The sequence below is a fragment of the Triticum aestivum genome, chromosome 7B (assembly GCF_018294505.1).
Source record: "Triticum aestivum cultivar Chinese Spring chromosome 7B, IWGSC CS RefSeq v2.1, whole genome shotgun sequence".
In the NCBI taxonomy this organism is placed as follows: domain Eukaryota; kingdom Viridiplantae; phylum Streptophyta; class Magnoliopsida; order Poales; family Poaceae; genus Triticum; species Triticum aestivum.
Window position 1 is genome coordinate 96,203,718 of NC_057813.1, and position 144,179 is coordinate 96,347,896.

The 144,179-nt window shown below is 46.0% G+C and overlaps 1 pseudogene; it reads left to right on the forward strand.

Moving 5' to 3' along the window:
• Positions 1–53,960: 53,960 nt before the first annotated feature.
• LOC123157977 (26.2 kDa heat shock protein, mitochondrial-like) lies at positions 53,961–54,991 on the forward strand (annotated as a pseudogene).
• Positions 54,992–144,179: the final 89,188 nt, after the last annotated feature.

Here is a 144,179-nt window from a genome sequence, read left to right on the forward strand (position 1 = left end):
TATGAAATTAGTAGAATCATGCCATGCCTTTGTTTGCCATGACAAGTTCATGTAACATGTTGTTTGATAGCTCTAAACAGTGCAACCTGATGTTATTCCTGCTAAGCCTGAAATTGTTATTATTTGCAATCTTGCCATGTGTGTTTGAGCATGTTCTAGTGATTTCTGGGGATATCTCAGTGTTCATGTTTTGTCATGCATTACCTGTACATCATGTACATGCCTCTTGTTTTCATATTGTGGTACTGTAGCATGTTGTTTTGGTGCTTGCAATATGCCTAGTTGCTGTTATGGACAGATTGTTGTCATATCTTCTATGGTGTGTATGTGTTGAACCGTTGCTCCGTTTTGAGTGTGCTCTATATGAAACTTGCTTAGATTTGCATGTAGTTTCATATTATCATTTGCTCTTCAAGCCTTTCAAATTGCCTTTTCAGCCTCTAACCTTTTTCACCCTTCCTAGCAAACCGTTGTTTGGCTATGTTACCGCTTTGCTCAGCCCCTCTTATAGCGTTGTTAGTTGCAGGTGAAGTTGAAGATTGCTCCATGGTGGACAGGATTATGTTGGGATATCACAATATCTTTTATATTATTAATGCATCTATATATTTGGTAAAGGGTGGAACGCTCGGCCTTATGCCTGGTGTTTTGTTCCACTCTTGCCGCCCTAGTTTCCGTCATACCGGTATTATGTTCCCGGATTTTGCGTTCCTTGCGCGGTTGGGTGATTTATGGGACCCCCTTGACAGTTCGCTTTGATTAAAACTTGTCCAGCAAGGCCCAACCTTGGTTTTACCATTTGCCTCACCATCACCTATACCCTTCTCTTGGGTCGGCCAACCCGAGGGTCATCTTTATTTTAGCCCCCCCCCCCCCGGGCTAGTGCTTGTCTAAGTGCTGGTCCAAACCGAGCCGCCTGCGGGGCCCCCTCGGGGAAACTCGAGGTCTGGTTTTACTCATAGCCTGTCTCATCCGGTGTTGCCCTGAGAACGAGATATGTGCAGCTCCTATCGGGATTGTCGGCGCATCGGGCGGTCTTGCTGGTCTTGTTTTACCATTGTCGAAATGTCTTGTAAACCGGGATTCCGAGACTGATCGGGTCTTCCTGGGAGAAGGAGTATCCTTCGTTGATCGCGAGAGCTTATCATGGGCTAAGTTGGGACACCCCTGCAGGGTATAAACTTTCGAGAGCCATGCCCGCGGTTATGTGGCAGATGGGAATTTGTTAATGTCCGGTTGTAGATAACTTGACACCAGATCCGAATTAAAACGCATCAACCGCGTGTGTAGCCGTGATGGTCTCTTTTCGGCGGAGTCCGGGAAGTGAACACGGTTTCTGTGTTATGTTTGACATAAGTAGGAGCTCAGGATCACCTCTTGATCATTACTAGTTGACGATCGTTCCGTTTGCTCTCTCCTCGCTCTGATTTGTGTATGTTAGCCACCATACATGCTTATTCGTTGCTGCAACCTCACCACTTTACCCCTTCCTTTCCCATTAAGCTTTCCTAGTCTTGATACCCATGGTAATGGGATTGCTGAGTCCTCATGGCTCACAGATTACTACACCAACAGTTGCAGGTACAGGTTACGCGATGATCATGACACGAGAGCGATGTTTGCTTGTTTGGAGTTCTTCTTCTGCTTCTTCTTCGATCAGGGGATAGGTTCCAGGTCGGCAGCCTGGGCTAGCAGGGTGGATGTCGTTTGAGTCTCTGTTTGTGTTTCATCCGTAGTCGAATGGTGCTCTTATGTAAGATGATGTTGTATTCGTGTGGCATTGTATGCCTTATGTATGTATCCCTATCTATTATGTAATGTTGATGTAATGATATCCACCTTGCAAAAGTGTCTTCAAGATGCGCTTCGATCCTTGGTGGGACCTTTGAGTTCCTTTAGGATAGGGTCGCATCTTAGGCGTGACAAGTTGGTATCAGAGCCTCGACCGACCCTAGGAGCCCCCTTGATTGATTGTGTAGTTTGGCCGTTGTCGAGTCTAGAAGAAAACTGATTTTTGAGTCTAGTTATATCGGAGAGTAGGAATTCTTTTTACTCCTCAGTCCCTTCGTCGCTCTGGTAAGGAATCTTGACGTAGTTGTTTTGAATTACTCCTCTTCCCATTCAAATTTTTCTTTAGGTTCACGTAGTTGGTTTTCCGATCGTTGGCTCTCAGCTCTTTTCATCCGGTGCATTTCTCGTCAAGTTGACTCGAGCCTCTTCATCGTTGTCAAGTTCAATCCTCAGTTGTTTTCTTTTCCCACCTGCCCTCCCTTTTTCGTCTCCAAGCCAGAGTCCGTAATAAAGTATCCATCCTACTCGTATGAAGCCTTTGCTTTCTTTCCTCAATAATTTCAACCAGTGTTTTCTCTTCAAGATATTCGTCGGATTCCCCTTCCAAGTTGCCTCTGTTTTACCGCCCTCTCACCCTTTCTCTTCTCGGAGTTTGAGTCTCTCTCGACCATCAATTTCATTCGTACGGAGCCCCTTCAGTCTTCCCTCAATTATTTCAACCGGTGAATTCTCGTCTCGTTCGTCATTCTTCGTCCCTTTCTTTTCCGGTGGACTCAATTCAAGTTTTTTTCGGGTTGATCACATTCTTTCCCTCGGCTCAAGTGTTTTTCCTGCTCGTTTGCCTCTTGTCATTTAATCCTTCTGGAGTGCTCATGACATCTCAGGAGATTCGTCTGTGTTCCAATTAATTCGAGGTTGTCACCTCATTCAAATATTTCAATTGTTCCGGTGCATCATCTACGTGTTCAACAATCTTTTCCAACGGTGTTTTCTTTTAGTGGGCCCTAACCCACAGGTCTTTTCCCAGGATCTTACCTGACTCTTCTAATTTCCCAGAGTTATTCTCAAATTCTTTTCAAGTGTGACGTAAGAATGGATTCCATCAGTCACATGCTTTCTCCAAGATTGTTTTCAAATTATTTTCATTGTTGGCTCAACCTCTTCGTTTTTCATTCTCCCGGAGTATCCCAGTAACTTCGGTGGTGTTTCCCGTCGTCATCTGAAGATCGAAGAAGAGTTCCTTCTAAATCTTGCCCGTTCTCTCAAAGACTCGCAGTTCTAGTTTCATGCTACCGTCTCGTATTATTCCATTTGTTAGATATTCTTTTCATCCATCCAGAGTATTTCAAGAGTTGTTTTTTTTCTTTTCTCTGTCTCGATCATCCGGAGGTCATCTTTTTTGGAATATTTCTTCGCTCCTAGTTTTCAGATTCATTCTCCAATTATTCTATATCCGTGCCCTTTCGTTCGTCTCAATATTCTCCCGGTGCTTCGTTCAAGTATTCTTCAATAAGTTCGTAGTCTCTTCATTCTCTTGTCTCTTAATTCCCTTAAGTATCTTTTTGTTTTTCTAATTTTTCCCGGTGATTCTTTCTCTTTCATCAGTCATTTTCGAATCCTACCAGTGGTTCATGAAGACTTTCTCAAGTTTTGCGCCATATAACCCCCCTTAATCCTTTTCAAGAAGAATAAGTAATATACAAAATCCATCGCTTGTCATCAATTTAATTTGATGAAGGATAAGCATACAATAAATCTTATTCTTATTTCATCCAAGTGAGCAATCCCTTCCTTCGGAGTTTGTTCATGATGAAGTAATTCTAGTTCCAAGTCTTTTCATCTTTTCTTTTCCGGAGTACAAATTTCCTCGGCCATTTCGTTGAAAACTCCATCTTAATCATCGCAAGGCTCATCTTATTCTTTCATCCTTCAATTCTATCTGATTGGCCTTTTGTTTACTGGAGTTCTTCACGGTGGTTCATCATGATTTAATTCATTCTTCAAGATTTTGTTGGTGGAGTTCAAATATCTTTTTTCTCACGTCTCGAAGTGCAATTAATTCTCCGTTTTCTTTTGAAGTGGAGTTTTGCATTTCTTCATTCTTCTCAGCTATCCAATCATTTCCGGTTGTGGCCGTTATCACCTTAGGATCTTGAGATGTTACCTGTAAGACCACAACAAGCTATTTCTTTTCATTGTTGAATTTCTCAACAACTCTGTTTAAACCTTCCTTCTAAAGATGCTTTCAATTTCATTCGTGGCACAAGTTGTCATTTTCTTGTATGTTCTTTTCATTCAACTCTTTCAATTCCTTCCGGAGGTTTTGTGTCATGTCTTCATCAAGTATCATTCCATCCTCTCAAGCTCGTGTTCTAATCCTTCCATTTTCAGCCAGAGTGCTGCCTAAATCCTTTCAGTCTTATTCGTTTCTTATCTCGTTCTAACCGGAAAGGTTTCAGAGTCTATTTGATTCCATGAGCTTTCGATTCTCGTCATTCTCGTCGTTCCTCTCTTCTTCTCGAGTGCTCTCGATTCTTTGCTGCTTCTCTTGAGTTCTTGTTTCACCTCATCCCTTTTCCCTTCCGTCTCGGTCCTAAGATCTCGGGACGAGATCTCTTGTTAGTGGAGGAGAGTTGTAACGCCCCGGATTCGATGCGCCAGGTGTCTGCCAGTTATTCGCCGTCATTGGCATGCCATTTGCTTGCGTGTTAAATTTTGCCATGTCATCATGTGCATCTCTTTTTGCATATGTGTTCGTCTCATGAATCCGAGCATTTTCCCCGTTGTCCGTTTTGCAATCCGGCACTCCTATGTCATCCGGCGTCCCCTTCTTGTCTCTTTTCGTGTGCGGGTGTTAAGCATTCTCGGAATGGACCGAGGCTTGCCAAGTGGCCTTGGTACACCACCGGTAGACCGCCTGTCAAGTTTCGTGCCATTTGGAGTCCGTTTGTTACTCCAACAGTTAACCGTGTAACCCCGAAAGCCCCTTTTGTCTTGCAGCCCAACACCCCTCCAAAGTGGCCCAAAACCCATCCAAACCCCCTCCATGCTCTCGCTCGTTCGATCACGATCGTGTGGGCGAAAACCACTCCTCATTTGGAGTCTCCTAGCTCCCTCTATCTATATAAACACCTCCCCCTCTGAAATTCGCGGGGCAAACCCTAGCCTCCTCTTGCCCGCGCCGCCGGACATGTCCATCCGTGCCGGACATGTCCAACCTCCACGTCGCCCGGACCAATCCCGGGGCGACACGTCCCCCGCCGCCGCTCCCGGCCAGTGGCATCGCGCCACATCGCCCACAGCTCCTCCCCGCCGGCCTCCTCTCCCTCCTCCCAGCCGCTGCGGCCCCGCCCGGCCCACGGTCGGCCCGCCCGAGATGAGCCGGGCCCGAGCGACCGCGCCCCCGAGCCCGCGCATCCGCTCCGCCGCCCGCTCTTCCCCGCTGCCGGCGCCGTCCGCCCGCCGCCTCCGCCGCCGTCCTTCAGCCAGCGCCCCTCCCCGCCGAGCGCCGCCGCGCCTGCGGGTCCCTCCGCCGCCGGCCCGTCGGCCATCTCCGCCCGGCCTGCTCCGGCCGTCGTCCGTGAGGCCGCGCCCGCGTCGAGCGCCGCCCAGGGCGCCGCCGCCCGCGCCCCCGGCAGACGCCGGCCGCCTGCTTGGCGCCGCCGCCTCCCCGTGTCTCCCCGCGCCCCACACGTCGGGACCCGGCCGGATCCGGTGAGATCCGGCCCGGATCCGCCCATCTCCGCCGTCTCCTCCAACTCCGGTGAGTTCTCCGACCGCCTCGAAGTCCGTGCCCGATCCAGATCCGAGGTTGACTTCGTTTTTCAGCCAGTCCCTGTAATTTTGTATATTTTATGCCCCTGTTCGTTGCATCATAACTTGCTGCATACTGCCCCGTTTCGTGCGTGTAATATGTCAAATTTTTTGCCTCGATGAGTACTTCATTTCATTCCATTGCATCATGTTCATTTGAGTCCATCTTGATGCTTGAATCATCGTTGCAAGAGTGCTATGTGATGTTAACCTGCTGAAACTGTTATAACTTGGTGTTTTGTCATTTTTGTTGCATTTGATGTGTGCATCCTATGAGCTTGATGTCTACATGTGTTTTGTGCTACATCATGCCATCTTTACAGTGGTGCAATCCATGTATTTTTGTGAGTCTTGTACTGAGTGCATCGAGCTTTTTAAGTAGGGTACGTGCTGTTGCTGTTTTGCTAGGCTGATTCTGTTATATTATGATGCTATGTAAACCTACTGCTACAAGTCATTCTATGCATAATCTGGAGATGTTAACTAAGGATGTTTTGTTATACATGTCATGCTCTATCCATTAATGCCCCTGGTTGCATTTATAGCCTTCCGTAACTTGTTGTTATCTTGCTCCAAACTTGCTAAATAATGTTGCTGTCAGCCTGTTAACTTTAAGTTCAGTTTTGCCATGAGCTTTTCTAGTGATCCAAGCATGCTATGAACTTGCTATTGCCATGTTTAGCTTCATAAACATGTATTCTTACTGTTCGTTGCCTTGCCATGCCATGTATTTCTTTGTGGTGAGTGGTACAAGCTCACCAACATGCCTACTTATTGTTGTTCCTGCCATGTTTGAATCTGTCATATTACTTGCTATATTTACATGGGTGCCATCATATTTTCTGTGCCCTTTTGGCTCATGGTCAGTAAGGGACTTTTGTTCTATGAAATTAGTAGAATCATGACATGCCTTTGTTTGCTATGATAAGTTCCTGTAACATGTTGTTTGATAGCTCTAAACAGTGCAACCTGATGTTATTCCTGCTAAGCCTGAAATTGTTATTATTTGCAATCTTGCCATGTGTGTTTGAGCATGTTCTAGTGATTTCTGGGGATATCTCAGTGTTCATGTTTTGTCATGCATTACCTGTACATCATGTACATGCCTCTTGTTTTCATATTGTGGTACTGTAGCATGTTGTTTTGGTGCTTGCAATATGTCTAGTTGCTGTTATGGACAGATTGTTGTCATATCTTCTATGGTGTGTATGTGTTGAACCGTTGCTCCGTTTTGAGTGTGCTCTATATGAAACTTGCTTAGATTTGCATGTAGTTTCATATTATCATGTTGCATCCTTGTTTTGAGGTGTTTGCTTGATGTTTGTATGCATTTTGCATCAATGCCATGTTTTACTTGTTTTGCTCATATCTTCTAGGCCGTAGCTCCGAACTAAATGAACTTCATATGTAACTTGACTAGAATCTCGTGTAGATCATCTTGGTGCTCTTTAACTTGCTGTTTAACAACTCCAACTTAATGTTTGTTCAGATTTGGACCAACTTTGAAACTTGCATATGAGGACCTACCGGATTTGTTGTATGTTGTTCCCGGCCTTATTTAAACTTATTTTGATGTGTTGCTCTTGTATGCATCATCTCTTGCCATGAGTAGCCTCATCTAGCTTTGTCATGCAGCATGCTTGGTTGTGCATCATGACTTGTCTATGTGTGGTGTGTTTACTATGTCGTGTGCTTCTTTTCGATAGTTCCCGTTTCGTTACGATCGTGAGGATTCGTTCGTCTACGCTTGGTTCGTCTTCGTGGCTTCATCTTCTTCATGAACTCGTTCTTCGTCCTAGCGGGATTTCAGGAAAGATGATCGTCACCTTGGATCTCACTACTATCATTGCTATGCTAGTTTCTTCGTTCTATCGCTATGCTGCGCTACCTATCATTTGCTCTTCAAGCCTTCCAAATTGCCATGTCAGCCTCTAACCTTTTTCACCCTTCCTAGCAAACCGTTGTTTGGCTATGTTACCGCTTTGCTCAGCCCCTCTTATAGCGTTGTTAGTTGTAGGTGAAGTTGAAGATTGCTCCATGGTGGACAGGATTATGTTGGGATATCACAATATCTTTTATATTATTAATGCATCTATATATTTGGTAAAGGGTGGAAGGCTCGGCCTTATGCCTGGTGTTTTGTTCCACTCTTGCCGCCCTAGTTTCTGTCATACCAGTATTATGTTCCCGGATTTTGCGTTCCTTACGCGGTTGGGTGATTTATGGGACCCCCTTGACAGTTTGCTTTGAATAAAACTTGTCCAGCAAGGCCCAACCTTGGTTTTACCATTTGCCTCACCATCACCTATACCCTTCCCTTGGGTCGGCCAACCCGAGGGTCATCTTTATTTTAGCCCCCCCGGGCTAGTGATTATCTAAGTGCTGGTCCGAACCGAGCCGCCTGCGGGGCCCCCTCGGGGAAACTCGAGGTCTGGTTTTACTCGTAGCCTGTCTCATCCGGTGTTGCCCTGAGAACGAGATATGTGCAGCTCCTATCGGGATTGTCGGCGCATCGGGCGGTCTTGCTGGTCTTGTTTTACCATTGTCGAAATGTCTTGTAAACCGGGATTCCGAGACTGATCGGGTCTTCCTGGGAGAAGGAGTATCCTTCGTTGATTGCGAGAGCTTATCATGGGCTAAGTTGGGACACCCCTGCAGGGTATAAACTTTCGAGAGCCGTGCCCGCGGTTATGTGGCAGATGGAAATTTGTTAATGTCCGGTTGTAGATAACTTGACACCAGATCCGAATTAAAACGCATCAACCGCGTGTGTAGCCGTGATGGTCTCTTTTCGGCGGAGTCTGGGAAGTGAACACGGTTTCTGTGTTATGTTTGACGTAAGTAGGAGCTCAGGATCACCTCTTGATCGTTACTAGTTGACGATCGTTCCGTTTGCTCTCTTCCCGCTCTGATTTGCGTATGTTAGCCACCATAGATGCTTAGTCGCTGCTGCAACCTCACCACTTTACCCTTTCCTTTACCATTAAGCTTTGCTAGTCTTGATACCCATGGTAATGGGATTGCTGAGTCCTCGTGGCTCACAGATTACTACAACAATAGTTGCAGGTACAGGTTACGCGATGATCATGACGCGAGAGCGATGTTTGCTTGTTTGGAGTTCTTCTTCTGCTTCTTCTTCGATCAGGGGATAGGTTCCAGGTCGGCAGCCTGGGCTAGCAGGGTGGATGTCGTTTGAGTCTCTGTTTGTGTTTCATCCGTAGTCGGATGGTGCTCTTATGTAAGATGATGTTGTATTCGTGTGGCATTGTATGCCTTATGTATGTATCCCTATCTATTATGTAATGTTGATGTAATGATATCCACCTTGCAAAAGCGTCTTCAAGATGCGCTTCTATCCTTGGTGGGACCTTCGAGTTCCTTTATGATAGGGTCGCATCTTGGGCGTGACACCGAAGCCCCGACCATTCCCAATGAATAGCTTGTGAATTGTCGCAATAAGGTCCACCTTCACTATCTCCCAAGCACTTTGAAAGAACAGGCCGATGAAGCCATCCGGAACCGGAGCACGGTCAGACGGCGAGTCCTTGATGACCGCCCAAATTTCCTCCTCCTGGAAGACACAGTCTTGCTCCGAGAAATCGACAGGTTCAATCCCTAGAGCTTACATGTCCAGTGTAAAGTCACGGGCAGTAGCCTTACCCAACACCTCTTTGTAGGCCTCATGGAAAGCATCCACTTTTCCTTTCTGATCGGTGTCCTATCATCCACTTGATAGAAGAGATATAATTCATCGTACGTCTCCCGTTTGCCACTAGATGAAAGAGTTGTGTGTTTGCATCCCCTTCCCGAAACCACGAGATCCTAGATCTCTGTCTTGCGATCGTCCTTTCGAGGGAAGCTAGGGCCAACACAAGGTGTTTGAGAGTTTTCCTGAGCCAGTGCTCCTCGGACGATAAAATTCGCATCTCCTAGGCACAGTCGAACCTCAAGATCACTGGGTTTGCAATAGCAATTTGCAATTTAATGTTGCCCACTTTCTTCTGTCCCCAAGTTGCAAGCGCGCACGCTGTGTTTCTGAGAAGGGTATCAAGTCTCAAAAAGGGGTCTGTGATAGTAGCCTCACACACCCATGCCTCCTTCACAACGTCCATAAAGCCCTCCATCTTAATCCAGAATTTCTCAAAACGAAAGCGCCTTTTGGTGAATATATGTTCTGCTAGGGCGAGATGGAGTGGACAATGATCCGATGTCGAGGTGGAGAGCGCTTGTAGTAGAAAATCAGGGTGGTCCAACTCCCAATCCACAGAGACAAAGGAGCGATCAATTTTGGTGAGCGTGGGTACCCCCCTTTCATTACTTGATATGTCTCCAACGTATCTATAATTTTTGATTGTTCCATGTTATTATATTACCCCTTTTGGATGTTTATGGGCTTTATTTTACATATTTATATCATTTTTGGGACTAACCTACTAACCGGAGGCCCAACCCGTATTGTTGTTTTTTTCCCTATTTCAGTATTTCGAAGAAACGGAATATCAAACGGAGTCCAAACGGAATGAAACCTTCGAGAGCGTGATTTGTGGAACGAACGTGATCCGGAGAACTTGGAGTATAAGTCAAGAAGCAAACGAGGCGGCCAGGAGATAGGAGGGCTTGCCCACCCCTCCTAGGCGCGCCCCCTGTCTCCTGGGCCCCACGAGCGGCCACCGACGTACTTCTTCCTCCTATATATACCTACATACCCCAAAAACATCCAGAGAGCCAACGGAAAACAATTTCCACCGCCGTAACCTTCTGTATCCGCGAGATCCCATCTTGGAGCCTTCGCTGGCGCTCCACCGGAGGGGGAATCGACCATGGAGGGCTTCTACATCAACACCATAGCCTCTCCAATGAGTTGTGAGTAGTTTACCACAGACCTTCGGGTCCATAGTTATTAGCTAGATGGCTTCTTCTCTCTTTTTGGATCTCAATACAATGTTCTCCCCCTCTCTCATGGAAATCTATTCGATGTAAACTCTTTTTGCGGTGTGTTTGTCGAGATCCGATGAATTGTGGGTTTATGATCAAGTTTATCTATGAGAAGTCATTGAATCTTCTCTGAATTCTTTTATGTATGATTGAGTTATCTTTGCAAGTCTCTATGAATTATTAATACATCTCCAACGTATCTATAATTTTTGATTACTCCATGCTACTTTATCTACTGTTTTAGGCAATATTGGGCTTTATTATCCACTTTTATATTATTTTTGGGACTAACCTATTAACCGGAGGCCCAGCCCAGATTTGCTGTTTTATGCCTATTTCAGTGTTTCGAGGAAAAGGAATATCAGACGGAGTCAAAACGGAACGAAATCAACTAGAGAACTTATTTTTGGAAGGAAAGCAACCTGATAGACTTGGAGTGTACGTCAGGGGAGTACCGGGCTGCCCACGAGGGTGGGGGCGCGCCCACCCCCTTGGGCGCGCCCCCCTCCCTCGTGAGCACCCCGGAGGTCCACCGACGTACCCCCTGCACCCATATATACCTACGTACCCTAAAACTTCCAGAACAGAAAATAGATCGGGAGTTCCGCCGCCGCAAGCCTCTATAGCCACCAAAAACCAACCGTGACCCTGTTCCGGCACCCTGCCGGAGGGGGATCCCATCACCGGAGGCCATATTCATCATCCCGGCGCTATCCATGACGAGGAGGGAGTAGTTCACCCTCGGGGCTGAGGGTATGTACCAGTAGCTATGTGTTTGATCTCTCTCTCTCTCGTGTTCTCTCTCGTGTTCCTCTATGGCACGATCTTGATGTATCCCGAGCTTTGCTATTGTAGTTGGATCTTATGATGTTTCTCCCCCTCTACTCTTGTGATGAATTGAGTTTCCCCTTTGAAGTTATCTTATCGGATTGATTCTTTAATGAACACTTGATGTATGTCTTGCCGTGATTATCTGTGGTGACAATGGGATATCATGTGCCACTTGATGTATGTTTTGGTGATCAACTTGCGGGTTTCGTGACACTTGGGAACCTATGCATAGGGGTTGGCACACGTTCTTGACTCTCCGGTAGTAGTTTTGGGGCGCTCTTTGAAGTACTTTTATGTTGGTTGGATGAATCTGAGATTGTGTGATGCATATCGTATAATCATGCCCACGGATACTTGAGGTGACAATGGAGTATCTAGGTGACATTAGGGTTTTGGTTGATTTGTGTCTTAAGGTGTTATTCTAGTACGAACTCTTTTATAGATCGATCCGAAAGAATAAATTTGTGGTGGTTTCATACCCGACCATAATCTCTACATTTGTTCTCTGCTATTAGTGTCTTTGGAGTGACTCTTTGTTGCATGTTGAGGGCTTGTCATATGTTCTATCTATGTTATTATTGTTGAGAGAACTTGCACTAGTGAAAGTATGAACCCTAGGCCTTGTTTGCTATCATTGCAATACCATTTACGCTCACTTTTACCACTTGTTACCTTGCTGTTTTTATATTTTCAGATTACAAAAACCTATATCTACTATCTATTTTGCACTTGTATCTTCATCTCTTCGCCGAACTAGTGCACCTATACAATTTACCATTGTATTGGGTGTGTTGGGGACACAAGATGTAACGCCCTCGATGCGGCTATATCTCCCACGTGTCGAAGCACGACTTAGAGGCATAACCGCATTGAAAGCAATGTCGCAAGTGAGGTAATCTTCACACAACCCATGTAATACATAAGGGAAAGAGATACATAGTTGGCTTACAATCGCCACTTCACACAATTACATGAATAAAGCATTACATCATCCAGATACAATCAAGGTCCGACTACGGAACCAAAATAAAAGAAGAACCCCAAATGCGACAAAGGTCCCCGATCGACCCCAACTGGGCTCCACTACTGATCAACTAGAACGAAACAACACAAAGGGCAAGATCTTCATCGAGCTCCTCCTTGAGCTTGGTTGCGTCATCCTGCACGGTAATCATAGCACCTGCAAACTGGTTTTGGAAGTATCTGTGAGCCACAGGGACTCAGCAATCTCGCACCCGCGAGATCAAGACTATTTAAGCTTATAGGAAGGATGGGGTAATGAGGTGGAGCTGCAGCAAGCGACTAGCATATATGGTGGCTAACATACGCAAATGAGAGCGAGAAGAGAAGGCAAAGCACGGTCGATAAAGGTATGATCAAGAAGTGATCCTAGACTACCTACGTCAAGCATAACTCCAACAACCATGTTCACTTCCCGGACCCCGCCGGAAAGAGACCATCATGGTTACACACGCGGTTGATGTATTTTAATTAAGGTCAACTTCGGGTTTTCTACAACCGGACGTTAACAAATTCCCATCTGCCCATAACCACGGGCACGGCTTTCGAAAGATAATACCCTGCAGGGGTGTCCCAACTTAGCCCATGACAAGCTCTCACGGTCAACGAAGGAATAGACCTCCACCCGAGACATTCCGATCAGACTCGGTATCCCGGTACAACAAGACGTTTCGACAGGGTAAAACTAAACCAGCAACACCGCCCGAATGTGCCGACAAATCCCGATAGGAGCTGCACATATCTCTTTCTCAGGGCACACTCAGATTGTCTTAGGTACGGGTAGGCCAACCCAGAGTTGCCCCTGGTGGTCACCGGCAGCTGACAGGTTGGACCAACACTCAGAGGAGCACTGGCCCGGGGGGGTAAAATAATGATGACCCTTGAGTCCGCGAAACCCAAGGGAAAAAGAGGCTAGGTGGCGAATGGTAAAACCAATGTTGGGCATTGCTGGAAGAGCTTTACTTAAGGCGAACTGTCAAGGGGTTCCCATTATAGCCCAACCGCGTAAGGGACGCAAAATCCGGGAACATAACACCGATATGACGGAAACTAGGGCGGCAAGAGTGGAACAAAACACCAGGCATAAGGCCGAGCCTTCCACCCTTTACCAAGTATATAGATGCATTAATTAAATAAGATATATTGTGATATCCCAACAAGTAAACATGTTCCAACAAGGAACAACATCTCCATGTTCCAACAAGGAACAAACTTCAATCTTCACCTGCAACTAACAACGCTATAAGAGGGGCTGAGCAAAGCGGTAACATAGCCAATCAACGGTTTGCTAGGACATGGTGGGTTAGAGGTTTGACATGGCAATTTGGGAGGCTGACAAGCAAATGGTAGGCATCGTAGCATTGGCATAGCAAAAGAGCGAGCAAACTAGCATAGCAAAGATAGTAGTGATTTCGAGGGTATGATCATCTTGCCTGAAATCCCGCAAGGAAGAAGAACGAGTCCATGAAGAAGACAAACGGACGTAGTTGAACGGATCCTCACAAACGCGACGTTATCGGAACCAACCCGAAGAAGCAATCACCGGAAAAGAAGCACACAACATAGTAAACAACCAACACATCAACATGGCATGATGCACAAACGAGTATGATGCATGTCCGGTTTAATGAGGCATGGCATGGCAAAGTGCAACAAACAATACTACAAGTTAAGTGGAGCTCAATATGCAACGAGGTGCATGTTGACGGAACACCACATCAATTATTTAGTTATCTCTCGTTTAAGCTACCCAACAATATTAACTGTTGTTAAACATGGCAAGAGGTGAAGCATAATATAAACTATACCATCTAAACAATTTAAATGGGGCCGGATATAAAAACAACAAATCCGGTAAATCCCCATATGCATTTAGCAATTTAATGCAACAACAAGTTTAAACATTTTAAATGTTGTTATCATGATGCGGATGACATATACAAGTTTTATGCAATTTTATGAAAATGTTGACATAGAGCATTAAGAAGCATTTGGTCACCATGGTGGAACAAAAAGGGTGCCACGGCGACGAATCCGAAAATGATGCCACGGCAACATTCCGGTCCCGGTAACTCATGGAGGTACCGGTGCAAAAGGAAGTGTGACGTGAGCAAGTCATGCGATAGAAGGTGGGGTGATCCCGGATACCAGGTTCCCACAAGATGGTGGCATGGCAACGAGGAGAAACCTGCACGCGACAATTTCGGACACGGTGCAAACACGGGCATCTCATACAACACACATGCATTCGTTCCACGGCGGTCGTTTCGGGTTATACCTTCGAAGCGTTCAAACGAGATGGTTCGCATTCAGAGGGGTGTAGAGGAAGTAGGCGTTCACGGGACGTCGTCGGAAGTAGTTGTACTCGTGCCGACGGTAGTGGAAGTAGTGATACTATTCGTCGGTCGTCGTGGTACTTGGGGTCTTCGGACTTGTCGGTCTCGATTCTTGCGACGGTAGTGGTACACGTGGTAGATGAACTTGGCGATCCGAAGGGGTACTTGGCGGGTCGTCGAGGTACGCGTTCTTGGAGATCCCGTAGACGCGGTAGGGGTACTTGACGCGTCACCGTGTAAACGAACTTGGCGCATCCGAAGGGTACTTTTAAGCCCACGTAGTCGTACACGTTTTGTAGACGTCCGGTGCGTCCGTAGATGTACTTGGCGAAATCCGCGAAGGCGTCCTTGGGCTCCCTGGTTGCCGAGTCTTGGCAAAACGAAGGGGATCTCGGCGTCCAAGCGAGGATGAAGACCGCGATGCGAGGAGGTGGCTTGGGGTCAAAAGACCAAGGCAAAGTGGCGCAGGAAGGTGAGGCTGCCGCAGGAGCTTGAGGGCGCAAGTGGCCATGGCGCTGAGCGACGAGCTGCTGCTGCTCGAAGCGGACAGAGGCAACTGGGGGGCACGGATGAGGCCGGGAAGACGGGGATGAACGCCCAGGTCGCAGGGGAGGCGGGCGACGGAGCACGAGGTGCACGGAGCGGCGTCGGCGAGAGGATGCAGCAGCAGAAGCTGCTGCCGGCGGCGAGGCCGAGGCGGTGCGGTTCCAGGGGCGGCGAGGAGGAGGTCGAGCACGGCGCTCGCGCGCAGAGGCGACGAGCTCAAGGAGCGGCTCCCCTTGAGCGCTCGGGCGATGGGGACGGATGGCGCCGGTGGAGGGAGGAGGCGGCGAGGGGAAACGGAGAGGGGATCGCGCGAGGTGGATCGGGAGGAGCGGGGCTCTCCCTGGCGATGCGAGCATGCGCGCGATGGGGATCGAGTGCGGCGCTGAGGGAGGACGAGGAGGAGATGGGATCGGGCAGGGGATGTTTGGACCGGTCGGGCTAGGGTTAGGAGGGGCGCGGCTGGGCCATGATGCAAATGGGCCGGCCTGGTTGCTGGGCTGCAAGGCTGTCTTCTCCCTCTCTCTTCAAAACTCTTCCAAAAACAGAAAAGCAAAGAAAGAAAGGGAGAGAAAAGAAATGAGTGGAAAAGAATTTGGGCATGGGGGTAATTTTCCCGGACTCGCAAAAATGAGTTTGTTCCGAGAAAAATAGAAATGGGCATGATCGAAAGATTTAAATTCAAACTCATTTGAAATTCAAATGGGTTTGAACTAGGACTTGATGAAAGGAAGGTCCAAAAATGTTCGGATTTTTGGTGGAGCTCCGGAAAATGATGAAATAAATATTGGCAAGGTTGGAGAACAAGAATTGAGACAACAGAGGCATGGAGAATTATTTGGAAGTGTGTTATGGTGATTCCAAAAATAGTGGAATATTTAATATAGCTCCCTAATATTGGAGGATATGTTATAAAGAGAAGTCACCATGTGAGTTCCCTCGGTTTAAATAGATCAAAAGATCTATGCAATTTATTTAGTTGAGGTTTTAAAAATTAATGATATGATGGCATGATGACATGATGCAATGCACATGATGCAAGGATGAATGCACGAACAAAACAAAATCACACAACGAAACTCGGAGTAGCTGGAAGTCTTCTGGAGCGTCGGTCTCGGGGCGTTACAACACTCCACCACTATAAGAGGATCTCGTCCCGAGATCTAGGATGGCACCGAAGAGAAATGGAAGAGGAAGAGAAGAGGTAAAACTAAGTTGCTTCTTTGACCAATGAGTGAAACCAAAGAACCTTGAGAGGTTGAACAAATTGAAAGAAAGAATACAAAGAAGATGAACGAGATTGCAAACAATCCGTTAGAAAGAGGAACAAGGAACATTACGAGAACTTGAAGGTTGCAAAGACATGAATCAAGAGTTTAATGGACAAGATAGAATTCGAAACCACTCCGGTTAAAACAAGATGAGAGGGGAAGAATTCGGGCAGTACTCCGGTTGAACATGGAAGGAATAGAACATGAACTTGAGAAGATGGGATGTTACTTGATGAAATCAACAACACACTGCCTCCGGAACTATTGAAAGAATGGCACAATGGGTAAGAAGGATTTCAGACAGCTCTCCAGTTGAGGAAGGAGGGAAAACTTGATAAGATTAGAGAACTCGAATGAAAACACGACACTCCGGTTAAATGGATAAGCAAGAAAAGAACACGATCCTCACGAATCGAGATGGTGAGTGAAAAGAGCAACGTCACAATGCCTCCGAAAGAAATAATAGAAGATATATCATTGGAATAACAGAATGGAGAAGAAAATGCCAACTTCTGCCACAAATGAGTTTGGAAAGCATCCTTGCAAAGAAGAATTGAACGGAGTTGTTGGAAAATCAACAACGAAAAGCACAAGCTTGTAGTGGGCTTATGGAAAACATCTCAAAATTATGAGGTGACAACCGGCCACTAACGGAAACAATTGCTTGCTTGAGATCAACGAAGAGATGAAAACTGCTTCCACCAAGATGATAAGAGATATACTTGGATCATTGATAAGCACCACAAATAGCAACATTCCTAGGGAAGGCTTTAGGTGAAATATGACACAAGATAACTCCAACAACGAGGTTGATGGATTTAAAAATAACTCATTCTTAACAACATGTGAATCATGGAACATGAACTCAAATTATCAAGAATGACATAATACCACCTCCAAAATATGGTAGAAAGAATTGCACTCCGGATTACCATATGAAGAAAGCTTGAGCTCCTTAGGAAAGAATCTCGATGAAAACTTTGAGAAGGGAATTAAATCCTTGATGAACCATCATGTAGAACCTCCATGAAGAACTCCGGTAAACAAAAGGAATGAAAAGAAAGAGAAATTGAAAACACAAGGTGAATCCTTGCAATGATTTAGATGGACCTCCGTGATAATTAGAGCTTGGAACTCCGGGAAAAAGAGAAGATGAAACAAATGAAACCGAGAATTTTAAGGGCCTCCGGAATAAAGAATTAATCACTTGGATGAACAAGAATAAGAATTATGTTATGCTTATCCTTCACCAATTAAATTGATGACAATCAACGGATTTGGCATACTACTTATTCTCGTAGAAAGGATTAAAAGAGATATATCAAAACTTGAGAAGGTCTTCAACGAACCACCGGTAGGATTGGAACAACAAATGAATTGATATGATGAACAAGGAAGAGAGATCTTGAAAGAACCACCGTAAGAATTGAAAATGATCGAAGTAGGGGTGCATCACCGGTAAGAATTAGCAAATGAACGAAGGTGCTTGAGACAAACTAGATACATGAGAACAAAGAGATCAAGAACTGATTAGAGGATATTCGATAGATGCACCGGCAAGATAGGAGAATGATAACTGACGGCTGAGAATGAATAAACCTGAATTGATGGACTCCGGATGACAAACTGAGAAGACTCTTGAATATCTCCTGATGGGTGAAAAAGATTCTCACAATCGAAAACAATTATGAGAGGATGGCAACAAGCTAGCACCATGAATCTTGAAGAGAATAGAGCAAGATTAAAGAGAAACTCTTCTTCGGTCTTCAAATGATGAGAATGACAACGAGAAACACCACCAAGAATTATTGAGGCACACCGGAAGAATCAAAAGCGAAGAGGTTGAGCCAACTATGAAAAGAATTTGAAAGATCTCGGAGAAAAGCATTTGACTGATGATAACTCATTCTTACGTCAAACTTGGAGAAGAATTTAGGATAGCTCTGGGAAAATAGAAGAGTCAGGTAAGATCCTGGGAAAAGACCTGTGGGTTAGGGCCCACTCAAAAGAACACCGTTGAAAAGATTTAAAAGAGATGTTGCACCGGTTGAATTAAATGACTTGAATGAGATACCAAACTCGAAAGAGCTTGAACTAATGCAGAGTGGAAACACAAATCTTCGAGATATCTTGAGTACTCCGGAATAACAAATAGCGAGAAGTAGAATTATAATGAGGAGCACCATCAAGAGAAGGTATTTGAGACGAGAAAAAGGGGATATAATCGACAAATCTTGACTTGAATCCACCGGAGAAGAGAAAGGAATGAGGAATGACGAACTTGAAGCTCCATTAGAATCTTCATGAGAATCACCGGATAAGAACATTGATGGAAAAGAATGGAGAAACTTCCCATCAATAAAATGGATACTTGAAGAAGAAATCTTAGCCCTTGAAGAAAACAAAGGGAGGGAGGGTGGGAAAAACAAAGGCAACTTGGAGACGGATGAAACAAACACCGTTGAGAGAACTGAGAGGTGATCTTGCGAATGTTGAAATGATCGGATCCACTTGAAGAGAAAGACGCTGGTTGAAAAGGATTGACATGACAATCTCGATTGTCGAGAAGGATTGGTATTCACATCGGAGTATGAGAACACCATTTCGGAAAGGTATGGAATCAACACTTGACATTGAAGCAACTCGAATACCACAACTCAAAACAAAAACAAAGGACTGGCTTGCAGAATAAGCCGGAACAAACATATGATAGAGATTTCGTCCGAAGTTTTCGTGGTGGGGCCTACACGGGCTCGATCGTACAGCACCATCATGTACAAGGCAGTGCACATGACATACGAAGTGTCCCCGAACCAGCATAGCCAAGGGTTCTTTAAGACACAACGAGACCACTGTAAAACCGACCGTGAATAGGCGGACCACTAGACGTCGAACCCCAATTTCATATCATACATCCGTCGGAAAGATATCCTAAGAGCTACTTGAATTCCCACCTATGAAACTCCCGAAATTTTCCGGTTATGCAATCAGGTGTTGGGGATACAGGGGAAGCATAATATCTCACCCAAAACTAACAAATCCTACATCCAGCTGTATCCATCCTTCAACACATAACCAAGAAACCTTCGGAAATCATCTACCTCAACCTTCGAAAAGCATCCGTTATACAAGTCATGGCAATACTCCCGTACTCACCTCAGTACTGGGTTATCGGGGTTATCTCACCAACAACTGCATAAAAGAGATTTTCGATGTCGGCGTACTAAACTCAGGTATTCCAGAACTGCAACGATAAAATTATGACGACAACACCTCAGAGCTCAACTCCCCGGGACACTTCCACTAAACCCCTGACAGGAGGCACCAAGACAATGTTCTCATCATAAAACCATCGGAACGATTCCAAGATACCCGCGTGATCCTAAAATTTTTTAGTGAAATTTGAGAAGAGAAGAGTCAAAACTCTACGTCAGGATGCCTTACCAGAGCGATGAAGAGACTGGGGAGTAAAAAGAATTCCTAACTCTCCGATATATAATTCCTAAATGACTCAAAACATTTTTCTAGACACAACTCGGCCGCTAAAAACGATCAAGCAGTGGGGCTCCTAAGGTCGGGGAAGGCTCTGATTACCAACTTGTAACGCCCTCGATGCGGCTATATCTCCCACGTGTCGAAGCACGACTTAGAGGCATAACCGCATTGAAAGCAATGTCGCAAGTGAGGTAATCTTCACACAACCCATGTAATACATAAGGGAAAGAGATACATAGTTGGCTTACAATCGCCACTTCACACAATTACATGAATAAAGCATTACATCATCCAGATACAATCAAGGTCCGACTACGGAACCAAAATAAAAGAAGAACCCCAAATGCGACAAAGGTCCCCGATCGACCCCAACTGGGCTCCACTACTGATCAACTAGAACGAAACAACACAAAGGGCAAGATCTTCATCGAGCTCCTCCTTGAGCTTGGTTGCGTCATCTGCACGGTAACATAGGCACCTGCAAACTGGTTTTGGAAGTATCTGTGAGCCACAGGGACTCAGCAATCTCGCACCCGCGAGATCAAGACTATTTAAGCTTATAGGAAGGATGGAGTAATGAGGTGGAGCTGCAGCAAGCGACTAGCATATATGGTGGCTAACATACGCAAATGAGAGCGAGAAGAGAAGGCAAAGCACGGTCGATAAAAGTATGATCAAGAAGTGATCCTATAGCAACCTACGTCAAGCATAACTCCAACACCGTGTTCACTTCCCGGACTCCGCCGGAAAGAGACCATCACGGTTACACACACGGTTGATGTATTTTAATTAAGGTCAACTTCGGGTTTTCTACAACCGGACGTTAACAAATTCCCATCTGCCCATAACCGCGGGCACGGCTTTCGAAAGATAATACCCTGCAGGGGTGTCCCAACTTAGCCCATGACAAGCTCTCACGGTCAACGAAGGAATAGACCTCCACCCGAGACATTCCGATCAGACTCGGTATCCCGGTACAACAAGACATTTCGACAGGGTAAAACTAAACCAGCAACACCGCCCGAATGTGCCGACAAATCCCGATAGGAGCTGCACATATCTCTTTCTCAGGGCACACTCAGATGGTCTTAGCTACGAGTAAGGCCAACCCAGAGTTTCCCCTGGTGGCCACCGGCAGCTGACAGTTCGGACCAACACTCAGAGGAGCACTGGCCCGGGGGGGGTAAAATAATGATGACCCTTGAGTCCGCGAACCCAAGGGAAAAAGAGGCTAGGTGGCGAATGGTAAAACCAATGTTGGGCATTGCTGGAAGAGCTTTACTTAAGGCGAACTGTCAAGGGGTTCCCATTATAGCCCAACCGCGTAAGGGACGCAAAATCCGGGAACATAACACCGATATGACGGAAACTAGGGCGGCAAGAGTGGAACAAAACACCAGGCATAAGGCCGAGCCTTCCACCCTTTACCAAGTATATAGATGCATTAATTAAATAAGATATATTGTGATATCCCAACAAGTAAACATGTTCCAACAAGGAACAACATCTCCATGTTCCAACAAGGAACAAACTTCAATCTTCACCTGCAACTAACAACGCTATAAGAGGGGCTGAGCAAAGCGGTAACATAGCCAAACAACGGTTTGCTAGGACATGGTGGGTTAGAGGTTTGACATGGCAATTTGGGAGGCTGACAAGCAAATGGTAGGCATCGTAGCATTGGCAAAGCAAAAGAGCGAGCAAACTAGCATAGCAAAGATAGTAGTGATTTCGAGGGTATGATCATCTTGCCTGAAATCCCGCAAGGAAGAAGAACGAGTCCATGAAGAAGACAAACGGACGTAGTTGAACGGATCCTCACAAACGCGACGTTATCGGAACCAACCCGAAGAAGCAATCACCGGAAAAGAAGCACACAACATAGTAAACAACCAGCACATCAACATGGCATGATGCGCAAACAAGTATGATGCATGTCCGGTTTAATGAGGCATGGCATGGCAAAGTGCAACAAACAATACTACAAGTTAAGTGGAGCTCAATATGCAACGAGGTGCATGTTGACAGAACACCACATCAATTATTTAGTTATCTCTCGTTTAAGCTACCCAACAATATTAACTGTTGTTAAACATGGCAAGAGGTGAAGCATAATATAAACTATACCATCTAAACAATTTAAATGGGGCCGGATATAAAAACAACAAATCCGGTAAATCCCCATATAAGTTTAGCAATTTAATGCAACAACAATTTAAACATTTTAAATGTTGTTATCATGATGCGGATGACATATACAAGTTTTATGCAATTTTTATGAAAATGTTGACAAGAGCATTAAGAAGCATTTGGTCACCATGGTGGAACAAAAAGGGTGCCACGGCGACGAATCCGAAAATGATGCCACGGCAACATTCCGGTCCCGGTAACTCATGGAGGTACCGGTGCAAAAGGAAGTGTGACGTGAGCAAGTCATGCGATAGAAGGTGGGGTGATCCCGGATACCGGGTTCCCACAAGATGGTGGCATGGCAACGAGGAGAAACCTGCACGCGACAATTTCGGACACGGTGCAAACGCGGGCATCTCATACAACACACATGCATTCGTTCCACGGCGGTCGTTTCGGGTTATACCTTCGAAGCGTTCAAACGAGACGGTTCGCATTCGGAGCGGTGTAGAGGAAGTAGGCGTTCACGGGACGTCGTCGGAAGTAGTTGTACTCGTGCCGACGGTAGTGGAAGTAGTGATACTATTCATCGGTCGTCGTGGTACTTGGGGTCTTCGGACTTGTCGGTCTCGATTCTTGCGACGGTAGTGGTACACGTGGTAGATGAACTTGGCGATCCGAAGGGGTACTTGGCGGGTCGTCGAGGTACGCGTTCTTGGAGATCCCGTAGACGCGGTAGGGGTACTTGACGCGTCACCGTGTAAACGAACTTGGCGCATCCGAAGGGTACTTTTAAGCCCACGTAGTCGTACACGTTTTGTAGACGTCCGGTGCGTCCGTAGATGTACTTGGCGAAATCCGCGAAGGCGTCCTTGGGCTCCCTGGTTGCCAAGTCTTGGCAAAACGAAGGGGATCTCAGCGTCCAAGCGAGGATGAAGACCGCGATGCGAGGAGGTGGCTTGGGGTCAAAAGACCAAGGCAAAGTGGCGCAGGAAGGTGAGGCTGCCGCAGGAGCTTGAGGGCGCGAGTGGCCATGGCGCTGAGCGACGAGCTGCTGCTGCTCGAAGCGGACAGAGGCAACTGGGGGGCACGGACGAGGCCGGGAAGACGGGGATGAACGCCCAGGTCGCAGGGGAGGCGGGCGACGGAGCACGAGGTGCACGGAGCGGCGTCGGCGAGAGGATGCAGCAGCAGAAGCTGCTGCCGGCGGCGAGGCCGAGGTGGTGCGGTTCCAGGGGCGGCGAGGAGGAGGTCGAGCACGGCGCTCGCGCGCAGAGGCGACGAAGCTCAGTGGCGACGAGCTCAAGGAGCGGCTCCCCTTGAGCGCTCGGGCGATGGGGACGGATGGCGCCGGTGGAGGGAGGAGGCGGCGAGGGGAAACGGAGAGGGGATCGCGCGAGGTGGATCGGGAGGAGTGGGGCTCTCCCTGGCGATGCGAGCATGCGCGCGATGGGGATCGAGTGCGGCGCTGAGGGAGGACGAGGAGGAGATGGGATCGGGCAGGGGATGTTTGGACCGGTCGGGCTAGGGTTAGGAGGGGCGCGGCTGGGCCATGATGCAAATGGGCCGGCCTGGTTGCTGGGCTGCAAGGCTGTCTTCTCCCTCTCTCTTCAAAACTCTTCCAAAAAACAGAAAAGCAAAGAAAGAAAGGGAGAGAAAAGAAATGAGTGGAAAAGAATTTGGGCATGGGGGTAATTTTCCCGGACTCGCAAAAATGAGTTTGTTCCGAGAAAAATAGAAATGGGCATGATCGAAAGATTTAAATTCAAACTCATTTGAAATTCAAATGGGTTTGAACTAGGACTTGATGAAAGGAAGGTCCAAAAATGTTCGGATTTTTGGTGGAGCTCCGGAAAATGATGAAATAAATATTGGCAAGGTTGGAGAACAAGAATTGAGACAACAAAGGCATGGAGAATTATTTGGAAGTGTGTTATGGTGATTCCAAAAATAGTGGAATATTTAATATAGCTCCCTAATATTGGAGGATATGTTATAAAGAGAAGTCACCATGTGAGTTCCCTCGGTTTAAATAGATCAAAAGATCTATGCAATTTATTTAGTTGAGGTTTTAAAAATTAATGATATGATGGCATGATGACATGATGCAATGCACATGATGCAAGGATGAATGCACGAACAAAACAAAATCACACAACGAAACTCGGAGTAGCTGGAAGTCTTCTGGAGCGTCGGTCTCGGGGCGTTACACAAGAGACTCTTTGTTATTTGGTTGCAGGGTTGTTTGAGAGAGACCATCTTCATCCTACGCCTCCCACGGATTGATAAACCTTAGGTCATCCACTTGAGGGAAATTTGCTACTGTCCTACAAACCTGTGCACTTGCAGGCCCAACAACGTCTACAAGAAGAAGGTTGTGTAGTAGAATCAAGCTCTTTTCTGGCGTCATTGCCGGGGAGGCTAGGTAAGTGAAGGTATATCTTTAGATCTTGCAATTGAATCTTTTTGTTTCTTGTTTTAGCACTAGTCTAGTTTATAAAAGAAAACTACAAAAAAATGGAGTTGAGTTTGTCTCATACGCTTCATCTTTTTAATATCTTTCGTGAGTATGATGGAAAGGATAATTGTGCTCAAGTGATAGAAGAAGAAATCTATAGAATGTTTGGAACTAAATATGTGAATGATGAGCATGATTGCAATGTTGCTAGTATGAATTCCTTCGATATCCATGATGCTAATGATATGCAAAGCCACAAGCTTGGGGAAGCTATGTTTGATGAAGATGATATTTTTTGTCCCCCAAGCTTTGATGAGCAAATTTACTATGATGAAAGCATGCCTCCTATCTATGATGATTATTGTGATGACACGTATGATTTAAAGAATAATGATAACCATGAAACGTGTCATCTTGATCTTAATTTTCAACCACATGATAGTTATTTTGTTGAGTTTGCTCCCACTACTATTCATGAGAAGAAATTTGCTTATGTTGAGAGTAGTAAATTTTCTATGCTTGTAGATCATGAAAAGAATGCTTTAGGTGCTGGTTATATTGTTGAATTCATTCATGATGCTACTGAAAATTATTATGAGATAGGAACATATGCTTGTAGGAATTGCGATAATATCAAGTTTCCTCTCTATATGCTTAAATTCTTAAATCTATGCTTGTGTTACCTTCCTATGCTAGTTGATTATTGTTCTCATAAGTTGTTTGCTCACAAAATCCCTATGCATAGGAAGTGGGTTAGACTTAAATGTGCTAGTCATATGCTTCATGATGCTCCCATTATGTTTCAATTCTTATCTTTTATGTGAGCATCATTGTCATCATCATGCCTAGCTAAAAGGCATTAAAGAAACGCGCTTGTTGGGAGACAACCCAATATTTATCCTTACTGTTTTTGTGTGTCCACATGATTATGCTACTGTAGTAATCATGTTTTATAGCTTTTGTTTCAATAAAGTGCCAAGTAGAACCTTTGGGAAGACCTGGGTGAAGTTTATGTGATCTTGCTGTGAAAAACAGAAACTTTAGCGCTCACAAGATTAGCTGCCATTTGTTACTGGAGAGTTCTTTTAGGTTGATTCTTTTTGCAGATGATTAATAGACAAATTTCTCAGGTTGAGCAATTTATTTCATAATTTTTGGGGTTCCATAAGTATACTTTTATATAGATTACTACAGACTGTTCTGTTTTTGACAGATTCTGTTTTCTATGTGTTGTTTGCTTATTTTGATGAATCTATGAGTAGTATCGGAGGGTATGAACCATAGATAAGTTGGAGTAAAGTAGATATTACACCAATATGAATTTATAATGAGTTCATTACATTACCTAAGTGGTGGTTTTATTTTCTTATACTAACGGAGCTCACGAGTTTTCTGTTAAGTTTTGTGTTGTGAAGTTTTCAAGTTTTGGGTAAAGATTCAATGGACTATGGAATAAGGAGTGGCAAGAGCCTAAGCTTGGGGATGCCCAAGGCACCCCAAGGTAATATTCAAGGACAACCAAGAGCCTAAGCTTGGGGATGCCCCGGAAGGCATCCCCTCTTTCTTCTTCGTTCATCGGTAACTTTACTTGGAGCTATATTTTTATTCACCACATGATATGTGTTTTGCTTGGAGCATCAATTTATTTTGTTAGTTTTTGCTTGTTGTTATTCAGATTAGCGTTTTGCATCTTTAGTTTCAATACAAAAGTCAAGGATAGCCTTTGCCATGCTTATTTTGCTAGTTTGCATGTTGCTGTTTGAAAACAGAAAGTTTACCGCTGTTGCAAAAATTCCCTAGAAAATTGAGAGCATGGTCTAACGTTGAATCTTTTTGAATATTGAGCTATGATAAATTTATTATAGTGGGAATTTTAGTTCATAATTTTTGGAGTCAGGGAAGTATTGATACTCTTGCATTCTTTACAGACTGCACTGTTTTGGCAGATTGCTGTTATGGTTGCATTGTTTGCGTATGTTTGCTTGTTTAATGATTCTATTTGAAGATAGGAGTATTAAATATGCAGAGCCATTTAGTATGAAATGTTGAATAATAATTTAAGTGATTTTCTACAGTATAATATGATAAGGTTTTGCATTGGTTTATACTAACCTATCTCACGAGTTCTTGTTGAGTTTGTTGTGAATGAAGCTTTTGATAAAAAGAGAAACCATGATATGAGAGGAATTAAGGAGACACAAAAGCTCAAGCTTGGGGATGCCCAAGGCACCCCAAGATAATATTTCAAGAAGTCTCAAGCATCTAAGCTTGGGGATGCCCCGGTAGGCATCCACCTTTCTTCTTCAACAACTATCGGTTAGTATCGGTTGAGCCTAAGTTTTTGCTTCTTCACATGAGTTGTGCTATCCTTGCAATGTAGTTTTCTTTACCTTTGCTTGCTATTTGAATAAGTATCAAGATCTGAAATTATTAAATCGGAGAGTCTTTGCATAGTTGCATAATTATTTAGGTACTCATTGACCTTCACTTATATCTTTCGGAGTAGTTTGTCATTTGCTCTAGTGCTTCACTTATATCTTTTAGAGCATGTTGGTGGATTTGTTTTAAATAAAATATTGATCTCTCATGCTTCACTTAGATTATTTTGAGAGTCTTAAATAGCATGGTAATTTGCTTGATATTAATATACTTGGTATTCAAGATATGTGAAACTTTCTTTTGAGTGAATTGAATACTAAGATAAATTTGATGCTTGATAATTGTTTTGAGATATGGAGGTGATAATATCAAAGTTGTGCTAGTTGGGTAATTGTGAATTTGAGAAATGCTTGTGTTGAAGTTTGCAAGTCCCGTAGCATGCACGTATGGTTAAAGTTGTGTAACAAATTTGAAACATGAAGTGTACTTGGCTTGTGCATCCTTATGAGTGGCGGTCGGGGACGAGCGATGGTCTTTTCCTACCAATCTATCCCCCTAGGAGCATGCGCGTAGTACTTGATTTTTGATGACTTATAAATTTTTGGAATAAGTATATGAGTTATTTTGACTAATGTTGAGTCCATGGATTATACACACTTTTACCTTTCTGCCACTGCTAGCCTCTTCGGTACCGTGCATTGCCCTTTCTCACCTTGAGAGTCGGTGCAAACTTCGTTGGTGCATCCAAACCCCGTGATACGATACACTCTATCACCCATAAACCTCCTTATATCTTCCTCAAAACAGCCACCATACCTACCTATTATGGCATTTCCATAGCCATTCCGAGATATATTGCCATGCAACTTCCATCATCATCATCATGACATACATTACTTTTGTCATATTGCCATTGCATTATCATGTAGTTGACATCGTATTTGTGGCAAAGCCACCATGCATTATTTTTCATACATATCACTCTTGATTCATTGCACCATCCTGGTACACCGCCGGAGGCATTCATATAGAGTCATATCTTGTTCTAAGTTTCGAGTTGTAATCCTTGCTGTTGTAATTAATAGAAGTGTGATGATCATCATTATTAGAGCATTGCCCAAAAAAAAGAGAAAGGCCAAAAAAAGGCCCAAAAAAAGAAAAGAAAAGAAAAGAAAAGGACAATGCTACTATCTCTTTTTCCACACTTGTGCTTCAAAGTAGCACCTTATTCCTCATGTAGTGAGTCTCATATATTGTGCTTCAAAGTAGCACCTTACTCTTCATGTAGTGAGTCTCATAAGTTGTCTTTTTATACTAGTGGGAATTTTTCATTATAGATCTTGGCTTGTATATTCCTACGATGGGCTTCCTCAAATGCCCTAGGTCTTCATGAGCAAGCAAGTTGGATGCACACCCACTAGTTTTCTTTTGTTGAGCATTCATAGCTCTAGTGCATCCGTTGCATGGCAATCCCTACTCCTCATGTTGACATAAATTGATGGGCATCTCCATAGCCCATTGATTAGCCTTGTCAACGTGAGACTTTCTCCTTTTTGTCTTCTCCACACAATCCCCATCATCATATTCTACTCCACCCATAGTGCTATATCCATGGCTCACGCTCATGTATTGCGTGAAGGTTGAAAAAGTTTGAGATTATTTGAGTATGAAACAATTGCTTGGCTTGTCATCGGGGGTATAGAAGTTGGGAACATCTTTGTGTGACGAAAATGAAGCATAGTCTAACTATATGATTTTGTAGGGATGAACTTTCTTTTGCCATGTTATTTTGAGAAGACATGATTGCTTTGATTAGTATGCTTGAAGTATTATTATTTTTGCATCAATATGAACTTTTGTCTTGAATCTTTCGGATCTGAATATTCATATCACAATTAAGAAGATTTACATTGAAATTATGCCAAAGTATCACTCCGCATCAAAAATTCTTTTTTATCATTTACCTACTCAAGGACGAGCAGGAATTAAGCTTGGGGATTCTTGATACGTCTCCAACGTATCTATAATTTTTGATTACTCCATGCTACTTTATCTACTGTTTTAGGCAATATTGGGCTTTATTATCCACTTTTATATTATTTTTGGGACTAACCTATTAACCGGAGGCCCAGCCCAGATTTGCTGTTTTATGCCTATTTCAGTGTTTCGAGGAAAAGGAATATCAGACGGAGTCAAAACGGAACGAAATCAACTGGAGAAGTTATTTTTGGAAGGAAAGCAACCTCATAGACTTGGAGTGCATGTCAGGGGAGTCCCGGGCTGCCCACGAGGGTGGGGGGCGCGCCCACCCCCCTGGGCGCGCCCCCTACCTCGTGAGCACCCCGGAGGTCCACCGATGTACCCCCTGCACCCATATATACCTACGTACCCTAAAACTTCCAGAACAAAAAATAGATCGGGAGTTCTGCCGCCGCAAGCCTCTATAGCCACCAAAAACCAATCAGGACCCTGTTCCGGCACCCTGCCGGAGGGGGATCCCATCACCGGAGGCCATCTTCATCATCCCGGTGCTATCCATGACGAGGAGGGAGTAGTTCACCCTCGGGGCTGAGGGTATGTACCAGTAGCTATGTGTTTGATCTCTCTCTCTCTCGTGTTCTCTCTCGTGTTCCTCTATGGCATGATCTTGATATATCCCGAGCTTTGCTATTGTAGTTGGATCTTATGATGTTTCTCCCCTCTACTCTGTTGTGAGGAATTGAGGTTCCCCTTTGAAGTTATCTTATTAGATTGAGTCTTTAATGAACACTTGATGTATGTCTTGTCGTGATTATCTGTGGTGACAATGGGATATCATGTGCCACTTGATGTATGTTTTGGTGATCAACTTGCGGGTTTCGTGACACTTGGGAACCTATGCATAGGGGTTGGCACACGTTCTTGACTCTCCGGTAGTAGCTTTGGGGCGCTCTTTGAAGTACTTTTATGTTGGTTGGATGAATCTGAGATTGTGTGATGCATATCGTATAATCATGCCCACAGATACTTGAGGTGACAATGGAGTATCTAGGTGACATTAGGGTTTTGGTTGATTTGTGTCTTAAGGTGTTATTCTAGTACAAACTCTTTTATAGATCGATCCGAAAGAATAACTTTGTGGTCGTTTCGTACCCGACCATAATCTCTACGTTTGTTCTCTGCTATTAGTGTCTTTGGAGTGAGTCTTTGTTGCATGTTGAGGGCTTGTCATATGTTCTATCTATGTTATTATTGTTGAGAGAACTTGCACTAGTGAAAGTATGAACCCTAGGCCTTGTTTCCTATCATTGCAATACCGTTTACGCTCACTTTTACCACTTGTTACCTTGCTGTTTTTATATTTTCAGATTACACAAACCTATATCTACTATCTATTTTGCACTTGTATCTTCATCTCTTCGCCGAACTAGTGCCCCTATACAATTTACCATTGTATTGGGTGTGTTGGGGACACAAGAGACTCTTTGTTATTTGGTTGCAGGGTTGTTTGAGAGAGACCATCTTCATCCTACGCCTCCCATGGATTGATAAACCTTAGGTCATTCACTTGAGGGAAATTTCCAACTGTCCTACAAACCTGTGCACTTGCAGGCCCAACAACGTCTACAAGAAGAAGGTTGTGTAGTAGACATCAATTATCAGTTTGGTTTGGCCTACTAGTTGATCTTTCTTGCATGGGAGAAGTGCTTAGCTTTGGGTTCAATCTTGCGGTGTCCTTACCCAGTGACAGAAAAGGTTGCAAGGCACGTATTGTATTGTTGCCATCAAGGATAAAAAGATGGGGTTTATATCATATTGCTTGAGTTTATCCCTCTACTTCATGTCATCTTTCTTAATGCGTTACTCTGTTCTTATGAACTTAATACTCTAGATGCATGCTGGATAGCGGTTGATGTGTGGAGTAATAGTAGTAGATGCAGGCAGGAGTCAGTCTACTTGTCACGGACGTGATGCCTATATACATGATCATCCCTAGATAATCTCATAATTATTCGCTTTTCTATCAATTGCTCGACAATAATTTGTTCACCCACCGTAATACTTATGCTATCTTGAGAGAAGCCACTAGTGAAATCTATGGCCCTTGGGTCTATCTTTTATCATATAAGCTTTCAATCTACTTTTATTTGCATATTTACTTTTTGCATCTATATTATAAAATACCAAAAAAATATTTATTTTATCATACTATCTCTATCATATCTCACTTTCGCAAGTGGCCGTGAAGGGATTGACAACCCCTTTATTGCGTTGGTTGCGAGTTCTTTGTTTGTTTGTGTAGGTGTGTGGGACTTTTGAGGAGCCTCCTACTGGATTGATACCTTGGTTCTCAAAAACTAAGGGAAAGACTTACTCTACTTTGCTGCATCACCCTTTCCTCTTCAAGGAAAACCAACGCAAGCTCAAGACGTAGCAAGAAGGATTTCTGGCGCCGTTGCCGGGGAGGTCTTCGCTCAAGTCAAGACATACCAAGTACCCCATCACAAACCCATCTCCTCTCATTTATATTATTTTCCATTTGCCTCTCTTTTTCCTCTCCCCACTTCACCCTTGCCGTTTTATTCGGCCGCTCTTTCCCAATCTCCTCCTCTCTTTTGCTTTCCTTTTTCTGTTTGCTTGTGTGTCGGATTACTTGTTGCCATGGCGCAAGATAATACCAAATTGTGTGATTTCTCCAATACCAATAATAATGATTTCCTTAGTACTCCGATTGCTCCTCTTAATGATGTTGAGTCTTGTGAAATCAATACTGCTTTGTTGAATCTTGTTATGAAAGATCAATTCGCCGGCCTTCCTAGTGAAGATGCCGCTACTCATCTAAACAACTTTGTTGATTTGTGTGATATGCAAAAGAAGAAAGATATGGATAATGATATTGTTAAATTGAAGTTATTTCCGTTTTCACTTAGAGATCGTGCTAAAGTTTGGTTTTCGTCTTTGCCTAAAAATAGTATTGATTCTTGGAACAAGTGCAAAGATGCTTTTATCTCTAAGTATTTTCCTCCCGCTAAGATCATCACTCTTAGGAACAATATTATGAATTTTAAACAACTAGATCATGAGCATGTTGCCCAATCTTGGGAAAGAATGAAATTGATGATTCGCAATTGCCCTACTCATGGTTTGAATTTATGGATGATCATACAAAATTTTTATGCTGATTTGAACTTTGCTTCTAGAAATCTTTTAGATTCAGCCGCGGGGGCACATTTATGGAAATCATGTTAGGAGATGCTACAAAACTTCTTGATAATATTATGGCTAATTATTCTCAATGGCACACCGAAAGATCTACTAGTAAAAAAGTGCATGCTATAGAAGAAATCAATGTTTTGAGTGGAAAGATGGATGAACTTATGAAGTTGTTTGCTACTAAAAATACTCCCTTTTTCCCAATTATATGCCTTTGTCTACTTTGATTGAGAATAATAATGAATCTATGGATGTGAATTTTGTTGGTAGGAATAGTTTTGGAAACAATGCTTATAGAGGAAACTTCAATTCTAGACCGTTCCCTAGTAATTCCTCTAATAATTATGGAAATTCCTACAATAATTCTTATGGTAATTTCAATAAGATGACCTCTTATTTTGAGAATAGTGTGAAATAATTTATGATTTCTCAAAAGAATTTTAATGCTTTGCTTGAAGAAAAATTGCTCAAAGTTGATGATTTGGCTAGGAACGTTGATAGACTTTCGCTTGATGTTGATTCTCTTAAACTTAGATCTTCTCCTCCTAAGCATGATATCAGTGAGTCTCTCAAAGCCATGAGAATTTCCATTGATGAGTGCAAGGAAAGAACCGCTAGATTGAAAGATTGCTTTGTAAAGGCGTCTTCTTCTAGTTTCCATGAAAATAATAATGAAGATCTTAAAGTTATTGATGTGTCTCCTATTAGATCTTTGTTTTGCAATATGAATCTTGATAATAATGGGACTGGAGATGAGTCAACTTTAGTTAGAAGGCGTCCCAATAATTCAGAGTTTTTAGATCTGGATCCTAAATTTGGTAAAAGTGGGATTGGAGAGGTCATGAATTTAAATAGATTGAACCCACTATCTTGGATTTCAAGGAATTTGATTATGATAATTGTTCTTTAGAAGGTTGTATTTCCTTGTTGCAATCCGTTGTTAATTCTCCTCATGCTTATAGTCAAAATAAAGCTTTTACCAAACATATCGTTGATGCCTTGATGCAATCTCATGATGAAAAACTTAATTTGGAAGTTTCTATACCTAGAAAACTTAATGATGAGTGGGAACCTACTATAAAGATTAGAATTAAAGATCATGAGTGTTTTGCTTTATGTGATTTGGGTGCTCGTGTTTCCATGATTCCGAAAACTTTATGTGATATTCTAGGTTTCCATGATCTTGATGATTGCTCTTTAAATTTGCACCTTGCAGATTCCACCATTAAAAAGCCAATGGGAAGGATCAATGATGTTCTCATTGTTGCAAATAGAAATTTGGTGCCCGTAGATTTTATCGTTCTTGATATAGATTGCAATCTTTTTTGCCCTATTATTATTGGTAGACCTTTCCTACGATTGGTGCGATTATTGATATGAAGGAAGGGAATATTAGATTCCAATTTCCATTAAAGAAAGGCATGGAGCACTTTCCAAGAAAGAAAGTCAAATTACCTTATGAATCTATCATGCGTGCTACTTATGAATTGAGTGCCAAAGATGGCACTACTTAGATCTACCCTTGCTTTTATGCCTAGCTAGGGGCGTTAAACGATAGCGCTAGTTGGGAGGCAACCCAATTTTCTTTATGTTTTTGGTTTTTTCTCCTATTTATTAACAAATATTGCATCTACCTTCTGTTTAGATGTGTTTTATCTTTTAATTAGTGTTTGTGCCAAGTAGAACCTATAGGATAACCTACGATGATAGTTGATTTGATTCTGCTGAAAAACAGAAACTTTGCGCGCACAAATATAATTTTGTTAAATCACAGGAACGTGCTTTTGCGTTGATTATTTCTGCTGCTGTTCAATAAAATTTTTTCCAGGACTTCCTATTTTGGTAGGATTTTTAGGGTTCTAGAAGTTTGTGTTAGTTACAGATTGCTACAGACTGTTCTGCTTTTGACAGATTCTGTTTTTCGTGTGTTGTTTGCTTATTTTGATGCATCTATGGCTAGTAAAATAGTTTATAAACCATAGAGAAGTTGGAATACAGGAGGTTTAACACCAAAATAAATAAAGAATGAGTTCATTATAGTACCTTATGTGGTGGTTTTGTTTTCTTTCACTAACGGAGCTTATAAGATTTCCTGTTGAGTTTTGTGTTGTGAAGTTTTCAAGTTTTGGGTAAAGCTTTGATGGACTATGGAATAAGGAGTGGCAAGAGCCTAAGCTTGGGGATGCACAAGGCACCCCAAGATATTCAAGAATAGCCAAAAGCCTAAGCTTGGGGATGCCCCGGGAAGGCATCCCCTCTTTCGTCTTCGTTCATTGGTAACTTTACTTGGAGCTATATTTTTATTCGCCACATGATATGTGTTTTGCATGGAGCATCGTGTATTATATTAGTCTATGCTTTTTAGTTTACCACAATCATCCTTGCTGTACACACCTTTTGGGATAAGCCCACTTGATTGAATTTGCTAGAATACTCTATGTGCTTCACTTATATCTTTTGAGCTTGATAGTTTTTGCTCTAGTGCTTCACTTATATCTTTTAGAGCACGGCGGTGGCTTAATTTTGTAGAAATTGCTAGTCTCTCATGCTTCACTTATATTATTTTGAGAGTCTTTTAGAACAGCATGGTATTTGCTATGGTTATAAAATTGGTCCTAGAATGGTAGGCATCCAAGTTGGGTATAATAAAAACTATCATAGGAAGTGAATTGGATGCTATGATCAATTTGATACTTGATAATTGTTTTGAGATATGGAGGTAGTGATCTTAAAAGTCATGCTAGTTGGGTGATTATGAATTTAAAGAATGCTTGTGTTGAAGTTTTTGATTCCCGTAGCATGCGCGTAATACTTTGTTTTTATTTGTGATGAAGTTGGGGCACAATTTTATTTGTTGATTGTCTTCCTTATGAGTGGCGGTCGGGGACGAGCGATGGTCTTTTCCTACCAATCTATCCCCCAAGGAGCATGCGCGTAATACTTTGTTTTTGATGACTTGTAGATTTTTGCAATAAGTATATGAGTTCTTTTGACTAATTTTGAGTCCATGGATTATACGCACTCTTACCCTTCCACCATTGCTAGCCTCTCTTGTGTCGCACAACTCCCGCCGGTACCATACACCCACCATATACCTTCCTCAAAACAGCCACCATACCTACCTATTATGGCATTTCCATAGCCATTCAGAGATATATTGCCATGCAACTTTCCACCGTTCCGTTTATATGACACGCATCATCATTGTCATATTGCTCTTTGCATGATCATGTAGTTGACATCGTATTTGTGGCAAGGCCACCTTCATAATTTTCATACATGTCACTCTTGATTTATTGCATATCCCGGTACACAGCTGGAGGCATCCATATAGAGTCATATTTTGTTCTAGTCTTGAGTTGTAAATCAATAAAAGTGTGATGATCTTCATTATTAGAGCATTGTCCCAGTGAGGAAAGGATGATGGAGACTATGATTCCCCCACAAGTCGGGATGAGAGTTCGGACTTTACAAAAGAAGAAAAAAAGTGAAAGGCCAAAAAAAAGAAAGGCCAAAGAAAAAAAAGGAAGAAAGAAAGAAAAAAAAGAATAAAAGAAAAAAATGAGAGAAAAAGAGAGAAGGGACAATGCTACTATCCTTTTACCACACTTGTGCTTCAAAGTAGCACCATGATCTTCATGATAGAGAGTCTCCTATGTTATCACTTTCATGTACTAGTGGGAATTTTTCATTATAGAACTTGGCTTGTATATTCCAATGATGGGCTTCCTCAAAATTCCCTAGGTCTTCGTGAGCAAGCGAGTTGGATGCACACCCACTTAGTTTCTTTTGTTGAGCTTTCATACATTTATAGCTCTAGTGCATCCGTTGCATGGCAATCCCTACTCACTCACATTGATATCTATTAATGGGCATCTCCATAGCCCGTTGATATGCCTAGTTGATGTGAGACTATCTTCTCCTTTTCTGTCTTCTCCACAACCACCATTCTATTCCACATATAGTGCTATGTCCATGGCTCACGCTCATGTATTGCGTGAAAGTTGAAAAAGTTTGAGATTACTAAAGTATGAAACAATTGCCTGGCTTGTCATCGGGGTTGTGCATGATTAAATACTTTGTGTGATGAAGATAGAGCAACAGCCAGACTATATGATTTTGTAGGGATAACTTTCTTTAGCCATGTTATTTTGAGAAGACATGATTGCTTTGATTAGCTTGCTTGAAGTATTACTATTTCTTATGTCAATATTAACTTTTATTTTGAATCATTTGGATCTGAACATTCATGCCACAATAAAGAAAATTACATTGAGAATTATGCTAGGTAGCATTCCACATCAAAAATTCTGTTTTTATCATTTACCTACTCGAGGACGAGCAGGAATAATGCTTGGGGATGCTTGATACGTCTCCAATGTATCTATAATTCTTGATTGTTCCATGCTATTATATTACCCTTTTTGGATGTTTATGGGCTTTATTTTACATATTTATATCATTTTGGGACTAACCTACTAACCAGAGGCCCAGCCCGTATTGCTCTTTTTTTGCCTATTTCAGTATTTCGAAGAAAAGGAATATCAAACGGAGTCCAAATGGAATGAAACCTTCGGGAGCGTGATTTTTGGAACAAACGTGATCCGGAGAACTTGGAGTGCAAGTCAAGAAGCAAACGAGGCGGCCAGGAGATAGGAGGGCTCGCCCACCCCTCCTGGGCGCACCCCCTGTCTCCTGGGCCCCACGAGCGGCCACCGACGTACTTCTTCCTCCTATATATACCTACGTACCCCAAAAACATCCAGAGAGCCAACGGAAAACAATTTCCACTGCCGTAACCTTCTGTATCCGCGAGATCCCATCTTGGAGCCTTCGTCGACGCTCCACCGGAGGGGGAATCGACCACGGAGGGCTTCTACATCAACACCATAGCCTCTCCGATGAGTTGTGAGTAGTTTACCACAGACCTTCGGGTCCATAGTTATTAGCTAGATGGCTTCTTCTCTCTTTTTGGATTTCAATACAATGTTCTCCCCCTCTCTTGTGGAGATCTATTCGATGTAAACTCTTTTTGCGGTGTGTTTGTCGAGATCCGATGAATTGTGGGTTTATGATCAAGTTTATCTATGAGAAATATTTGAATCTTCTCTGAATTCTTTTATGTATGATTGAGTTATCTTTGCAAGTCTCTTTGAATTATCAGTTTGGTTTGGCCTACTAGATTGATCTTTCTTGCCATGGGAGAAGTGCTTAGCTTTGGGTTCAATCTTGCGGTGTCCTTACCCAGTGACAGAAAGGGTTGCAAGGCACGTATTGTATTGTTGCCATCAAGGATAAAATGATGGGGTTTATATCATATTGCTTGAGTTTATCCCTCTACATTATGTCATCTTTCTTAATGCGTTACTCTGTTCTTATGAACTTAATACTCTAGATGCATGCTGGATAGTGGTCGATGTGTGGAGTAATAGTAGTAGATGCAGGCCGGAGTCAGTCTAATTGTCACGGACGTGATGCCTATATACATGATCATGCCTAGATAATCTCATAATTATTCGCTTTTCTATCAATTTCTCGATAGAAATTTGTTCACCCACCATAATACTTATGCTATCTTGAGAGAAGCCACTAGTCAAACCTATGGCCCCCGGGTCTATCTTTTATCATATAAGCTTTCAATCTACTTTTATTTGCATCTTTACTTTTTGCATCTATATTATAAAGTACCAAAAATATATTTATCTTATCATACTATCTCTATCAGATCTCACTTTCGCAAGTGGCCGTGAAGGGATTGACAACCCCTTTATTGCGTTGGTTGCGAGTTCTTTGTTTGTTTGTGTAGGTGCGTGGGACTTTTGAGGAGCCTCCTACTGGATTGATACCTTGGTTCTCAAAAACTAAGGGAAATACTTACGCTACTTTGCTGCATCACCCTTTCCTCTTCAAGGAAAACCAACGCAAGCTCAAGACATAGCATTACTCCACGTGAATCTATGACCATGCAGGAACAACTCTTTTAGACCATGATCGTCCACAAAGCGCTTGAACATTCCCATCATTCGACGATCCAGTGCCGAATTGTTTTTATCTGCCGCGTATAAGATTAAGTTGAAGTCACCAATTACCAACCACGGTCCAGGGCACAACATCCTGCGCTCGAAAGCTCCTGTAGAAAGTTAACCTTTTGCTCGTCTTCTTGTGGCCCATAGACCACCGAAAGCCACCAAGGGGTGCCTTCCTTAGGTGACACAAAACCCGTAATGAAGTTTGTGTCATTGACAAAATTTGTCAATAGGACCTTATTGGAATCCCAAACCACAAAGCTCCCACCTCTCGTATCGGACACCGGCAGATAAGTAAAGCCATCATAATTAGGACCCATACATTGTAGGACTACAAATTGATCTACCAAGTCAAGCTTAGTTTCTAGAATACAAATGATCGCCACTCGCACAGAATCTACGAACTCTCTGAGCGACTTTATTTTTGCTGGACTGTTGAGTCCACGCACATTCCAGCACACCAACTCCATCGCGTCGCACGACATCAGGAAGTGAAGCTCCCATGTCGCCCACCGGCTACCTATTGGACCATAACCGGCTCAGACTTCTCCAACTCATCGCCAAGGTTGAGAGGGATCGCCTTCCCGAAGATGGCTGCAATAGCTCTGAACTATGGTTCCTGCAGTGGAGAATCAAACACCATCCTGAGCTGACCTAGCGCATCTTCGGAGATTGCCAGGTGTCGGTGTCAAAACCGGTGGATCTCGGGTAGGGGGTCCCGAACTGTGCGTCTAGGCGGATGGTAACAGGAGACAAGGGACATGATGTTTTTACCCAGGTTCGGGCCCTCTCGATGGAGGTAAAACCCTACTCCTGCTTGATTGATATTGATGATATGGGTAGTACAAGAGTGGATCTACCACGAGATCAAGGAGGCTAAACCCTAGACGCTAGCCTATGGTATGATTGTTGTAATGGTTTTTCGTCCTACGGACTAAAACCCTCCGGTTTATATAGACACCGGAGAGGGCTAGGGTTACACAATGTCGGTTACAATGGTAGGAGATCTACATATCCGTATTGACAAGCTTGCCTTCCACGCCAAGGAAAGTCCCATCCGGACACGGGACGAAGTCTTCAATCTTGTATCTTCATAGTCTTGGAGTCCGGCCGATGATGATAGTCCGGCTATCCGGACACCCCCTAGTCCAGGACTCCCTCAGTAGCCCCTGAACCAGGCTTCAATGACGATGAGTCCGGCGGGCATGTTGTCTTCGGCATTGAAATGCGGGTTCCTCCTCCGAATAATTCATAGAAGATTGTGAACACCAGGATAGTGTCCGGCTCTGTAAAATAAATTCCACATACCACTATAGAGAGAATAATATGTACACAAGTTCAATCTGCTGACGTATTTTGTGGCGTGACGTCACACCACTACCAAGCCTTTACTTGAATCGTTTTTATTATACCACCTCAGCGCGTTTAGCGAAGCGGTTTCCTTGGCACGTCTTGTCGAAGCAGAGATCGTGTTCCCCTTATTCCGGGATTCCCATCAATACGGACGTGGGTAACCCAACCGCGCCATTGATTGTGGCGCTTGGGAGATAAGCGAGTTTTACCAGGCCGGTGGGGACGCATAGTCTTCGTCCGCCCATATATAAGGGGATAAGGATCCACCTTTTTTACCTACGCCTTCTTCCTCCTTTGCTTATCCATCTCCGCGCACTCGAGCTCCAGCGCCCAAGTCCGCACATCTCGCCTCAACCTTCTCCAGCCATGTCCGGAGCGGGAGGCAAGTGGATGGCCTCCTCCGTTACGGAGGGGCACATCGAGAAGCTGCGCGGCGCCGGATACCTGTCCAGCGACATCGCGCACCGGCTGCCCGACGAGGGGCAGCTCATCCCCACCCCCAGGCCCCATGAGAGGGTCGTATTTCTTCCCCACTTCCTCCGCGGACTGGGCTTCCCACTTCACCCCTTCGTCCGGGGGCTCATGTACTACTACGGCCTGGACTTCCACGATCTGGCGCCAAACTTCATCCTCAACATCTCGGCGTTTATCGTCGTGTGCGAGGCCTTCCTCTGCATCCAGCCCCACTTCGGCTTGTGGCTAAAGACCTTCAATGTCAAGCCGAAGGTGGTGAAGGGCGTCCAAGCGGAGTGCGGAGGCGCCATGGTGGGCAAAATGCCCAACGTCACTTGGCTTGAGGGTGCCTTCGTGGAATCCATCAAAGGGTGGCAATCGGGGTGGTTCTACATCACCGAGCCGCGCGACCCTAAATGGGCAGCGGCCCCCGAGTTCAGATCTGGTATCCCCATGCAGCTCACCTCCTGGAAAGAGAAGGGCTTGCTATGGGGTAGTTCGGAGGAGCTGACCGGACTCCAGTCCTGTCTCCAGACCCTGGTGAACAAGAAGCTTAAGCTTGTCAACATGATCCAGGTCATGCTCGTCCGCCGGATTCTCCCCTGCCAGCAACGGGCCTTCAATTTGTGGGAGTTTGATCCGGCACAGCACCGGACCTTGAGCGGGCTCTTCGACACGACGTACGAAGCTGCCTGGAGGGTGCTGTTCAAGGGCGGAGAAGCCCCCGCATCCGCAACTGAAGATCGCGGATTCAGCACGCAGCGCCCGGCCGACGAGGTAAGCTATGTTATCCTTTATGGGACACTCATTTCTTTCATAGTTTGACTCTATGTGGGATCTAAACTCCCAATGCCTTTAACAGGACTGGCAGAAGACGTCCGGACAGGTTAACTGTCCGGCTCCCCTTCCAGAAGACCCAGCGGACACCCGTTTGACGGGGCTGCTGGTCCCGGCACTTTACGTGGTGCCGGAGAAGAAGGCCAAGAAGAAGGCCACGGGAACCCGAAGGAGTTCCCGGCGCCAGGTGGTATCGGACTCATCGTCCGATGACTCCGAGGTGGACTCCTCCCCCGAGGAGGAGGAGAAAGATGCCTCTTCCCCAGCGGGGGGAGATAAGAAGAGGAAGGCCTCCCCAACGAGGGCGGCCGAAGGGTCCAAGAAAGGACGGACCCTTCCCCCGGACTGCTCCGCCAACGCCGACGACGGTGACAAGGAGTGGCCCTCAAGGGCCAAGCCCCTGGCAAGATCGTAAGTGTCCGGATTCCTGGATGATTTATAATTTCTCTTTTTGCCACGTGGTGTCCTTCTAATGCCGCATACAACCTGTAGTCCGGCCAAGGACGATCTTCCCGCTTCGTCGAGCGGGTCCTTGGCTACGTCGGATATGGATTCCCTTCCGACCGCCTCCACCCCTCGTGACGCTGATGACGCCGAGGTGGGGTCCCAGGAGGGGACCCGCCAGGAGGGGGAGGTTCCGGAGGTGCCACAGGGCAACCTCCCGGACTTCGCACCGGACTCCGCGCCGGAACCTGCAGTGGTTCCGGAGTCCGGCAGGCGGCCCCTTCGTAAGAAGGGCAAGACTGTGACACCGGCGGCCTCCGTCCAACCGGAGGCGCCGGATAACTTGTTGGAGGCGCTCAACGGCGCTTCCATCGAGGAAGAACACCGCACTATCATGAGTGCGGTGATTCAGAAGGTTCAGCTCGCCAAGAGCGGGCTGACCGAAGCCTGCAGCAGCCTTCTAACAGGCTTTGAGGTAAGAAATTTAAGATATGTAATATAATACCACATAGACAGTAGCCCCTGATGCTCGGTTCGGTGTTCGGAAAGAAAAGCCGGACTGAGGATCTAAAAAGATATACGCAGGAGTTCTAAAAAATATGTCAATATGGGATTGCAGGCTGCGCTGCTGACCTCTGCCGCACTGACTGCGGAGGTCGATGCTTTGAAGCAGAACCTCGAGCGGTCCGAGAGCGAGCTCGGCCGTGCCAAGAAGCAGCTCGAGGACAAGGAAGGTGAGTAACACCGTATTAAATTTGTACCTTACAGAAAAGGATTTTGGTTGCAAGAGAAATAACAAGGATAACGTGGGTACTCCAGGGGCCACGAACGAGGTGGCGACCCTGAAGGAGGCCGTGTCCGCGGCCGAACGTAATGCGGCCGCGGAACGAGCTGAGCGAGAGAAGCAGGAGGCGCGGGTGGCGGAGGTGCAGCAAGAGCTCCAGGCTCTCGTGGAAAAGCATGAGAGTTTGGAGCGCGACTCGAAGACTCGAGAGTCCGAGCTTGCATCGGCTCTTGAGAGTGCCAAAGCCGCTAAGGCCGAAGCCCATAAGGCCCTCCAGGAATTGAGGCGGTGAAGAAAATAGCGGCGGGTAAGGCATTTTTCATGCAAAGCAAGCATGTGAATGTGAATTACCTGTTACTTACCCGAATTCGGAGCTCTCCAGGAGCGTTTGCAGATCTGCCTCGCAGCGTGTCCGATGCTGCCGCTTTCTACCGGGCCGAGGAGAGGAGCTCGACGGAGAAGGTCTTCTGGTCTTAGTATGCTGAGGCCGGACATCCGGTGCCCCTTAGCGACCAGCTGAAGCAGCTGGTCGAGCTCCACAAGGTAGCCGAACAGGCCATCAAGGGCCTCATAGTTCGGCTGTGGCCCAAGGAGGCCATGCCTGGGAGCTACTTCGGCCTGGTGCGGCGGCTGGTGGATGCGTGTCCCTAGGTGGAAGTCGTCAAGCAATTCGCCTGCATTGAAGGTGCCCGTCGGGCCCTTGCCCGTGCAAAAGTGCACTGGGGCAGGATGGACGCCGAGGAGCTTCTGATGGACGCGCCGCCGGCGGGCAAGGAGTATCGCACGCCCGAAATGTATTATAAGAGTGTCCTGAAGGGAGCCCGCATGATTGCGGATGAGTGCTCCAAGGATGTAATATTTGAGTAGAATCGCATTATGTTATCCTGTGCGCTGAAAACTGTGTTCATATGCGCTAAGCAACGCTTATTAATTTAAAATATTACCTTCTGTGCGGCCGTTTATCAAATCTGAGAGATGGCAAGTCGTCGGCTTCAGCCCCCATGCCACTAGTGCTGGGGTGTTCGTGATAACTTGAGCACTCTTGCTCCCATGTTTGGGTCCATCTATGGAGGCGCTCAACACAACGAACGAGGCAATCGGACTTATAATGCTTGAACACTCTCACTTAGCCATATAATTCTATAATTTTAAATTTCGGCGAAGCCCCTAGTGTTCGGAAGACCGAGTTCGGGGCGCTATCCACGCCTGGGCCGGACAAAGCCGGTTCCTCGCTCTAAGCGGCATAAGTCTTTAGGGACTCGAAAAAACCTCTCGAACAACGACCAGCTCTCGCCTTATCATGACGGTCAGTTTTAGGTTTCTCCACTGAGGCGCTCGCCCAGCTCAACCGGGGCGCAATCGCAGTGGTTCTCCCAGTGCTACCTTAGCCGATAGAACGGAACGTAAGGTACCAAAACATGGGAGCCGGGCAAACCCAACTATTGACCCAAGACATGATTCGGAGCCGATGCATATAATGCTATAAGTTCGGGGTGCCGCACTTGTGAAAGTGTTCGGACTTATCACACCATAATGCGGAGAACTTAAGCCCTGGTGTATTCGGCCATACCAAAGTGTACGGATGCAGGATGTCATAAATGAACATATATATAAGAAAGAAATGCAATTATAAGCAAAAAGTGATGCATTGTTTATTCAAGGAATTCTGCCATGGATGCAGAACGATACAAATAGTGCGGTAAGCAAGGGATTGGACTATTAAACATGTCCCCCTCCAGGGGTAGGCTGCGGAATGGTGTATTAAACAGATTTAATGCTCGTAATGGAGACCACCTGAGTGTTCGTTGTAGCCTTTCTCCTTCCCTGGCTGTTGCATCGTGAGTTCGGCAGGTCCACTGCCGGACAGGGCCTCTGGTGAACAGAGTCCTGTGGGTAAAAAAGAAAAAAAGAAAAAGAGAGACACACATGGGAGCCCCTGGTGTGGTTGAGCCGCACTCTGGGTCTGTCGTGGTCGTGCCCCTCCCCCTATGCCCACGGTAGCTCCAGAGCGTAATGATGTACGCGAAGGACTGGTTTTGCAATTATGCAGGGGCTGGGGTTGGGGCCGCATTGCTACGCGTGCTCGGAACGTGCCAGGTGGTCTTGTTGTAGGTTACTCCGGGCGCGTTTGGCCGTGTCCGGTCGCTTAACGGCCGGACTCGAAAATTGCCTTAAGAGGCTGCTCTGAACTTCTGCCGCAAGAGCCGCTGTGTGTTCCTCCGTTCGGAGGGAGCGTTCAGTGTTTCCGTTGATCGTGATGACTCGTCGAGGGCCTGGCATCTTGAGCTTAAGGTATGCGTAATGCGGCACCACGTTGAACTTTGCAAACGCGGTCCGTCCGAGCAGAGCATGATAGCCGCTGCGGAACGGGACTATGTCGAAGATTAACTCCTTGCTTCGGAAGTTATCTGGGGATCCGAAGACCACTTCCAGTGTGACTGAGCCTGTACAATTGGCCTCTACACCTGGTATGACGCCTTTGAAGGTCGTCTTTGTAGGTTTAATCCTTGAGGGGTCTATGCCCATCTTGCGCACTGTATCCTGATAAAGCAGGTTCAGGCTGCTGCCGCCGTCCATCAGGACTCTGGTGAGGTGAAATCCATCGACGATTGGGTCTAAAACCAATGCGGCGAATCCGCCATGTCGGATACTGGTGGGGTGGTCCCTTCGATCAAAAGTGATCGGGCAAGAGGACCATGGATTGAACTTTGGGGCGACTGGCTCCATCGCATATACGTCCCTAAGTGCACGCTTCCGCTCCCTCTTGGGTATGTGGGTTGCGTATATCATGTTTACCGTCCGCACTTGTGGGGGGAAACCCTTCTGTCCTCTGTTGTTCGGCGGCCGGGTCTCTTCCTCGTCATCGCTATGCAGCCCCTTGTCATTGTTTTCGGCAATTAACTTGCCTGCCTGCTTAAATACCCAACAATCTCTGTTGGTGTGATTAGCTGGCTTTTCGGGGGTGCCGTGTATCTGGCACGAGCGGTCGAGTATTCGGTCCAAATTGGACAGACCCGGAGTAGTTCTTTTGAATGGCTTTTTCCGCTGACCGGGTTTGGAGCCTCTGAATCCGGCGTTGACTGCCGTATCCTCAGTGTTATCGCCGTTAACGCGGCATTTGTTTTTGTTGCGACGCGACCTGCCATTGCGGTCCTTGTTATCCGGACTGCCAGAGTTTTTGCTGAGGTTGTTACTGCGGGCTAGCCAGCTGTCCTCTCCCGCGCAGAAGCGGGTCATGAGTGATGTGAGGGCTGCCATGGATTTCGGCTTTTCCTGTCCTAGGTGCCGGGCCAGCCACTCGTCGCGGATGTTATGTTTGAAGGCTGCGAGGGCCTCTGCATCCGGACAGTTGACGATTTGATTTTTCTTTGTGTTAAGAACCATGTCCAAAATTGTTTGGCCGATTCATCTGGCTGCTGAATTATGTGGCTTAGGTCATCGGCGTCTGGTGGTCGCACATATGTGCCCTGGAAGTTGTCAAGGAATGCGGCTTCCAGGTCCTCCCAACACCCAATTGACTCTGCTGGCAAGCTGTTAACCCAATGCCGAGTTGGTCCTTTAAGCTTGAGTTTGAGATATTTGATGGCGTGAAGATCGTCACCGCGGGCCATGTGGATATGAAGTAGATAGTCTTTGATCCAAACCGCGGGGTCTGTTGTGCCATCGTAGGATTCAATGTTCACGGGTTTAAACCCTTCAGGGATTTGATGATCCATTACTTCATCTGTGAAGCATAGTGGGTGTGCGGCGCCTCTATATTGGGCTATATCACGACGTAGCTCGAGCGAGCTTTGTCTACTGTGTTCGGCCCGGCCGGAGTTGCTGTATCCGGCGCGACGGTAGTCGTCGCACGTCGTGGGGCGCCCACGTGATCCGTAGATCGATCTTGATTGTCTTGCCTTGTCCTCCAATATGTCTCGCAAGTCCGGCGCATTCCCCCGTGGCTTCGTACTTTTCGAGCGGTGCCGGGGTACGGTCCAGATGGAGAGCCTAGAGGCCTCTCTGTCGCGGCCACGAGGTGGTCGGTCTGCCGTATTGTGCGCTGGTGATGAAGGTTTATACTCCTCCTCCTCTAATCGGGGGAGCAACTTGCGTTTTGGGTAGCTTTTGGAGGGGCGTTCGAGTTCATACTCTTCGGACGCCAGGACTTCAGTCCATCTGTCGGCTAATAGGTCTTGATCAGCTCGGAGCTGTTGCTGCTTTTTCTTTAGGCTGTTTGCCGTGGCCATAAGCCTGCGTTTAAAACGCTCTTGTTCGACGGGATCCTCGGGCACGACGAATTCGTCGTCGTTGAGGCTTGCCTCGTCTCTGGAGGGAGGCATATAATTATCATCCTCTACCTCTTCGTCTGCCGCTCTCTCGTGAGGGCTGGCTTCTCCGTCCTCCTGTGCTGAATCTTGCTGGAGGGGGTTGTCTTCGGCACTCTCTACGGTGTTATTATCTCCGGTGCCAGAATCTCCATTCTTGCTGTGGCGGGATTTAGAGCGGCGCCGCTGACGCCGGCGCTTGGGCTGTTTCTTGGAGGAATCTGCCTCTGCTGCTTCTTCGCCATTCCCATCCTTTGGGGTGTCCACCATGTATATGTCGTATGACGAGGTGGTCTTCCAGTGCTCCGTAGGCACTGGTTCTTGGTCGTCTCCGGCATCGTCGTCCATACCGTTGATGTCTTCGGAGTCGTAATCTAGCATGTCGGTTAGATCGTTGACAGTGGCTACAAAGTGGGTGGTGGGTGGGCTTTGAATTTCTTCGTCGTCCGCATCCCAACTGTCCTGACCGCAGTCCGGCCAGGGCTCTCCTGATAACGAGAGATGCTTTAAAGAATTCAGGATGTCGCCAAAGGGTGAGTGCTGAAAGATGTCCGCGGCGGTGAACTCCATGATCGGCGCCCAATCGGATTCGATTGGTAGGGGCGCAGGAGGTTCGGCGTCCGGCGAGGAGTCCGGCACCTCGGAGTCACGAGCTTTACAAGGGACCAAGTCAGTATTCGGCTCCATCGTCGTAGAGGTTGCAGCTCCCGAGGCGGTGTCTAGCCACCCGTCCTCGATCTGTGCGGTCGGCTCCGAATTAAGGATCGGAGCGGACTCATGTGCGGCCTCCAGGGCACTGTCCGGCAGCAGAGCTAAATCATGCCCATCATGACAGTGCGGTGCTCTTGGCTGTGGCTCGAATCCATCGAAGATCAAGTCTCCGCGGATGTCAGCCGTGAAGTTTGGGCTTCCAAATCCGACCTGATGGCCAGGGGCGTAGCTTTCGATCTGCTCCAGATGGCCAAGCGAATTGGCCCGCAGTGCAAAGCCGCCGAACACGAAGATCTGTCCGGCGAGAAAAGTCTCACCCTGGACTGAGTCGTTATGGATGATCGAAGGAGCCATCAAGCCTATCGGTGACGACACAGAGGAACTCTCAATGAAAGCACCAATGTCGGTGTCAAAACCGGTGGATCTCGGGTAGGGGGTCCCGAACTGTGCGTCTAGGCGGATGGTAACAGGAGACAAGGGACACGATGTTTTTACCCAGGTTCGGGCCCTCTCGATGGAGGTAAAACCGTACTCCTGCTTGATTGATATTGATGATATGGGTAGTACAAGAGTGGATCTACCACGAGATCAAGGAGGCTAAACCCTAGAAGCTAGCCTATGGTATGATTGGTGTAATGGTTGTTCGTCCTACGGACTAAAACCCTCCGGTTTATATAGACACCGGAGAGGGCTAGGGTTACACAAAGTCGGTTACAATGGTAGGAGATCTACATATCCGTATTGCCAAGCTTGCCTTCCACGCCAAGGAAAGTCCCATCCGGACACGGGACGGAGTCTTCAATCTTGTATCTTCATAGTCTTGGAGTCCGGCCGATGATGATAGCCCGGCTATCCGGACACCCCCTAGTCCAGGACTCCCTCACCAGGTCTTCGCAGTCAAATCCCAAGGTCTTGAGGAGAACAGTTTCAGCTGCCGACGCCCTGGACTTTCTAGGTCCAACAATGCAAGTCGAGCGAGTCGCGCGCCAAGGTGTGAAAGGGTCTTGCCCAGCATGAACCCCACTCATCCCTTCGAATTCTTTGAGCAGCGGCAGGGCAAGCTTCTTGAGTAGGCCGGCACAAAAAGTCTTAATGTTGGACAGGGCAACTTGCTCTTTGGATGTCAGGTTGGGCACCACCGGAAGCAAAGCTAGCTCAGACCTCTCCTCCGAGGGGGCATCACGCGACGAGAGCTGCATGGGCTGCATGGCCTGCATACCAGCCTCGGACGTGGTCATATCAGGGTCCAACCCGCTCGGCGTGGGAACTAAGCCAGATACCTCCAAGATCGGTCCATCATTATTCCCATTGGTCGCATGCAGCAGAATCTCCGACACTGGAGCCCATGCTTCGGGATTGGCCAATGGCACCACTGGACACACAGCATCCATCGAAGCAACCTTGGGGGCGTGGGGGGGAGAAGGTCAGTGGGCCCCAGGGACTCTCCAACGAGCAAAACCAGACTGGCCCCGCTGTCATGCCTAACAGCAGCATCAGGCTCCGCTGATGGGACAGGGATGGTTTGAAATGCCAGCTCCACATTGGGCGGATCAGCCGGGCCAGACCGCGGAGCAATCTCCACCACACAGACCTAGTCAAAAGCGGTCTCCCGAAGAACAGCCTGAGGCGGCAGAACAGCAGTCGCTTGCGCAGGGCCTGGCGTCACCACTGGCCCTGGCCCCAACGGCCCCACCTGCAGAATGGGATCTTCTGCATCCTCCTGAACCACCACCGGCGCCACCACTGGCGCCACCACAGAGCGCACGTGAACATCCCTGCCGATATGGACCGGAGCAGGGGGCACCAACGGAGAACGAGACGTCACCGCTCCGCCATGCTCCATAGGCGGCAGCCACCAGGACGAGGGCCCGATGCCTCCTAGGAGAGCCTGCCGGTAGGTGCCACCCATCCCACGTGGCAGGTGCACACCTCCGCGGTGATCACGGACACCCATAGTCCAAGGCAAGACTCACCATTCTCCCACGCCAGAGAAGTCGCCAGAGTCCTCGGGCAGACCACTCTGACCGCTGCCGTCCGAGCTGGGCGTCCGCAGCCAAGACTCCATGCCATCATGCTCCCTAATCCTCCCAATATGAATCAAGGTCTTGTATTCGAACAACTGTCTGGACGTGGGCTGGCGCGCGGCCGGATCAAATGCCGCCTCTGGCTCCGGCACCCAAAGCAGCTTGTCCACAGGCACCGAGTCTGGATCGACACACCAAGCACGAACTTTGAACAGGGAGAGGTCTTCTCTGCTTGCGGTCTCAGGAGCCAAACTCTCAACAAGGCAGGAGGAACCAAGCAACTCCGTCGCTGTCTCTCTGGTCCAAACGTGAGATGGCACTACATCAATCATCAGGTCAACTTGCGAGTGCATGAGTCTGGAAACTGCCTAGGCTTGCCGCAACCATGGTTTGACGAAGAGCTTGAAGCGCCTTGTTGCGGAATTCAGTCCTCACAAACAGCACAAGAAAGTCTTCAGGGTGGAACTTGTGGACTGAGAAGAAGTGGCGGGGAATACGCAGCTGGACAGAGATGGCTTCGGTGGCATCCTGGCAAGACACCAGAGGGCGAGGACCTCCGACATATGCCACCACCGCCAGCTGCAGGCGACGCTCCAGGTCATCAATCTCCGGGGTCCGCAGGAGGATGCAAGAGGCACCAGAGTTGCTCGCCACTGCCAGCCCAAAATCCACAGGTGTGGTGTCGCCTGGCACTAACGAGGGCCCCTCCTGGGGAGAGGCCTGCCGAGTGGCCGGAGACAGCCTGCTCGCGATTCCGGCTGGCACCAGTGGCAGAGCGATCTGTGCCACCTTAGACATCACCACCCGCCGGAGATCCTCCTCCGATCTGGGACTCCAAGGCCGCTTGCACTCCGAGGAGATGTGCCCCTCAAGGCCACAGCGGATGCACAGCGGCAGAAAGGTGCAGTCATCCCGGCGGTGGCCCTCCCGAAAGCACTTGAAGTGTTGGCGCCGCCGCTCCTCGAAACGCCGCTTCTTCTTCCTCACACAACTCTCTCTTCCTCTTGATTCTCTCAAGAACACACACCATGGAAGAAACCGAGAAAAACACACGCACACACACACCAGGGAAGGAAGCCAACTAGCTTTGCCAAGAGGCTCTCCTCCTGGGTCACACAAGTGCTACATCTTTTCTGCCAGCCCTCACGGCTCAACTCCGTCGATTAGTACAAGGGGTTTTATACCCATTATAGCACAGGCGCACGCACACCACTAGCATCGACCCACTAACCAACTAGACGCTAACTACATGCAACTAATTCCTACATGCACGTCCAGCCCTTATCCACTCAACGGATCACAACTAACTAGATGCCCCACGTCTACCGGTCGTGTGGTTCTCCACAACAGCACAGCCACACGTTTGCTAACGCACGTGCTAAGTCAAGATTATGGCTAACATGAAGCACAAACCAAAAAGGTCTGGCAGAATCTCCCTGCGCTCCAGCGACGAAGATGGAGAGCACGGCCTTGACGATGAAGATGGAGCGCCTTGCGAGAAGGGCCTGGCCTCCTCTAGGGCACCGCCGCGCCAATCGCTGCGGGCGGGGCGGGGACGAGGGGGGCGCCGATGGCCCCGGTCGAAGATGCAGAGCCCGACGAGGCGGAGAGCCCCAAGCCCGAGACCACCAGACGCAGCCTCGAAGACACCGAACCCGGGCTCGCAGATCCAGAGGCCATGGGGGGAACGGGGAAGCGCCACGGAGGGAGGTGGACGCCGGGGACCGGGGTGGTCACCGGTGGGGAGAGGGGAGGTGGACGTCGGGGCCGGAGTGGCCACCAGCAGGGGAGAGGGGCGCTAGAGGGGGAGCCAGGAGAGAATACTGGAGATGGATTGTGTACTCTCAACACGATTTTATAGTACGATTACTTCATATTTATTATTTTTGTATGGTTATTTAGGAGCCTTGTATAAGCTAAACGTGCAGAGTTTAGCAAACCAAACAGTGTTATTAGGTTGACACTATATATGCTTAAGCAAGGCAAGCTATGCAGCTGGCTGTTGCTTTCAGAGGTAGAAAATGAGTTTTTAACCTCTCCATTATCTGAAGAGGAAGTTCGAGCCGCGGTGTTTCAAATGGAACACAACAAGGCTCCGGGACCAGATGGTTTTCCGACAGAGTTTTATCAATGTTTTTGGGATATGATTAAGGCGGATTTGGTTCAGTTGTTTAACCAACTGCATGCTGAAAACCTTGATATTGCCCGTTTAAACTTTGGGGAAATTATTCTTCTGCCCAAGACTAAGGAGGCTAGTCGTATTCAACAATATAGACCGATTTGCCTTCTAAATGTCAGCTTTAAGATATTCATAAAGGTGGCAACTAATAGGTTGAACGGGGTGGCTGACCACGTGGTCAAACCCACTCAAACATCGTTTATGCAAGGACGCAACATACTAGATGGAGTTGTTGTGCTACATGAAACTGTGCATGAGCTCCACCGTAAAAAGTTGAATGGAGTCATATTCAAAATAGACTTCGAAAAAGCATATGACAAAGTCAAATGGCCCTTTCTTTTGCAAACTTTGCGCATGAAGGGGTTTTCACCAAAATGGTGTCGATGGGTAGAGAGTTTTGTTTCTGGAGGTAGTGTGGCTATCAAAGTCAACGATGATGTTGGCAACTACTTTCAGACTAGGAAGGGGCTTCGCCAAGGGGACCCTGCTTCCCCTATTTTGTTCAACATTGTAGCTGATATGTTAGCTATCCTTGTTGAGCGGGCTAAGGTGGCCGGTCAATTTAGCGGCGTGATTCCTCATCTGGTAGAAGAAGAACTGTCTATTCTACAATATGCGGATGACACTATACTTTTTCTAGATCATGACCTAGATAAAGCTAGAAACCTCAAATTACTTTTATGTGCATTTGAGGAGCTCTCTGGTCTCAAAATTAACTTCCATAAGAGCGAGCTTTTCTGCTTCGGCGATGCTGCAGAGTCCGCATCTGAGTATGCTGAGATTTTCGGCTGTCAGCTCGGCCAGTTCCCGATCAGGTATCTAGGTATTCCTATTCACTATCGGCGTTTAACTATCGCTGAGTGGAAGCAAGTGGAAGAAAGACTTGAGAAACGCCTAGCCAGCTGGAAGGCCAAACTCTTGTCGTATGGGGGACGGTTGATTCTGATTAATTCCGTCCTCAGCAACATGGTTCTATACATGTTGTCATTCTTCCACTTACCTAAAGGGGTTCTACAACGTCTCGATTATTTTAGATCCAGATTTTTTTGGCAGTGTGATAATGAATCCAAGAAATATCGGCTGGCTAGGTGGAGTATATTATGCCGACCTAAAAGTAAAGGGGGCCTTGGAATTCAGGATCTTGAGATTAAAAACATCGCTCTCTTGAGTAAATGGGTATACAAACTACTCACTGAGAATGGAGTATGGCAGGAAATCATTCGTAACAAGTACGTGGGGTCTAAAGCCATTTCTCAAGTTCATTGGAAACCCGGTGATTCACATTTTTGGAGTGGCGTGATGAAGGCCAAGGAATTCTTTTTTCAATTTCGTACTTTCTCGGTTAGGGATGGTTCTCAGGTTCGATTCTCGAAAGACACCTGGCTGGGGGCCACTCCTCTTATGGTGCAATACCCTAGCTTGTATAGGATCGTCAGACATAAATTAGTCACGATCAAACAAGTATTGGGACAAGAAAACCCTGATATTTCTTTCCGTAGGGACCTTATTGGGCCTAGTCTGGTGGCATGGAATGAATTACTCAATCGTCTGGAGGCCATTCAGCTGTCAGGCAAACCAGACAAGTTCCGATGGAATTTGCATCAAAATGGTACCTTTTCAGTCAAATCCTTGTATGCTGCAATGACCCACACTGATGTACCGGTTGATAACAAGAAATAGTGGAAGCTCAAAATTCCCCTAAGAGTGAAGATATTCCTTTGGTTTCTAAACAGAGGGGTCATCTTAACTAGAGATAACTTGGCACGACGCAACTGGCAAGGTAGCAAGACATGTGTCTTTTGCCAACATGACGAGTCCATCAAACACTTTTTTTTTGAGTGTAAGTTTACTCGTGTAGTCTGGACCATAGTTCAAATAGCTTCAAATCTATATCCCCAACATAGTGCGCGTAACATGTTCAGCAATTGGTTGCGGGGTATCGATAAACAATTTTCTGCACATCTACTCGTGGGAGCGACTGCCTTATATTGGGCACTGTGGCTCACTAGAAATGATGTGATTTTTAACAATAAATGTGTTTCATCTCCTGTGCAGGTTATCCATGCATGTACACGATGGCTCCGTACGTGGTCTATCCTGCAGAGGCCGGAGGACAGAGACCTTTTTATGATGGCGTCTACACAGCTGGAGCATACAGCCAGGGAGGTTTTCTCCCAACATGGATGGCGGTGTAATCTCCGGATAGGCATTGCCCCATCCTAGGCTGGACTGATTTACTTTTGCTGTAAAACGATATTTATTTTTAGGCTTGTTGGACATGTTGGCTGTGTGCATCACGCTATGCAAAGGCCGGGCATTCTTCAATGCGATTGTATCACCTCGATATATCAATTGAATGAAATGTTTTTTATCGAAAAAAAATGTGAGTCCACCAAACGGTAGGAATTCATTGGAAAAGTAGTCCAACTTTGAAAAGCAAATCACTCGTACCCGACGTAGCCGAGCAGATCAAAGGTTAGCACCACCCATGTCGCCCTAATCGTATATCAAGCAGCACCAATCGTAAAGCTGTGGCCTCCAGATCTTTCTGGAAGGCTCAAGACCCCAACCGATCTGTCCAGAACCTTCTAAACCCGTTTCCCATCCCCTCCCCCAAGAAATCTCCCCCGCTCCCCACTTACAAAACCCCCTCCATTTCGCATCCCGTCTCGCTCACCACAAGAATCCAAAATCACAGCAGAAGAGAGAGAGAGAGAAAGAGGAGAGAGAGAAGAGAGAGACCATGGCCTCCGCCGTCGTTTGCAAGGGCGAGGGTGCCGCGCCGGCGGCCAGCCTCCTCAAGTCCGCTGCTCCCGTGGCCTTCGGCGCGGTCCACTCCCCCGCCGTCGCCGCCGCCCGCCGCCCGTACAACACCCGGGTCAAGGAGGTCAGCCGCTACGACGACGACGACGACGACTACAGCGGTTGCGACCTCGTCATCCCCAGCTTCTTCTCGCAGGGTATGCTTCCCTTCCCCACCTGTGGTGCACCGTTTCTTTGCCTTCGTTCTGAAGTATCAACATCGCAGCGTTCTGATCTGCTTTTGGTGTCCTCGGTGTTGATTCTGCAGACGTGCTCGACCCGCTCGGCGCGCCGACCAGCATGGCCCGTCTGCTGTCTCTGATGGAGGACGTCGCAACTCAGAACGGCAGCCTCTCCTCCACTGCTGGTGCTGGGGCGTCGCGGCTCTGACGCTGGGTGGCCAAGGAGGACGATGACGCGGTGTACCTCAAGGTGCCGATGCCGGGGCTGACCAAGGAGCACGTGAAGGTGCGCGTGGACAAGAACATCCTGGTGATCGAGGGCGAGGGCGAGAAGCAGCCCTGGGACGGCGACGACGACTCCGCGGTGCCAAGGTACAACCGCCGCATCGAGATGCCCGCCGACGCGTACAAGATGGACAAGATCAAGGCCGAGATGCAGAATGGCGTGCTCTGGGTCACCCTGCTCAAGGTCAAGGAGGAGGAGCGCAAGGACGTCTTCCACGTCAAGGTCGAGTAGGTAGTGCTCGTGGAGGATGGCCGGCGCGAGAGTGTGAGAGACGCCTTGTTGATGTGGTCATGTTTGGTGTGTGTCTTCCTTGTTTTGCTTCGTTGATCGTCTTGCATCGAGTAGGTGAAGTTGGCCGCGAGTTTGGCATATGATGAAGTTGCTTTGGTGGTGAAATTGGTCATGCAATTCTGTTGATTTCCTCAAATTTGTGAACTGATTTGGTGCTGAAAATCGTCATGAAACCTTGCTGATCTCCTTAAGTTTGGCGTGCTGGACTAAATTAGTGCTGAAATCGATCATGTACTGTGTTGATTGTCTGAAGTTTGGCTTGATGAACGACCTTGATTGTCTTATGAACTTTGTCATGAACTTTGTCATTAACTTTATTGATTTAGTGGTGAAATTTGTCATGAACTTTGTTTATTGTATCAAGTTTGGCCTGATGAACTAGTCTTAAGCCAGTCTGGCCTGTCTATCTTTTCTCGTCCTTGATCTGTATTGCTTTAAGCTTTCTGCAAAAAGCTGTGCATTCATGCCAACTCTCTGAAAATTTGACTGGTCTCCTCGAGTTTGACGTCATGGAGTTGGTGAACTGGCAGTTACAGGTTGTGCTTATCCTTGAATTATTTGTGCTGAAATTTTTGCTGGTCTGATCTCCTCGAATTTTGTGTGCTTATCCTTGAGTTTAACTTCGTGTAAAAACTGCATCTGTTCCAGTTCGTAGTTATAGGGTTCTTCCGTGGACTGTCACATGAGATAGGCGTTTGTTTCTTTATGTCCTGCTTCGTTGATCTTCTCAAGTTTAATGTGACGAACTGATTTGGTGGCTCCCTGAATGTTTTGTGTTGATCCTATGTGTTTACTTCTTGATATTATCATATATACTTTGGTGGAGAAGTTGATCCTGAACTCTGTCAATTTTCCAAAAATAAAAAAGTATGGTTAACTATTTTGCTGGTGAAAATTCGTCATTAAACTTTGTTGATTCGTCATTAAATTAGCAAGTACACTACTATTTTCATGTGAGACCAACACTTGAATGCACAAGTAACAAAATGCAAAAATGTGACTCCACTCAAAATTATGCACTTAAGTTATGACCTTACTCCTAATATTTTAGTTTTGTAGTAACGCACGGGCATTGTGCTAGTTTGTATAATTTCTTTGGGTTAAACTAACACTGGAAATGACACTAATCCACCCAGGAGCTTTTTATTTTGAGCACACCATCTTCTTTCAGTTTCTGGACCCAATTCTGAGCTGTACAGCAAATACCCTGTATCAGTGGCGAATCTAGCACGGAAATGAAGGGTAGGCTCAAAGCAAATTCCTAGGTCTAATTAGCAATGTATTGCAATTATTGGATGTATAAAACACCTCGGCATAATTGGCAAGTTGTATATTTAGTTGAAATAGGATCTTTGGAGGGTAGGCTTCAGCCTATTGAAGCCCCCCTAATAGAATCGCCACTGCCCTGTATATGGTTCCAAACTGTTTGAAAATTGGTACACTTGTACACCTTAGTACGATAACACCCCAAGGCATCACCCACACACCGACCCTTACCTAGTTTGCTTTGTAGCTGCTGTCAAAGTTTGCTACAGCAAAGTGTTTGCGATTGCAGAATGCAATTCAGTGCACCTGGAACACAGGGAGACAACTCCTAGCGCATACTCTGCACACCTCACACACTAGAAACGGTGCTAAGCACCAACAATGGGCCAGGGCTCTTGGCCGTCGTGATCACGCCACTGGCATGCAGAGAGCACGCTCTGCATGCTAGCGCGCACCTGACCCAACGGCTTCGTCGCGTTCCGCGTCCCCGGCTCGCCATCGCTCGCAGGACGCCACCCGCACGCCTCTGCAAACCCCCTCGACGCCCTACAACTAGCCCCGCTAGACTCGCCGGAAGACGCGGCGCCGCTCACGTATGACGCGCCGCAGTCGTCGTCTTCCTGCACAGCCCGGACAGTCGCAGCCACGAGCTCGCAAGCACTCACACGGACCCGCCAAGTCCCCCAATACGGCTTGGCAGAGTCCGGCGTGATCACAACTGATCTGAGCTTATCCGCGGTGGTGCCATGTCCGCAACACCCACACGGCGGGTATAAAAGGCCCACACTTCACTCGCACCACCTCCTCCCTTCTCTCACACATCACACAAGCCATTGAGCACGCCCAGGATGGCCTGCCGCCGCAGAATCGAGCGAAACTCCGCCGCTTGGGCGCCCTCGCCTGCAAGGATTTTCCTCGACCCCAACCACACCACCACCACCACTTAGGATTGCCATACCTCACAGACCAAAAGCCCCACGGAGCTTCCCCAAATCTGCGACGCTTTGCTGGAGTTCGCCGGAGCCCGAAGACCGTCGCCACCGGAGAGGAAGGAAATGATGCTATCACGACGTCTTCGGAGGAGCTACGAATACGAGGAGGATCGCCCACTTTGCGTCGTTCCAACGCACCCACCCCCGTGCTCCGCCGTGCCCTCTACGCCGATGAATGGCCACCGGTGAGCCACTGCTCCAATGACCGTGCAATTTTAAACAAAAACCTGACAGGTGGGGCCCACCTATCGGCGACTCATTTCCACCCCGAAGCGGCACGTAAGTGGAGGCGCATTTCTGAAATACGCCTTCAACGTGGACACCATGGGGTTTTCTGTTTAAATCGTTTTTGTTTTATTTTAATTGTTTTGTTGACCCAACTTTGACGAGTGATAACTTTTAAATTATAGGACCTTTTTATTTGATTGTTTTTCTAATTTTTAATGAAATTCTTTATTTGTTGATTAAATTTGGGATTTATTTGACCTGTTTGGAATTTATGGGCAAAATATTTGACTTTATGTGTTATTTACAAAAGCAATTTTAAATTATTTCCGGAAGGAATTAATACATGACGTGAAGATTAGGAGTTGTGTTGCAGTTCACTTGAGCAAAGCAAGCTACCACCTCCATTTGCTTGATGGCATTGTAGGCCATGGGTTAAAATTTGTAATTTCTTCATTTTATGGTAGTAACTAAATTAAGTTTTAGATTATTTTTGTGCTAGAATGTTTTCCATGCTAGTGTCATTTGTTTAGATACACTAGTAGAAAAAGGGCCATTCGCCGGTTCTTGAGGGCTATTTGTCCCGGTTCCCGAACCGGGACTAAAGGGTCGTAACTAAAGCCCTCTACCTTTAGTCCCGGTTCGATCGGGAACCGGGACAGATAGGGCTCCACGTGGCTGGAGCGGCTTGCCCATGCAGGGGGGCCTTTTGTCCCAGTTGGTGCCACCAACCGGGACCAAAAGGATGGGTTTTTTTCTGAGGGGGGGGGGTTTGTAGGGTTAATTTAGAGGTTTCATATATTGTGTTAGCTAGCTAATAGACAAGAGTGTCCTCTCTTATCTCTGTGCTTGGTCGACGCTACGTATAGAGAGGACTCGACACACTAGCTAGCTAGTAAGCAAATGAAGGAAACCATTAAAATACAGAAGAGATCTCTTACGTCCCTTAACATCTGAACTCAACTTCCACATGGTATTCTACGTGTTTGTCGATGCCGTGGTCAAGAAAGAATCCCACCAATTCCTCTTGAATTGCTCGTATGCGATCTTGCGGTAGGAGGTCATCCCGCGTCTGCCTCATCTATTTTCAAGAAGGGGGTCAATACACATATATGAATGAAACTGAACACAAATGATAGTAATAAAATAAAATTATGAATATTATTGCTTACGCACTTCATATTGTTGTTTAGATTAGCCCCGCTCACAGGTGGTGCGGTGGATGAACTCGCAAATGTAGTATCCACACAAATCATTTCCGGGTTCCTGCCACAACCACTTTACAAGAAATAGAGGTCAATCGAACTAATAAGCAAGCATGCTAAAATGGTATTAATGAAACTAGCTAGAATCAATGGGAGATGCGCGGAACTAGCTAGTAGCTAGTACTTACTTTCGGGTGGTCAAATCGCAGTTGCGCCGGCAGTCCCGGAGCTTGTGCGGTGAACTTTTTCCAAACCCTGCCAGACAAAAAAAAACAATTACTTGATATCAGGAAATGAACAAAGTTGCCGATATGGTGCGATAATGATCGATTGAACTTACTTCTCGAGCATTTTAGTCATGGTCGCATACTCCTCCGGATTTTTTCGATTGGAGTCTATGACGGTTACTAGTCCCTGCTCAAGCTTAGTGTCTGGTAGAATAAAGTGGAACCTGCTTTTTCGCATGCATAACTCATCAATTACATTACTATAACCTCGAGTAATAAGGGAAACCGAATATGCACAAGACAGTAACACTCACTTGTATTCGTAAGGAAAGAGTATTGTAGCTTTGTTTTGATTTCGAAGTAACGATGCGAGCAACTTGGCCTCGGTTTGTCTGGCATCATGTTTAACACTCCATTCATCCATGAGATTTGTGTTAATGAACCCAATATCACCTACTTGTCTTCTCTTCAATATGGCGATCTTCAATATGCATAATATAGTGAGGATAATTATATGTACATGCAATGAAAGAGCTGAGCTATATATAGACACTTAACTAATTACAGAGAAGTAGTACTTACAGACAGTAGCAAGTGATGATTGTTTTATCGAGGGCTGATAGCCTCTTTCGATAAGTAAGAGTGTCGAACCCAACGAGGAGCTAAAGGTAGAACAAAATACTCTCTCAAGTCCTATCGGCCACTGATACGACTCTACACACGCTTGATGTTCGCTTTACCTAGAACAAGTATGAAACTAGAAGTACTTTGTAGGTGTGATAGGATAGGTTTGCAAGATAATAAAGAGCACGTAAATAAAAAGTAGGGGCTGTTTAGATAAAGAAGCAATAAAGTAAATATAGCGAGTGTGGAAAAGTGGTGGTAGGAGTTGTGGAATTGTCCATAAGCAATTGACTACGTTACTAGACCGGTAATCACTATTGCAATTCTATTTGAGGGAGATGCATAAGCTAAGATACTTTCTCTACTTGGATCATATGCACTTATGATTGGAACTTTAGCAAGCATCCGCAACTACTAAAGATTCATTAAGGCAAAACCCAACCATAGCATTAAAGCATCAAGTCCCCTTTATCCCATACGCAACAATCCCCTTACTCGGGTTTGTGTTTCAGTCACTCGCGCAACCCACTATAAGCGAATCATGAACGCATCGCAACACCCTACAACGGGAATCCCTCACGCTTGCGTGACACGGAGGGCACCATAGGACAGCACCAATAATAAAACATGCAACTCAAACCAATCATAGCAATTCATCAATAACCGGTAGGACAATGAATATCTACTCAGACATCATAGGATGGCAACACATCATTGGAAAATAATATGAAGCATAAAGCACCATGTTCAAGTAGAGGGTACAACGGGTTGCGGGAGAGTGGACCGCTGGATATAGATGGGGGAAGGTGATGGAGATGTTGGGGAAGATGATGGCGGTGTTGGTGAAGATCGCGGTGATGATGATGGCCCCCGGCGGCGTTCCGGCACCACCGGAAGCAAGGGGAGAGAGCCCCCTTCTTCTTCTTCTTCCTTGACCTTCTCCCTAGATGGGAGAAGGGTTTCCCCTCTGGTCCTTGGCTCCCATGGCGTGGGAGGGGCGAGAGCCCCTCCGAAATTGGATCTATCTCTCGGTTTCTGCGTTCTGGAATTCTGCCCTGGGACCGCTTCCGTTATATCTGGAGATCCGTAACTTCGATTGGATTGAAACCTTCGCCCAGGTCGTTTTCCAAAAGTTAGCTTTCTTGCGGCCAAAGAAGGGCATCAACCGCCTTACGGGTGGCCCACGAGATAGGGGGCGCGCCCACCTGGAGTGGTGGCGTGGGCCACTCCCGTGGCCACCTCGGGCACCGTTTCGCGTTGATTCTTCCTCCCAAAAATCACAAATATTCCAAAATAATTCTCCGTCCGTGTTTATCCCGTTTGGACTCCGTTTGATATTGGGTTTCTGCGAAACATAAAACATGCAACAAACAGGAACTGGCACTGGGCACTGGATCAATATGTTAGTCCCAAAAAACAATAGAAAAAGTTGCCAAAAGTATATGAAAGTTGGATAACATTGGCATGGAACAATCAAAAATTATAGATACAACGGAGACGTATAAGCATCCCCAAGCTTAATTCCTGCTCGTCCTCGAGTAGGTAAATGATAAAAAAATAATTTTTGATGTGGAATGCTACCTAGCATAATCTTGATCATATGTCGAATCATGGCATGAATATTAAGACATGAGTGATTCAAAGCAATAGTCTATCATTTGACATAAAAGCAGTAATACTTCGAGCATACCAATAAAGCAATCATGTCTTTTCAAAACAACAAGGCCAAAGCAAGCTTATCCCCACAAAATCATATAGTTTGGCCATGCTTCATTTTCGTCACACAAAATGCCCCCATCATGCACAACCCCGATGACAAGCTGAGCAATTGGTTCGTACTTTTTAACGCGCTTCAGCTTTTTCAACCCTCACGCAATACATGAGCGCAAGCCATGGATATAGCACTATAGGTGGAATAGAATATAATGATGGAGGGGTTTATGTGGAGAAGACAAAAAAGGAGAAAGTCTCACATCGACACAGCTAATCAACGGGCTATGGAGATGCCCATCAATTGATGTCCACATGAGGAGTAGGGATTGCCATGCAACAGATGCACTAGAGGTATAAATGAATGTTCAACAAAAGAAAACTAGTGGGTGTGCATCCAACTTGCTTGCTCACGAAGACCTAGGGCATTTGAGGAAGCCCATCGTAGGAATATACAAGCCAAGTTCTATCATGAAAAATTTCCCACTAGTATATGAAAATGACAACCTATGAGACTCACTATGAAAAACATGGTGCTACTTTGCAGCACAAGATATGAGACTCACTACATGAAGAACATGGTGCTACTTTGAAGCACAAGTGTGTAAAAAGAGATAGTAACATTGCCCCTTTTTATTTATTTTCTTTTTTTCTTTTTCTTTTTCTTTTTTTCTTTTTTTTCTTTGGCCTTTCTTTTTTTTGCCCTTTTTCTTTTTTTTCTTTTTGGAAACAATGCTCTAATAATGATGATCATCACACTTTTATTGATTACAACATATGAATTACAACTCAAAACTAGAACAAGATATGACTCTATATGAATGCCTCCGGCGGTGTACCGGGATGATGCAATGAATCAAGAGTGACATGTATGAAAAATTATGCATGGTGGCTTTGCCACAAATATGATGTCAACTACATGATCATGCAATGGCAATATGACAAAAGTAATGTATGTCATGATGATGATTAACGGAACGGTGGAAAGTTGCATGGCATTATATCTCGGAATGGCTATGGAAATGCCATGATAGGTAGGTATGGTGGCTGTTTTGAGGAAGATATAAGGAGGCTTATGTGATAGAGCGTATCATATCACGGGGTTTGGATGCACCGGTGAAGTTTGCACCAACTCTCGAGGTGAGAAAGGGCAATGCACGGTACCGAAGAGGCTAGCAATGATGAAAAGGTAAAAGTACGTATAATCCATGGACTCACATTAGTCATAAAGAACTCATATACTTATTGCAAAAGTTTATTAGCCCTCAAAGCAAAGTACTACTATGCATGCCCCTAGGGGGATATATTGGTAGGAAAAGACCATCGCTCGTCCCCGACCGCCACTCATAAGGAAGACAATCAAAGAAACACCCCATGCTTCAAATTTGTCACACAACGGTTACCATACGTGCATGCTACAGGACTTGCAAACCTCAACACAAGTGTCTCTACAATCCACAACCACCCACTAGCATGACTCTAATATCACCATATTTATATCACAAAACTGTTGCACGGAATCAAACATATCATATCCAGCGATCTATAAGTTTATGTAGGATTTTCTGACTAACCATGTGAATGACCAATTCGTGTCATCTCTCTTAAATTGATATAAGTGAAGCAAGAGAGTTAAATTCTTTCTACAAAAGATATGCCCATGCTCTAATAAATATAAGTGAAGCAAAAGAGCATTCTACAAATGGCGGTTGTCTATGTGAAGAGAAACAGGCAATCTAAACTTCAAATGATATAAGTGAAGCACGTGAAGCATTGTATAAAGCTATACTCAAAAGATTTAAGTGAAGTGCAATGAGCATTCTATAAATCAACCAAGGAATATCTCATACCAGCATGGTGCATAGAGGAAAAATGAAAACTAAATGCAAAAGACGCTCCAAGACTTGCACATAATGCTGAACGAAACGAATCCGAAAACATACCGATACTTGTTGAAGAAAGAGGGGATGTCTTCTGGGGCATCCCCAAGCATAGAAGCTTGAGTCTCCTTGAATACTTACTTGGGGTGCCTCGGGCATCCCCAAGCTTAAGCTCTTGCTTCTCTTCATTTTCCTCATATCGAGACATCCTCGATTAGACACTACATCCACACAAAACTTCAACAGAAAACTCGGTAAGATCCGTTAGTATAATAAAACAAATCACCACTCTAAGTACTGTAGCAAACCAATTCATATCTTGTTTTTGAATTAAGCCTACTGTAATATAGCTTTTCCATGGCTTAATCCACTAATATAAATTGATAGATTCATCAAAACAAGCCAACTATGCATCAAAAACAGAATCTGTCAAAAACAGAACAGTCTGTAGCAATCTGAACATCCACCATACTTATGGTACCCCAAAACTTCTACCAAAATTAGGAAAAATAAAAAAGTTGTACATAAATACAGTGCAAAAAGAATCAGAACCAATTGACATTTCAGTTAAAAATGTAAAATCGCGCACTACAGACAAAGTTTCTGTCCTGCACCGTACAAACCAACAAGCATTGTAAACATCCTAAAGGCAAACCTTAGCACATTATTTTTATAATACAATGAAATTTTACAAGGGGATAATTATTTTTGATGAAAAGTTTCTATAATTAAGATTCACAAAGTTTCCGTGAGCATGAACAAAGTTCAAGGAGCTCTCCCACTTCAACAATGCTTGTCTCTCTCACTTTCACTTTCCTTTTTGAAAAGTTTTTGGGTTCCCCTCTTTATTTTTTTGTTTTTAAACTATATGAAAGCACTCAACAGAAATAAATGACTCTCTAAAACTTCCGAGTTGTCTCCCTGGCAGCGCTTTCTTTAAAGCCATTAAGCTAGGCATTTAGTGCTCAAGTAATGGATCCACGCGGATCCCAAGGTATATCAAAGCCAATTTTAATTAACAATGATTTGTGATTTAGTAGTGAGCACAAAATAACATATATCAAGCAATGACGAAGTCTAACTCTCTTCCTATGCATCGACATGTCATAAAAGAACAATTCATGCACACCAAGTAAAGGCCAATGCATAGTATAAGCAGTTTCTTGCAATTCTATTGTGTTAGAAACATAAAGAGGCGGAGATGTAGTTCCTCTCTCATAATAATTGCAAGTAGGAGCAGCAAGCACATGCATATTATATTCATAAAAATCATCATGTGCAATGGTAAAGGGCAACCCATAAATATAATCCTTACTAAGCGCAAACTTCTCCGATATAGTGTAGTCGGGAGAATTCAAAAAGATAATAGGACTATCATGCGTGGGTGCAATAGCAACAATTTCATATTTAACATAAGGAACTATAGCAAGTTCATCTCCATAAGCATAATTCATATTGGCATCTTGTCCACAAGCATAGCAAGCATCATCAAAAAGGTATTTCAAGAGAATCAACGGGATCATAACAATCATCATAGCAATCATCCTTCGGTAAGCACGAAGGGGAATTAAACAATGTATGAGTTGAAGAGTTACTCTCATTAGAAGGTGGGCACGGGTGATCAATCCGCTCTTCCTCCTTTTGTTCTTCTCTCTCCTCATCATCTTTTTCATCCAATGAGCTCACTGTTTCATCAATTTCTTCTTCCATAGCTTCCTGCAAAATATTAATCTCTTCTTGGACAGCGGAGACTTTCTCCATAAATGCATTAATATAGTAATTGTATTCATAATTTTCATACCAATATCTAAGTATAGCAAGATTTTCAGGCCTATAAACACCATCATCATCAAAAGCTTCATACTTTTCAAACAAAGATTCAATTTCATAAGCAGCCTTAAAAGCAACAAATTCTTCTATTTGTTCAACATCATAGTAATCATATATACCATTAGCATAAGAAGCTAAGGTTTCATTATCATTAAATTTGCATGAAAAGGGAAGTGTCGGTGTCAAAACCGGCGGATCTCGGGTAGGGGGTCCCGAACTGTGCGTCTAGGCAGATGGTAACAGGAGACAAGGGACACGATGTTTTACCCAGGTTCGGGCCCTCTTGATGGAGGTAAAACCCTACGTCCTGCTTGATTGATATTGATATTGTGGATGTTTACAAGAGTGGATCTACCACGAGATCAAGGAGGCTAAACCCTAGAAGCTAGCCTATGGTATGATTGTAATGGTTGTTGTTGTCCTACAGACTAGAGCCATCCGGTTTATATAGACACCGGAGAGGGCTAGGGTTACATAGAGTCGGTTACAATGGTAGGAGATCTACATATCCGTATCGCCAAGCTTGCCTTCCACGCCAAGGAAAGTCCCATCCGGACACGGGACGAAGTCTTCAATCTTGTATCTTCATAGTCTTGGAGTCCGGTCGATGATGATAGTCCGGCCGATGATAGTTCGGCTGATGATGGTAGTCCGGCTATCCGGACACCCCCTAATCCAGGACTCCCTCAGTAGCCCCTGAACCAGGCTTCAATGACGATAAGTCCGGCGCGTATATTGCTTGGCATTGCAAGGCGGGTTCCTCCTCCGAATGATAGAAGATTGTGAACACCAGGATAGTGTCCGGCTCTGCAAAATAAATTCCACATTCCACCGTAGAGAGAATAATATATACACAAGTTCAATCTGCTGACGTTTTTTGCGGCATGACGTCACGCCACTACCAAGCCATTACTTGAATCGTTTTTTACTCTACCACCTCAGCGCATTTAGCGAAGCGGTTTCCTTGGCACGTCTTGTCGAAGCAGAGATCGTGTTCCCCCTTAATCCGGGATTCTCATCAATACGGACGTGGGTAACCCAACCGCGCCCGTCGCCACGCCCCCTCTATCGAAGGCGAGTCCCAAACGGTCACGGAGACGGCTCTTGGTATTCTCCCTCTTTATAACGGGACCAAGGCTCGTTTCTTTTCTTCAATCCTCCATCGAATCCTCTCCCCGCTCCAAGTTCCAGCACCTAGAGCTCCAGATTCGAGCGCTTCGGACCTTCAACGATGTCCGGTTCCGACCTCCAGGGCCGGTGGATGCCCTCCTCCGTCACGGAGGAGGACGTGCTAAAGCTGCGGGAGGCCAAGTACCTGGCTTATGAGATTTCGCACAGGTTGCCTGCCGAAGGGCAGGCCATCCCCACCCCGAGCCCGGCGAGTATGTCGTTTTTGTATCCCACCTCCGTCGGGGTTTAGGCTTCCCGATGGATCCTTTTGTGAGAGGGCTCATGTTTTACTATGGGTTGGAATTCCACGATTTGGCTCCGGAGTCCATCCTCCATATTTCCGCATTTATTGTCGTCTGCGAAGCCTTCCTCCGCGTCACCCCTCACTTCGGCCTGTGGCTGAAGACCTTCAATGTGGCGCCGAAGATGATCGGGGGGCGTCAAGCGGAGTGCGGCGGGGCGGCCATAAGTAGGAGGGCCGATGCCCCGTGGCCCGCTGGCTCCTTCCAAGAGGAGCTCGGCCCGTGGCAGCAAGAGTGGTTCTATATTACCGTTCCGAGGGGCCGCAGACAAAAGCCGCCGCCCTTATTCCGCCCGGGACCTCCACGACGGTTGATGTCGTGGGTCAACCAAGGGCTCAACTGGGGGCCGTCAAAGGACGTGCCCCTACTGCAGGGCCGGATTCGAGATCTCCAAACGAGGGAGGTTGATATGGTGGTGGTAATGCAGGTTATGCTGATTAGGCGTCTCCCGCCCTGCAAACGCCGCCCTCTCCGGCTGTGGGAGTTCAATCCGGAGGGCCCACGGATTCTTCAACACTTCATGGGTATGACACCCCTGGAGATGTACAAATTATTCTTCGGATCGCAAGAGGCGCGTCCGGAATTGACCGAGGATGCTGGCCTAAGCTGCAATCGCCCGGATACTCAAGTAAGTAGTTCCAAGTCCGGACATACCGTTTGTTTGCCTTTCGATGATTCGCCTTATGACCAACTTCCTTCTAAACAGGAGTGGATAGCGGAAGCAAAATTGATATGGTGTCCGGCCCCCCTCCCCGAGACCGCGCCGGATTCCGTGCTGGTCCGGACGCTTGAGGTTGCGCCTCCAGAGGAAGGCGAAGGGGAAAGCAGGAAAGCTACTGCCTCGCCTAAGGAGGCTCTTGAAAGAGGGGGGATCGAGAATCCCTCCCTCCAAGGGGAGAAGAGGACTGCCTCCGAGGACCCGGGGGCAAAAGCCCCTAAACGGGGGAAGAAATCTTCGCCAGAGGGTCCTGCGTCCGGGGAGGCCCCGGCCGCACAATCTCCCTTAAAGAATCAGCCCTCCAACGAGCCGTAAGTAGAGAGAAAGGAGTTTTATAATAAGGGACATCCCTATTTGTGCTTCTGAGGATAACTAAAGTTTTTACCTTGTAGTTTGGATCTCCGTCCTTCGCAAATGAGCTCGTCTTCGGGGGACCTTTGTCCGGAGATGATGGAGAGTGAGACGCCTCCGTCCGGGGCGCCGTCGGATAGGGCGGACGAGCCTGAAGTGTCGTCATGGAGGGAGCCCCCGGGTTTGGCAAAGCCGGATAGTTCGGCGCCAACTGGTGTACGGCTGAAGGATCTGCTTGGGAAGGCGTCTATCTCAGAAGATCACCACACATTGATGAGCATGGTGATTGAGAGGATTTCGTCCGCCGAAGGCGGGTTGCATAATGCCGTCAGGAGTTTGCTAGCGGGGTTTGAGGTACGTAAAAATGACACACCTTTTAACAGTTTTGCATATAGAATGAGCCCTGTATAGATAGTAGCCCCTGAGACTCGGTAGGTTGTCGAAATCGACAGCGTGCTGAGGATCAAAATCGCAGGTTTAAATTTCCGCCATGCCGATGCAGGTGGCGGGTCGTCCGGGGGCCAGCCGGACTGATGGAGTTGCTGAACTAAAGCGGCAACTCAATATTGCGGATGCGGACATCACGCTGGTCAACAGGCGACTTGATGAGTCGCAAGGTAAGTGTTTCTGTGCGGTCACTTGGTAAGGGAGCCGAAGCCAGCTCCTTACAATATGTGTGTGAAATGCAGATAGTGCCGCTGCTGTGGAGAGCCTTCGGACCGAACTTGCTCAAGCCAAGGAGCAGGCCAGAAGGAGTAATGCGACGGCCTCGAGGGCGGCCGAGGAGTTAGCGGCCGAAAGGGCCGCACACTGCCGAAGCAGGGAAGAGATGGCCGAAATGGCCGTGAAGTTAAAAGATGCTACCGACCGCAATGAGGCTCTTGGGAAGGAGCGCCTAGCGGGGCAAGAAGACCTGGGGAAGGCCACCGCCGAAGCCAAGGATGCCCGCTCTGCAATGCGGGCTATAAAGGAAGAGCTGCGCCAGGCCGGAGATATTGTAGCTGGCAAGCCGTTTCTGCTGCACCGAAGGTTTACGGATCCAAAGTATGCTCAGCTGGGCCAACTGTGGGGTCCAGAGGACCCTTATATGGACTTAGCAGCGAGTGCGGCGGAAGCCGTTGTGCATTTTCGAAGCCAGAAGGATCACAAGACGGAAGAGCTGTTTTGGTCTCAATTCCATAGTCCGGAGTGTTCACTTCCGCTGACCGACCATTTGGCCGAGTGGGCTGAGCTAAATAGGTTGTCCGGGCTTGCTATGACGGATATAGTGACCCATGTCTGGCCGGATAGGCCCGAGCCGAAGAGTTACTTTGGCTTATTGCAGCAATTTCTTGGGGCGGTGCCGCATATCAAGGCGATGAAGCGGTCGGCCTGCATAGAGGGTGCGCGGATGGCACTCGCCCGTGTGAAGACACATTGGACAGAGATGGATGCCACCGCTGTTGCGACCCCGGGTTCGGATGATAACCGGTTACCCGCCGAGCACTATTTTGGCGAAGTGCTGCGTGGTGCTCGTGTAATAGAGTCGCAGTGCTCAAAAAATGTTACGTTCGAATGAACGTTTTTATGATGTAAAACAATATTTATGATGTAAGCGCCTTTTATACTTGTGCGTTCAAGTAATAGAATATCTCCTATGCGGCCGTTCATGTATACGTGTGTATAACCTGAAAGATGGCAGTCGTCGGCTTCAGCCCCCACGCACAAGGTGCGGGGGTGTTCGCAAAAAATAGCGCGTTTTCACACTTAATCCAACGTCTCGGTCCTGTAAAGGAGGTGGTAGCGTAGCAAACGAGGCAACCGGACTATAATGCTTTATCACTTTCACTTAGCCATGGAGTTCGAGGGTGGGGCTACGACATAGCCCCTGGGGGCACCGCGCTCTCCGAATTTGGGGCGCGTATGTGCCTGACCGGGAAACGGCCCTTCGTCAAAGCGGAGGAATTCTAAACATTCCCATGGTCGATCGAGTGGTTGACCAGTCTCTCGCTGTATCATGACAGTCAGTTTTCGGCTTTCTCTACTGAGGTGCTCGCCCAGCCGAACTGGGGCACAATCGCAGTAGTTCTCCTGGTGCCGCGTTAGCCGATGATACGGAACGTAAGGCAGCAAAACACAGGAGCCGGGCAAACCCAACATTTGACCAAAGACATGATTCGGAGCTGATGCATATAAGGCCTAACTCGAGACGCCGAACACTCCCGAAGGTGTTCGGTCTTTACAATAGCGGGCAAAACAATGCCCTAAGCCCCTTGTGTCCAGGTACGGGCAAGTTCTTCTGGCGCGGCCGATGCCAAAACGCCAGTCTCCACTCTGGTTATAATGAGAAACCAGGGGATTATAGCAACAAGAGACAGTAAGAAAGGTTTACGTAGGGTCTTAGTCTGAAAAGAGTCCTTGCAACGGGTCCCTACTGCACATCTGCGCCTGTGTCTCCGTTGTGCCGTATCCTGGACGGGTGTGCACGCTGTTCATCTATAAAAAGAGAGGAACTTAGTTTGAAAAGGAATCGTGCGAGAAAGTGCACAAAAAATTGAAATATAGATTAATAAAGCTGAGCCTATGCTAGCTCATTATGGCTTATATGTACAAACCCTTGTGAAGGGGTGTGCGGCTAGGTAGCCCCTAGCTTATTTATTCCGGACTCGTCCAGCCGTGTCCGGGGTCTCAGGCGACCTTTTAATGAAATGATGCCACGTGGACCGGGCATTTTAAGCGTAAGAGACGCGTAATGTGGTATTGCATTGAAGCGGACGAAAGCTTCCCGTCCCAGTGATGCTTGATAGCTACTTTTAAATGGGGCGACATGAAAGGTTAGCTTTTCTCGTCGGAAGTTGTCAGGTGACCCGAACACAACTTCTAGTAATAATGAACCTGTGCACCTGGCGTAAGGGCCTGGCGCCACTCCTTTGAAGGAAGTGCGGCTATGTCGAATTGTAGTAGGGTCTATCCCAACTTGCGGATTGTGTCCGGATATAGCAGGTTTAAGTCACTGCCGCCGTCCATCAAAACCTGCGTGAATTGCAGTCCGTCTATTATGGGATCCAATATCAGGGCAGTCTATCCTGCGTTCCGGATACTTCTGGACTAATCCAGATGGTCGAAAGTGATTGGTTTTGACATCCAATCTCGGTGTTCCGCTGGGGTGGACCGTGCGACACTTGTCTTAGCGAGTGCCGTGTTGGTTTTCCGTACTATCACATGAAGTGAGTTTACTGTTTTGACTTCTTGTGGGAAAGTCTTTTGACTTCCGGTGCTCTGCTGGTGGGGTTCGTCATCGTCCTCGCTTGGCGCATCGAGCCCCTTGTGTCCGGCGTTGAGTCTGCCGGACTGTTTAAAAACCCAACAATTTCGGTTGGTATGGTTTGCAGGCCTTCCGGAGGTACTGTGGATTTGACATATCCGATCTAAAATTTTGTTTAAATTTGATAGCTCGTCGCTGTTGTCCTTAAGAGGCAGTGTTTTATTGTTTGGCCGCGAGCTTTTGAATCCGGCGTTGACCGCCGTGCCCTTTGGGCTTTTTTCTTTATTCCGGCGCTGATCTTTCCTGCGCCGTGATTTTCCGTTTCCATCTCTGATCTCGGATGTACTCGGGTCGCTGGTGCTGCATCTTGCTAGCCAGCTGTCTTCTCCTGCGCAAAAGCGCGTCATGAGGCTTGTTAGCGCGGCCATTGTTCTTGGCTTCTCTTGGCCGAGGTGTCTGGCGAGCCATTCGTCTCGGACGTTGTGTTTAAAAGCTGCTAAGGCTTCCGCGTCCGGACAGTCGACTATTTGGTTCTTTTTGGTAAGGAACCTGTTCCAGAATTTGCGCGCTGACTCTCCGGGCTGTTGGGTTATATGACTCAGATCGTCTGCATCCGGAGGGCGGACATAAGTCCCTTGAAAATTTGCTCTAAACGCGTCCTCAAGCTCTTCCCAACTTCCAACAGTGTTTTCTGGGAGGCTTTTGAGCCAATGCCGAGCTGGCCCTTTGAGCTTGAGGGGTAGGTATTTTATGGCGTGGAGATCATCTCCTCTAGCCATGTGTATGTGTAGTATGTAATCTTCTATCCAGACTCCTGGGTCTGTTGTGCCGTCGTATGCCTCTATGTTTATGGGTTTGAACCCTGCTGGAAATTCATGATCCAGCACCTCATCGGTAAAACATAGCGGGTGTGCGGCGCCCCTGTATTTGGGTGTGCCGCTGTCTTCGAACACTTGTCGTGTTGTGTTACTTCCTGGGGCCCTCTTTTTGGCCCGTAGATGGACCTAGTTGGGCCGTCCGTTTTCCCAGGATCATAAGTCGGCTTGTGTGCGGCGCCGCTTGTCGCTTTTGGCCTGTCATCTGGCCGTCTATCCGGCCAGGCGGCCTCTTTATTTTTTGACTGTGAGGGCTCTATGGCTTCCTCGTCAAATTCTGGCAGCAGCTTGCGCTTCGGGTAGCTCTTTGTTTGATGGCCATTGCCATATTTGTCTGCGGTCTTGAGTACTTTGCTCCACTTCATTCTGAGTATGTCTTCCGCTGTTTTGAGCTTCCGTTTTTCCTTCTTCAAACTTCTTGCAGTGGCGACGAGTCTTTTGTGAAGGTTCTTATGCTCCGGTGGTGTGTCCGGACTGTTGATTGCTCCGTGAAGGGGTTGATTATCCGGTTCGTCCTGTTCGGATGGTTGCTTGGTTGTATGTTCGTCGTCCGCTGGTTTGCCCTGCTCTATCGCTGGGTCGTTAGGAATGCTGCTTTGATCGAGGCGGACTTAGGGCGGCGTCTACGTCGCCGTTTTGGTTGTTTATTGGGAGGATTATCCTCTGCCGCGTCCTGTTGTTCCTCGTTATCGCTTCCCTTTGGGGTGTCCACCATATATATGTCATGTGACGAGGTGGCCTTCCAGTGCCCTATAGGCGCTGGTTCTTGATCGTCTCCGGCATCGTCGTCCATACCGTTGATGTCTTCGGAGTCGTAGTTTAGCACGTCGGTTAGATTGTCGACGGTGGCTACGTAGTGGGTGGTGGGTGGGCTCTGAATTTCTTCATTGTCCGCGTCCCGACCATCCTGGCCGTAGTTCGGCCAGGGCTCTCCGGATAGCGAGAGATGCTTCAGCGAATTTAAGATATCACCGAAGGGTGAGTGCTGAAAGGTGTCCGCAGCAGTGAGTTCCATGGTCGGCGCCCAATCGGATTCGACTGGCAGGGGCGCAGGAGGTTTGGAGTCCGGCAGGGAGTCCGGCACCTCGGAGTCATGAGCTTTATGCGGGACAAGGTAAGTGTTCGGCTCCATTGCCGTAGAAGTTGCAGCTCCCGAGGCGGTGTCCAGCCATCCGTCCTCGATCTGTGTGATCGGCTCCGGACTATGGGTCGGAGCGGATTCACGTGCGGCCTCCAAGGTGCTGTCCAGCTGCAGAGTTAGGTCGTGCCCATTGTGACAGCGTGGCACGCTCGGCTGTGGCTCAGATCCATCAAAGATCAAGTCCCCGCGAATATCGGCCGTGAAGTTTAGGCTTCCAAACCTGACCTGACGGCCAGGGGCGTAGCTTTCGATCTGCTCCAGATGGCCAAGTGAGTTGGCCCGCAGTGCGAAGCCGCCGAATACGAAGATCTGTCCGGGGAGAAAAGTCTCACCCAGGACTGCGTCGTTGTCGATTGAAGAGGCCATCAATCCTATCGGTGACGACACAGAGGAACTCTCAATGAAAGCACCAATGTCGGTGTCAAAACCGGCGGATCTCGGGTAGGGGGTCCCGAACTGTGCGTCTAGGCAGATGGTAACAGGAGACAAGGGACACGATGTTTTACCCAGGTTCGGGCCCTCTTGATGGAGGTAAAACCCTACGTCCTGCTTGATTGATATTGATATTGTGGATGTTTACAAGAGTGGATCTACCACGAGATCAAGGAGGCTAAACCCTAGAAGCTAGCGTATGGTATGATTGTAATGGTTGTTGTTGTCCTACAGACTAGAGCCATCCAGTTTATATAGACACCGGAGAGGGCTAGGGTTACATAGAGTCGGTTACAATGGTAGGAGATCTACATATCCGTATCGCCAAGCTTGCCTTCCACGCCAAGGAAAGTCCCCTCCGGACACGGGATGAAGTCTTCAATCTTGTATCTTCATAGTCTTGGAGTCCGGTCGATGATGATAGTCCGGCCGATGATAGTTCGGCTGATGATGGTAGTCCGGCTATCCGGACACCCCCTAATCCGGGACCCCCTCAGGAAGGTGTGGAGCCTTCATCCTAGAGCAACAAGTAATATCATATCTCAAGCATAGATCCCGGGCATACCAACACAACATAATAAATTGATCCCATAATAGTTTCCCTTTTTGTGTCGAGCGATAATCCCTAAAGTATTCACGTTGATCCAATGTGTCTCCCATTATAAAGTTGAATGGGGTTTCCTCAGGATTATCAAAGTAGTACATAATGTCTTTCACATAATGAGAATCGAGGGTTTTAGGAGTTACCCCATCTCCATGAGTAGCAAGTACACCTAATTTTTTTGGTATTTCGTGTTCCATATCCATACCTAAAGATAGAGAACAACTTAGAACAGCAAATAAAAATTACTTAGTGATAAAGCAAACAAGCACACACGAGAATATTCACCCCACGCTATGACTCACTGGCAACGGCGCCAGAAAAAGGTCTTGATAACCCGCAAGTATACGGGAAAGTTGTAGCCTCTTTCGATAAGTAAGAGTGTCGAACCCAACGAGGATCTAAAGGTAGAACAAATACTCTCTCAAGTCCTATCGGCCACTGATACGACTCTACGCATGCTTGACGTTCGCTTTACCTAGAACAAGTATGAAACTAGAAGTACTTTGTAGGTGTGATAGGATAGGTTTGCAAGATAATAAAGAGCACATAAATAAGAAGTAGGGGCTGTTTAGATAAAGAAGCAATAAAGTAAATATAGCGAGTGTGGAAAAGTGGTTGTAGGAGTTGTGGAATTGTCCATAAGTAATTGACTACGTTACTAGACCGGTGATCACTATTGCAATTCTATTTGAGGGAGAGGCATAAGCTAACATACTTTCTCTACTTGGATCATATGCACTTATGATTGGAACTCTAGCAAGCATCCGCAACTACTAAAGATTCATTAAGGCAAAACCCAACCATAGCATTAAAGCATCAAGTCCCCTTTATCCCATACACAACAATCCCCTTACTCGGGTTTGTGTTTCAGTCACTCACGCAACCCACTATAAGCGAATCATGAACGCATTGCAACACCCTACAACAGGAATCCCTCACGCTTGCGCGACACGGAGGGCACCATAGGACATCACCAATAATAAAACATGCAACTCAAACCAATCACAGCAATTCATCAATCACCGGTAGGACAACGAATATCTACTCAGACATCATAGGATGGCAACACATCATTGGAAAATAATATGAAGCATAAAGCACCATGTTCAAGTAGAAAGTGCAGCGGGTTGCGGGAGAGTGGACCGCTGGATATAGATGGGGGAAGGTGATGGAGATGTTGGTGAAGATGACGGTGGTGTTGGTGAAGATCGCGGTGATGATGATGGCCCCCGGCGGCATTCCGGCGCCACCGGAAGCAAGGGGGAGAGAGCCCCCCTTCTTCTTCCTTCTTCCTTGAACCTTCTCCCTAGATGTGAGAAGGGTTTCCCCTCTGGTCCTTGGCTCCCATGGCGTGGGAGGGGCGAGAGCCCCTCCGAGATTGGATCTATCTCTCTATTTCTGCGTTCTGCCCTGGCACCGTTTCCTTTATATCTGGAGATCCGTAACTCCGATTGGATTGAAACCTTCACCCAGATCGTTTTCCAAAAATTAGCTTTCTTGCGGCCAAAGAAGGGTATCAACCACCTTACCGGTGGCCCACGAGTTAGGGGGGCGCGCCCACCTGGAGTGGTGGCGTGGGCCACTCTTGTGGCCACCTTGGTCACCGTTTCGCGTTGATTCTTCCTCCCAAAAATCAAAAATATTCCAAAATAATTCTCCGTCTGTTTTATCCCATTTGGACTCCGTTTGATATTGGGTTTCTGCGAAACATAAAACATGCAACAAACAGGAACTGGCACTGCACTGGATCAATATGTTAGTCCCAAAAAACAATATAAAAAGTTGCCAAAAGTATATGAAAGTTGGATAATATTGGCATGGAACAATCAAAAATTATAGATACGACGGAGACGTATCAAGGGCCTTTTGATTGTAGAACTGGAAGAACTCCTCATATGGAACTAACAACAGATCAATTCCAACGGGTCGTGCTCCTCTTTAACAGATAGCGATAAAGTATTTTTCCCACACTTCCCACAGATGTCCATGTACCAATCATGGAATCTTTGCATCATCGTTGTTAGGGAAGTACCAGGTCTGACGAGAGGCTTCCCGTGCTTGAATCTTAATATGTCCCACAAGTATGGGGTATCTATCTTAGTCCTTTCGATAAGTAAGAGTGTCGAACCCAATGAGGAGCACAAGGAAATGATAAGCGGTTTTCAGTAAGGTTTTCTCTGCTTGTCAAGAATTCATCCATTAACCATTAACTTGACGATAATCCCTACTCGTAGGTCATCGAGTAGCCGATAAACCGATAAATCTCCTAATGATAAAATGAACGATAAATAGCCTAAATCACTGCAGCAACTGAGCAGCTAAGTTAACGATTTCCTCAAAGCTGAAATGTAGGTGATAGATAGTTTTGTGATAATAAATAGTAACGAGTAACAAGCTAAATAAAGTAAATATAGGTGCCAGCAAGGTGGCCCAAATCCTTTATGTAGCAAAGGATAAGCCTGGACAAATTCTAATAATGAAGAAGGAGCTCCCGAGGGACACATTGGGAATTATCGTCAAGCTAGTTTTCATCACATTCATATGATTCGCGTTCGGTACTTTGATAATTTGATATGTGGGTGGACCGACACTTGGGTACTGCCCTAACATGGACAAGCATCCCTCTTATGATTAACCCCTATTGCAAGCATCCGCAACTACAAAAAGGAGTATTAAGGTAAACCTAACCACAACATTAAACATATGGGTCCATATCAACCCCTAACGAAGCAATGCATAAACTAGTGTTTAAGCTTCTATCACTCTAGCAACCCATCATCTACTTATTACTTCCCTATGCCTTCCTCTAGGCCCAAATAATGGTGAAGTGTCATGTAGTCGACATTCACATAACACCACTAGAGGAAAGACAACATACATCTCATCAAAATATCGAACGAATACCGAATTCACATGACTACTAATAGCAAGACTTTACCCATGTCCTCAGGAACAAACGTAACTACTCACAAAGCATATTCATGTTCATAATCAGAGGAGTAATAATATGCATAAAGTATCTGAACATATGATCTTCCACCAAGTAAACCAATTAGCATCAACTACAAAGAGTAATCAACACTACTAGCAACCCACAGGTACCAATTTGTGGTTTTGATACAAGATTGGATACAAGAGATGAACTAGGGTTTTGAGAGGAGATGGTGCTGGTGAAGATGTTGATGGAGATTGACCCCCTCTCGATGAGAGGATCATTGGTGATGACGTTGGTGATGATTTCCCCCTCCCAGAGGGAAGTGTCCCCGGTAGAACAGCTCCGCCAGAGCCCTAGATTGATTCCGCCAAGGTTCCGCCTTGTGGAGCCGGAGTTTCGTCCCGTAAGCTTGCCCATGATTTTTTCCAGGACAAAACCCTTCATATAAAAGAAGATGAACGCCGGAAGCCCACCAGGGGGCCTAGGAGATGGGGGGCCGCGCCCTACAGGGGGGGCGCCCCTGTCTCCTGGACAGGGTGTGGGCCCCCTGGCCTATTTCTTTCACTCATAAATTCTTATTAAATCCAAAAGTGGTTTCGTGGAGTTTCAGGACTTTTGGAGTTGTGCAGAATAGGTTTCCAACATTTGGTCCTTTCCAGTCAGAATTCCAGCTGCCGGCATTCCCCCTCTTCATGGTAAACCTTGTAAAATAAGAGAGAATAGCCATAAGTATTGAGATATAATGTGTAATAACAGCCCATAATACAATAAATATTGATATAAAAGCATGATGCAAAATGGACGTATCAACTCCCCCAAGCTTAGACCTCGCTTGTCCTCAAGCGAAAGCCGAAATCGAAAAATATGTCCACATGTTTAGAGATAGAGGTGTCGATAAAAATAAAATACGGACATGAGGGCATCATGATCATTCTAATAACAACAACATATATAGATTTTTGTCATATGATTTCCTATGTTCAAGTAATAAACAATTCACAATGTCAAGTATGGTTCAAAAACTTCATTGGGAACGAACAAACTATAATCTCAGTCATTGAAGCAATTGCAATTTATCATAACATCAGAAAGAGTCAATAATAGAGTTTTTCAACAAGCTCACATACTCAACTATCTCGTAGTCTCCTATAATTGTTAACACTAACGCAATACTTGTGGTTATAGAGTTTCAGCCGGACACTGAGAAAGATAGGGGCTTATTATGTTGCCTCCCAACGTATTCACCTTTAGGTGATGTCAATAATAATAGCCTATGCCAACTTACATCCAATTGGATATATATATCATGATCTTTCAAACACGAGGAGCTTGCCAAAGGGTAAAATGAAAAAGGGGAAAGGTGAGGATCACCTTGACTCAAGCATAAAGTAAAAACATTAAGTAAAAGATAGGCCCTTCGCAGAGGGAAGCAGAGGTTGTCATGCGCGTTTAGGGTTGATGCATAAAATCTTAGTGCAAAAGAACGTCACTTTATATTGCCCCTTGTATGTGGACCTTTATTATGTAGTCCGTCACTTTTATTACTTCCACAACAAGTTCGTACAAAGTTTATTTTCTCTGCACTAATAAGTCATACATATTTAGAGAGCAATTTTTATTGCTTGCACCGATGACAACTTACTTGAAGGATCTTACTCAATCCATAGGTAGGTATGGTGGACTCTCATGGCAAAACTGGGTTTAAGGGTATTTGGATGCACAAGTAGTATCTCTACTTGGTGCAAGGAATTTGGCTAGCATGAGGGGGAAAGGCAAGCTCAACATGTTTGGAAGGTCAATGACAATATACTTTAACTGAGATGTCGGAAAACATAAACCATTACGTTGTCTTCCTTGTCCAACGTCAACTCTTTTAGCATGTCATACTTAATGAGTGCTTAACGATCATAAAAGATGTCCAAGATAATATATTTATATGTGAACCCCTCTTTCCTTATCACTTCCTATTAATTGCAACGATGACCAAGGCTACGTTCATCAACTCTCGACAATTTTTATGCCTCATACTTTCTCTGTATGAAGTTATCACTACCCATAAGATCAATATGAACTATTTTATTCTTTCTACTTTCTCAAGATCATAGCAACATAGCAAAGCCCTTGACTCAACACTAATCTTTATTATAGATAGCACACAGACTCGATTACATAAAGGTATCACAATGCAAAACTCAAAACTACTTGATATCAAAAACTTCAATCTACTAGATCAAGATACTACTAAAAGGATCGAACTAAATAAAGCGGTAAAGATAGGAGTGTGATGGTGATACGATACCGGGGCACCTTCCCCAAGCTTGGCAGTTGCCAAGGGGAGTGCCCATATCCATGTGATTATTTCTTCAGAGGTGATGGAGGTGGTGATGATGACGGTGGATAATCGCACATCGAGCGTAAAAGCTCCTCCAGCTTGTGGATAATGCCCTTGAGCCCAGCAACATGATCCTTCAACAAAATATTCTCCTGTGTGAGATACTTGTTTTGTATGCGGGCTAACTCAATCATCTTGAAAGCTTCAATCTCTGTTGGAGTGAAAAGGTTAGGTAAAGGTTGAGGGATGTCTTCTTCTTTCACCACCGGAGCTTGAACCTCCATGGCCTTCTTGATCCCTTCATCCTTGTTGATCTCTTCTGGTTCCTCTCTTTTCAGCTCTATCTTCAATAGCCAAGCATCCTTGTCTTCATTGTTGGAGGAGGGAGAAGTCATGGTGCTCTAAATCTGCAACGGAAACAACTCGAAACGAAAACAGAGGATATTAGCGTGATATGGTGGTCAAAACCTTCGGGATTATATATAATGAATTTTTACCGACCAAAATACGTAACATACAAGAAAACGGAGTCCGGGAGGCACACGAGGTGCCCACGAGACAGGGGGGCGCGCCCTACAGGGGGGGCGGCCTCCTCTCTCGTGGGAGCCTCGTGTCCCTTTCGGACTACTTCTTTCTTCCTAAAATTCTTAAATAATCCAAAACTGATAAAAATTGCCATTAGAGTTGTTTTGGAGTCGGTTTACTTACCGTACCACGTACCTATGCCTTTTCGGAGTTTTGAACGTTCTGGAAAGTGTCTCTTATGTATTCCTCAGGGGTTATGGTTTCAATAATATTAGTTTCAACATTGACAGGGTTACCTGAAATATAATGTTTAATTCTTTGACCGTTTACCACCCTCGGATTTGTTCCTTCGAAGTTGTTGATTTTTATAGCACCAGAACGATAGACCTCCTCGATAACGTAGGGACCTTCCCATTTTGAGAGAAGTTTTCCTGCAAAAAATCTTAAACGAGAGTTGAATAATAACACATAATATCCTACGTTAAACTCACGCTTTTGTATCGTCTTATCATGCCAGCGTTTGACTTTTTCTTTGAAAAGCTTGGCATTCTCATATGCTTGGGTTCTCCATTCATCAAGTGAGCTAATATCAAATAACCTTTTCTCACCGGCAAGTTTGAAGTCATAATTGAGCTCTTTAATAGCCCAATATGCTTTATGTTCAAGTTCAAGAGGTAAATGACATGCTTTTCCATAAACCATCTTATATGGAGACATACCCATAGGATTTTTGTATGCAGTTCTATAGGCCCATAATGCATCATCAAGTTTTTTGGACCAATTCTTTCTAGATCTATTCACAGTCTTTTGCAAAATTAATTTGAGCTCTCTATTGCTCAACTCTACTTGACCACTAGACTGCGGGTGATAAGGAGATGCGATTCTATGATTGACATCATACTTAGCAAGCATCTTACGGAAAGCACCATGAATAAAGTGTGAACCACCATCAGTCATAAGATATCTAGGGACTCCAAACCTCAGAAAAATAACTTCTTTGAACATTTTAATAGAAGTGTTATGATCAGCACTACTAGTTGGAATAGCTTCTACCCACTTAGTAATGTAATCAACAGCAACTAAAATATGTGTATAACCATTAGAGGCAGGAAAAGGTCCCATATAATCAAAGTCCCAAACATCAAACGGTTCAATAACAAGAGAATAATTCATAGGCAGTTCTTGACGTCTACTAATGTTACCTATTCTTTGACATTCATCACAAGATAAGACAAACTTGCGAGCATATTTGAAAAGAGTAGGCCAATAAAAACCAGATTGTAGTACCTTGTATGCAGTTCTATCTCCAGCGTGGTGTCCTCCATAGGATTCAGAGTGACACTTGCGTAGGATTTGTTCCTATTCATACTCAGGCACACAACGTCTAATAATACCATCTACTCCTTCTTTATAAAGGTGTGGATCATCCCAGAAGTAATGTCTTAAATCATAAAAGAACTTTTTCTTTTGCTGATATGTGAAACTAGGCAGTATATATTTAGCAACAATGTAATTAGCATAGTCAGCATACCAAGGAGAAGTACGAGAAGCATTGACGACCGCTAATTGTTCATCAGGAAAACTATCATTTATAGGCAGTGGGTCATCAAGAACATTCTCTAACCTAGACAAGTTGTCTGCAACGGGGTTCTCAGCTCCCTTTCTATCAATAATATGCAAGTCAAATTCTTGGAGCAAGAGAACCCATCTAATGAGTCTAGGCTTAGCATATTTCTTTTCCATAAGATATTTAATAGCAGCATGATCAATGTGAATAGTAACTTTGGAATCAACAATATAAGGTCTAAACTTATCACATGCAAACACAACTGCTAAGAACTCTTTTTTAGTAGTAGCATAATTTCTCTGGGCAGTATCAAGAGTCTTACTAGCATACTGGATAACATTCAATTTCTTATCGACTCTTTGCCCTAAAACAGCACCTATAGCATAATCACTAGCATGGCACATAATTTCAAAAGGTAAATTCCAATCAGGTGGCTGAACAATAGGTGCAGTGATCAAGGCTTTCTTAAGTGTTTCAAACGCTTCTACACAATCATCATGAAAGACAAAAGGGATATCTTTTTTGCAATAAATTAGTCAGAGGCCTGGAGATTTTAGAAAAGTCCTTAATGAACCTCCTATAAAAGCCTGCATGACCAAGGAAACTTCTTATACCTTTTATGTCCTTAGGACATGGCATCTTTTCAATAGCATCAACTTTGGCTTTATCAACTTCAATACCTCTCTCGGAGATCTTGTGCCCCAAGACAATGCCTTCATTAACCATAAAGTGACACTTTTCCCAATTCAGGACGAGACTAGTGTCTTCGCATCTCTGCAAAACTCGATCAAGGTTGCTCAAACAATCATCAAAAGAGGACCCATAGACAGAGAAATCATCCATGAATACCTCACAAATCTTTTCACAAAAATTAGAAAATATAGCCATCATGCATCTTTGAAAGGTAGCAGGTGCATTACTAAACCAAAAGGCATACGTCTATAAGCAAAAGTACCAAAAGGGCAAGTAAAAGTAGTTTTAGATTGATCCTGCGCGGACACAGGTATTTGAGAGAAGCCAGAATAACCATCTAGAAAGCAAAAATGTGTGTGTTTGGATAGCCTTTCTAGCATTTGATCAATAAAAGGTAAAGGGTAATGATCTTTCTTAGTAGCTTTATTTAACTTGCGGAAATCAATTACCATCCTATAGCCTTTAATAATTCTTTGCGGGATCAATTCATCTTTATCATTAGGAACAACGGTAATACCTCCCTTTTTAGGGACACAATGGACAGGGCTTACCCATTCACTATCAGCAATGGGATAAATAATACCTGCCTCAAGGAGCTTTAGTATCTCCTTTCTTACCACTTCCTTCATTTTGGGATTTAATCGTCTTTGAGGATCTCTAACTGGTTTGGCATCTTTCTCCACTGAAATTTTGTGTTGACATAATGTGGGACTAATGCCCTTAAGATCATCCAGAGTATATCCAATAGCAGCTCGGTGCTTCTTCAGAGTTTTCAATAATCTTTCTTCTTCTTTCTCTGAAAGGTTAGCACTAATAATAACAGGATATATTTCTTTTTCATCAAGATAAGCATACTTGAGATTATCAGGTAATGGTTTGGGTTCAAACACGGGATCACCCTTGGGTGGAGGGGGATCCCCAAGAATTTCAACGAGAAGGCTATGTTTTAGCATAGGTTCTTGTTTAAGGAACACTTCATCTATTTCTTCCCTTTCCTTCATAAACATATCGTTTTCATGGTCAAGCAAATATTGTTCTAACAGATCAGTTGGAGGAACAGCTATGGAAGCAAGACTAATAATTTCATCCTTACTAGGTGGTTCCCTTTCACATGGTTGTCTACTAAACTTGGCAAAATTAAACTCATGAGACATACCATCTATGCCAACAGTGACGACCTTCCTTTTACAATTAATCTTAGCACTAGCAGTATTCAAGAAGGGTCTACCAAAGATAATGGGGCAAAAATCATCTTGTGGGGAAGCAAGAACAAGAAAATCAGCAGGGTATTTAATCTTCCCACACAAGACTTCAACATCTCTAACAATCCCAATAGGTTTAATGGTGTCCCTATTAGCAAGCTTAATAGTAACATCAATGTCTTCAAATTCAACAGGTGCAATATCGTGCATAATTTCTTTATAAAGATCATAAGGTATCGCACTAGCACTAGCACCCATATCACATAAGCCATGATAACAATGATCTCCTATTTTAACAGAAATAACAGGCGTTCCTACAACAGGTCTACGTGTCTTAGTGTCGGGTCTAGCAATATTAGCAGTTTCACCCAAGAAAGAGATAACATGCCCATCTAAGTCCTCATCCAAGAGATCTTTAATCATAGCAATACCAGGTTCAACATAAAAGATCTTTAATCATAGCAATACCAGATCTTTAATCATAGCAATACCGGGTCCTAGTATTACTCTTACGAAGAGCAGTCGAAGCTTTAACATGATCTTTTATCCTAGCAGGAAAAGGAGGTTTTTCGACATAAGCAGTAGGAATAATAGGATCACTATATGTAATAGTCTTTTCTTCGACTGTAATAGGTGCAACTACTTTCACTTCAACAGGTGGATTATATTTAAACCACTTCTCTTTAGGGAGATCAACGTGAGTAGCAAAAGTTTCACAAAAAGTAGCTACTATCTCAGAGTCAAGTCCATACTTAGAGCTAAATCCACGGAAAGCATCGGTATCCATAAAAGATTTAACACAATCAAACTTAGGTGTCATACCTGACTCCTTACCATCATTGGAACCCCAATCTTCAGAGTTGCATTTAATTCTTTCCAATAAGTCCCATTTGAAATCAATAGACTTCAGCATATAGGAACCAGCACAGGAAGTATCGACCAAGTTGCGATTATCAAGAGAAAGCCGAGCATAAAAATTCTGAATAATCATTTCCCAAGAGATCTCATGATTGGGGCATGAATACAACATTGACTTAAGCCTCCCCCAATCTTGAGCGATGCTTTCTCCTTCGCGAGGCCAGAAATTATATATGTAATTACAATCACGATGAACAAGATGCATATGATAGAACTTCTGGTGAAATTCCAACTTCAATCGCTTATAATTCCAATATCTCGTATCATCACATAGCCTATACCATGTCATTGCATCTTCCTTCAAAGATAAAGGGAAGACCTTCCTTTTGACAACATCACCGGGAATACCTGCAAGCTTAAATAATCCACAAACTTCATCCACAAGGATAAGGTGTAAATCGGGATGCAATGTTCCGTCTCCTGCAAAAGGATTAGCTAGCAGTTTTTCTATCATACCCAAAGGAATCTCAAAGTGAATATTTTCATAAAGTTAAGTAGGTTGAGGAGCATCTATTTCCTCTTATGGTTGGGGTGAAGATACCCCAAAGAAGCCCCTCAAAGGATTAGTTTCCATAGTGACAAGTAACAGAAAATTTCAGCACACTATATAAATGTTTCGTTACCAAGTTCCACTCACCAAGAGCGCTGCGCTCCCCGGCAACGGCGCCACAAAAGAGTCTTGATGACCCACAAGTATAGGGGATCTATCGTAGTCCTTTCGATAAGTAAGAGTGTCGAACCCAATGAGGAGCAGAAGGAAATGATAAGCGGTTTTCAGTAAGGTTTTCTCTGCAAGCACTGAAATAGTAGGTGATAGATAGTTTTGTGATAAGATAAATAGTAACGAGCAAAAGGTAAATAAAGTAAATAAAGTGCAGCAAGGTGGCCCAATCCTTTATGTAGCAAAGGATAAGCCTGGACAAATTCTAATAATGAAGAAGGAGCTCTCGAGGACACATTGGGAATTATCGTCAAGCTAGTTTTCATCACATTCATAAGATTCGCGTTCGGTACTTTGATAATTTGATATGTGGGTGGACCAACACTTGGGTATTGCCCTAACATGGACAAGCATCCCACTTACGATTAACCCCTATTGCAAGCATCTGCAACTACAAAAAGGAGTATTAAGGTAAACCTAACCATAGCATTAAACATATGGGTCCATATCAACCCCTAACGAAGCAACACATAAACTAGGGTTTAAGCTTCTGTCACTCTAGCAACCCATCATCTACTTATTACTTCCCTATGCCTTCCTCTAGGCCCAAATAATGGTGAAGTGTCATGTAGTCGACGTTCACATAACACCACTAGAGGAAAGACAACATACTTCTCATCAAAATATCGAACGAATACCAAATTCACATGACTACTAATAACAAGACTTTACCCATGTCCTCAGGAACAAACGTAACTACTCACAAAGCATATTCATGTTCATAATCAGAGGAGTAATAATATGCATAAAGGATCTGAACATATGATCTTCCACCAAGTAAACCAATTAGCATCAACTACAAAGAGTAATCAACACTACTAGCAACCCACAGGTACCAATTTGTGGTTTTGATACAAGATTGGATACAAGAGATGAACTAGGGTTTTGAGAGGAGATGGTGCTGGTGAAGATGTTGATGGAGATTGACCCCCTCTCGATGAGAGGATCGTTGGTGATGACATTGGTGATGATTTCCCCCCCCCCCCGTAGGGAAGTGTCCCCGGTAGAACAGCTCCGCCAGAGCCCTAGATTGATTACACCAAGGTTCCGCCTCGTGGCGGTGGAGTTTCGTCCCGTAAGCTTGCCCACGATTTTTTCCAGGACAAAACCCTTCATATAGAAGAAGATGAACGCCGGAAGCCCACCAGGGGGCCCAGGAGATAGGGGCCGCGCCCTACAGGGGGCGCGCCCCCTGTCTCCTGTTTAGGGTGTGGGCCCCCTTGCCTATTTCTTTTGCTCATAAATTCATATTAAATCCAAAAAGTGGTTTCGTGGAGTTTCAGGACTTTTGGAGTTGTGCAGAATAGGTTTCCAACGTTTGCTCCTTTTCCAGTCAGAATTCCAGCTGCCAGCATTCCCCCTCTTCATGGTAAACCTTGTAAAATAAGAGAGAATAGCCATAAGTATTGAGATATAATGTGTAATAACAGCCCATAATACAATAAATATTGATATAAAAGGATGATGCAAAATGGACGTATCACAACGCGCCGGAGCAGCCGGAGCGGCAGCGTCTGTGTTCCGTTGTCGCTTACTAGGCGGCGAAGGAGGAGGCGGGCTGCTAGGACGCGCCGGAGCAGGCAGAGAAGGAGGCGGAGTACTGCCGCCTGAGGGAGTCCTGGATTAGGGGGTATCCGGACAACCGGACTGTATACATCGTCCGGACTATTGAAGCGTGAAGATAGAAGACTCAAGACTTTGCCCCGTGTCTAGATGTAACTCTCCTTTGCGTGGAAGGCAAGCTTGGCGATCCGGATATTGTGTTTCCTTCCTTGTAACCGACTCCATGTAAACTCTATCCCTCTCCGATGTCTATATAAACCGGAGAGGTTGGTCCTTAGCAGGCCGATCACAATTACAATCATACCATCATAGGCTAGCTCTTAGGGTTTAGCCTCTACGATCTCGTGGTAGATCTACTCTTGCACAACCCATATCTTCAATATTAATCAAGCAGGAAGTAGGGTTTTACCTCCGTCGAGAGGGCCCGAACCTGGGTAAACATCTGTGTCCCTTGCTTCCTGTTACCATCAGCCTAGACGCACAGATCGGGACCCCCTACCCGAGATCCGCCGGTTTTGACACCGACATTGGTGCTTGCATTGAGAGTTCCTCTGTGTCGTCGCCGCAAGGATTGATGGCTCGTCTCGTCGTCAAGGACGACATTACCTCGGGGGGAGCTCTGGCTGTAGGCCAAACTCTCCGACTTGGTAGCTTTACCATGGCTGCCCCATCGACGGTTACGCCGACGATGGCCTCTCGGGTCATCAATCATAACCTTCGCGTCAGTTTGGAACTCGCCGAACAGATGGATCCGATGGAGCTCTCCTCCCTTAATGAGCTCTTGGATCGCATCGCCGCTCTGGGAGTCGCTACACACTATGACCGGATCGGGCTTAAACCCGACCAAAGGGACATCAGATCCCCGCCGGCCACCCATGAGATAGCGATAGTGGAGGAACCACACGCGGATTGCCCCTCAACTTTGAGGACACATTATGTTGGGATCACTGAACTCCTTGAGATGAACACCTGCTCAAAGGAAGACATGACCCGGGTCCCAGACTTAGAATCGGGCATTGGGCCGAAGAAATTGGGCAGCACTCCGGATCCCGAGCTGTTAGGCTCGGAACCTCCCGTGCCCCTGGGTGTTAGATCGGATCAAAATCTGGATTCAGCTAATAACACCTACCTGGACTTAAACCGTCTCTCCCGCATTAGGCAAGAGCCCCAGGAGACTGTACATCGCTACTGGGCCAGATTCCTCCTTGCGCTTAACAAGGTCAAGGACTACCACGAGGAGGACGCAGTCTCACTCTTCTGTAAAAACTGCACGGAAAAAGGACTCCTTAATGCTATAAGCCGCCGTGACATAGTCCACTTCACGGACTTGGCAATCATAGTACAGAAGTACTGTGCGATGTAAAGCACCTGGAAAACCCAAACAGGATTTTGGGACAATACGGCTCTCACCAAGACCTTTGTCCGAACTAAACGGGCGCACTCTCGTAAGTCGGCCGATCCAATTCCCAAGAAACCGAAGCACACCCCAGGGCGGGGAACCGTATTGGAAGAATAGCTCGATGGGCCATGTAAACTCCACAGTACTCCGGACACAGCACCAACCCATAGCCTTAGGGTGTGTTGGATACTCCGGCAGGTTGCAAAAAGTGGCGAGGATCTTCTTGCAAGCTGTAAAGCAGAACAACATCCCGTCAACGAGCACAATACGGTACTAACAGTCTTCGAGACTTTCGCCTCAAACAATAGGCGCAAGTGAGCTCATCGGAGCTCCGCTGAAATTTGCCATGTGGCAAAAATAATCCCCTGGAACGACACTGCTATAACTTTCAACGCCAGTGATGAACCTCGATTCCAGACTCTCCGGGCACCGGCCGCTCTGGTCCTTAGCCCAATCATGGACGGCTTCCGGCTCAGTAAAGTACTCATGGACGGCGGAAGCGGATTAAACTTGATCTATGAACAAACACTCAACAAGATGGAAATTGATAAAGGCCGCATTGAGAAAAGCGGCACCACCTTCAGGGGGATCATTCCTAGTTGGGAAGCGCGGTGTGCGGGAGAAATCACACTCGATGTGGTATTCGGCACCCCGAAGAAGAAATCACATTCCAAGTGGCTCCTTTTAGCAGCGGATACCACACCCTTCTAGGGCGGGACGCGTTCACGAGCTTTCAAGCCATACCCCACTACGGGTACATGAAGCTCAAAATGCCCATGCCCAATGGAATCATCACTCTAGCCAATGATCCGGACGTCGTACTTCGTGCCGAAAACAAAACTGCAGCACTAGCCCTGGAAGCATTGTCCGAAGCCCTAGCAGCCGAAGAATTGACAATGCTACAGGCCACCGTGGACAGGGACGATGTGATACTCGACAAGCGACCCAAGTCCACCTCATTTAAACCCGTAGACGGGATAGTCAAATTCCAAGTCCATCCAATGGACCCCACAAAGACAGCTTCCATCGGGACATAGTTGAGCCCCGCGATGGACATTGCGAGATTTCTTAAGCGAGAATTGGGACATTTTCGCCTGGCAACCATCGTACATGCCGGGCATCCCACGCAGATTGGCCGAACACAGCCTCAATATACTAAAAGGATACAAACCGGTCAAACAGACTCTAAGATGGTTTTCAGTGCCCAAAAGGCAAGCCATGGGGGAAGAGCTAACCAAACTACTCGAGGCCGGATTCATCAGAGATATCAAGCATCCGGATTGGCCGCCAAATCTAGTAATGGTACCAAAGAAGGACAAATCCTGGCGCCTATGTGTCGACTTTAAAGACCTCAACAAGGCTTGCCCCAAGGATCCCTTTCCCCTCCCACGCATCGATCAAATCATCGATGCCACAGCAAGACACGATTTTCTGTGTTTCCTCGACGCATACTCTGGATACCATCAAATAAAGATGGCAGAGTCCGACCAAGCTGCAACAGCTTTCATAACGCCATATGGCCCTTTTTGCTTCAACACTATGCCTTTCGGGCTTAAGAACGCCGGAGCAACCTACCAACGCATGATTCAAACATGCCTGGAAAAGCAAATCGGCAAAACAGTGGAGGCATATGTGGATGACGTGGTCATAAAAACAAGACACGTCGAAACCCTAATAGACAACTTGAGGCTTACATTTGACAACCTCTGGACATACTACATCAAGCTGAACCCGGAAAAATGCGTTTTCGAGGTCCCCTCAGGGAAACTACTCGGCTTCATTGTTTCCAACAGAGGAATTGAAGCGAATCCGGCAAAGATCCGAGCTCTGTCACAGTTGGCTATACCAACAGACCTCAAGCACATCCAGAAACTAGCCAGATGCGTGGCTGCTCTAAGCCGCTTTATCTCCAGGCTAGGAGAAAAGGCACTACCTCCTTACCGCCTTCTTTGGCGCACCGAACACTTCGTGTGGACGGACGCAGCCGCGGCCGGACTGGATGAAATAAATACCTTATTGGCCAGTAATCCAGTACTAACAGCGCCAACTATCGGCGAGCCTATGCTACTATACATAGCTGCAACACATCAAGTGGTAAGCGCAGTGCTCGTCGTCAAACGAGAGGTGGACGGATACAACTTCCCGCTTCAAAAGCCGGTTTATTACGTATCCACGGTCCTCACCCCATGCAAATCCTGATACACACACTATCAAAAAATAGCATATGCGGTCTTCATGGCATCCCGGAAGCTGCGGCACTACTTTCAAGAGTGTTCGATTACGGTGGCCTCCGAAGTACCACTCAATGACATAATAAATAACCGCGACGCTATGGGCCAGATTGCTAAATGGGCTATCGAGCTCCTTCCGTTCGACATAATATACAAACCACTGCGAGCCATTAAGTCGCAAGTACTGGCTGACTTTGTCGCCGAATGGACAGAAGCCGAACTCCCTAAAGAGTACGGCGCGTACTCCAACTAGATCATGCACTTCGACGGCTCCAAAATGCTGGCTAGATTGGGAGCAGGTGTAGTCCTGGCGTCTCCCACCGGGGACACGGTCCAGTACGTCCTCCAAATATTATACACAGACTTCAACAATGCAGCCGAATAAGAGGCGCTGTTGCACGGTCTTTGGATGGCATTCTCTATGGGCATCCAACGCCTGGAAGTGCGCGGGGACTCGAACCTCGCAATATCACAAATAAACGGAGACTTTGATGCCAAGGATCCGATAATGGTGGCCTACCGACATGCCGTCCTCAAAATGTCAGCTCGGTTCGAGGGGCTCGAATTCCACCATGTGGCTCGAGAAAACAATCAAGCGGCGGACGTCCTCACTCGCATCAGCGCCAAACGCGACCCTTTCCCACCTAACATATTCCTGGAAAGGTTGTTCAAGCCATCCGTGGTATGGAAGGGGAGTCCAGCAATACTAGCATGGATCCGAACACACCCCAAGATTCTGAACCATCAGACACAATCGGAGGCTCTGCCACCGAAATAACATCTTCAGCCCACGAAATCATGGCCATAATCGCCCCATGGACTGAGCCTTTCCTGGCCTACCTTAATAGGCAGGAGCTCCCCGAAGACCGAAATGAAGCACGCTGCATCGTCCGGCGTTCTAAAGCTTACAAAGTCCATGAAGGGGAACTCTACAAGAAAAGTGCTACCGGAGTGCTCCAAAGATGCATCTCCGAAGAGGAAGGGCGGCAGCTCTTGGCTGAAATCCATGCCGGACTGGGTGGGCACCACACCGCGGCTCGAGCACTAGTCAACAAGGCCTTTTGTACAGGCTTCTATTGGCCGACGGCCCGAGCAGACGCACAGGACCTTGTCCAACATTGCGTCGGTTGCCAGCTCTTCGACAATCAGAGTCATATGCCCCCTACCGCTCTCCAAACAATCCCCATAACTTGGCCCTTCGCGATTTGGGGGCTGGATATGGTCAGACCTCTTAAAGGGGGAAGCCATAAGAAAAAATACTTATTGGTCATGGTGGACAAGTTCACCAAATGGATAGAAGCCAAACCAGTCAAAATGGCCGAATCCGGACCAGTAATAGACTTCATATCTGGGGTCGTACACCGCTACGGTGTCCCCAACAGCATCATCACTGATAATGGCTCAAATTTCACAGCCGGCAAAGTGAAAACTTGGTGCGGAAAAATGGGCATTAAGCTTGATTACGCTTCCGTTTACCATCCCCAAACAAATGGCCAGGTAGAGCGGGCAAATGGTCTCATCATGAGCGGCATCAAACCCAGACTAGTGTGATCCTTGACAGAGTCAGATATGCACTGGGTCCAAGAGCTCGACTCCGTACTCTGGGGGCTGCGGACCACGCCGAATCACACTACCGGATATACACCATTTTTATGGTATACGGCGCGGAAGCAGTACTACCATGCGACATAATACATGATTCGCCACGCGTATGCTTGTACGAAGAGAAGGAAGCCGAGTTAGATCGGTAGGATAACTTGGATGCCCTTGAGGAGGAGTGCAACGTTGCAAAAGCCCGCTCCGCATTCTATCAGCAGCAGCCTCGACGATATCAAAGCAGAGAAATGCGGGCCAAAACTTACAATATTGGCGAGCATGTTCTACGCCTACCGGATAAGAAGAAGGACAAGCTCAAACCCAAGTGGGAAGGTCCCTTCGTCATCGACAAATTTCTCACCGGAGGAGCTTACCGCTTATGCAACGCATCCGATAACAGACTTGAGCCGAACCCATGGAACGCGGCCAGACTCCGGAGATTCTACGCCTAACGCCGAACTCAGTGTTCGTCTACTTACCCCTCCTTTTTAATTATGCTCCACCCCTTTTTCCTTTCTCGACCTTTTTTCTCTTCACACAAAGTATTTAATACAGCACGGACTCCCAGATCAATCCGGCCGCACTATGTGTGTAAGCAATACCTAGGGGCTTCCTATTCGGAAGCTAAACATAATTACTTTAAATGGCTTCTTGCCCATCACATATGCATTCTTTTTCCATATGTGCCTTTTCTTCACCATTATATGCATCGATATGACTTAAGATGTGGCCAAGCTGGGTTGCCTGGCTCTTGTGTTTATAACCTACGTTCCCGTTAATTCGGCTAGGGCATAAGGGGAGCACCTCTGCGATTGTTACAGCCGGTTCAGCCGGATCTGTACCTCAGACTGGGTGAAGCCGAAAGCTAGTTTCCTTAAGAGAATATTCGATCACTGAACAAAAGATGTATTCGTTTATTACAACGTAAATCCCCAGAAGTCTTGCATCCTGCGCCATCGTTCGCAGTCCGGACATGTGCATTATCGCATGCGTACCCAGGGAAAGGAACCCCTAACGGAACTATTCTCCCTGGAAGATGTTTCTTACTATCCATGTAATATAACATAACTAGTTGGGTACTTGTCTGTTCAAGCACTTATGACCCCTACGCCTTGTTTCCATGCATACCCTAGTTTTGTATAACTGAGTGGGTATTCGTACACACCCCAGACTGTAGGATCCGGGGGCTGAAGCGAAAAGGTCCACCATGACAAATGATTTTAATCCGGCTAGGGACTAATTATGTCCATTGAATTACAGAGTCACTTGGACTGCCTATATTCCTCCTCTATACCATTCAACAGGCTATCTAGCTTACAATCCTGTTGAGAATACTTAGCAGCTAACGCTACCTGGTCATATACCAGACTCACGAAAATTTCTTGCCCATCGGGCCCCGCCGGTCCTACTTCGGCCATATGGTTCGGGTCCAGCTTGGTGTAGCGCGTCTTCACCATAGCCTAGGCTTCTCTTTCGCCTTGCTGGCAAGCGGACATCTTCCACTGTCGGAAGCGCCGCCGTGCTCCTTGAAGCATATCCACAAGCTCCCCCATGCCATTCGGCAGCAAGTTTGATGGCCACAAGGCCTAAGCAACACCCTACATCACTTGCCGAGCTCGCTCGTGCAGTTGCGAAAGGTCTTGCAGTAAATCACTTACAGATGAGGGCATCTCCTCCTCAGGGCGAACCGTTAACATTCCTGCAAGCAAAATTCTTTCAATATACTTCCTCGCCGAACTATCATACAGTTCGTCTAGGCACTCACCATAAATGCCACGTCATAGCCTTTTATTGTCCTTCATGGAGTCTGCCAGCTGGGCGCGGACGTCTTTTAATTCTACGCCCAGCCGGACATTGGCATCTTGAAGATTGCTCTTCTCCTGCCGAACTTGCGTGAGAATGCGCTCGCCAGCCTTTAGCTGCCTTTTGAGATGCGAGTCGTCAACTCTTACGCCCTCCGGATTCACCCCGGGATTGTCTGCAGAACTTTCTGTTAGATTTGTCATATCAGCCATTTACTAACTGGTGCATCTTCGTACAATTAAGGCAAATGGTACCAGATGAGGCCTTCTGGGATTCCTCTAACTTGGCAACCATGTCCCATAGCTGGGCCTTGCATTCCCCCAGCTCCCGAGCCAATTGTTCATTCTTATCTATAAGGACCTGTGCATAAATTGATCCTTAAAACAATTGTCCCAACCATTTCAAGTCTCAGGGGCTACTGCTATACATGCTTATCAAAATTTCTTACCCGCATATCTTTGGTATACTGGTACGTCGCTCGGGCAAGCACGCCTTGAGCTGCTCGGATGTATGCATCCCCCGAATTGAAGGCATCAAATGCCTCTTCGGAAAAGATGTTGTTCCGAAGCACGGCCCTCCGGCGTCGGTGATTCATGGCGCTCTCCACTTCGGAGTTCGTGGCCGAAAACATATTCGCGTCCTCTATCGGAGAACTACACGGTACTGGCCCCGTGTCCGCCTCGGCCCTCAAAGCCGGTTCTGGAACCCGGCTGGTGGAGGCGTGATCGGCAGGATCCCCGGATATAGTACGGCTGCTCCTTTTCCTGCCAGGACACGAAGGGTGCTGTTATACTTCAAATACCATAATCGTAGGACAGGTTTTTGCTCTACCTCTGCAGCGGTGTGTCAACCCTCACCGCCTTCCTCTTGAGCCTGCCCGATCCGGCCGCCCGTGGTCAACGAGTCCCTAGGGGCTCGGCCCCGCACGCCGATCGCCGTCTCTACAAAAAACACGACACTTCAAGGGTAAGGCAGGACATCTGAAGGGAGTATTCTTCGGAGGATAGGGTTTTCCAGTTTGGCTTACACGCGACGTAGGTAACAGTCCGGGATAGTCGGCAGTAATGGCCACTGAGGCGCCATCACAACTCGTTTGATAAAATGTCCTGTTTACAAGCTCCACGGTACTATCCGGATCCTCTTCGAGTCCTGGATCTAGGGGCCTTCTGGGGTCCTCTGGCTGCGGGGAGGGGCTGGAGATTCCTTCTACGGCCCTCCTCAGTTCCTGCTCGGAAATATTGAAGCAAATAATCTTAGCGGAGAATGCCGCGATGAGTGGAGCTGGGAAAGGAATAACGACTTACCCACTCTGGGGGGTTGTACATGGAGAATCCGTCCCGCGGTTTAATGTGGAGGAATTCTTCCTCTTCCCCTTTGTATAAATCAGACAATATCCTTGCCAGAGCAGTGGTGGAGTCTGGACCCTTACGGCCGCAGCTGGTGGCATCATCCTCCCCGTTGAAGTACCACATGGGCTTCCCCCGGTATTGAAGCGGTTGCACCCCCCATATTATGCATATTGCCATGACCTCGACTATCATCAGTCCGGACTTGGCCAGCAACTTTATCCTGCTCATCAAGAAGTGCACTTCCTTGGTATCCTCCTCTTGAGGGCTTCGAGGGCGCCAGCTTAGACGTGCCCTCGGTGGGGCGTCACTGAACTTGGGGAGACCTGTCCGGACTGGATCCTGAAGGGGAACGTCGTCCATATAAAACCACTCCAAAGGCCAGTTCTCTGGTGCCTTCTTGGGAGTGCCGGATAGGTATCCGGTCTCGGTAATGCGCCATACCTCGGCTCCACCCACTTGACAAAGGGATTCTCCCTGGTTGCGGGGGACAAGGCAGAATAGTTTCTTCCATAACCCAAAGTGAGGCTCGCAGCCTAAAAATAGCTCGCAAAGGGCAACGTACCCTGCTATGTGTAGAATAGAGGCAGGGGTGAAGTTGTGTAACTGGAGGCCATAGGACTCCAGGAGCTTGTGAAGGAACGGGTGGATGGGAAATCCAACGCCCCTTAGCAGATGCGGGATGAGGCATAATCTCTCCTCTGGAGATGGATTGGAGAGATCTCTCCGCTTGCTCCCCGCCATTATAGGTGGCTATTCCGGCTCGGACGGGGACCATGAACGCCGGTGGGAGAAACCCTTGAGTTTGTAACTCTATCAAATGGCTATGAGGAACTGAACACTCTTCCCAATCCCCTGGCTTGGAGCAAGGAGAGCGAGCAAAAGAGCTACGACGACCGGCCATGTTGGAATGTTTTCTTCCGGAACGCTCTGTTGGATGCTTGCTCGAGGGGGGAGAGTGAGGTTTGGATCTGAGAATCCCCGTCTCTTCAAATAGATGGTCAACCCGAGGGATTGAGGGTGGCGAATGCAAAAATGCCCCGGCTCCTCGCATTCGCTCGACACGTGGAGATGGTCATTATTGAGGCACTGAAGCCGAGGAGTGCAACATTGATGGGAAGCCGGACATAATTCGTCGTAACAGGTACTTTGGAGTATTCGGAGATGGAACACGTGGAGATGATCGTAACACATGGAGATTGAAGCCTGGTTCAGGGGCTACTGAGGGAGTCCTAGATTAGGGGGTATCCGAACAGCCGGACTGTATACATCGTCCGAACTATTGAAGCATGAAGATACAAGACTCAAGACTTCGGCCCGTGTCCGAATGGAACTCTCCTTTGCGTGGAAGGCAAGCTTGGCGATCCAGATATTGTGTTTCCTTCCTTGTAACCGACTCCACATAAACTGGAGAGGTTGGTCCTTAGCAGGCCGATCACAATTACAATCATACCATCATAGGCTAGCTCTTAGGGTTTAGCCTCTACGATCTCGTGGTAGATCTACTCTTGTACAACCCATATCTTCAATATTAATCAAGCAGGAAGTAGGGTTTTACCTCCGTCGAGAGGGCCCGAACCTGGGTAAACATCTGTGTCCTTTGCTTCCTGTTACCATCAGCCTAGACGCACAGATCGGGACCCCCTACATGAGATCTGCCGGTTTTGACACCGACACCGCCCTCACGCACTGGAGTAGGAGGTGTAGTGCCCTCATCACTCACCGGAGGAGGAGGCGTAGGCGGAGGAGGCGGGGACGCGGGGTGCCCAGCTGATTGATAACCCACAAGTGTAGGGGATCGCAACAGCTTTCGAGGGTAGAGTATTCAACCCAAATTTATTGATTCGACACAAGGGGAGCCAAAGAATATTCTTAAGTATTAGCAGTTGAGTTATCAATACAACCACACCTGGATAACTTAATATCTGCAACAAAGCATTTAGTAGCAAAGTAGTATGATAGTAAAGGTAATAGAGGCAAAAGTAAAGATAATAGTTTTGTAGGAATTGTAACAGTAGCAATGGAAAAGTAAATAAGCAAAGCACATATGTGCAAAGCTCGTAGGCATTGGATCAGTGATGGATAATTATGTTGGATGCGATTCCTCATGTAATAGCTATAACATAGGGTGACACCGAACTAGCTCTGGTTCACCAATGTAATGTAGGCATGTATTCCAAATATAGTCATACATGCTTATGGAAAAGAACTTGCATGACATCTTTTGTCCTACCCTCCTGTGGCAGCGGGGTCCTAGTGGAAACTAAGGGATATTAAGGCCTCCTTTTAATAGAGAACCGGAACAAAGCATTAGCACATAGTGAATACATGAACTCCTCAAACTACGGTCATCACCGAGAAGTACCCCGATTATTGTCACTTCGGGGTTGTCGGATCATAACACGTAATAGGTGACTATAGACTTGCAAGATAGGAGCAAGAACTCACATATATTCATGAAAACATAATAGGTTCAGATCTAAAATCATGACACTCAGTCCCTAGTGTCAAGCATTAAGCATAGCAAAGTCATAGCAACATCAATCTCAGAACATAGTGGATACTAGGGATCAAAACCTAACAAAACTATCTTGATTACATGGTAAATCTCATCCAACCCATCACTGTCCAGCAAGCCTATGATGGAATTACTCACGCACGGCGGTGAGTATCATGAAATTGGTGATGGAGGATGGTTGATGATGATGACGGCAACGAATCCCCCTCTTCGGAGCCCTGAACGGACTCCAAATCAGCCCTCCCGAGAGAGATTAGGGCTTGGCGGCGGCTCCGTGTCATAAAACGCGATGAAACTTTCTCTCTGATTTTTCTCTCTCCGAAACAGAATATATGGAGTTGGAGTTGAGGTCGGTGGAGCATCAGGGGGCCCACGAGACAGGGGGTGCGCCCAGGGGGGTGGGCGCGCCTCCCACCCTCGTGGACAGGGTGTGGGCCCCCTGGCCTTGACTCTTTCGCCAGTACTTTTTATATTTTCCAAAACTTATCTCCGTGGATTTTCAGGTCATTCCGAGAAATTTTGTTTTCTACACAATAAACAACATCATGGCAGTTCTGCTGAAAACAGCGTCAGTCCGGGTTAGTTTCATTCAAATTTATGCAAGTTAGAGTCCAAAACAAGGGCAAAAGTGATTGGAAAAGTAGATACGTTGGAGGCGTATCAACTCCCCCAAGCTTAAACCTTTGCTTGTCCTCAAGCAATTCAGTTGATAAACTGAAAGTGATAAAGAAAAACTTTTACAAACTCTATTTTCTCTTGTTATTGTAAATATGTAAAGCCAGCATTTAAGTTTTCAGCAAGTATTATGAACTAACCATACTCACAATAACACTTAGGTCTCACAATTACTCGTATCAATGGCATAATCAGCTAGCGAGCAATAATAATAAAACTCAGATGATAACACTTTCTCAAAACAATCATAATATGATATAACAAGATGGTATCTCGCTAGCCCTTTCTGAGACTGCAAAACATAAATGCAGAGCACCTTTAAAGATCAAGGACTGACTAAACATTGTAATGCATGGTAAAAGAGATTCAGTCAAGTCATACCCAATATAAACCAATAGTAATGAATGCAAATGACAGTGTACTCTCCAGCGGGTGCTTTTTAATATGGTGGATGATGACTCAACATAAAAGTAAATAGATAGGCCCTTCGCAGAGGGAAGCTGGGATTTGTAGAGGCGCCAGAGCTTGATTTTAAAATAGAGATGAATAACATTTTGATAGGCACACTTTCACTGTCAACGCAACATGAGATGGCAATATCTTCCATATTACATGCATTATAGGTAGTTCCCAAATAGAATGGTAAAAGTTTATACTCCCCCACCACCAACAAGCATCAATCCATGGCTTGCTCGAAACAACGAGTGCCTCCAACTAACAACAACCCTGGGGGAGTTTTGTTTAATTATTTTGATTTGCTTTGATCTTTTTGGATCATGGGACTGGGCATCCCGGTTACCGGCCCTTTCTCGTGAATGAGGAGCGGAGTCCATTCCTCTTGAGAATAACCCACCTAGCATGGAAGATATAGGCAGCCCTAGTTGGAACATGAGCTGCTCGAGCATACAAAATAGAAGTTCATTTGAAGGTTTTGAGTTTGGCACATACAAATTTACTTGGAACGGCAGGTAGATACCGTATATAGGAAGGTATGGTGGACTCATATGGGACAACCTTGGGGTTTAAGGAGTTTGGATGCACAAGCAATATTCCCGCTTAGTACAGGTGAAGGCTAGCAATAGACTGGGAAGTGACCAACTGAGAGAGCGACAACAGTCATAAACATGCATTAAAATTAATTCACACCGAGTACAAGCATGAGTAGGATATAATCTACCATGAACATAAATATCGTGAAGGCTATGTTGATTTGTTTCAACTACATGCGTGAACATGTGCCAACTTGAGTCACTTAATCCATTCAAAGGAGGATAGCATCCCATCATACCACATCATAATCATTTTAATAGCATGTTGGCACGCAAGGTAAACCATTATAACTCATAGCTAATCAAGCATGGCACAAGCAGCTATAATCTCTAGATGTCATTGCAAATATGTTTACTTCATAATAAGCTGAATTAGGAACGAAGAACTCATCATATTTACAAAAACAAAAGAGGTCGAGTTCATACCAGCTTTTCTCATCTCAACCAGTCCATCATATATCGTCATTATTGCCTTTCACTTGCATGACCAAACGATGTGTATAATAATAATAGTGCATGTGCATTGGACTAAGATGGAATCTGCAAGCATTCAACTCAAGAGAGAAGACAAAGTAATATAGGCTCTAAATTAAATAAACAATCATGCATAAGAGAGCCACTAAGCATTTTCAATATGGTCTTCTACTCTCGACCCCCAAAGGAAAGAAAAGAAAATAAACCTATTTACATGGGAAAGCTCCCAACAAGCAAGAAGAAGAACGAGAAATCTTTTTGGGTTTTCATTTTAATTTCTACTACGAGCAGGGAAATTAAACTAACTAACTTTTTGTTTTTTCTTAAGGTTCATCAAACACACAAGAAGAAAGCTAGAAAAACAAATTAAACTAGCATGGATAATACAATGAAAGAGTATGAGCACCGACAACTAGAATAGTGTGTGAACATGAATGTAAAGTCGGTGGGAAATACGTACTCCCCCAAGCTTAGGCTTTTGGCCTAAGTGGGTCTATTGCCAAGGATAGCCTGGATGATATCCATAGTTATAACTGGGGTCATACTGAGATGCAGCAGCAAATGCATCCTGAGCTGCGGCATGTTGGCGAGCCGCCTCCGCTCTCCCCTCATGTTCAGCTGCCTTCTCCCTAGTGACAACATATCTTTGTTTTGCCTGGTAATCAAAAAGGAAAGGAGCAGGGAGAGTAACATGGAAAGAGCTATGTCTGTCAAAGATTAGTCGATACTAGAGAAATTGTTCATTCCTCAAAAGAAAATGATGTTTGACCATCGCGTCATAATCTAAATAAGCAGGAGGCAACACCATATCCCCCTCTCGTGGGGCTATACCAAGATAATTAGCCACACGGGTCACATAAATTCCTCCAAATAAATCTCCAGCCCTACTATTATTATGCAACCTACGTGCAACTATTGCCCCCAAGTTATAATCTTTATTACCTAATACAACACTCTTGAGGACACAAAGATCAGGGACACACATGTGACATGCTTCATCTTTACCGTTAATGCATCTACCAATGAAGAGAGCAAAATAATGTATAGCAGGAAAATGAATGCTCCCTATGGTAGCTTGTGCTATGTCCCTAGATTCTCCCACAGTAATCCTAGCAAGAAAGTCTTTATATTCAGATTTGTGGGGGTCATTAACATTGCCCCACTGCGGGAGTTTGCAAGCAGTTGTAAAATCTTCTAAGTCCATGGTATAAGATTTATCATAAATATCAAACAGGACACTCTCAGAATTACGTGAAGATTTATATTTAAACCTGCTCACAAATGAATTAGTCAATTGATAGTACTAAGGACACTTATCTTGTAAGAAGTCCTCTAGATCAGCATTACGCACATATGCGTCAAATTCATCCTTAAAGCCTGCATTGACCATAAAATTGTCTGATGGCCACTCACAAGCTTGCACTTCTGCGTCCCTCGGTGGTTCATTGTGTTGCTCACGCATAGCCCGCCTGGGTCCTTTCTTTATTGAGGAACCACCTTGATACATTCTCCTAGACATATTTCTTTTTCTGAAAAATTTCTGAAATTTTAGTAACTTCAAAATAAAAGTGAATATAACTAAACAAGATTGATAGCAACCAATCCTACAAGTGCCTAGAGCCTATATCATGTATTAGAATTACTTGGGACCTCATAAATTTAACATGCAAGCTCAAGAACAGGGTCACCTATGCAGCAAAAATTTTCTATGAATAAAGCACTAGAACAAAAAACTAATTGGACCAATGGAGGAGTCACATACCAAGCAACAATCTCCCAAAGCAGTTTTGTGAATGGAGCTTTGAGCAAGGAGATCAAAAATCGCAGCAAAATGAGCTAGAACTCGTGCTTGAGCTGGATGGGGATTTTTTTGGGAAGAAGACGGAGTGTGTGGGTGCAGGAATAAGTGGAGGGGGGCCACCGTGGGCCCACAAGACAGGGGGGAGCGCCCAGGGGGTGTGGGCGCGCCCTCCACCCTCGTGGCCAGGTGCTTGCCCCCCTGCAGTGTTTTCAGTGCCTAAAATCCTCACATATTCCATAAAAAATCATACTAAATTTGCAGGGCATTTGGAGCACTTTTATTTTCGAGATATTTTTATTGCACGGATAATTCAGAAAACAGACAAATAATACTATTTTTGCTTTATTTATTCTAAATAACAGAAAGTAAAAAGAGGGTACAGAAGGTTGTGCCTTCTAGTTTCATCCATATCATGATCATCAAAATGAATCCACTAACAAGGTTGATCAAGTCTTGTTAACAAACTCATTCCGAATAACACGAAGCTGGAGAAATTTCGAATAACACTAAGTTACCTCAACGGGGATATGAACATCCCCTACAATAAGAATATCATACTTTTTCTTGACAGTAGGAAGAAGAAATTCAAAACCTCCAATAATGATAGTTGGACTTTTTCCGATAGAATTGATGCTATGAACTTGAGGTTGTTTCCTTGGAAAGTGTACTGTATGCTCATTACCATTAACATGAAAAGTGACATTGCCTTTGTTGCAATCAATAACAGCCCCTGCAGTATTCAAAAAGGGTCTACCAAGGATAATCGACATACTATCGTCATCGGGAATATCAAGAATAACGAAGTCAGTTAAAATAGTGACATTTGCAACCACAACAGGCACATCCTCACAAATACCGACAGGTACGGTAGTTGATTTATCAGCCATTTGCAAAGATATTTCAATAGGTGTCAACTTATTCAATTCAAGTCTATGATATAAAGAGAGAGGCATAACACTAACACCGGCTCCAAGATCACATAAAGCAGTTCTAACATAATTCCTCTTAATGGAGCATGGTATAGTTGGTACCCCCGGATCTCCAAGTTTCTTTGGTATTCCACCCTTAAAAGTGTAATTAGCAAGCATGGTGGAAATTTTAGCTTTCAGTATCTTTCTTTTATTTGTAATGATATCCTTCATATACTTAGCTTAAGGATTTACTTTAAGCATATCAGTTAAGCGCATACGTAAGATGATAGGTCTAATCATTTCAGCAAAGCGCTCAAAATCCTCATCATCCTTTGTCTTGGATGGTTTAGGAGGAAAGGGCATGGGTTTCTAAACCCATGGTTCCCTTTCTCTACCATGCTTCCTAGCAACAAAATCTCTTTTATCATAACGTTGATTCTTTGATTGTGGGTTATCAAGATCAACAGCAGGTTCAACTTCTACTTCATTATTATTGCTAGGTTGAGCATCAACATGAACATTATCATTAACATTATCACTAGGTTCATGTTCATCACCTGATTGTGTTTCAGCATCAGAAATAGAAATATCATTGGGATTCTCTGGTGTGTCTACAACAGGTTCACTAGAAGCATGCAAAGTCCTATCGTTTTTCTTTTTCTTCTTTTTGGAAGAACTAGGTGCCTCTAAATTATTTCTCTGAGAATCTTGCTCGATTCTCTTACGGTGGCCTTCAGGATACAAAGGTTCCTGAGTCATTCTACCAGTTCTAGTAGCCACTCTAACAGCAAAATCATATTTATTATTTAATTCATCAAGCAAATCATTTTGAGCTTTAAGTACTTGCTCAGCTTGAGTGGTAACCATAGAAGCATATTTGCTAATGAGTTTAATTTCACCTTTAACTCTAGCCATATAATCACTCAAGCGTCCTATCTTGAAAGCATTATTCTCTAATTCTCTACCAACATAAGCATTACGACTTTCTTGTCCAGCCATACAGTCATCAAATTCATCTAAGCACGGGCTATGAAATTTAGTAGATGGAATTTCAACTTTATCATATCTATAGAGAGAATTTACCTTTACTACCTGTGTCGGGTTATCAAGACAATGTGTTTCTTCAACAGGCGGTATATTAAGACCATTTATTTCTTCAATAGGAGGTAAATTCTTTACATCTTCAACTTTAATACCTTTTTCTTTCATTGATTTCTTTGCCTCTTGCATATCTTCAGGACTGAGAAATAGAACACCCCTCTTCTTCGGAGTGGGTTTAGGAATAGGCTCAGGAGTTGGCTCAATTGGCTCAGGGATTGCCTCAGGAATTGGCTCAGGAAGAGTCCAATTATTTTCATTAGTCAACATATGTTTCAATAGTAATTCAGCTTGGTCAACTGTTCTTTCCCTGAAAACACAACCAGCACAACTATCCAAGTAGTCCTTGGAAGCATCCGTTAGTCCATTATAAAAGATATCAAGTATTTCATTTTTCTTAAGAGGATGACCATAAATTAGTCTTGATAACCCACAAGTGTAGGCGATCGCAACAGCTTTCGAGGGTAGAGTATTCAACCCAAATTTATTGATTCGACACAAGGGGAGCCAAAGAATATTCTTAAGTATTAGCAGTTGAGTTGTCAATTCAACCACACCTGGATAACTTAATATCTGCAGCAAAGTATTTAGTAGCAAAGTAGTATGATAGTAAAGGTAATAGTGGCAAAAGTAAAGATAATAGTTTTGTAGGAATTGTAACAGTAGCAACAGAAAAGTAAATAAGCGAAGCACAATATGTGAAAAGCTCGTGGGCATTGGATCAGTGATGGATAATTATGTAGGATGCGATTCCTCATGTAATAGCTATAACATAGGGTGACACAGAACTAGCTCCGGTTCATCAATGTAATGTAGGCATGTATTCCAAATATAGTCATACATGCTTATGGAAAAGAACTTGCATGCCATCTTTTGTCCTACCCTACCGTGGCAGCGGGGTCCTAGTGGAAACTAAGGGATATTAAGGCCTCCTTTTACTAGAGAACCGGAACAAAGCATTAGCACATAGTGAATACATGAACTCCTCAAACTATGGTCATCACCGAGAAGTATCCCGATTATTGTCACTTCGGGGTTGTCAGATCATCACACATAATAGGTGACTATAGACTTGCAAGATGGGATCAAGAACTCACATATATTCATGAAAACATAATAGGTTCAGATCTGAAATCATGGCACTCGGGCCGTAGTGACAAGCATTAAGCATAGCAAAGTCATAGCAACATCAATCTCAGAACATAGTGGATACTAGGGATGAAACCCTAACAAAACTAACTTGATTACATGGTAAATCTCATCCAACCCATCACCGTCCAGCAAGCCTACTATGGAATTACTCACGCACGGCGGTGAGCATCATGGAATTGGTGATGGAGGATGGTTGATGATGACGACAGCGACGAATCCCCCTCTCCGGAGCCCCAAACGGTCTCCAGATCAGCCCTCCCCAGAGAGATTAGGGCTTGGCGGTGGCTCCGTGTCATAAAACACGATGAAACTCTCTCTCTGATTTTTTTTCCGCAATATGGAATATATGGAGTTGGAGTTGAGGTTGGTGGAGCATCAGGGGGCCCACGAGACAGGGGGGCGCGCCCCCACCCTCGTGGACAGGGTGTGGGCCCCCTGGCCATGATTCTTTCGCCAGTATTTTTTATATTTTCCAAAACTTATCTCCGTGGATTTTCAGGTCATTCCGAGAACTTTTGTTTTCTACACAATAAACAACATCATGGCAGTTCTGCTGACAACAGTGTCAGTCCGGGTTAGTTTCATTCAAATCATGCAAGTTAGAGTTCAAAACAAGGGCAAAAGTGTTTGGAAAAGTAGATACGTTGGAGACGTGTCACTGACTAGCAGGAGCCGTGAAGTTCAGAAGCTTGATGTCCTCCTTCCACCATAGACACGGAGTATGCATAGCAAGACCCAACTAAGTCTCCCCATCACCTATAGGGTGGTCAAGCTGGAGCTCCTCAAATCCCTCCATTATTTCGTCCACCATCAGAACAACATAACCTTGTGGAATCGGACGACAGTAAAGAGTTGCTCCGGATGAAGGAGGGAACACAGAGCCGACAGCCGCCTTGACTTTGAGCTGATCCCATTGTGTCATAAGGTGGCACTCGTGTGAATCCGTGATAAAATCCACGGGGTAGCTAGGACCCGTCAATTCAGGCTGCTGAACAAGCTCGGTGGAAGCCATGCTGCTTCTCCGCTGAGATGGCGAGGTAGCTTCTGGGTTAGCATCTTGGGTAGGATCTCGCAGCTGCTGGTTCTCAGCATCTCGTTCCTCTAGCTTTCTTACCCTTGCCTTAAGCTCCTGCAGTTCGCTATGCTCCACTTTTCTCCACCTCTCTTGTGTTTTGTAACCGCCTACGTCGGGAAACCCAACCTTCCACGGAACGGAGCCTGGCGTGCCTCGTGTCCGTCCAAGGTGCTCAGGATTCTCAAGGGCCCTTTGTGAGCTCGTCGTTCTCTCTGTCAGAAACGAACTTCCCTTCCCGCACTTCGTTGATTGCTTTCCGAAGCTTCATGATGGGTGTTGCATGTTGCTTGTCCATCCAGCAGCACTTCCCTGTTTCAGGGTCCAATGTTCCACCAACCCCGAAGAACCAAGTCCTACAACGGTCTGGCCAGTGCAATGTCTCTGGTTTGACCCCTTTAGCAATTAGGTCCAGCTCAGCCTTGTCCCACAATGTCCGGGCTTTGAGGTAGCCACGTGACCCATGCGATGGTAATGCTCCTTCTTTGCAGCATTTATCTTGTTAGTCGCTGACATCTTCTTACTCCTCTCCGATGTCTTGTTGGCCACAAATGCGGGCAAGTGATCTCTTATCTTCTCAAATCAGCCAATGAATTCTGGAGTCTTGTCTTGGTCGACATACGTTGTTTTAACTCATTCTTCCACCTCCTGAATAGATCTGCCATCTTCTTGAGAGCATAGGACTTGATCAATGGCTCTATAACTGGATTCTCCGGATCCTCCTCTTCCGGTAGGGTGAAATTTACCTTCAGTGCTTTCCAAAGATCTTCTTTCTGTCTATCTTCGACAAAAGAAACTTGAAGAAGCTCTTCCTTCTTAGGCTCATTCCATAGCTCGATGCTGATCGGGATCATGTCCCTAACAAGAACCCCGCAATGAGCAGAAAATGCTTCCTTGGTCCGGAGGGGTTTAATCGGTTGGCCATCGCGCGTGATTTCTGTGATCGTGAACCATTCATCCTGGCGCAAATTTTTCTTCGTGCCTCGTTTCTTTACTGAAGTATTGCTTGATCCGGAGGGCTATATAAAAGAATAAAAAAGAGTTAATATATGTACATACCAAAACAATTAATGCACAACTAGCTAGTCAGTACATGCTTAATTAATATATATACACACACACACATACATACCTCGCCGGCCTTTCCAACAACTGATCCCAACTCCGTTCGGTCACCGGAGCCTTCATCACGGTCGCTGGAGCCACCATCACGATCATGACCCTCCTCCATTGTTTGATCAATGCAGCCTGCTTCCTCGCCTTGCAGACCTTCTTTGATGTCATTGAGAAACGACAAGACTACATCACCTCCGTCGCGCATTATGTCCCCCAATATCTCTTCTTAATCAAAGTCTCTTTGATGATCCATAGTTTCTCCAAATATTACAACATGGCAATTAATATACAAACATGAGAGATGGATATATTAACGACGACATATACATAGATAAAAATGTTATCGGGGAGGGGGTATATATATCGACCCCCCCTCTTGTCGAAGTTATCGGAGAGGGGGTATATTGACCGCCTCTCTCTCATGATTGTCTGACGTTTCTGTAGTGTCAAAGGATTCAAACAAAACCATTTCTTCATCATTAGGCGAAAGTAACAGGTGCATGATTGTACGAAGCTCTCCAAACTTGTTTTGGAACGGAGTCCCAGATAGGATAATTCGCTTTTGATACAAAGTATAGGAAGAGCCTTCCGAATATCGCTATTTGGAAGGCCTTTGCTGAAATTCGTACCAAAAGGCGGATCATCCTATCCGGGACTCCATTCAAAAACAACTTTGGAGAAATTCGTACCATCATGCCCTGGTTACTTCCGGCTAATGATGAAGCCATGGATTTCTACAATACTTTGACACTAGGCCACCTCTCGACCCCTCGGCGATCCTCGACCCCTCGACCCTAGCTAGTTGATGACCCTCGACCGCTCGGTGATCCACAACCCTCTACCCTAGTTCCCAACCGTTGACCCCCTCATGTCACGTTTGTCTAGGGTCAAAGGATTCAACAAAACCATGTCTTCATCATCAGGCGAAAGTAACAGGCGCATGATGGTACGAAGCTCTCCAAAGTTGTTTTGGAACGGAGTCCCAGATAGGACAATTTGCTTTTTGGTACAAAGTACAGAAAAAGCCTTCCGAATATCGCTATTTGGAAGGCATTTTCTAAAATTCGTACCAAAAGGCAGATCATCCTATCTAGGACTCCATTCCAAAACAACTTTGGAGAAATCCGTCCCATCATGCCCCGGTTACTTCCGGCTAATGATGAAGTCATGGATTTCTTCAATACTTTGACACTAGGCCACCCTCTCGGCCCCTTGGCGATCCTCGACCCCTCGACCCCTCGACGATCCTCGACTCTCGACCCTCGACCCTCGACCCCTCGACGAGCCTCCACCCTCTACCCTAGCTCACGACCCTCGACCGCTCGGCTATCCACGACCCTCTACCCTAGTTCTTGACCCTCGACCCCATCATGTCACATTTGTCTAGTGTCAAAGGATTCAACAAAACCATGTCTTCATCATTAGGTGAAAGTAATAGGCGCATGATGGTACGAAGCTCTCCAAAGTTATTTTGGAACGGAATCCCAAATAGGATAATTCACTTTTTGGTACAAAGTACAGCAAGAGCCTTCCGAATATCACTATTTGGAAGCCTTGTGCTAAAGTTTGTACCAAATGGCGGATTATCCTATCCGGGACTCCGTTCCAGAATAACTTTGGAGAACTCCGTACCATCATGCCCCGGTTACTTCTGGCTAATGATGAAGCCATGGATTTCTTCAATACTTTGACACTAGGCAACCTCTCAACCCCTCGGCGATCCTCGACCCTTGAACCCTCGACCCCTCGACGACCCTCGACCCTCGACCCTCGAACCCTTGGCGACCCTCGACCCCTCGATGACCCTCGAACCCTCGTCCTCTCAACGACCCTCGAACCCTAGAACCCTCGAACCCTCGACCCTCAAACCCTTGACCCTCGACTGGCCTCGACGACCCTCGACCCCTCTGTGACCCTCGTGGCCCTATAGCCTAGTTTCCGACCCTCGACCCCTCAGCGATCCTCGACACCCTCGTTCCCGATAGAAAGAAGAAGAAGAAGAAGAAGAAGAAGAAATAGAGGAGGAGAAGAAGAAAAAATAGAAGAAAAAAAAGAGGAGAAGAAGAAGGAATAGAGGAGAAGAAGAAAAATAGAAAAAGAGAAGAAGAAGAAGGAATAGAGGAGAAGAAGAAAAATAGAAATTCTATTTTTCTTCTTCTCCTCTATTCCTTCTTCTTCTCCTCTTTTTTTCCTTCTTCTTCCTCTTCTTATTTTGTCTCTCCTCTTCTTCCTCTCTTCTTCTTCTTCTTCTTCTTCTTCTCTTCTTCTTCTCCTTCTTCATCTTCTTATTTTCCTTTTCCTCTCCTTCTTTATCTTCCTTCTTCCTCTTTTCCATACATATAAAAATTACATACATGCATACAAAAAATACATCTAAAAACTACATATATCTAAAAAATACATACATACATACATATATGAACATATAAAAACATCTAAAAATACATACATACATATGAAAATACATACATATATGAAAAAGCATATATATAAAAAAACACAACGAGGCGGCGGCGGCGGGGGCATGGGCGGAGCGGTGCTCACAGAGGGAGGCGTCGGGGCAGGGGGCGCACGGCGGGGCCGAGGGCGTCGGCGGCGGGCAGGGATGCGTCGTGGCGAGCAGGGCCGCGTAAGGGCAGAGGTCGGCGACGAGGACGACACGTGGCACAGGCAAGGGCGGGGGCGAGGGCGTCAGCCGCGGCGAGGGCACGTTGGCGACGAGGACGGCGGGCTCAAGGTCGGCGTCGAGGTGGCGAGGTCGGGGCAGCGGTGGCGCGCGGCGACGGCGTCAGAGCGGCGCGGGGTGGCGCGCGGCGACGGTGTCAGGGCGGCGCGGGGCGCGGGCGGCAACGGGGGCGGCGGCGACGGGCGCACGCGACGGCGGCGACGGGCGCGGGCGACGGGGCAGAGGGCGGCGGCGGCAGCGGGAGAACGAGGAACTGAAACGAAAATTTGACAAGTGTTGTTTATATAGACGAAGCATTGGTCCCGGTTGGTGGCTAGAACCGGGACAAATGCCCCCCTTTAGTCCCGGTTGGTGCCAGCCACCGGGACCAAAGGTCTCTTTTCAGCAGCCCAAAGGGCGGGAAGCAGAGGCTTTTTGTCCCGGCCAACCGGGACTAAAGGGGGGCATTGGTCCCGGTTGGTGCCACCAACCAGTACCAATGCCCTCCTTTGGTACCGGTTGGTGCCACCAACCGGGACCAAAGGCCTCGTGCTGCTCGTGGCCAAAACTTTAGTCCCACCTCGCTAGTTGAGAGGGGCGGGCAGTGGTTTATAAGCCCCACTGTCGCACCCCTCTCAAGCTCCTCTCTATTGCAGGCTTACGGGCCTAATTGTCACTGTTATGCCTGATGGGCTTACTGGGCCTTCTGCGGGCCTAAATTCTGGCCATGGTAGGGTTTCTAGTCGTATTCAGGCTGTAGTGGCCGAGTAGGTGGCATTTTTTATTTTTCCCAGTTTTTTTTCTTCTGTTTTTTGCATTATTTATTTTCTTTTGTTTTTTGCTTTATGTTTTAGTTCCTTTTGCTTCTAGGTAATAAAAAATATAAAATTTCTGTTAGTGCCATTTGTTTTCCAATTTGAATAGTTTAAATTTGAATTTTTTGAAATTTGTGTGAATCAGTAGTTTTTGAATAACTTTACTATAAACATAGATTTTTGAGTGATTCTTTTTCCTACTATTTAATATTACTATGTTTTATCATTATATTCAAAAACATACTTTTTTATTTTAGTTTCTAACACAAAAATTCTTTACGATAATTCTTTTTGCTATTAAAGTTTCTAACAAAAAAAATTCTTTATGAAAATACTTTTTGCTTTTAATGTTTTGAACAGAAAATACTTTGATCATAACATTATAGTTTAATTGATTATTTTTAGTTCATTATTTTTGCTATTAGTTCATTCATTTTGCTTTTAGTTCATTCTTTTTGCTATTAGTTCATTCGTTTTGCTATTAGTTCATTATTTGAGATAAATGACCCTTAAATTGAAAAGTACTGCAAATGAACTTTGAAAAGGTTGAAAGTTGGCATGGTATCATCATTTCACCCACATAGTATGTGATAAAAAGTCGAGAGGGTTACGGCAAAAACTGGATGCACTTCATGTGCAAAATGGACAATCTCTTTCGAAGTATCAGGGTTTCGGACGGAAACTCATCTGTTACAAAGGGATTCCATTTTTTTAACTTATTTGAACTCTAGACTTTTTGTGTGTTCAAAATGCACCATTCAAAGCCACATCATCAATTTTCAACCCTGTCTGACTTCATTTGGTATTTTTCATGCACGTACTGATTTTTTTGAGCTAAATGACCCTTAAATTGAAAAGCACTACAAATGAACTCTGAAAAGGTTGAAAGTTGGCATGGTATCATAATTTCACCCACATAGCATGTGCTAAAAGGTTGACAGGGTTACGACCAAAACTGGATACAAAACAGACAATCTCTTTGGAAGTTTCAGGGTTTCAGACGAAAACTCCTCTGTTACATAGGGATTTCATTTGTTCAAATGTAACTGCAGTGATATTCTACATCAAAGGCATCATCATAATAGTTGTTGATAGAAAGTCTTCACTTTTTCTTCGCTTGTGTTCTTTGCTTATTGCGCCGTAACCATGGACTCATCGTTTAACAGGATGCTTGGTTCAGACTTGACTTTGAAGGGAGGAATTTCATGAAACTTTTCATAAATCTTCTGACACATCTGTCTTGCCCTCCAATCCGACGATGTCTCTTTTTACTGAAAGAACTATGTGGCACTTTGGCTCATCGTATGATGTATCCGCTTCCTTATCTTCTCTTTTTGTTGGTTTGGTAGACATGTCCTTCACATAGAAAACCTGTGCCACATCATTGGCTAGGACGAATGGCTCGTGTGTGTACCCCAAATTGTTCAGATCCACTGATGTCATTCCGTACTATGGGTCTATCTGAAATACGCCTTCAATGTGGATGCCATGGGGTTTTCTGTTTAAATCGTTTTTGTTTTATTTAAATTATTTTGTTGACCCAACTTTGACGAGTGATAACTTTTAAACTATAGGACATTTTTAGTTGATTGTTTTTGCTAATTTTTTATGAAATTCTTTATTTGTTGATTTAATTTGGGATATATTTCACCTGTTTGGAATTTATGGACAAAATATTTGACTTTATGTGTTATTTATGAAAGCAATTTTAAATTATTTCTAGAAGGAATTAATACATGACGTGAAGACTAGGAGTTGTGTTGCACTTCACTTGAGCAAAGCAAGCTACCACCTCCATTTGCTTGATGGCATTATAGGCCATGGGTTAAAATTTGTAATTTCTTCATTTTATGGTACTAACTAAATTAAGTTTTAGATTTCTTTTGTGCTAGAATGTTTGCCATGCCAGTGTCATTTGTTTAGATAGTAGTTGGCCAACAACATTCACTAGTTTTTAAGTTGAGGTTGAAGCTTAGTTGATTGATGAGAACATGTTAGTTGAGAGTAGTAATATGAGTAGAAATGCCGGATAATTCTAGTAGTAGAAGACACCACATTCTTTTCTTGCCTTCATGTAGACATGATCATCTTGGATGAGACAAACTCTAGTTTTAGAAATGATCATATTCGGGAAATATGGTAGAAATAAAAAGTTATTATAAATTGACCAGAATGTTTATTTGTAATAAATTGAATTCCTAATTTAACCCTTCATCGTTGGTCTGTTCATAGTGCCACGACATTGATCCTTTCCTAGTACAACCACACTTGCCTTAGTGGGAAGGGCCTAGGTCAGTTATAGTTATGTCTTTTTCGTGTGTCACCAAACACTAGTAGATAAAACCCCACTCGTCCCGGTTCGTGAGGGTCATTTGTCCCAATTCCCAAACCAGGACTAAAGGGTTGTTACTAAAGCCCTGTCCCTTTAGTCCCGGTTCGCCCAGGAACCGTGACAGATGGGGTTCCACGTGGCCGCTGCTGCTTGCCCAGGCAGGGGGGCCTTTTGTCCTGGTTGGTGCCACCAACCGGGACCAAAAGGCTTCCACGCGTTGATGACCCACAAGTGTAGGGGATCTATCGTAGTCCTTTCAATAATTAAGAGTGTCGAACCCAACAAGGAGCAGAAGGAAATGACAAGCAGTTGGTATTCTCTGCAAGCACTGAAATTGTAGGTAACAAATAGTTTTGTGATAAGATAATTTGTAACGGGTAACAAGCAATAAAAGTAAATAAGGTGCAGCAAGGTGGCCCAATCCTTTTTGTAGCAAAGGAAAAGCCTGGACAAGTTCTTATAATGAGAAAAGTGCTCCTGAGGACACATGGGAATTATCGTCAAGCTAGTTTCATCACGTTCATATGATTCGCGTTCGTTACTTTGATAGTTTGATATGTGGGTGGACCAGTGCTTGGGTACTGCCCTTTCTTGCACAAGCATCCCACTTATGATTAACCCTTATTGCAAGCATCCGCAACTACAAAAGAAGTATTACGGTAAACCTAACCATAGCATGAAACAAGTGGATCCAAATCAACACCTTACGAAGCAACTTATAAACTAGGGTTTAAGCTTCTGTCACTCTAGCAACCCATCATCTACTTATTACTTCCCAATGCCTTCCTCTAGGCCCAAATAATGGTGAAGTGTCATGTAGTCTACGTTCACATAACACCACTAGAGGAGAGACAACATACATCTCATCAAAATATCGAATGAATACCAAATTCACATGACTACTAATAGCAAGACTTCACCCATGTCCTCAGGAACAAACGTAACTACTCAGATAGCATATCCATATTCATAATCAGAGGAGTATTAATATGCATCAACTACAAGGAGTAATCAACACTACTAGCAATCCCACAGGTACCAATATGAGGTTTTGGTACAAAGATTGGATACAAGAGATGAACTAGGGTTTGAGAGGAGATGGTGCTGGCGAAGATGTTGATGGAGATTGACCCCCTCCCGATGAGAGGATCGTTGGTGATGACGGTGGTGATGATTTCCCCCTCCCGGAGGGAAGTTTCCCCGGCAGAACAGCTCCGCCAGAGCCCTAGATTGGTTCCGCCTCGTGGCGGCGGAGTTTCGTCCCGTAAGCTTGCTTATGATTTTTTTCCAGGGTAAAACTCTTCATATAGTAGAAGATGGGCACCGGAGGGCTGCTAGGGGCCCATAAGGCAGGGGGCGCCCTGTAAGGGTGGGCGCCCCCCCACCCTCGTGTACGGTGGGTGGCCCCCCTCAGGTATTTCTTCCGCTGAATAATTCTTATTAATTCCAAAAATGACTTTCCTGGAGTTTCAGGACTTTTGGAGCTGTGCAGAATAGGTCTCCAATATTTGCTCCTTTTCTAGCCCAGAATCCCAGCTACGGGCATTCTCCCTGTTCATGTTAAACCTTGTAAAATAAGAGAGAATAGCCATAAGTATTGTGACATAACGTGTAATAATAGCCCATAATGCAATACATATCGATATAATAGCATGATGCAAAATGGACGTATCAACTCCCCCAAGCTTAGACCTCACTTGTCCTCAAGTGGAAGCCGATATCAGAAAATATGTCCACATGTTTAGAGATAGTGGTGTCGATAAAAATAAAATATGGAGATGAGGGCATCAAGATAATTCTTATAACCGCAATATATTCTGATCACAACCTGAACTATTCTGATCACGGGATCAGAATAATATTCTGATCACAACCTGAACTTCCCGTATAAAGCACCTGAACTTCCCTGTGTACGAACCCGACCTTCGAGCTATCTTCGCAACCGTGGCTTCCCGCGCGAATTATTCCAGTCGGTAGTGTTGTATGTGATGTAACTGTAATCCAGATACTCATACCTGCATCTAAATGCTCGTTTTGATTCATAATTTTGCATTTTGGCGGATTCTCTCTCGGGGCGGATGAACTCATGTCTGTTTATAAGTTTAATGCATTCACTAGGTGTTCTGGAAGCTCCAACATGATGGTAATTTGGTTTAAGTACGAGTTTCATGGGCAATTTGTCGTTAATTTCAACAGATTTGATTTCGGGTTCTGTGTTCTTCCTCCGCGGGAGTGATTTCCGCGGCTTCTGTCGATTTGTTGTTTTTCTGTGAATATAGAGTGCGGATTTGATTGCAGTAGTTAGATTCTATCGTTCATGCGCTGTTATTTGATCATCGAGGCGAATACACCCCTGAAATCGGGCGATTTGGATCTCCTGTCCGCCCGTGTTGGTTCCGGTTCTTTGATGAGACAGCTTGATGGCTTTGTCGTTTTGATGTTAGGGCGTAGTAGGATATCGTTCTAGGTCGCGGACTAAGAAGGTGGAGTCACCCAAGTGATGAAATCTGAAAAGCAAATTCGATAATGCGTTTTTTCCAGTGATTCTACTGTCTGTGTTACAGAGTTGGACTTCTGCACCTTTTGTGCTTGAACTTCCCTTGTTTTAATGCATGTTTTTGGGGTGATGCTGCAATACGATCTGTTCGGTTGGTGTTGTTATATAAATCTTTGTGTATGTTTTTTTGTTTTTCAGAGTACTCATATACGTAAATGTGGAGCTGGTCCATAGATACACAAATCATTCTTTCTATATTTATTCTATCTTCGGGACTAGCTTTTTGGATCATCCACATTCTGTGGGAGTAATTGGACTTCTATGGTACCAGTGATTGAACTTCCTGATTTCCACATTGCAAGGTGGTGCAACATCGCGCTATATTTTTCCTTTTTTTTTGTAATTTTCAATTTTCTAATTTGGGTTTTAGTTTGTTCCGTGGCAACTATGGGATTATTCCCAAATATGCGTGCATACCTTACTTATTTTTTTGTAACATGTTTGCATACTTCAAACAGTGGTAGAACTTCAGTTTGTGTTTAACGTGAACTTACAAGATTTTTGCTTCTGTGTAATTTGTCTTTCTACATGTTCATTTGATGTTTTTTCAAAATGCCGAACTTCTGTGTTTTTACAACTTGAACTTACCTTTATTAAAAACATTTGATTAGTTAACTTACACCTTGTGCATTTTGTTTCTTCGACACTAAACATTATTATTCCTCAGGTGCTTCTTTCTTAGTTTTTTATGTCACAAAAAAAAATTTCTTGGATGCAGGTTCATCTTTTTGACATTGATATTCCAGGACAGATTACATTCCAGAAATAAAAAACGCTTAGTAGATTACTTTTCTGTAATTTGTTGTAATTAGTGTGGAGCTGGACCACATGCACTATCTTCAGTAGGATCTGGACTTCTTTTTTATTAATGGTTGAACTTCTGGTTTTGGAGATTGCACTCCACATTGGAAGGCGAAGGTGCATGATGCTCTATATTTTCTTTGTTTGGTTTTCTTTGTAATCTTGATTCTCCAGATGTTTTTTTTAGAATTTTGTCTTGTGAGCAATCATGGGATTAGCCCAGGTATGGAACGAGCCGGAGCAGGCAACGACGCAGCATGCCGCGTCGTCGCATGCGGAGGCGAGTCCGTCACATCCGTGACCCCACTATCTATCTTAGGGATTTTAGGGTTTACGGTGCGTGCGGTGGAGGTGGAAACATAATAACCGCATTCCGTCCTGTCAAATCCTAGCGCGCAGCAATGCGGTAGCGCGAGGCCGAGCAGGGGGGGGGGGTCGGGACCCCCTCCCCTCCCCCTGCGAGGCTGAGACAGGAACGAGCCGGAGCAGCCAACGACGCGGCATGCCGCGTCGTCGCATGCGGAGGCGAGTCCATCACATCAGTGACCCCACTAACTATCTTAGGGTTTTTAGGGTTTAGGGTGCGTGCGGTGGGGGTGGAAACAGAATAACCGCATTGCATCCTGTCAAATCCTAGCGTGCAACAATGCGGTAGCGCGAGGCCGAGTAGGGGGAGGGGGGGTCGGGACCGCCCTCCCCCTGCGATGCCGAGATAGGAACGAGCCGGAGCAGGTGACGACGTGACATGCTGCGTCGTCGCATGCGGAGGCGAGCCCGTCACATCCGTGACGCCACTATCTATCTTAGGGTTTTGAGGGTTTAGGGTGCCTGCGATGGGGATGGAAACAGAATAACCACATTGCGTCCTATCAAATCCTAGCGCACAGCAATGCGGTAGCGTGAGGCCGAGCAGGGGGGAGGGGGAGGGACCCCCCCTCCCCTCTCCCTGCGAGGCCGAGACAGGAACGAGCTGGAGCAGGCGACGACGCAGCGTGTCGCGTCGTCGCATGCGGAGGCGAGTCCGTCACATCCGTGAGCCCACTATCTATCTTAGGGTTTTTAGGGTTTAGGGTGCATGCGGTGGGGGTGGAAACAGAATAACCGCATTGCGTCCTGTCAAATCCTAGCGCACAACAATGCGGTAGCGCGAGGCCGAGCAGGGGGGAGGGAGGGTCAGGACCCCCCTCCCCTCCCCCTGCGAGGCCGAGACAGGAACGAGCCGTAGCAGGCGACGACGCGGTGTGCCACGTCGTCACATGCGGAGGCGAGTCCGTCACATCCGTGACCCCACTATCTATCTTAGGGGTTTTAGGGTTTAGGGTGCATGCGGTGGGGGTGGAAACAGAATAACCGCATTGCGTCCTATCAAATCCCAGCGCGCAGCAATGCGGTAGCGCGAGGCCGAGCAGGGGGGGAGGGGCGGGACCCCCTGTCGGTGTCAAAACCGGCGGATCTCGGGTAGGGGGTCCCGAACTGTGCGTCTAGGCGGATGGTAACAGGAGACAAGGGAATCGATGTTTTTAACGAGGTTCGGGCCCTCTAGATGGAGGTAAAACCCTACTCCTGCTTGATTGATATTGATGATATGGGTAGTACAAGAGTAGATCTACCACGAGATAAAGGAGGCTAAACCCTAGAAGCTAGCCTATGGTATGATTGTTGTTCGTCATATGGACTAAAACCCTCCGATTTATATAGACACCGGAGAGGGCTAGGGTTACACAGAGTCGGTTACAATGGTAGGAGATCTACATATCCGTATTGCCAAGCTTGCCTTCCACACCAAGGAAAGTCCCATCCGGACACGGGACGAAGTCTTCAATCTTGTATCTTCATAGTCTTGGAGTCCGGCCAATGATGGTAGTTCAGCTATCCGGACACCCCCTAGTCCAGGACTCCCTCAGTAGCCCTTGAACCAGGCTTCAATGACGACGAGTTCGGCGCGCATATTGTCTTCGGCATTGCAAGGCGGGTTCCTCCTCCGAATAATTTCATAGAAGATTGTGAACACCAGGATAGTGTCCAGCTCTGCAAAATAAATTCCACATGCCACCGTAGAGAGAATAATATTTACACAACTTCAATCTGCTGACGTACTTCATGGCGTGACGTCACCCATGGCCAAGCCTTTACTCGAATCGTTTTTGTCATACCACCTCAGCGTGTTTAGCGAAGCGGTTTCCTTGGCACGTCTTGTCGAAGCAGAGATCGTGTTCCCCTTATTCCGGGATTCCCATCAAGACGGACGTGGGTAACCCAGCCGCGCCATTGATTGCGGCGCTTGGGAGATAAGCGAGTTTTACCAGGCTGGTGGGGACGCATAGTTTCGTCCTCCCATATATAAGGGGATAAGGATCCACCTTTTTACCTACGCCTTCTTCCTCCTTTGCTTATCCATCTCCCCGCACTCGAGCTCCATTGACCAAGTCCGCACATCTCACCTCAACCTTCTCCAACCATGTACGGAGCGGGAGGCAAGTGGATGGCCTCCTCCGTTACGGAGGGGCACATCAAGAAGCTGCGCAGCGCTGAATATTTGTCCAGCGACATCGCACGCACCGGCTCCCCGACGAGGGGCTGCTCATCCCCACCCCCGGGCCCCATGAGAGGGTGGTATTCCTTCCCCATTTCCTCTGCGGACTGGGCTTCCCACTCCACCCCTTTGTCCGGGGGATCATGTTCTACTACGGCCTGGATTTCCATGATCTGCCCCCGAATTTCATCCTCAACATCTCGGCATTTATCGTCGTGTGCGAGCCCTTCCTCTGCATCCAGCCCCACTTCGGCTTGTGGCTCAAGACCTTTAATGTCAAGCCGAAGGTTGTGAAGGGCAGCCAAGCGGAGTGCGGAGGCGCCATGGTGGGCAAGATGCCCAACGTCACTTGGCTCGAGGGCACCTTCATGGAAACCATCAGTGGCAATCGGGGTGGTTCTACATCACCGAGCCGCGTGACCCTAAATGGGCAGCGGTCCCCGAATTCGGATCTGGCATCCCCATGCGGGTCACTTCCTGGAAAGAGAAGGGCCTGCTGTGGGGTAGTTCGGAAGAGCTGACCGGACTCCAATCCTGTCTCCAAACCCAGGTGAACAAGAAGCTCAAGCTTGTCAACATGATCCAGGTCATGCTCATCCGCCGGATTCTCCCCTGCCAACAGCGGGACTTCAATTTGTGGGAGTTTGATCCGGCACAGCACCGGACCTTGAGCGGGCTCTTCGACACTACGTACGAAGATGCCTGGAAGGTGTTGTTCAAGGGCGCCGAGGCTCCCGCATCCGCTACCAAAGATCGCGGATTCAGCTCGCAGCATCCAGCTGGCGAGGTAAGCCATGTTATCCTTTATAGGACACTCGCTTTTCATAGTTTGACTCTATGTGGGATCTAAACTCCCAATACCTTTAACAGGCCTGGCAAGAGACATCCGGACAGGTTAACTGTCCGGCTCCCCTTTCAGAAGACCCAGCGGATACCCGTTTTGACAGGGCTGCTGGTCCCGGCGCCTTACGTGGTGCCGGAGAAGAAGGCCAAGAAGAAGGCCACGGGAACCCAGAGGAGTTCCCGGCGCCAGGTGTTATTGGATTCGTCGTCTGATGACTCCGAGGCGGACTCCTCCCACGAGGACGAGAAGGAGAAGAAAGAGTCCTCTCCCCCAGCGGGGGGAGAGAAGAAGAGGAAGGCCTCCCCAATGAGGGAGGCCGAAGCGTCCAAGACGGGAAGGACCCTTCCCCCGGACTGTTCCGCCAACGCTGGCGATGGCGACGAGGAGTGGCCCTCAAGGGCCAAGCCGCTGGCGAGATCGTAAGTATCCGGACTCCTGAATAACTCATAATTTTTCTTTTTGTCGCATGGTGTCTTTCTAATGCTGCATACAACCCTGTAGTCCGCCCAGGGACGATCTTCCCGCTTCGTCGAGCGGGTCCTTGGGCACGTCGGATGTGGATAGCACTTCCCTTCCGACCGCCTCCACCCCCCGCGATGTTGACGACGCCGAGGTGGGATCCCGGGAAGGGACCCACCAGGAGGGGGAGGCCCCAGAGGTGCCGCAGGGCAACCTCCCGGACTTTGGACCGGACTCTGCACCGGAACCTGCAGTGGTTCTGGAGTCCGGTGGGCGGCTCCTTCGTAAGAAGGGCAAGACTATGACACTGGCGGCCTCCGTCCAACCGGAGGCGCCGGATAACTTGCTGGAGGCACTCAATGGCGCTTCCATTGAAGAGGAACACTGCACTGTCATGAGTGCGGTGATTCAGAAGGTTCAGCTCGCCAAAGGCAGGCTGAACCGAAGCCTGCAGCAGCCTTCTAACAGACTTTGAGGTAAGAATTAATATATGTAAAATAGTACCGCATAGACAGTAGCCCTTGATGCTCGGTTCGGTGTTCGGAAAGAAAAGCCGGACTGAGGATCTAAAAAGATATACGCAGGAGTCTTAACAAAAATATGTCAATATGGGAATGCAGGCTGCGCTGCTGACCTCTGCCGCACTGACTGCAGAGGTCAATGCCTTGAAGCAGGGCCTCGAGCGGTCCGAGAGCGAGCTCGGCCGTGCCAAGAAGCAGCTCGAGGACAAGGAAGGTCAGTAACACCTTATGAAAGTTGTACCTTACAGAAAAGGATTTGGTTGCAAGAGGAATAACAAGGATAACGTGGGTACTCCAGGGGCTACGAACGAGGTGGCAACCCTGAAGGAGGCGGTGTCCGCGGCCGAACGCAATGTGGCCGCGGAACGAGCCGAGCAAGAGAAGAAGGAGGCACAGGTGGCAGAGGTACAGCAAGAGCTCCAGGCTCTCGTGGAAAAACACGAGAGTTTGGGGCGTGACTCGAAGACTCGAGAGTCTGAGCTTGCGTCGGCTCTTGAGAGTGCCAAAGCCGCTAAGGCCGAATCCCACAAGGCCCTCCAGGAAATCAAGGCATTGAAGAAAATAGCGGTGGGTAAGGCATTCTTCACGCAAAGCAAGCATGTAAAAGTGAATTACCTGTTACTTACCCGAATTCGGAGATCTCCAGGAGCGTTCGCAGATCTGCCCCGTAGCGTGTCCGATGCTGCCGCTTTCTACAGAGCCGAGGAGGGGAGCTCGACGGAGGTGTTCTTGTCTCAGTATGCTGAGGCCGGACATCCGGTGCCCCTTAGCGACCAGCTGAAGCAGCTGGTCGAGCTCCACAAGGTGGCCGAACAGGCCATGAAGGGCCTCATAGTTCGGCTATGGCCCAAAGAGGCCATGCCTAGGAGCTACTTCGGCCTGGTGCGGCGGCTGGTGGATGCTTGTCCATGGGTTGAAGTCATCAAGCACTCCGCCTGCATTGAAGGTTCCCGCCGGGCCCTTGCCCGTGCTAAGGTGCACTGGGGCAGGATAGATGCTGAGAAGCTTGTGACGGACGCGCCACCGCCGAGCAAGGAGCATCGCACACCCGAGATGTATTATAAGGGTGTCCTGAAGGGTGCCCGCATTATTGCGGCTGAGTGCTCCAAAGATGTAATATTTGAGTAGACTCGCATTTTGTTATCCTGTGCGCTGAAAACTTTTTTCATATGCGCTAAGCAACGCTTGTTAATTTAAAATATTACCTTCTGTGTGGCCGTTTATCAAATCTGAGAGATGGCAAGTCGTCGGCTTCAGCCCCCATGCCACGAGTGGTGGGGTGTTCGGGATAAACTTGAGCGCTCTTGTTCCCATTTTTGGGTCCATCTAGGGAGGCGCTCAACACAACGAACGAGGCAACCGTACTTATAATGCTTGAACACTCTCACTTAGCCATAGAATTCTATAATTTTAAATTTCGGCGAAGCCCCTAGAGTTCGGAAGGCCGAATTCGGGGCGCTATCCACGCCTCGGACGGACAAAGCCGGTTCCTCGCTCTAAGCGGCATAAGTCTTTAGGGACTCGAAAAAACCTCTCAAACAGCGACCGGCTCTCGCCTCATCATGACGGTCAGTTTTAGCTTTCTCCACTGAGGTGCTCACCCAGCTCAACTGGGGCACAATCGCAGTGGTTCTCCCAGCGCTACCTTAGCCGATATAATCGAACGTAAGGTACCAAAACATGGGAGCCGGGCAAACCCAACTATTGACCCAAGACATGATTCGGAGCCGATGCATATAATGCTATAAGTTCGGGGTGCCACACTTGGGAAAGTGTTCGGACTTATCACACCATATTATGGGGAACTTAAGCCCCTGGTGTGTTTAGCCGTACCAAAGTGCACAGATGCAACATGTCATAGATGAACATATGTATAAGAAAGGAATGCAGTTATAGGCTAAAAAGCGAAGCATTGTTTTATTCAAAAAGTACTGCCATGAATGCAGAATGATACAAATAGTGCGATAAGCAAAGGATTGAACTATTTAGCATGTTCCCCTCCAGGGGTAGGCTGCGGAATAGTGTATAAAACAGGTATAATGCTCGTAATGGAGACCACCTGGATACTCGGCGTGGCCTTTCTTCTTCCCTGGCTGTTGCATCGTGAGTTCGGCCGGTCTACTGCCGGACAGGGCCTCTGGTAAACGGAGTCCCGAGGATAAGAAAAAAGAAAAAGGATGACATACTTGGGAGCCCCTGGTGTGGTTGAGCCGCACTCTGGGCCTGCCGTGGTAGTGCCCCTCCCCCTTTGCCCATGGTATTTCCAGAGCGTAGTGATGTACGCGGAGTACTAGTTTTGCAATTTTGCAAGGGCTGGGGTTGGGGTCGCAATGCTACGGTGCTCAGAACGTGCTAGGTGGTCTTGTTGTAGGTTACTCCGGGCGCGCTTGGCGGTGTCTGGTCGCTTAACGGCCGGACTCGAGAATTGCCTTAAGAGGCTGCTCTGCACTTCTGCCGCGAGAGCCGCTGTATGCTCCTCCGTTCGAAGAGAGCGTTCAGTGTTTCTGTTGACCGTGATGACTCCTCGAGGGCCTGGCATCTTGAGCTTGAGGTATGCGTAGTGCGGCACCGCGTTGAATTTTGCAAACGCGGTTCGTCCGAGCAGTGCATGATAGCCGCTGCGGAACAGAACTATGTCGAAGATTAACTCCTCGCTTTGGAAGTTATCCGGGGATCTGAAGACCACTTCCAGTGTCACCGAGCCTGTACAATTGGCCTCTACACCTGGTATGACGCCTTTGAAGGTCGTCTTTGTGGGTTTAATCCTTGAGGGGTCTATGCTCATCTTGCGCACTGTATCCTGGTAAAGCAGGTTCAGGCTGCTGCCGCCGTCCATCAGGACTCTAGTGAGGTGAAATCCGTCGACGATTGGGTCTGGAACCAATGCTGCGAACCCGCCATGGCGGATGCTGGTGGGGTGGCCCTTCGATCAAAAGTGATCGGGCAGGAGGACCATGGATTGAACTTTGGGGCGACTGGCACCATCGTGGGGCGCCCACGCGATCCGTAGATCGATCTTGATTGTCTTGCCTTATCCTCCAATATGTCTCGCATGTCTGGCGCATTCCCTCGTGGCTTTGTGCTTTTCGAGCGATGCCGGGTATGGCTTAAGTGGAAGGCCTAGAGGCCTCTCTGTCGCGGCCACAAGGTGGCCGGTCGGTCGTATTGTGCGCTGGTGATGTAGGTTTATATGCCTCCTCCTCTAATCGGGGGAGCAGCTTTCGTTTGGGGTAGCTTTTGGAGGGGCGTTTGAGTTCGTACTCTTCGGCCGCGAGGACTTCAGTCCATGTGTCGGCTAGCAAATCTTGGTCATCTCTAAGCTGTTGCTGCTTTTTCTCGAGGCTGCTTGTCGTGGCCATAAGCCTGCATTTAAAACGCTCTTGTTCGACGGGATCCTCAGGCATGACGAATTCGTCGTCGTTGAGGCTTGCCTCCTCTCCGGAGGGAGGCATGTAATTATCGTCCTCTACCTCTTTGTCTGCCGCTCTCTCATGAGGGTTGGCTTCTTCATCCTCCTGTGTTGAATCTTGCTGGAGGGGGTTGTCTTCGGCGCTGTCCGGGGTGTTATTGTCTCCGGTGCCGGAATCTCCATTCTTGCTGTGGCGGGATTTAGAGCGGCGCCGCTGACGTCGGCGCTTAGGCTGTTTCTTGGAGGGGTCTTCCTCCGCTGTTTCATCGCCATTCCCATCTTTTGGGATGTCCACCATGTATATGTCGTATGACGAGGTGGCTTTCCAGTGCCCCGTAGGCACTGGCTCTTGATCGTCTCCGGCATCGTTGTCCATACCGTCGATGTCTTCGGAGTCGAAGTCTAGCATGTCGGTTAGGTCATCGACAGTGGCTACAAAGTGGGTGGTGGGTGGGATTTGAATTTCTTCGTCGTCCGCATCCCAACCGTCCTGACCGTAGTCCGGCGAGGGTTCTCCTAATAACGAGAGATGTCCGCAGCGGTGAACTCCATGATCGGCGCCCAATCGTACTCGATTGGTAGGGGCGCGGGAGGTTCGGAGTCCGGCGAGGAGTCCAGCACCTCGGAGTCACGAGCTTCACAAGGGACAGGGTCGGTATTCGGCTCCATCGCCGTACAGGTAGCAGCCCCCGAGGCGGTGTCTATCCACCCATCCTCGATCAGCGCAGTCGGCTCCGAGTTAAGGGTCGGAGCGGACTCTTGTGCGGCCTCCAGGGCACCGTCCGGCAGCAGAGCTAGATCATGCCCATCGTGACAGTGCGGCGCAATCGGCTGTGGCTCGAATCCGTCGAAGATCAAGTCTCCGCGGATGTCGGCTGTGTAGTTCAAACTTCCAAATCTGACCTGATGGCCAGGGGCGTAACTTTCGATCTGCTCCAGATGGCCAAGCGAATTGGCCCGCAGTGCAAAGCCGCTGAATACGAAAATTTGTCCAGGGAGAAAAGTCTCACCCTGGACCATCTTGTTGTTGAAGATCGAAGGAGCCATCGAGCCTATAGGTGACGACACAGAGGAACTCTCAATGAAAGCACCAATGTCGGTGTCAAAACCGGCGGATCTCGGGTAGGGGGTCCCGAACTGTGCGTCTAGGCGGATGGTAACATGAGACAAGGGACACGATGTTTTAACCCAGGTTCGGCCCTCTCGATGGAGGTAAAACCCTACTCCTGCTTGATTGATATTGATGATATGGGTAGTACAAGAGTAGATCTACCACGAGATCAAGGAGGCTAAACCCTAGAAGCTAGCCTATGGTATGATTGTTGTTCGTCCTATGGACTAAAACCCTCCGGTTTATATAGACACTGGAGAGGGCTAGGGTTACACAGAGTCGGTTACAATGGTAGGAGATCTACATATCCGTATTGCCAAGCTTGCCTTCCACGCCAAGGAAAGTCCCATCCAGACACGGGACGAAGTCTTCAATATTGTATCTTCATAGTCTTGGATTCCGGCCAATGATGGTAGTTCGGCTATCCGGATACCCCCTAGTCCAGGACTCCCTCACCCCCTCCCCTCCCCCCTGCGAGGCCGAGACAGGAACGAGCCGGAGCAGGCAACGACGCGGCGTGCCGCGTCGTCTCATGCGGAGGCGAGTCTGCCACATTCGTGACCCCACTATCTATATTATGGTTTTTAGGGTTAGATATGAACTTCATCTATTTTTGTACTTGAACTTCTTCTTTTTATTTCTTTATGGTTTATTTATTCTTATTGCTTTACTTCTTCTATTAGAGTACTTGAACTTCTGTTCTTTATTTTTTGAACTTCTTTTCTCTTGTTTTTTAGGGGCATATTTATGTATGTATGTTTCTTCCTTTAGTAGTGTATTTGCCATCTATTTTTGGTTTTGAGGATATCAGCTGTGCTGTTTTGTGATCTTATCTCATCATAATAGATGCATTCAAATGGTGCATTTATTTTATCTACACATGTATTTACTATTTTAGCTGTTGGGGGGGGGGGTAAAACTGTAAATTCTGTGGTGCTGCAAGTCCCACGACAGATAGGCATTAACTGACCATCTCCCTCGCCACCACATGTCAGAAAATTCCTGTCCCTCTGTCGCTCGCTCTCTCCCCCCTCTCCGTCGCTCCGCTGCCTCCTTCAACTGCAACTCCTCGCGATTTCTCCGCCCCTGTCCCCTGCCCTCGCGAGTGGAGTAACCGGCGCACTCCCTCGCTCCTATTACTCCCCCGCACCGCGCTCTCCCTCGCCCATCCCACTCTCCTCTGCTCTAAAGAGAGGGCGGCAACTACTTGCGTGTGGCGTCGTGGGGAGTGAAGAACCGCCGTGGATTCATGCTTGGAGAGGTACAAACGCTGCCCCCCCCCCGCCCCCTCCCCCTCCCCCCTAATGCTTGTATTCACTTTCGCCAGATCCGTGGAGGCCTGCCTGTTTGCTCTGTTTGCTCTCGTGTCCGCCTCCTACCCCCTTTTTCTGATGGTTTGGTGGGACATTAGGTAGGGTTCTTGGGCGTGTGGTGGTTGGAATGCATTCCCCCGTGGCCAGATTTGTTTGTAATATGCTTGTGTGTGGATTTTCATTTGCCCTTTGTTGATTTTAGCAGTCAGACTTATGTCAGAGAGGTTGTGGTGTGATTGTTGATGCTACATCTGTTGTATCTAATGGCATTAGTGCTGTGGATTTGGAGGTCTAGATTATGTTTGTGACATTGTAGTTAGTTTATGGATACGTTTTTTGTTTTGCTTGCCTATATGTGCTACTGTCATCTATTCATACTTGTTGGTTCTAGTTGTTTGTAGTTGGTTCTAGGGTTTGATTCAGTTTCCTTTTTTGCATTTTGTTGTATGTTATTCTACTTGCTAACTATATGGAATCAATCTTCTGTGTTTACAGGTTGTTCTAGTGTTTGGAGTTGCATTCATCGAGGCGGTTGTGTTGTCATGGCTTCAAAATCTTCTCCGGGTATCTTAATATAGGTGTATCTTGTATTTTAAATAGTAGTATTGTTATATATGTTTGCCCATATCTTCATTTGGTTTTTATGTTGGACTGCTAGTCTTAGTAGTGTGAACTTCTAACAAGGTTTGTGTGTATGCATTTTACACATAGTTTATGTGTGTGCCATTTCATATTTAAAGTGTATATCTTTGTTTTTTGTTTTCTTGTTATCATGTTCATGGTATTAATATTTAGTTTGCCTATGAAATACTATTTGTGGTCATGCTATGTCTTTTTTATGTGCTACTTGCTTGGGTCACGTAGTTGAACTTTTGGTTTTAATTATTGTTTGATTGTAATGAAATTTGGTTGATCTTCTGTTATGCACATTTTGTTTTACTGCTTTGTTATGTATCGTTGAACTTCTGGACATTCATGATATATGTAGTAGCCCCTCTGGTGTAGATTGTTTTTATATTTAGTTTGTAGATTTTTAGTTTGTTTTTTGTGTTTACTGCTTTGTTAGGTATTGTTGAACTTCTGGGTATTGGACATTGTTGTAAAAGTAGAAGTCCCTTTGGTGTAGGATTGCGGATTAGAACTCAGCTGCCTTTTTACTTGCATTTTTTTGTAGTTGGTGATGAGTTGAATAGTTCTGAAAAAAATGCCTGCGAACAAGATGGAGCTTCAGAGGTTAATACTGATGCTCCAGTATCTGATGCGGCTAAATCACCCATTATCCCTTTGACTGTGATTGCCGAGGTTGCTTCGAGCCTTGAGAATTTTTCAAGCCTTGAGGATCTTGCTTCTGTAGCTCTTGCTTCACCTAGTATGTGAAACCCCTTACCTTTTCATTTTAAAGTATTGAGCCATGTTTTTTTAGCTTGTTCATGTCGTTTGTTTTTGTTTTTGTTCCTGACTTTTTTTATTTTTTGCTCTGATTTTTTGTGTTGTTTGCAGATGTGTCCACAGAGAAGAAAGCTTTGAACACCATCAACGATGTTTTATCTGATTTGGGTTTATCAGAAACCCCTGCTGCTGCTGAGGAGGAGGCTCCGTCAGTCAAAGGTTGTGATTCCGTTTAGGATCCTTTGTGCTCTCTTCAGATGTCAGAGACGCAGTCGCAGTCTGTTGATGGCACTGAACCTGTCACGCAAGCCGAGGATGTGCCTCTTCAGCTTCTCCTGGAGGACCAGCGTAAGAGGAAGAAGCAAGAAGATTTTGACAAGAAGAGGGCAGCCTGCCTTGAGAAAGGTTCTGATGTTCCTAGATCTGTTCGTGCGGCTGACCTCACTATTGAGGAAGACGTGCCGTGTGGTAGTGATGGCACGGTTGTCCCTGTTAAGAAGAAAATCAAGAAGACTGCTGCGAGGAAGCTAGTAGTTGGTGCAGTTACTCCTCGGAAGAGCCCACGTATTTCAAGGCCTGCACAAGTTGTTGAAGATGAAGGGTTAGGCCTTGGTGGTACGCGATGCTGTAGTCCTCGTGTGCTTGCCACTGCTGCGCCTACACCTTCTCCGCTTGGTGCTGGTGCATCTGGTAAGGGGAAGAAATGCGGCATGAAGCGCAAGGTTCCACCTACAAAGGTCAACAAGGGTGTGAAGAAGCGTTCTCGTGTTAATCCAGAGGACAAGGATGATGTTGATTTCAATGCTGATGATGAGGACGACGTCGATGATGATGCTGCCGCTAATTAGGTATTAATGTCTCATGTTTACTATTTTCTAGAGCATTTATCGCTATTGCTGTAGTTTTATTGTTTTTAGCACTGCCTTAGCGTACATAGCTGACCTTCTGCTCCATCTCCATATAGACGAATAAATTAGCCGGCGTGCTTTTGCTTTTATGGTATTATTGCCTTTGTGTACATAGTTGGACTTCTCGGTATATACATGAAGAAATTAGCTTAACTTATTGGTATACATGTTTGATTACTGCCTTAGTGTATATGGTTGAACTTCTGCTTTTTAAATTTCCAACATTTTTTAAAGCATGTTAACTAGTGTTCATACATGGTTGTACTGCCTATGTAGACATAGTTGGACTTTTGAGATACATGTTTGATTACTGCCTTGGTATACATGGTTGAACTTCTACTTTGTAAATTACCAACAATTTGAAAGCATGTTAACTTCTGGTCATACATGGTTGTACTGCCTGTGTGACATAGTTGGACTTCTGGTATTCATGTTTGATTACTGCCTTGTTGTACATGGTTGAACTTTTGCTATGTAAATTTCCAACATTTTGATAGCATGTTAACTTCTAGTCATACATGGCTGTAGTGCCTATTTAGATATAGTTGGACTTCTGAAATGTACTGAGTGTGTAATTTTGTAGGCATTAGTGGAATTTTGGTGTAGCTTGTGTATCTCATTGTGTATCTCATTTTTTCTAGTATCAGCTTGTGGAGCGGCCTGCGAGGAGGAAGAGAGGATGCAAAGCGCCCGAAGAAGGTGGCCAAGGAGGAGGTGAGGCGAAACGTTTTAACAAGACGGTTCACTGCTCACTAGGAGAGGTGACGACGTGTGCGAAAATGCTATAGCTTAGGTACAAGACGAGGGTTATCAAGGCTGGTTTTGGTTGTGTGTTTGACTTGAAGGTTGATTCCAATATTTCTCGTCCTTTGATGGGCAACATCTACACGAGGATTGACCCTGCAACCATGATTCTGGACATGGGTGAGGCGAACAAGGTTCTGTGTATTACAAGTGATGCTATTCACCATCTGTTTGGATTCCCTCAAGGTAATCGTACCCCTCCTAGGCCTTTGAGTGATGGGTTTGATGATGTTGTTATGAGGTTGAAGGGCAAGCTTGGGTATGCTAGGAGTGACGACATCAAGACAAATGATCTGCGGAATATCCTCGTGGAACTGGTGAAGGATGAGACGAAGGATGATCTTGCTCTACAGGTGTTTTACCTGATTGTTTTCATGAAGGTGGTTATCCCTGGAACGTCTACGCGAGTGTCCAGGGAGGCAGCAATGGCTGAGAATCTTGTGTTTTAGGATATGGCAGATATGGACTACTGCCAGTTGGTTGTTGATGACTTTCGAAGTGCTGTTGTTAGGTATGAGCAAGGTACTAGGAGAGAAAAATCTGTCACAGGCTGTGCCATCGCGCCGCTTCTTATGTACCTAGACTACCTTATCATTGGCAACACGCCTAATGTTGACTTGAGGACGCCTCACATCAATTACATGGACCAGACCAAGCTTCTTGAGCTCGCTGCGGCTGACTTGGTCAGGAAAGGTGATGACGACCCAACCAACTAGGTGTTTCAGAGACTACCTATGAGCGTTTCTTCTTTTCTGTGTAGTTAGTACTGCCTTCGTGTGCATGGTTGAACTTCTGCTATGTACATGGATGACCTTCTGGTTCATATAGATGAGTAAATTAGCTGAACTGCTTGGCTTATATGGTATTACTGCCTTTGTGTACATAGGTGAACTTCTGGATATATTCATATGAAATAAGCTAAACTTTGTTGTTGCACATGTATGGTTGAACTTCTGCTATGTAAATTTCCAACATTTTTAAAAGCATGTTAACTTCTGGTCATACATGGTTGTACTGCCTATGTAGACATAGTTGGACTTCTGAGATACATGTTTGATTACTGCCTTGGCATACATGGTTGAACTTCTGCTATGTAAATTTCCAACATTTTTGAAAGCATGTTAACTTCTGGTCATACATGGTTGTACTGCCTATGTAGACATAGTTGGACTTCTGAAATGTACTGCGTGTGTAGGCATTATTGGAATTTTTGGTGTAGTTTGTGTATCTGATTGTTCTGCCATTTTTCCTTGTCATTGTCTTTGTTTTCAGTATCAGCTTGTGGTACTAACTTGAACTTCTGCTACTGTCTTCTGTATTTCTGCTTCCATGTTCTTTCATTTGTTCTGCGACGTGTTGATTTTTGTTTTCATATATGCAGTGGAAGACACAAGCTGAGGTTGTGTTCTTTAGGGTCATCGAACGTCCTGTTCTTACTATGCCTCGTGCCGCCGGCCTTGGTAGTGGAAGTTCTCCGAGATTTGAATTCTCGCGGGATGTTAACACTGGTGCCTCCCCTATAGATCCAGGAGGTTCTTCTACCCGTGTGAGTGCTGCAGGTGGCGTTTCTTCTAAGAGTTTGTTCGATGCTGCGAATATTTCCCTTTCTAGGATTGATGGACTTCTGGAAATTGTTTGTGGAGAGATGGCTCGTGTTCCGACAACGATTGAGCATCTTAGTCGCGTGGATGGGATTCTTCCTCCCGGCCACGGTTTTGATGCTGAGTCTTCGAAGGAGCTTTTGTTGATTGAAGCTAAATATCTTGCTGAGCTTCGTGAGAGCACTTCCCACCTCCGAGCTAGTTTTTTGTTGTTTAAGGAAATGCAGGACGCCTGTTACAAGCCTTTTGAAGATGAGGCGAGTGTTGTTGTGAGAGAGATTCAGAGGCAGGATCCCGTTCGTTTGGGTCGTGAAGGAGGCCATCTGGAGCGTACCGAAGAGGTTTGTTTATGTTGGCTTTTGATATTTCTTTTGCCCTAGTGTTCATTGTTAGCTTTGAGTTATTATTGTTATGCAGTTATAAGGTGACCTTCTCTGTTTATAGGACCTAAACTTCAAGTGCTTCAGCACCAGAACTTCTATGACTTTGATGACTGGCCCTTTTTGTTCCTTTTTGTATCTTATGGTAGTTTGGTATGTTATCTGCTATGTTTACTGTATTTGGACTTCCATGGTGTGCCAGTTGTGATAGCTGACCTTCTCTGATTATGTAACATGAACTTCTGCTGATTAGATATCTACTTTCTACATTGTTATTTTCTAGTCTTTTTTCTTTTTGGTACTAGTGTTTCCTAGGTGACCTTCTGTGTTTATAGGACCTGAACTTCAAGTGCTTCAGCACCTGAACTTCTATTACTTTGATGATTGTCCCTTTTTGTCTTCTTTTGTATCTTAATGGTAGTTTGATATCTGGTCTGCTATGTTTACTGTATTTGGACTTCCATTATGTGCCAGTTGTGATACCTGACCTTCTCTTATTATGTAACGTGAACTTTTGCTGATTAAGTTTTTGTTTTCTACATGATTATTTTCTAGGCTGTTGACGATGGCTGCCACTGGTCTAGGCAAGGATCCATGAAGAGAGGAGCATGCTTCTCTCTTCTTTCCCCATCCCCTTCCCTCTTTGTTGTTTGGTTTAGTCCATGATATCCCCTGTGAACTGCCTGTGTTGTCTAAGTTGAACTTCTGGTTTTGTTGTTTGTCGTGTGGGTTGTAAAGAATGTTAAGTGAACCGGTTTTCTATGTGGGTGGAGGTTTGTAATGCATGTGTTGTGATGTCTATGATGCTGTGGTTTTATCCTTTCTGATGTAACAGCTGAGATGTGCTTATGTTTTGAATGTTTGTGCTTGAATGTTGGTCTTAATTGAAACTATCGTGAATCTATGTGCTTTGAGTGTTGCTGTTAATTGCTATTTTCTTTTTTGTGAGCAGATAGCGACCTTGCTGTCGTCCGAAAGAAGGTTGATGACTTTAATTATAGCGTAACTAGGCTTAGGAATGATCGTTCCAAGAGGTGAGTGCAGCTGCTCAATATTTACATCATCCATGTACCCCCTGTGAATTGCCTATGGTTTCTTACCTGAACTTCCCAACTCTATGTACCTGAACTTCTTGTTTTTTACTTCTCTGGTGCTGAACTTCTGGCCTCTTTTGTACTATACTGCCTGTTGTGATATAGCTGAACTTCTGTGCTAACATGTGTTATGAACTTCCTGAGTTTCCTGATGCTGAACTTCTTTTACTTTATGTTCACTTGTTTTGGATCAATGATTATGTTAAAAACAAGGAGTGTGAAGCTTCTGTTGAAGATGTCGCAATATCTTTTGGTCCTCGCGGAATGCTTCAGTCTAATGTGGCTGAGGTTGCACTCTACTGTCTACCTGCGAAGTACCAGGGATCAGACAAACTCATCCTGCCATATTGGGTTTGTGTAAGTCAACCATCCAGTGATTTCTTTTCTGTTTTTTCCTTGCCATTTTTTTAGTTAAAACTTGTTTGTCTCATTTTTGTATTTTTTTTTCATATGTTGGTGTTGTCTGCATTATTTTAGGACAAGATTTTCAGAGGTCAATTTGATTCCCGTGTGAGGAAGTACTTCATGGCGAGTGGTCCAAATAGCATGGATGCACATGATTCGGTGTGCAATATCTTGTTCTTTGCCTTTGTATTAGTTTTGAACTGCGATCCACTGTGTTAATATTTGTTTTATTTTTCTTTTGTACCATTCTGATATTAATTCTCATTTTTTAATGATTCGTGTGTTTATGATGCTTCAGGTTGTTTTCCCTACTTTTGACCCGCCTGAGGTTCCTGCTTCCATGGGTGGTGTCGGTCATTGGGTGTCGGTATTCCTTGACCTGGAGAATTCAAGGTTCCAGCTTCTCGATTCCTACTATGGACCAAAAGATGAATGTGCGGTACGCCTATTTCGGCGGATGACCGACAACATCAAGAGCCTTTGGAAGGATGCCAGCAACGACAGGGACACCCTTCAGTCCTGTTAGCATCGACGATTTCCCTCTGGATTGGATTGATGTCCCCCAGCAGCAAAACAAGTATGAGTTCCACTTTTTCTCTTTATCACATCTGTTTAACTGTAGTTGTACTTAAGTTGCGACGTGCTTAATTCGTTGGCTTTCTTTTTCTGTTCTAACACTATTCTTTTTACTTTGTTTGATGGCAGTATCGACTGTGGATTCTTCATGCTTACGAATGTTAATTCGTATCATGACGGGGTTCTTGCAAATTATTCCCATGAGAATATCGGGGATATCAGGAAGACGTGGTTGTACTCAATCTCTTCTTCTAACCTGTTTGAGACAGAATTCCAATCTCTGTTTGGCTACTACACATGTAAGTATTTGGAAGTTGGACTGCTTATCTGCATTGCATCTTTTATTCTACATGAACTTCATATTTGTTCTCTCAAACTTGGACTTCTACTTGAGATCTGGCTGGGCTGCTGGTTTTGGAAGGAGAGGAGCATTTTCTTTGTACATGAACTTCATTTCTATCTTTTTTAATTTTGCTTGTGTGTTTTGTTTCAGTAATTTCTGTCCTTCCATTGCTTAAATGGACATGAGCATTTTCTTTTCTAATTGAACTTCAGAGATGATTCCTTTCTATGGTTTTTATTAGCTGTAGTTGAATGATTTTGAGTTCATCGATTTATCTTGAACTGTGCCTCTGGTTGTGCCTGAACTTCATTTAGTTTTTTACTGCAACTAATTTTTTTAGGTCAGCTTGAGTAGTAACCATGTCATCTTTATTAGTTGGACTGCACATTGTGATGTTCCTGAACTTCAGTTGTATTTTAGTGGTGATGTTTTCTCTTCTTTTTTTCTTTGATAGTGGATCTGTTGGAGTTGACCGATTACCACTACTCATTCCTCGGGTCACAGGAATACCAGCCTAGGGAGGAACCGATGAGTACAGCTCCGATAGAAGATGATAGACCTTGGACCCTCATTCCTTCCAAGTTGGGGGAGCAGGCTGGTGGTATTCGTGGTACTCCAAAAACCCCTTGCTACAGGAAGGCTGATGCAGTCGAAGCAGCCGATGCAGAAGTGATTTCGTCCGATGAAGATTTTGAGAAGATTGCTTACCCGAAGAATGTTAAATGTGTTGTTGGTACTATTGCTTTTAGAGGTGGGAAGAATGTTGTGATGACCAGGAGGAAACCGGCAGTTGAGTATGGGAACATAACTACCTCCAAGCGAGCATCAAGATTGCATTGAAGTGGCGTTCTCCTGTCGCTCCTGTGAAAAAATAAAGTTACCCTCATCTATCCGAGGCTCGGAAGTTGAAACAGTACGTGCTGAGTAAAGACGGTCTGGAGAAGTATTTTGAGTGAGTTACCCTCATCTGTCGCTCCCTTGCCTTGGAGTTGTAATGTCTGAACTTCTGTTGTTGTATTATCTGAACTGTCGTTGTTCTAGTATCTGAACTTCTGTTTTATGTCTCCTCTTGCCTTTTGAGTTATGGTGTCTGGACTTCTATTTGTTGTTGTATCTGAACTTCTAATATATTTTTTACCATCCTTTTGTATTCTGCAGGACAAGCTACTACATGTTTACCATCCCTGGGAATGTGATTGACCTCACAGGACATGTCCTTTATAGGCTTTTCGGTGAAGAGCAGCAGATGGAAGGAGACATAATGGATTATCTCATAAATTTGTGGAAGGATAAGACGGAGACATCTGAGATATTCACTAATGCTGACAGGGTTGTACTTAGTCCCTACTTCATACAGGTTTTAGTTCTTTGCACCCCTATCTCCTTTTTTGCCTTAGTTTTGTTGTAGTGGCATCTAGGAGGTGTTTTAATTTTGTTTTGGTGAATGCACAGTACTGCCTGGAGTATGATTTCTACGCCGCAATAGTTCCAAAGTTCGATGCAAAAAATTCGGCTAAACTCCTCCCAATGTTTGTTCGCAAGGAAGAAGACCTTCTTAACGCAAAGCTGGTTAGTTTTTCATAACTCTTGCTTTTTAATTTCATGTGCATCCTTTTGCTGAGTTTGTCAATAAGTTTTTGTTCATGCCGGTTCGTCAGTACATATGCTTTATAGTTTGTGTTCACCGGTCCTTTCATTCTTGGCAGGTTTTCTTGATTCTATTCAAGCCAATTGGCACAATGTCGCACTACAGTGTGTACGTGGTGAATAGATATCATGGGAGCATTGACATCCTTGATTCACTTTCTTACGATAATATGGAAATGTCGCGATCGAGTTTCCACGGGGACTGCCAAAATATCGTGAGTGTTTCTTAGCCTGAACCTCCTTTCACATTCACTTGTTTGACACGAAGTTTATTATGCCTTGTGTTGACAAAATATGTTGTTGTCTCTGTTTTGGTAATACTGCTTGAACTGACTATCATTTAGAAGTTGAACTTCTGCTATTTTGTTTAGCTAGATCTTATGCAAGTGTCGCTTTTTTTATGTACCTGAACTTAACTATTTTGGTTAACATGTTTTTGACTTCATCTAATTTTGTTATTTCCAGCAGATAAAGAGATTTGTTGGGTTGCTCGAGGAGGTGTACGGCAAGGCTGCATACAAGGCGAGCAAGCAGCCTAACTGGGTGACTATTGCAAAGAGGCCGACTTTCATCGATGTCTCGAAGCAGAAGAGTAATGATTGTGGTTTCTTTGCCGTTAAGTTCAGCTCTTCGTATGACGGCGATGAGATTGTTGAAGATTTTGGTGATGTGGAAGTATGTTCTATCTTTGTTCTTGTCTCATCATCCTTTTGATTATTCCTGTGTGTTTTTGCTGTGACGCTCCTGCTGTGGTTTTAGATATCCGTTAATAAACCATCGTTTTCACCTTTCTTTTGTTTGCAGGCTGCTGCAGATGACTGGATGGCTGAGTTCATGCACACTCTGGGTTTTAGCAAGAAGAATGAAGTCATGCGTTCAGAGCTTCCTAAAGAGATCCAATCCTTTGGCCCGTGAATTTGAAGCATTAGTTTCATTGCAGATTTGATTTCTAACAGATTTTTAGGTTTGATAATGATTGGAACAATTCCGTAAAGATTTGGTTGTAAGAATGTTTTTAGTGAATTGTGTATCTACTATAGGTGCGGCACTATTACTTATGATATTGTGGACAAATGCATTTGGTTTGAAGAATGATTTGGCTTTGTGAATTTCAATGTACTACGTTGTTTTTCAGTATCCATGTGTTGAATGTTTTTGCCCCAACAGATGTACCTGAACTTCTGCCTCGGTTTTGGTTGAACTGCTTGATTTTTTTGTGTTGTTTATTTTTCAGCCCCCAACATATGATTGTAGACTTGAACTTCTGCTTTGAGATGTGGCTGGGCTGCTGGTTTCAGATGGAGAGGATATTCTGTGTTGTGTAATGTATTGGTAATTTTCAACCCAACCAATATGTATGCTTTTGCGTAGAATCTATATCTATTTTTTTGTGTTTTTTCAAGTGCGAATGTATTTCATATGTAAATTTGTGGAGAAATATTGTTGACGTTTGTTTTTGTTTGTCGGCATTGTACATGAACTTCTGCACGTATCCAAGCAGAACTTCACATTTGAACGCGTTGTCTTAGGCTTGCTAACCTTTGTTTATGTGGTGAAACTTTATTTTTTAAGCATATTCTTTGCCTACATCGATTTTACATACCAGAACTTCTTCTATAAGCTGACATGAACTTCAAAACTGTATGATTATTTGCTGGTTGCTCTTTTATGGAATACAACACGAGCACCTCATGCCATAACATACCAGGACTTCTGCAGTAATATTACTTGAACTTCATAGTGTATGTTTTTCAATTTATTACTGCTTGCACTTCCATGCAATACAACACCAGCACATCACTTCCTGCCATAACATACCAGGACTTCTACAGTAATATTACTTGAACTTCACAGTGTATGTTTTTCAATTTATTACTGCTTGCACTTCCATGCAATACAACACCAGCACATCACTTCCTGCCATAACATACCAGGACTTCTGCAGTAATATTACTTGAACTTCACAGTGTATATTACCAGGGGATGACATAATGTTCTGCACATTGACATGACATAAGTTTGCATTGTGTTAATTGACCTATTCTAACTGTTCATGAGCCTTGCGCTCCTCCTAGGATTTGGTGGTAGAGGTTTTTGCTTGACATGTACCTCTTCCCACTACAAAAAAAAGACACATCCGTGAAATTTTGGGCCGAACGAAATTTTTTTCTATCATACATATGACACTTCTGTGACGATAATTGTGACAAAACCCGGTATCATCATAGATGTGGTGGGCTCCTACTTCTATGACAAAAAATCATGATAGAAAATGGGTTTTTCGTCCTGGGCAGGCCGAAGACGCAGCTGCATGACATTCTTTGGGCCGTCCATGACGGAAAAAACCGTGGTAGAAGCGAGGGGGAGGAAAATTTCAGGGAGTTGCCAGTTACGGTCCGAGAGCGATGCGCGTTTCTCTCGTACAGGTACGTGCGTGTGTGCAAGGCGTTGGCTCTAACTGAACCCGAGCGAGGCGTTGGGCTCTAACTGAACCCGAGCGATTGCATTGTAGGCTACGCGTTACTGAACCCGAGTGATTGATCGATGACTGTTAACTGAACCTGATGGAGAGATTCCTTCGCTACTGCTGCTAACTAAAGCCGATCGATGCTGCCTCTGGGATGAACAGTGAGCGTTGTGGGGGGGGGGTTGGATGAACAGTGAGCGGTGGCGTTGCCTCTGGATGAACAGGAACCCGTGGTGTGGAGGGCTTGATGAATAGTAGACGGTGGAGGCGTGGTCGAACAGGACCCCGTGGTGTGGAGGGCTGGATGAACAGTAGATGGTGGAGGGGTGCCCGTGGAGGGGTGGTTGAACAGTAGCCGGTGGAGTAGCGCGCGGTGGAGGCAGGATGAACAGGAGCCCGTGGAGGCTGGACGAGGTCGACGGTAGCCCGTGGAGGCTGGAGGAGGTCGACGGTGGAGATGAACAGTATCCCGTGGAGTCCTGTTTTGCGGTACGCCACACCCCTCCCCCCCGTTTCGATCGTAGCGCTCCAACACAAGTCCGTTTCGTCTGTTTTGCGGTACGCCACACCCCTCCCGATCAACAGGACCCCCGTTTCGACGGTAGGAGGTCCGTTTCCTCCGTTTTGCGGTATGCCACACCCCTCCCGATCAACAGGACCGCCGTTTCGACCGTAGGAGGTCCGTTTCCTCTGTTTTGCGGTATGCCACACCCCTCCCGATCAACAGGACCCCGTTCCGAACGTACGAGGTCCGTTCCCTCCATTGTGCGGTACGCCGGGCCTCGTTTCCATCGCATGTTCCATCCAAGCCCTCCCGATGAACACGACCACGCATTCCGTTCCGACCCAGCTGGTTGGCTCCCACGCGTTCTGTTGCCTCCCGATGAACACGATGCATTCTGTTGCCTCCCCATGAACACGACGCATTCTGTTGCCTTCCCATGAACACGACTCATTCCGTTGCCTCCCCATGAACACGACGCATTCCGTTGCCTCCCCAGAACACGAGCCCTCGTCGTACGTATGCACGTCTAGGCGTTCGAGACCCCGCCCATATGTACACATACGTGGCCGTATTTTCTTTCTTGCACCCTGGCCGTTGTACGTACGTGTACATGCTATGTGCGCGCCTCTACTATGACATGTGCGCCCCTCTACTACGACACGTGTGTGCCTCTACATCGACCAGTATGTACGTACATGTTCGCGACCAGGATGACAACGCTACGTACGGTTCGACCATGTGGGTTCCGACTGTCAGGCACTTCCTTGCCTGCGAAGATGTAGCTGGTGGGTCCCAGCAGTCAGGGGGGCGAATCGTTTTTTCTTTTGCCCGGATGCACTTCCTTGCGTGCGAAGGTGTAGCTGCTGGGTCCCAGCAGTCAGGGGGGCGAATCATTTTTTTGCCCGGACGCACTTCCTTGCGTGCGAAGGTGTTGCTGCTGGGTCCCAGCAGTCAGGGGGGCGAATCGTTTTTTTTGCCCGGACGCACTTCCTTGCGTGCGAAGGTGTAGCTGGTGAGTCCCAGCAGTCGGGGGGCAAATCATTTTTTTTTCAGACGCACTTCCTTGTTTGCGAAGATGTAGCTCGTGGGTCCCATCAATCAGGGGGCGAATCGTTTTTTTTTCGGACGCACTTCCTTGTGTGTGAAGATGTAGCTCGTGGGTCCCAGCAGTCAGGGGTGAATCATTTTTTTCGCGAAATACGGTGGCCCGTCCGGTGGGTCCCCGCTGTCAGGTGGAGGAATAATTATTTTGCGCGTAATAAGGAGGCACTTCCTTGCGGCTGCCGTGGACCCAGCTGTCAGCCTCTCCACATACAGTCCATGTCCGATGGAAGTTGTTCCTTGACCACGTTGACCACGCTTGCGGAGAGCACCACGGCGGTGGACGACGGCGAGGTCTAGGAAGGGGATAATGCGGAGCCAGGGAAGACGCGGCAGTGGCTGCACACGCGGAGAGGAGTACGAGGGTTCACTATTTCGGCTGCGCTGCCGTTGCCGCAGAATAATAGGGGGTGTGGGTGAGTGGAGGGATGGCCTGGCCAGCGATGGGAGTAGTAGGGGGCGGTGAGGCTTCCGCGGCAGCACAGCCGGCCACAGGAGGCAGGAGCAGGCGGGACGACCGGCGCTGCTTTGGGCGGCTGGAGCAAGAAGACCAGAGGTTGAAGAAGCACGACAGCCGTTGGATGGACATCGTACGGTCACTGCAGCTAGAATCGTTTATATTGACTAAGTTGACAAAGCCCTTGGTACGTCAACTTAGTAGGCCCACAGGTCAGCTTCCGAAACGGTGTGCCCCAGATGTCAGGGGGATGAATCATTTTTTGGCAGGGTGAAGCTAGCATATCCGAGATTGAAGAAGAAGAACGACATCCATTGGATGGACATCCAACGGCCACTGCTGCTAGAACCGTGTGTTGACTATAAGTTGACAAAGCCTTGCATACCCGTCAACTCTGTTTTTAGGGGACGTGTCAACTTAGTAAGGCCAGAAGTGTGTGGTAGAGAACTTATAGCCCATTTGAGATTTGTAAGAATGTGTAGCCCATTTTTGAATTCTAATGGAATTTACTACAGCCCATTTACAGTTTGTTAAAAGTACAGCCCATTTCAACCAACCGTTCAAAACAGAATTTAATAAAAGTTCCCACATTTTGATGGGATCCGAATATTTTTATCCCGAAATTTTAGTCATATTAAATACAATTTCATTATAAATTTATATTGCGTAAAAATCCAACGAAACATTCTGCTCGCAACAATTAATGAAATTAAAATTTTCAATATTCCAAAAATAATATTTTATGAAGTAATCACTGTTTGGTGCATTTTTTTATAGCTACTACCCAGTTTTTATAATTACATCCCATTTATTATTTCTTAAAGCCCATTTTCTTGTTAAGCCTAATGCATCCCTCCTAGGAAAGATTTGCAGCCCTCCCAGTTAATACCTGCAGCGATGTTTTCATTGTTGTTCAGAGGAGAAAAGTTAATATGTGGGGTAAACATAAAAAAACTCTGCAGTGATCACACCTCAAAAACACAAATACTGCTCGAGCTGCTTGGTCCCAGCTGTCGGCCGCTTCTTGTGCAATTCTCTCGTTTATTGACTACTCCCTCCTTTCCGGTTTATAATGTTCAATTCAAAAATCTCACCAATCAAGGTAGATGGCGAGTGGTGGAATACTTTTTCTAGTTTTGCAAAAGCACCTAATCAGTGCTCTTGTTACCCTCAAAAAATTATGTTTATCAATGCATTAATTGCAATGCATGCATGCATAAAGTACATGCATTGGTCAATTTTCTCTTAATACTTGCATGCAATGATTTAATGCACCTTGGAATCTGAACATGTGATGGAAAACAACCAAATTGAGCCTTATAAAATGGAAAAACTAAATTTTGAGATAAGCCCTAAAAACCGGAAAGGAGGGAGTACATAGGTAGACAATGGTGTGGGACCGTGATGTCAGGAAACTAGGAGGAAGCAAAATAAATTATAGTTATATATATATAATAAGGAGGCACTTGCGTACGTGAGGCTATGGACCTGGTGGGTCCCCATTGTCATCCTATCCAAGTAAAGTAATCTCCTCGCCCGCGCGCGCTTTAAACAGTCAACACCGGCCGCCCCGCTTCCCGGTGCAGGCGATTGCTCCGCTTTCAAACGACACAAGTGCCGTCCGTCCGTCCATCTGCCGCACACATTAATGATACGCGGTTGCCGAGGCGGCTACTCCGGCATCACACGTCCGTCCCTCCGCCCGCCCACCATTGCTATATAAACCGTTGCGCCGGCCATAGCCGCAATCATCCGCATTCGTTGCCTTTCTCTTGTCCACACCACTACTGCCCACCATGGCTTCCTCGCGCTCCAGCTCTCTTCGGGACGGGCGGACGACGGACCACAAGGAGATAGCAGCCATTGCAGCCTACCGGCTAGCCGGCAGGCAGCCGGAGGACGTCGACGTCCCAATGGAGAACATGGTAGTCGATGATCCGGCGCCAACCCCCTCCTCCGCGCCATCCTCGCCGGTGCATTGCACCATGACCATCGGCGAGGCCCGTGCCCAATATATGGACAGGGTGAGGCAGATGCGTGAGGAGCAGTTCCGGGAGGCGCAGGCCGATGCCGCCTACAACCACCATCTCCTCCAGGAGCACCTATAGGCGGAGGAGCAGATCGCCGCGGAGCGGGCGGAGCAGGAGGCGCTGCTTGACTCGTACCGCTCCACCCGCAATGGCCGCCTCGAGCACTGGCGGTACCGCATGTGGGTGGCGGAGGCTGCGGCCGCTTACAAAGAGGCTAGCAAAGAGGGCGATGAAGCGGGCGAGGCGCTGTTTGGCGAGACCGAGGATGAGGCAGAGGACAATGCCGGCTCCGACGAGTCCCCGCTCCACTGACGTCAACGACGCCCTGCTCCGCCGATGCCCCGCGGTGCCAACAACGAGGCAGAGGACACCACCAGCTCCATCGAGGTCCCGCGGCGCCAACAACGAGGCAGAGGACACCGCCGGCTCCATCGAGGCCCCGCCCCACCAACAACGAGGCAGAGGACATCGCCAGCTCAGCCGAGGCCCCATCATGCCGGCAACGTGGGGGAGGATTTCCACTGCTCCGCTGAGGTGCCGCCTGCCAGCAACGAGACAGAGGCATCGCCCGCTCCGCCGAGGCCCCGCCCCCTGCCAACGAGGCCGCGCTACACAGAAAACGAGGAAGAGTAGAACACGGTAGGTCGCCACCGCTCGGGTCCAAGTAAGGCAACCGCTGCTACCCTCCGGTTGAAGCCAAGCTAGGCGGGTTGACCATTGACGGCCGATTAGCTTCTTGACGGTGACGTGGAGTCGGAGAGCTGCGCTGGACAAGAACGCTGCTTCTACTTAGCTGCTGGTGCAGTTGGCTGACTGACACATGGTCCCAACAGACCACATGTCAGTTACGGAATTGCACATGCAGTTAAGTCACTGAAGCTTCTGTTCGGCTCAGCGGGACACAGGTGGGTTGCTTCGGTTAATTAATTATACCTCCAGCGCACCCCTTTTTAGTTTTTTTCAAAAAGGAGGATGACCCCCGGCCTCTGCATCTGGGAGATGCATGCGGCCACAAACACCCCTTTTTAGTTGAAGAATATATGAAATGTAATGAAATCCGACATGTTTATATGAAATCCGACCGTGTATGAATGAATTTATTTCGATTAGTTCAAATTCCTGTATCACTGGCATTGGATGAACATGCAAAACAATACGTACTAGCTTATTCCCAGGGTGATCACCACATTTGCAGCAGTTTCACATGTACTCCCTCCGGTCCTTTCTAGTCTCCATACAAGTTTTATCTGCAGTCAAAGTATCTCTACTTTGACCAATCTTATACAAAAAAGTATGCACTTTCACAGTGTGCAAAGTAAAAAGGAACAGAAGGAGTACAAAGAGTTTGAGCAGCTTTTTAGCATTTCTGTACATTGCAATCAAACACACGGGCCTAGCAATTCATAGAGAACATTCAAAACAATCGATGATTATGCATCTCAGCGACTCACATGTCAGAGGCAATATTTACTTCACAACTAAAGAATAAAGAAAAAAATGATCGCCGCTGCTGACAGCAAAGGGCGTCCCATTCGAAAATATCAAACGCATATCTTGCTAAAATCAATGAGCAAAATTTGACAAGGTTGTCCCATTCCAAAATATCAAATTCCTACGATTCTGGAATGGGCAGGGTTAGCCATCAGTTCAGACATTGACATGGCACCTCGTGCTAAATAAACCAGCTATTCTTTTTGTGCAGTTCCACCAAAATCAACCAAATTCGCACGTAGCTTTTATGATTTCGCCCTTATATGTGGCAACGCCTTGAACTTATGGGCACCTCCTTTCTTGTGGTGTAAAGGAATGATTCGATTTATTCATGAACATTTTGTGCAGTTCCCGTTGAAATCAAGCTGAGCACCCCTATTTGCACAAATACAAAAAAGTGATTAGTATAAAGCAAACTGTACTATGAATTGACAGTTTCAACAGGCACATACATGGTCCATGTAGAGAACACTTTTAGAAAAATGGAACTCACCAAAAAGAATCCTAGAACAACATTATACTCGCGCATCACAGCAAAAAATTGGAGATTTGTCAGTCCTTCTGAGCTGAAGTTAGTTTGGTCTTGTGGGGAGTAATGTAACCATCCTTCAACTGCACCTTCTGATGAGAAGATAGACAGTGCTTGTTCATCCTGGCATAATCGGAACTAGTCACTTCACGTACTCCATATTATTCTTCAGATGAAGATGATCCTGTTGTGCAAAGACAAGAGGACTACTAAATGCTAGCATCCATGTTCGCTCGAAAAAAAAGGAAAGGAAATATTTAAAACAACACAGATGAAGCACTTCCCAAGGAGAATACCACTTTTTCATGACAGTACCTAAACAGTAGCACAACACCAATAGAGATGACAAAGCTCAATCATATGGATGAAATCAGTGGGCGAGTACCAACCTTTGTCAGGAGGCTGATTGTGTAGAGCATACAGATGAAGCACTTCTCGGGAACCATCTGTTGCTATCTACGGGGGTGGCCATGCTTACTATATACTCCTCGATTAGTTTAATGTTTCCAACATCTTCTTGTGCAGTTCCACTAAAATATATGGTATCTTCAAAGAAGATCCATGTTTGCACAAGTAGACATAATTACGTAAGGCATCAAATCAGTGGAAAAACAATTGCTCGTTCCAGCCATAGCAATAAATTAAGATGCAAAACTATATCATTACTTGTGTCATCACAGTTCCAGTGCTTCATTACAGCACCGGGAGTTGATTTTTGTTTTTCT